The following is a 128,881-nucleotide window of genomic DNA, read 5'->3' on the forward strand; positions in this document are numbered from 1 at the left end:
CCTGAGGTGACATTTAGCAGGGTTTGCCATCAGGCCGGCCTCCTTGAGGGACTATAGCACTGTGGTCACATGTTCTAAATGGTTCTGTCAGTCGTGACTATAAACCACCACGTCCTCTAGGTAGGCAGCTGCATACTGGCTATGCGGGTGGAGAATGTGGTCCATTAGTTGCTGAAATGTGGCAGGGGCCCCATGCAAACTGAAGGGCATGGTCTGGAACTGGAAAAGCCCGAAGGGGGTGGAGAAAGCTGTCTTTTCCCTGGACTCGGGTGTAAGGGGGATCTGCCAATATCCCTTTGTTAAGTCCAGGGTGGTGATGTACTCTGCCTTTCCTAGCTGGTCGAGCAGCTCATCCACACGTGGCATCAGGTATGCATCAAACTTTGATATGGCGTTGACCTTGCAGACGTCAATGCAAAGCAGGTACTTCCATCGGGCTTAGGGACCAGTACCACGGGGCTTTTCCAGTCACTGAAAGACTCCTCAGTCACCCCTAACACTAGCATTGACAGGAGTTCCTGTTTCATGGTCTCTCTTAGTTTCTGGGGAAGGGACCAAGGGTTTTCTCTGACCTTAACTCCTGGTACCATCTGAATATGATGGGTTATCAGGTGAGTCTGCCCTGGTCGGGCCAAAAGAATGGAAGAGAAGGCAGTGATTACTTGCTGCGCCTGACTTCTCTGTTCTGGGGTAAAGTTGTCCCCAACCTTGACCACTCCTGCAGTTGAAGCCTCCCCAAGCAGGCCTAGTTCAGGCTGTGGTAGATAGGGAGCTATTAGTAAGCCTTCCTGGGCTTTCCACTATTTTAAAAGGTTCACATGGTAGATTTGTTGTGCCGTACATTTGTCGGGTTGCTTGATTTCATAGTTCACCTATTCCCACACGTCAGATCACCCCTATCAGCGGGCTAGGAGCTTTGACTCTGAGCTGGGCAGCAACAACAGTATCCTACCACCAAGCTGAAACTCCCAAAAGCAGGTCCGTTTATTGTAGGCAGCTTGTTGGGTTTCTTGGGCATGTAGGAGGTTCTCCCTGGCAAATGAGCCTACAGCCTCAAGTTTCACCTGCAGGCTCAAGACATACTATACCACACTGGTGGTTTGGGATGGTTGCCCCTCCCACATTTCTCAAACGAGGTCCAAAAATCCCTTGGGGATGCCTCCCATATAAAACCTCAAATGGTGAGAAGCCAGTGGAAGACTGGGGAACCTCCCGGACCGCGAACAGGAGAGGAGGGAGAAGCTGGTCCCAATGTCGGACATCCACCAGGACAAATCTTCGGAGCATAGTTTATAGGGTTCTGTTAAAGCGTTCTACCAGGCTGTCTGTTTGGGGGTGGTATACAGCTGTTTGTAGAGTCTTGATTTTTAGTAAACGGCAGAATTGCTTGATCGTCTGGTACATAAAGTTTGTTCCTTGATCTATCAAGATTTCCCAGAGCACCGCGACTTGGGCAAAGGTATTCATAAGTTCCATTGCCACCCTTTTGGCATTCAGAGAACATAAGAGCACGGCTTCAGAATACCGGGTCACATAGTCCACTTTAATGAGAATGAACCAGTATCCGGTAGCACTCCTCTCCAGAGGGCCGACTATGTCAACTCCAATCCGCTCAAAGCAGATAAGCCCATAGGCAGGAGAGGGATCAAAGGGGCTTTCTCAGCTGGCCAAGGTGCAGTGAGCTGGCACTCTGGGCAGGAGGCACAGAAATCCACCACCTCTCTGTAGATCCCCGGCCAAAAGAACCAGGCCAGAATCCGAGCTAATGTCTTTTCCCTCTCAAGGTGCCTAGCGGCGGGTTGCATAAACTCCTTCTGTTAGAGGCTGAGCTCCAAGAGCGGATGTTGAATCTCTTCGGTCTGCAGGTCTTTCTCTAAGTGGTATAGATGGTCACCCTGAATCTCAAAATGTGGGAACCATCCCACTTGATGGGGTTCAACGGTCGCCTCATTTACCACTGCCAGCTGGGCATATGCTCGACTCAGTGTGTCGTCAGCCTGTTGCTCTCCCACAAAGTCCAACAGGAGAGTCAGAATCTCCAATTCGGGTCCGAGGATGGGCTCCCCTTCCAGCTGGGAGGAGGCCTGATCTGGCTGGATTGGAACTGAAGACCAGGATGTCCCTTCACCAGGGTCTGTAACCTCCTGCACACTTGCAAGGCTTGCCACTTCAGGTCGTCCTGTGGCTGGAGGTAGGGCCCCCTGGCCATCGGAAGGGATTCCCACCAGCTTGGTTAACAATTCTCCAAAGTAGCTCCAGTCCCTGCCTAAAATAACGGGGTAGGCAAGCATCAGGGCAAGACCAACCATCAGGGGATCTTCCTATCTCCCCACCTTTAAAGTCACTTCTGTGCGGGGGTAGGCCCTCACGTCTCCATGCACATAGTGTAACATGACGGTGCCCTGAATTGGGCCTGGATTAGGAACAACTGCACTTTGTACAAGGGTCTGGGCACTCCCCAAATCTACCAGCCCCATCACTTCTCTCCCATTTACCTGCAGCAGGATGGTCAGTTTGGCTGGCTCCCCTTGGCATGCTCGTGTCCATGGAGTGCAGATCTTCCAAAAGCTACATTCCATATAAGGACAGTCTCTGGACCAGTGCCCAGAATGGCCACACATGAAACACCGACCCTGATCTTGGGTGATGCGTGGAGTTTCCTGTCTAGGTACTCGGTTGTTCTAGTCCCCACAGGCCTCCCCAAGTTCCGGGCCAGGGAAGGCTCCTTGATGTGCCTCTGGTGGGCCTGTGGTGTCTCGAACTGGAGTACGAGTAAATGGTACTAGGTCTCTGGGGTGGGGGACCCTGGTGCCTCTTTGCCCTCGAGCCCTCTGGGGCTCTGGTACGGGGTGGGGGGGGGCATGTCTATATTCCTTAAGGATCTGGGGTCCACAGGTGGTTCCATCCTTTGACAGCACAGGGCTCTTGGTCCCAGACGATCCCTGGGGGAGGGTGACATCACAGGAGACTTGGCAGTTAGGTAATTCTCAGTGAGCTGGATGGCATCCATCATTGTTTCAGGATGGTGCCGCAACACACATTCTCTTCCCCCAGGGGGCAGGATCTGGACAAACTGCTCCAGCAGGACCACTGCACTCTCATCTTCTCTTCAGGTTTGAGCCATCTCCAGCATGAGTCCTGCATCTTCTGGGCAACCACGTGTGGTCAGGCTCCCGGTGGGCAGTGTTCCCTCTAATTTTTTCCACTCATCTGCAGAATCATCTCCATATTGGTGCACATAACAAAATTCATGTGGTAGGTTGGGGCTGAGGGGTTTGGAGTGCGGGAGGGGACTCTGGGCAGGGGCAGGGTGCGGGGGGTGAGGGCTCCGGCTGGGGGGTGCAGGCTCTGGGGTGGGGTCGGGGATGAGGGGATTGGAGTTAGGGAGGGGGCTCAGGGCTGGAGCAGAGGGTTTGGGTGTGGGGGTGCAGGCTTTGGGGTGGGGCAGGGGTTGTAGGTTCTGGGGTGTGGGAGGGGGCTCAGGGCTGGAGCAGAGGGTTTGGGTGTGGGGGTGCAGGCTTTGGGGTGGGGCAGGGGGTGTAGGTTCTGGGGTGTGGGACGGGGCTCAGGGCTAGGGCAGAGGGTTTGGGTGTGGGGGGGTGAGGGCTCCGGCTAGGGTTGCACACTCTGGGGTGGGGTCAGGGATGAGGGGATTGCGGTGTGGGTGGGGGCTCAGGGCTGGAGCAGAGGGTTGGGGTGTGGGATGCAGGCTTTGGGGTGGGGCAGGGGGTGTGGGTTCTGGGGTGCTGGAGGGGGCTCAGGGCTAGGGCAGAGGGTTTGGGTGTGGGGGGGTGAGGGCTCTGGCTAGGGGTGCATGCTCCGGGGTGGGGCTGGGGATGAGGGGTTTGGGGTGCTGACTGCCCCAGGGCTACAGCAGGGAGAGAGGACTCCCCACAGTTCTCTCTCCCCACAGTAGCACCTGGGCTGGTGTGGAGCGGCACCTCTCGCAGCTCCGGCAGGGCTGGGCCCAACTGGTCCAGAGGAAGGTCTCCCCTCCCCAGCAGCTCCAGAGGGGCCAAGCTGGGGGACCTGTGCAGCCCTAAATAGCCTGCTGCGCAGCTGTGCAGCTTACAGGGAGCCTAGCCGATGGGTACTGCTCCCCCCAGAAGCGTCGATGAAACGTCTCCTCAGAGATCTCTAGGGTGTCAAGGATGACTACCTTAACTCAGGCACATTCCTGGGCGGTGACTGGGTCTAACGCACGATATGTGGCCTGTGGTACCCCGATTAAATACAGGGCCAACACTGCAGCCCACTGGTCTCGGGGCCACTGGGCTACCATGGCCACCTGCTCAAAAGTTTCTAAAAAAGCCTTAGGATCATCATCAGGCCCCATCATGGCAAGTCTGATAGGGGCAGAGTTAGTCAACTCTGCTGGAGCGCTGGGTTGCAAAATGGAGGCCACTTGCTGAACCAGCTGCTGCTGCCGGGCTGCCAATTCGCAAACTAGCTGTTGCTGCTGCGTCACCATCCGCTGCAGAAGCTGCTTCTGTTGCTCTTTATGGTGGGCGTTATGTTTGGTCATCCACTTCAGCAGCTGTTCCATCTCCATTCATGGTTTTTTCCTTTTGTTATTTTGGGCTCTCCCTCTCTTTTTAAAAAAAAATCCCCTTCAGCAGGGACTAGGGCATTGTCCACATTCTCCACCACTTGTGATAGAGCCTTCAATGGGCTCTTTCGCTGGGCTACTTCCTATTAAAATCTCATTAGTTTGGGGCATGGCCCCTCTAGTCTAGTTACCCCACAGTTGAGGCTTATCTGCAGGCTCCCCTGGGCAAGAGGAAGGCTTACTTGTCTCCAGTGGCTGCATTGGCTGGCAGGTTGCTGCTCCATCCCTTCAGGCAGGCAAACTGGGAGCTCCTGCCTCCTCACAAGTCAGTGCCTGACTGAGCCAGGCTCCCTTCTTTTTCCCCCCCTCCAGGCATGGCATTGGCTGCACGGATAGCAGGTAGCAGGGCGGGGCTGGCTGAATCTACAGGTTTTCTTTAACCCCTGCTGTGCAAGGCAGCAGTTTCTCTGCTCCTTCACACGGTGTTAAACCCAGCTTAGTAGGTAAATAGGAAAGAATTTTGGATTGGGGTTTGGCTGCTAAAGCTGAGCACTATTTTAACTCTTGTGTCCACCTTTTTCCACAGATGCCTGCCTGTTGGACAGTCCCATAGCATATGCATCAGAGTTCCTTTTTCTTTGGTACAGGGCCAACAAACATCAGAGGATAAAGGCCTTTTATTTTGTGCAACCTCAGTGGTGTCCAATGCATTTTGAATAAAATCTCTTGCTGTATCAAGCATAACCTCAGATGCACAGAAGCATTGTTAATATTACATAATATGCTCTGCCACTGGGATTCTTTAAAGGGCTTTGATAAATCCCATCCCACGCTTTCACAGAGAACGCCAGACAAATGGAGTTCCTCTTCCTTAACAAAGTAGACATCATGGACTTGGGCCTGAAGAGTTTATGAAGTATTTCTAAGGTCCCAGTAGTTCCGGGGCTTCTAACAGGGAATCTGGGGAATCCAGACCAAATTGCTATATTAGCAAGGGTCTAAGGCAGGGGTCGGCAACCTATGGCACGAGGGCCAAAGACGGCACGCGAGCCAATTTTTAATGGCATGCTGCTGCCTGCCAGGTCCCGGCCGCCGGCTCCACTCAGCCAGCTGACGAACCCAGGCTGGGACCCCAGCAGGCAGTAGCGTGCCATTAAAAATCCTGCCCGCCCCGGCCTGCTCTTCTCCGCCCCCTGGGGGGGGCAGGGTGAAGAAGCTTGGTCCTGCCGGCTGCTGCTGCAGGGCAGGCAAGCTTCCCTCTCCCCCACCTCTTTCCCCAGCATGCTGGGTTCCTGCCCCTCCTCCTCTCCCTCCCTGCCCTGGATCAGCTGATGGCCCTTGCAAGGGAGCACGCTTGCTGCTCCAGGGAGGAGGCGGAGAAGAGGTGGGGACGGGGCCTTGGGGAAGGGGGGTAGAATCAGAACATATCCCCTCCAGCCCCCTGCCGTGAGCCGCTCTGGGCAGGGGGCTGGGAACAACCCCAGGACCCTAGCCCACACCCCCAGCCCTCTGCCCTGACCCCTGCACCCCACTCACACACCCCCAGCCCTCTACCCTGACCCCTGCACCCCCCCACACATACCCCCAGCCCTCTGCCCGGACCCCTGCACCCCCCTCACACGCCCCCAGCCCTCTGCCCGGACCCCTGCACCTTCCACACACCCCAGCCTCCTGCCCTGACCCTTGCACCCCCCACGACCCGAGCCCTGACTCCAGCACCCCCCCCAAACCCCCTGCCCCCCCACACCCCATGCCCTGGCTCTTGCGTCGCCCACATTCCCACCTGCACCCCTCGCACCAAATGGGAGCTTCCCAGATAAGTGCTCCACACCCAAACCTCCTGCCCCAACCCTAAGCCCCCTCCCTCATTCTAGCTCCTGGCCAGACCCTACACCCCAACCCCCAGCCTGCTCCTTCACCCCCAGCCCTGTGCTCAGTGCACTCCCACCCTCAGCTCAGTGCAGAGAGAGAGGAAGAGAATGGCCTAGAACCAGGGAGAAGGTAGGTACCCACTCTATGTGGGCAGGGCCGGGATCCCAGACTGGCAGCGGGCTGGGCAGCCGGGACCCTGGCTGGCAGGAGCCGGTGGACAGAACCCCAGACCGGCAGCGGGCTGAGTGGCAGCGGGCTGAGCCGCTCAGCCCACTGCTGGTCTGGGGTCCCGGCCGCCAGCCCTGCTCAGCCCGCTGCCAGTCTGAGGTTCTGGCTGCTGACCCCTTGCCAGCCAGGGTCCCGGCCGCAGGCCCCGCTCAGCCCACTGCCGACCTAGGTGAACGGAATCCCAGGCCGGCAGCGGGCTGAGCAGGCCGGCGGCGTAAGATCAGCATTTTAATTTAATTTTAAATGAAGCGTCTTAAACATTTTGAAAACCTTGTTTATGATATATAGGACAATAGTTTAGTTATATAAAATATAGACTTATAGAGAGAGACCTTCTAAAATCATTAAAATGTATTACTGGCACGCGAAACCTTAAATTAAAGTGAATAAATGAACACTTGGCATACCACTTCTGAAAGGTTGCCGACCCCTGGTCTAAGGGCATGTCCAGTGCTTAAATTCAGCTGGAGCTGTCTGGAGCAGAACTCTGGTAAATATTTTCAACTGCCCTGCAGTTTTCATGGTGTTGGGAGGGAGGGGGATAATAGAGGGGCTCTGGGAAATACTCTATGAGAATTTAAGCCCTAGGCATGTCTATCTATATTGCCCTGTAGTTCAGACCTTCTGGGTGTGAATAGCAGTGTGCAGCAAAGAGCTGAGCTGTAACTCCCCCATGTGGGCACTGAGGTATGAACATAAAGGTTCTGAGTTCACACTAATGACCTAAACTTCAGGGCTGCATAGACATGCCTTCAGTTTTATGTACTGCCACTTCACTGACAGCTGCAGGTCAGAACATTACTTTAGCATTAGAAAAGGGCCAAAGTGCTCATCACTGACTAATTAAGAAATCCATATGATCCCCCTGCTCAGCCAGTGCTCCAAATTATAGGTTTGTTCTCAATCTGCAAGTCTGGATTGCCCCAAATAGATGCTCTTGCATGATGGCAAGGATGAAATTGATACCTCTTTGCTAGGATAGCCCAGACCCTTCATGCAGCTGACTTGTTTTTCTCCACTGGAGAAAAAGAGAAACTGAGTGGACCCGCAGGGAAAATTGGCTACATTAATACACATTCAATTTCCACCCATGTGTGTATAAAGGTATTAGAATGCTGGAAATGGTTTGATATCTCTGACATGATGAGAACATCATAACAATTTTGTAGGTCTGGGATCCCCTTGGGGATTTGGAGTCTTTTAAATGATATTATTATATTTTCTAAAATGGAGGGATTATACAGCTAGACTGCTTGGAATGTAGAGGAGCCTAGGCAGAATATTGATTTTTATTGAGATAACCCTTCCCCACAGGCTCAGGGAGAGAGGATGCCACACATTGTATTGCTATTTGAGAGAGTACAGCATCTGAGTTTATCTTCAGTCTGCCTATATCCTTAACAGATTAGTTAATAGAACTCATCATAGATGTAGGCTTTTGCGAGTGCTGTGGTGCCTCCTGAATTATAATTGCTTACTTTGGCAAATTCATATGACACCTACAATATTCTATAGAAAGCTTGTCTCCCTAAATCCAACAGTTCTTGCTCCACACTTGTTGAAAGGTATTTACAGGGTTATCTGTTGGAATTAAGTCCTATTTAATTGCTGAAGGAGTGATCCATAAAGTACCAGGTCTCATGTTTTAACAAGTTTTAAGGGGGATAATTAGATTCTTGCTGGAGAAGCGTAACTAGTATAGTGCTTAGAACTATGCCAGAACAGAAACACTGAATTGGCATCTATTCACTGTCTTTTTGGACAGTGCCATGTAACATATATCAACAGATGGAAGAACTGGCAAAACTTATATTAGCACCCCCACCAAATGAATGTACCCACAATTTGTAACACTGGTAAGCAACTTAGTTGTGCTGTTACATCCTGGGCTGCTCTTGGGTGCTGTAGCTAAGGGCACTTTTTTCACCTGCATGTGGTGAGAATTGGGTAGGTTTTTTTGTTTTTTGTTTTGCTTTTTATGTGTACTTTACCACAATTTTCCATGCCTTTGTCATCTCAAGACAGTAGATCAGTGGTTCTCAACCAGGGGTATGCAGAGGTCTTTCAAGGGGTACATCAACTCCTCTAGATATTTGCCTTGTTTTACAACAGGCTACGTAGAAAGCACTAGCGAAGTCAGTACCAACTAAAATTTCATACAGGCAATGACTTGTTTATACTGCTCTATATACTATACACTGAAATGTAAGTACAGTATTTATATTCTAATTGACTGATTTTATAATATATGGTAAAAATGAGAAAGTGAGCAATTTTTCAGTAATAGTGTGCTCTGACACTTGTATTTTTATGTCTGATTTTGTAAGCAAGTAGTTTTTAAGTGATGTAAATCTTGGGGTACGCAAGACAAATCAGCCTCCTGAAAGGGGTACAGTAGTCTGGAAAGGTTGAGAGCCACTGCTGCAGATTACTGTAAGGCACTCAATACCTTGAGACTACTGAGAAACTTAAACTAGTGCAGTATGCAGCTATCTGCTCACTAATCGGACTTTCATATTGGGAGCACATTATACCACTGTTTTAGGATCTGCAGTGGCTTTCAGTAAGTTTCTTGGTGCAATTCATGATGTTGGTGTTAAGCTATAGAAGACTCAAAAGATCTGTGTGACCTGGTTATGTGGGGGATTATGGAGGGGTGCTGCTCTAACTTGTGCCAGCTGGCCCCTCCTTCTGGTCCCCCCAGAAACACTTACTGTCCCCCAATATAGTCAAATAATGGCTGCGTATGTATCACCATGCTGATTGTGGAAAAGATTCCTGAAAAACCACAGCCATGGAAGGGTTATTTCTTTAGCTGTCTGATTTGGCGTTTAAAGAAAAACGAAGGCTGTTTTTTGCATGAACACCTTCTTCAAAGAATGCTATTGGCACTGGGTTCAGGGAAGACAGATTTTCAGCTTTCCAGGCCAAAGGAGTAGGATGGTAACATAGCTGTGTACAAGGCAAATAAACAGAAAAAAATGGAACTTCTGGGGCTGATGTCTAGCTGGGGTCAGACACAAAAAGGAGAAACCATGCTCAGACGCCAGTGGGCTACTGTCACTGTTCTTAAAAAAAAAAACAGTATGAAAAGTTTCTGCTGCTAAAGAGAATATAACCGTCCTCCAGAAACCCCCAATAAAAATGATTTTTGTTTTGTTTTGTCATGATTTGATGTGCTTGTTATCCTTCACTAAACTTTTGGAAGAAGATTCAGTCCTTCAGCAATTTGCTATTGATCAAATCAGCCTGTAGAGGGCCTCCTTGCACTGAGAGCTTTTGTTATTACAAAATCCTGTTAAAATGGTAGGTGCAAAAGAAGGGGAGAGGAATACTATCCATGCTTCGGTTATTTTACAAAATCCTTGGATGTCAATGTTCATAATTTGTGAAAATTAAGATTAAATACTTTAAAAACATATAGAGTAGTTTTAAAGCAGGCCAACATTACAATTATGGTGAACTATAATGCTGCATTTAGTTTATTCACCTTTATTCTGAAAGCATCTTCAAGCAAAAATGTAAAACCATGGAAAATTCAGAGTAAGAGTACATCTATTAGTTTCTGTTTTTAAAAACCAAATATACTTGTATGGGTAATTCTGAGATGTAATAAATAGTATACTGAATATATTCTGACAAATTTAAAAGACATTCAGTCAAAATAACAGAAATAAGGTAGGAAATAAACATTGGAACTACCATACTGGATTAGAGCAGTTGTCTTTCTATTCCAGGATCAAATGTGTCACAAATGATGGAAGAAATACCACAGTAGGCACTTATGGGATAATCTTCCCCCAGAGAAAGTTTCCTCCTAGTCTCCTATAAATTACAGGTTGGTTGCCATTCTAAAGCAAAACTCTTTAAAAAAATTAATATTATTAATCCAGATATCAATATACATATTCCACACATAAAGACAAATGAATACAGTCTTTTTTTTTTGCACAGAGTATTTGCACCAGCTGATACACAATATGCCATTCTTGTAAAGCTCTGTCTTGATGCACATCTGATTTGTCATTGCTTTCCATGATATTAAGAACTGAGTTTTGAAAGTATGTTTAATCATAATTATAAACCTGGCTGGAAAATAGTATTTTCCAATAATATTTTTGATAATATTTTTTAAAAATTATATCTGAAAACCATTTTTTTTTTTTACAACAAACAATCCTTCCCTTTCCCCCAAAGGCCAGTTTCTAGCTCTTGAAAACCAAAATGTTTGGCTTTCAGCTTTTCATTAAAAAACCCACAACAAAACAAAAACATTAGGGAAAAAAGTATTCTGTGAAAAATTGGTTTAAAAAGTCTGTTTTTCATTTAAAAACATTTTAATAGAAATTTTTGACCTGCTGTACTTAGTTTGTCTGTTAGTTAAGCTATGATTTCTATGTAAATTGCAACATTACTTTGATATTTTCAAAAAGCATCCATTACACTATATCATTTGTCCAAGTGCAAGATAGAGCTTGATTGCTCCTTAGTGGTATTTGTCCCAGATTCACCAATGCATCCATATACCAAAACAAGAAAACGCTGTAATGCTTGTACTCACAAGTCACTAGCTTGTGTAGTTGGAAGGCTGCTATAGCAAGCTGGCACTTTGCCTTTGTTGGGTTCAGGGAAAGGTTCACTGGAGCACACGGCTCTGCTGAAGGCCCATGTGCCACTGGCGCTGCCCAATTGCACACACATGTCGTTTGGTTCACATTTCTCCAATACTAAACCTAAATTTAGTGTACTGTCAATGTGCATTTAGAAAATTCCTTATTGCAAGGAGTCATGATTTTGCAGAATTGCCTATTTTAATTATATTTATCTTATTAACAAGGGACTTTTAAGTACTACTGCAATGCAAATTATAATAATTTGATAATATATAGCATCATAAATGCACACTACACTTTCCAGGTGCATGAGACAAAATGCCTGCCCTAAATTCCTTATGACCAAAGGCACTAATAATGGGCATGTGCAGAACCCCACTGACTTTAAAGGGGGTAGGCACTGTAGGAGGTAGCAGTGCAAATCGGCTTGCAGGGTACAGGTTGAGTAAAGCCACAATCAAATGCATGCAGAGTAGGTGTCAGTTGGTAAAGCAAAGGGCTGCTGGTATCAGAGGACTGATTATTTAAAAGATTTGTAAACTGCATCATTCTTTGTCTTTAGCCCGCAGAGCAAAGTCCTCTTGAAGGAAGGGCTAGGTAGGGCACGTGCTACTGTACTTTGCTAAAAAAGGGGTTACGGAAACAAAGTGGTGGGGAAACTTCAACGTCAGATGAAACTACATGATGCACTGTTGGTAAATACGATTTGGGTAAGGCTGAGCCACAAGCCAGGAGGCAGCCTGGGCTGCAGCAGCTTCTGTGTGTACAGGACCTTTCACTAACCCCAGCCACCTCGCCCAGTGTACACTCACTCACTACAAGTCCCGGGAGCCAGAGGGACTGGGAGCCTTGCACAAAGGCACGTGAGAAAGACACAGGGTTAGATGGTGTGTCCTAGAACACACACTGAATGAACACTGGGCAGTGTGTACCTCAACAGTGACCCCAGCAGCGTACCACCATGTGCTAAGAAAGGGCAGCTCCCTCCACCACACACCTCGCTGTACAGAGATCATTAAGCCATGTTTCCAACACACCTGCTCAGGGGTGCTGGAACAATTTGTATAGTGTGGGTGCTGAGAGCCATTCAACCAAACTCTAAACCTTGTACAGGTGTTCCAGCCCCTATGCGCCTGCTCCATTACGCCCTGTACTCATCCCCACCCTGTGTCCCCTCCACACCCCACCCACTCCATTACTCCCTGTACTCACCCCACCATGTCCCCTGCACACTCCACCCTGCTCCATTATTCCCTGTACTCACCCCACCCTGTGTCCACTCACTCTCCACCTGCTCCATTACCCCCCGTACTCACCCTTGCCCTGAGTCTTCAATACACCCCACCCTGTTCCGTTACCCCCTGTGCTCACCCTGCCCTGTGTCTCACACACCCCTCCTGCTCCATTATCCCCCCGGTACTCATCCCCAGCCTGGGTCCTCAATACACACACACCCCACCTGCTCCATCAGCCCCTGTGCTCACCCCCAGCCTGTGTCCTCAGTACACTCCACCTGCTCCATCACCCCCTGTGTTCACCCCCACCCTCCGTCCCCCACACACCCCTCCTGCTCCATCACCCCCTGTGCTCACCCCCAGCCGGTGTCCTCAATACACACACACCCACCTGCTCCATTACCCCCTGTACTCATCCCCAGCCTGTGTCCTCCATACACCCCACCTGCTCCATCACCCCCTGTGCTCACCCCCACCCACTGTCCCCCACACACCCCTCCTGCTCCATTACCTTTATACTCACCCCAAGCCCAGCACTCAATACACCCACCCCTCCATTAGCCCCTCTACTCACCCCACCCAGGTATCTACCTGCCACTGATCCCCCACCTAACGCCTCCCTGGACCCCCCTCCCCAGTTCCTCCCACCCCCACCTGCGCCTCCATCCCCAGATCCTCCCCCACCTGCGCCTCCCACACCCGCTCCACGCCGGCACCCAGCTCCCTCCCCACGTCTCCCCTCGCCTCCCTGCCGAGCACCGGGAAGTGCGGGCGAGCAAGGGAGGGACCCGGCGGGCTCCTCCGGCCCCCTCTGGCGGAGCCGCGCGGCCAGCCCGGCCTCGCTTCCCTGCTCCCGGCGCCTCCTAGTGGGGCTCCGCGGCAGCGCTGGGTGCCGGTGCCTTGCCCCAGGCACGTCCCCCCGCAGCCGCGCTCAGCCCGACTCCCAGCCCCGCTCGCGGCTGCCAGCGGGCGAGCCCACCCCCCGCGGCCAGCCAGGCAGCCCGCCCGGCGCTGCCGGAGCCAGTCGGCGCGGAGACCCGCGGCGTGTGCGCGCGGGCCAGGGCGAGGGCCAGGGCACGGCAGCGCGAGGGAGCGCCCGGCGCCTTTCGGAGCAGCAGCGGCAGCGGCAGCATGGCCGGTCCGAGCGCCCTCTGCTCGGCGCTCGGGCTCTGCAGCATCCTGAGCCTCTGGGCTCTGCCGGCGCGGGCAGCGCAGCGGCAAGAGGACACTCTCTACATGTGGATTGATGCTCATCAAGCCAGAGTCCTGATAGGTAAGTTGGGGCTCTACGCCCCTCGCATGAGCACCGGCTCTTTCTCCCTGGAGGTGCTTCAGCAACGTGTTTTCCAGCCCCGTGAAATCGCCCTGCTTAGAGGCTTCAGTGAGTCACTTCTCCAAGCAGTTTGTTAACCTGCGCTAGTGGGGCTCCTGCTGCAAGGCGTCGCCCTCCAGAAAGACGCACTTGAGCTCTGTGGTTTATCCGTGAACACCAAAGTGCCAGTGGAAACTTTAGGTGGTTCAAACAGTATTGTTGTTTGTCGCATAGGAATGGGAAAGTTTATCCCAGTGGTTAGTCTTCCCAAGAAGTAGGTGATAGCGAGAATAAACATTCCTCTACAGTAAATGTTTTTCATCATACATGAGAATCCTGCTTCATTTCCCTCTCTTTCTAGTCTGTATATTTTTGTTTTACAGGCTTTGAAGAGGATATTCTGATTGTTTCAGAGGGGAAAATGGCCCCATTCACTCATGATTTCAGAAAAGCCCAGCAGAGGATGCCAGCTATTCCAGTCAATATCCACTCTATGAATTTTACCTGGCAAGCAACAGGAAGGGTAGGTACAGACTGAGCTTGGAAGAAGAAAAAAAAACCTCTTGAAATATGTTCAGCAGAGGCAAATATTTAGTTTTTAGAATATTTTAGGAAACTATTTCTGATATGTGCCAAAAAGACAGTAAAGAATGAGCCCTTGATTTAGAATCACCTGTTATAGGAATTATTTATCTAGCATGGAAAATGTATCGTGTTAAAAAAAAAAAAGTCAGAATGAAACACTGTCCTTAACCCAAAGAGTTTATAATTTAATTCAGACAACATAAAACATGGGGTAACATGGAAGGGCTGTGGACACATTATTGATGTGGAAATTATCATAAGGAAAATTCTTGGAAGAAGTAAATTTTAAAATGGGATTTTAAGAAGGAGAGTATGCTTTCTTTGCCGATAAACTAAGGATAAAAGAACCAACAAGATGAGCATGGTTAGACAACACAAGCTCATGAGGAAGACATTAGCTAGCCTTAAATGAAATTTTACAGCCCAACAGTCCATAATGTGGATACAATTTTGTTATTTTATTTTTTTAAAAAGCATAAGGTTTTAGCATATGGAGCTCTACTATGACTCATTTGTTAAACACACACACGCTGTTTCAATATGCATAGTTGTGTTAAAATGGGAGCTGTGTTGCCTAGATCTATTTCTACAAAGTATAATGGCAAAACTATGCAACGTTGCAATCTATTGAGCCCACAATTCTCTATTACATTTTTTTACTGAAAAGATAAGAAAGTATGACATACTTTCATGCACAATTTGAAAGACTGATAAATATGTACAATTTGCATAACACTGCATCATGTTGATCTAAGGTTATCATGGATACGGAAACATATTCAGCTTAACAGAAAAGAATTCTAAATAAAACAACTTTTTTTTAAAAAAAAGCAGTCTATGCATTTTATACAAGAGAATACTCAGTAAAAAATCATGTACTTTTCAAAATATTCAGTGAATATTTTGGTTATAGTTTGGTCAACTTTATAACTATGTGAGTTTTCAATTGGTTAGAAACATTTTTTTGCAAAATGATCATTTATGATTCAGGAAATCTCTTACAGCAGCTGTCATACCCTTCTATCTATGTTAGGTACTTATATTGCCCCATTACCATAGTATCTGAATGCTTTGTGCTCTTTAATATATTCATCGTCACAACACCGCTGTGAGGTAGGGAAGTGCTTTCATCCCCATTTTACAGATGAGGACTGAGGCACAGAGAAGCAAAGTCACTTGTATGGGGACTGAGGTCACAGGAGTTCTGTTTGTATCTATAGTTATATAGAAAACAAAAGTTATACCACAGAGTGCTATTTAAGTAACTAGCTGTAGTTAACATGTCCTAGGACACACATGATTGTACTGCTGTCCATGGGGGAAAAATGTCTTACTGGGTAATGGGACTGAGACATTAGAGAGAACCCAAGTCCTTTTCCCTGTCCTCTTTTTTCTTTTCTGCTCTAAGTCCCCTCTTCTGCAACCCAGTGACCAGTTTGTTGGGAAGCTGTGATTGTAACATTTGAAATGCATGGCACTGCTCACATGCTTAAAGTTAAGCATGTGTTTAACATCTCTACTGGATTGGGGTCAGAGTATTCACCACCTTGCAGGATCAAATCCCATTTGAACTGTGACAAAGCTGCTCAATAAACCATTCCTCTTCATCTTTAATTTATTACTGAAATCATATTAGTTAAAACTGCCTTGACATGCTTAAATATTTTAAAATTAAAAAAATAATTAATCTACACTTTCAATGGCTGTACATCTACACAGAAATGCTATTTGAATATCTCCCATGTCAAAATCAGATCAGAACTATAGAAGGAGTTTAATTTCTACAAAAACCGATTGGCATAATTGATTATTACATACTTCAGGTAAAAAAATTAAGATGAAGGGAAGGATTTAGTTAAGCATAAGACATAGCAATTATTTAAGGAGAAAAATGTTGATGTTTTAAAAACACAAACCTTAATTCTGGAATTTTTAAGGTAAGGTAAAACAAAAATGATTGGAAAAAATAATATATGGAGCTAAAGTACTATAAAAAACCTTAACTCTGCCTCACTCCTCCTGTTTCTAAAGAAGTGTTAGCTTTCATTCATGAGTCAAATAAATGCTAAAAATAACATAGGCTATTCATTTGGTGGAAAACATATAATCCTGTTTAGTAATCACTTACAACTAACTGCCCCTATCCACCTCCGTCCTGTGCATACAGAGTATGTATATCTGAGCTGTTTGTTTCAAGTGCTGTGGATATTTAAACATGATGTATCAGTGCAGATTAGGTGAGGAGTTCTAACTCATAGGCCAGACAGAGGTGACTATGATGACTTTAAGCCAGCTTCATGTCTTCCCAATCCTGGGCTGTTCCAGGGGCTGGCGAGGCCCCTGGTATAACTGCCTGGGGAGCGTGTCTAAGTTCTGGCAGCCTCTCTGGATTGCCCTCTGGTTCTGCAGTGCTCCCTGGAATCTCCACAGTAGTGTGTGCTGTGGCCCATCCCCAATATGCCCTTCCTGTCCCAGTAGGTTCTCGGAGGCCAGCCTTACATCTGTCTTCCACAGTTTCTGTGCTAAGGATATCTTCCCCTGGTGGGAACTTTTTGACAGTCTCTATATACTGTTTTTACCTGGTGTAAAGGGGTTGGAGCCAGAATAAGATTGCCCTAGATCTTGACGGTCCATAGTCAAAGCAACGATATTAATTAGCACTGTACTGCATCTAGCACACTGGGGTCCTGGTCCATGACTAGGGTTCTTAGGCGCTATGGTAAAACAAATAAATAAGAATAATAATTTTGAAATAACATGTACATGCACCTAATTTAACTTAATGGCAATGCTAAAAGGACAAAATTAAAGTTGTTTGTGGTAACAGAACTCCATTTTTCCAACATTTGAAAAAAGTTTTTACTTTAAATTCACATTTTCAAATGTTTTCTTTTTACTTTAAATGTAAGTGCTTTTACAAATGTCCCTTGCACACTCCACATGAGTACTTTGTGTTTGAAACCTTTACTCAGCCTTAGTTTTTGTCTGAGAATTTCCTTAGCTTTTTGATAACACTGACAAGAAAAAAAATACCTGTACTCTTGCTATTCAGAAAAATATATTAACCATAAATAGTAGACTGCCTCTTATCTAATAGCTGTTAATTAGCACATCATGGTCCTCTACTTGCCAGAACTGCAGCTACATGTATTCCATGATGTGTCTTTGGACTTCTCATGGTCCTTATACCCAGATGGTTTTGCCTCAGAGCTATGCAGGAGGTCTTGGGGAGTTCCAGAGTTCCTGGGACATATGAACTACACAGTACCATATGCATGGTTTCTAATATGTGCTAGTCCCCCTGCAGATCTAGCAGATCTTAGAAACCATACATACACTATTGTGCAGCTCCTATGTCCCAGGAGCTTCAACTGTTTGAGCCAATTCTCTGCTACCATGCAGCTTGCATTCCAGTTTACACCTATGCAATGTGGGTGTAAAACACTAACGCATTAGAATGGAAGTGTTTTATGTCTACTTTGCACAGCTGTAATGATGACACAAGGTGCAGGGCAGTGGAGAATCTGCCCTGGAGTCTGGAAACCCCTCATAGTCCTGCATGGCTGGGTAGATCAGCTTCCTGTCAGACCTTAATTGCTTATTGAAATGAACAATTAACATTTTAAGAACTGGATTATTCTTGTATTTTGTGTAAATTGGTTTAGAAGTGATGAACAAAGATACTAAATGTAAATGCCCTAGTTATAATATTGTGATCTTTGCAGTTGGACATTTCTGTTATTTCTATATTGGGAAAAATTATCTCTTTGATGTAGGAACTGTTAAAGCCATTTTCATTAATAAATGAAAAATGTTTGTTTCTTTTAATTCTTGAGCAACTCACTGGAAATAAGGGACTTCAAAAATTATGGCAAATTTTGTGGGAGGGAGAACTAAATTAAGAGTCTGATACTTGAAGGTTGTGAGTACCCTCAATACCCAGTGAGGTCAAGAGGAGCCACAGGTACTAAGCTGCTTAGTCCATCGAAGGATAGGGACCTTATTTATTAAAATTCCACCCAGTATTACCTATGCTGTGTAAACTTCATAACAGCTGTAGTTTTATGTGTAGAAAAATTGTACTTCAGAATGTTGTACAGATGTTCTGTGTTTAAAAAAAAAAAAGTTCCCACTGGATAATATTATACATTGCATACATCTGTGTAACCACTAGAAGTCACTGGTGTTGCTTCATTTTTATATCCTGCAGATTTTTGCAAAACAAGGTATAAGTGACTTGTGGGTCTATTCTCTTCTCGATGTTGGGGGATGTGTGTGCTGAGCCTTCCTAATTTGGAGAAAAATAGTCCCGAGTGTGCTAACTTATGCTGCAACATGTTTTACTTTGCCCACTTGAGGAAAGTCCTAGAGCATGCAGTTGGTAATAGCACTTCAGCAGTATTTAGCAATATATGAGGGGGATATAGGCTCCAAACCTTCAAACACATATGCATATGCTTAACTCTACTAATGGGTGTAGTCCCCCTGATTTCAGTGGGACTGCTTTGGTAGTAAAATTAAGCATAGATGTGAGTGTTTGCAGGATCAGAATCAACATAAAGCAAAGGCTTTGTCAGTGAATGGACGGTAAGTAGTGGATCATAAAAACAAAATAAGTGTCTGATTAATTCAGTGGGCAGAAGAAGAGTCAAGATCAAAAACAAGTTGGGTTTTTTTGCTCCAACAGTTACCAGTAACTGTGAATGTTGCAGCAGCAGTGTCCAGTCTGTATGGCAAGTTGGGGAGCATGTCACTCTATGATGTTTTTCAGCATACCTTCTGTTTTGCAAAAGGAGGGTTAGGAAAGGAGATAAAATTACAACTCAGAGAGGCTGATTCTGATCTCATCGACATGGGGGTAAATCCAAAATAACTCAACCCACTTCATTGGAATTACTTTATATTTATACTTGTGTGACTGAGATCAGAATCTGGCTCAGAATGAAGGAATAAGAAAACATGTGACTATGTTAAAAGATTTAGATGCTTCCTCCCTCAGGAAGGTGAATAGACTCATTTTTATATACTATTATTGGCATAATGGGAGAAACACATTTAAATATTACAAAACCACTGATAAAATAAAGGAAAAACAAAAGATGGTGGATTTCAGTTCAAATAGTATTTCAGAGGAATCACTGAACCTACATAAACACCTCATTTGTACATAGCAATTACAGCAGCAATTTTTATTATTTCTAAAATGACCTAAGGTGTACAGGTCACATTTTTTACTAATGGAATTATGACTGTTTTGGAAGTTATGATAAATGCGGTTGCAAAACTTTGGACTCTTGGGATTTACAGTAGTACCTTCACTGTGGCTTCATGTCAGCAAACAGAGGAAATACCTTGTTTTCTGACCTCTGTACCACAATTTCAATGTGAAATGTGAATATGTTTACATACTGTGGGCATGATTTTTAAAAAGGGGGGTTTTGTATCAAAAGCACAGCTCCAAACCTTTAATATTTAGATTCTATTCTGCTGTGGTATTTTGCATCTTGGTGTTGTAGACATGCCACCAGGGATCAAAGAGTAATACTATAGAGATCCCACTTCATTTAGTAAAGCATGCATGTGCCAGCCATCTGTTCTATCTGCTGATAGAAAACAGCAGTAAGTCTCTCAAAGTTTTGCCAAAAAAAAAAAAAAAGGCTTTATTGCTCAGTAGAAATGACTTACAAGGCACCTTATAAGCTACATCTGGTTTCCATAGTAATTTACATGGCATGTATGTAAACTACACAATTACACTTTTTACACAGCAGTGTAAAGTTGTGGAAAATAAACCCTTCAATGGAATTTTCAGTGCTTATTTTTTTCTTTAAAAATATTTCTAAAAGCAAAAGAGATGTGCTTTGAATAAAAAAGCGGAAGTATAAAACTTTCAATGTTTTTACAGAACTAGCTGTTGACAAATACTGGAATTAAAGGGACACCAAACTTTAAAACGATATACTGGAAAAAACAGATCTCTCCCTAGGTTACTAACTACGCCTTTGAATTTTAGACCGCAATTTACTTTTCACTACTTATTGTGTTTGTTTATTTTTACAGTGCTCTCAACTTGGAAAATGAATTACATCAATTTCACATTGGTTTATAATCAGTTTCCCTTTTAAGTTCCGAATGCTGTAAAGTTAGGGTTGCAAACAGTGCAATGGAATGATTTGTATAATAAGAACTGTTTCCAGTAAAAACAATCAATACATTAAAACATTTGTTTTGGCCCTAGGCATTGCGCAAATCTTATTTTTGTAATATCTAAATTTCAGATCAAATTTGTGTTGACAGTATTCCTATCAAAGCATCTTATGTACATTTAAAACATATACCTGGGGCCCCATTCTCACATAGGCTATGCATAGATCTGTTATTTGACCTACATTTTTTGAAATGATAAAATATTAGGTCATATTAACAATGTTTACATTACATTCGGTCAGTTTTATTTCTAATGTTGTGCCTACCTTAGTCAGGAGTAATGAGTTTTCAAAGCCACCTGAGTTTTCTTTTTACAGTAGTTTGAAAAATGTTTTCACCATTCTACGCAACTATTATCTACCACTTCCATGCTTTAAGTGGATTTGAAAGATCACATAAAGTCTGTTACATTTCCTGCCTATTATACCAATCAGGGTGAGGATACAAATTTCATATAGACATTCTTTTTTGGAGGTAGAAAATCCCATTGGGTTAGTGAAGGACACCTTATTTTATTTCTGTAGTTAGTCTGAGGAAGATCTACTGATGTTAATTTTTGGGGTGATGCTTTTATAGGGCCCAATTCTGCAATGTGCAGAGTGTCTCCTACAAAATGCTGAATAGTCTCCTCCCCCACAGAATGTACACTACTGGCATCAATGGGAGTTAAGGGCACCCAGCTCCTTATAGGATCAAACTCGTATTTCCTGATTCTCTTCAGGGAAACCAAAACCATACTGATGTTCTTTTTTTTAAGTTTATCCTTTTAGATTGACAGCCTGGAGCATTAATCTTGTGTTTAGCCACATAATAGTACAGTACAGTGTACACAATATAATAGTGTGAGGTTCCTCACTTTCCCCTGCTGACCTGGTTCAGCTGTGTTCTAGAGGGAGCACCTCTTGCAATTCATTCTTTATGCCCCTTCAATCCTTGGTTTTCTTTCTAAGACTACCAACAAGGTATGGGGGTGGGGGAATCAATGCCAGTACAATGGTGGGTTTTGTGATGTGCATATGCTAGAGCTGGTCCGTAAACCACTGCGATATTCTGGAGATGACCTCAGGAGTTGCTGGGTACTCCCTGCAGAGCATTCCTGTATAGCTAGACTTTGAGGAGTGGAAGTTCTGGAATGGGTAGCTGGCTGAAGACAGGAAAAATGGTTTGTGGGGCAACTGGAAATGGATCTGAGGCAAAGGAAGTTGGGTTTCAGTTCCAGCTCAGAGGGTGAGCCAAGCTTGAAAGAAGGGCCATACCGAAGTGAGGCCTAACTTTTGTGGGGCCCTACACTGAAGTGAAAAAAAGCTGGAAGACGACCTGGGGCCTGATTCTGATCTTGCCTATGTAACCTGCACACCTCCTGGGTGTGGTGTTCTGTCCCATCTAGTGGCACTGATAAAATGAGAGAGATAAAATGAGTTTGCTCTACAGCTTTAACTAACAGCCAGTTGGCTTTAGCTCATGCAGTAGAGGCTCATGCACTAAGCTCCAGAGGCCCCAGGTTCAATCCCACCCGCTGACGACTGGGGTCTGTCGGTGTTACACCTACACTTGTGACAATCAGGAATAACTCTATGGAAAGAAATGCAGTTATACTGATGTAAAAACAGTGAGGTGAGAGGAGAATCAAGCCCATGGTTTGAAGATCTACCGGCTCTGGAAAGTCTAAGTTACTGAAGACTCCAACATCGGGGGCCTGGATTGTGGCGGTTCAATGATGAGACAGAACACAGGTTTATCCAAGCAAGCAAGCTGGTTAGCTGAAAAGGGCTGCTCCCTGTCAGCTTTCCACCTTCCCTTTTATTATATTTCTCCCCCCTGCGCATTACCTACTTCCACCGCAAAAAGACACAACAAAGGAATACATGACTTTGATTAATATTCTTATTTTCCAGCCTCTATCTACTACAATCCTAATTCTCAGGCCTTGAGGCCAGGCCAAGGAAGCTTCCCACGATTACTGTCCTTTAATTAACTTCCCAGGGTTCATATCTGGTCCTCGTCCTTGGATGGAGCAATGTGTTGCTCCTACACAACGGTCAGGGTGTGCCCTGACTGTTTCCAGGTGGATGGACTAAACATGAACCCTTCACTGGATTCTCCGTTGCGTTATACCACCTTAACAGCAATGTAACTCCACTGGTTTCAAAACATGTATGCCCTCTAACACAATTTGGGCAGATTCTTTGGTCCACCAAGAATGCAGCACAAAATGAACTTAAACCTGGGGAGGAGAGGACACGTTGTGTATGGAGTTGGGGCGTAGTGGAGCCAAGCTTCTCTATGCCTGATCCTCTGCTGGTGTAAGGGCTGCTAGTCACAGAAATCACTGTAGGGCCCTTGCTGCACTAGCTTCTGCTGATACTGGCTCACCAAGGTCCAGGGAACCACAAATGGCTTGCTGCAGCAACCGCTCACCATTACATCTGAGTACAGCCTGGACATAGTAGAGAATTAGAACCCTTAAATTCAACCATACTATCGCCAACAATGCACTCAAAGTACTGAAAAATCACATTGCATTGCCCAAACTTACCTCAGACCTCTAAATGTGTTTTGTTGTATGACATTATAAATAGACATCTGAAACAATGTGTATGTGTACATTTCACCAGTATTAGGGGATGGTTTGGCTTGGTGCTGCATATTACACAGTTGATCGGACTTTTTCAAAAGTCATAGGGTAAATAGAAGTTTATTATGTTTTTGATAAGTTACTCTGCGTATGTGATCGGCAGCTTTGTATTTTTTCTCCATTTGGTTTGTGCAGATGCCAAGTTTGTCATTCTCAGATAATAATTTTGTCCTGGGAACTGGCATGGTGATTACATTACTTAATGATGTAGTACTAAAAAGTGGTGCATTACAATGTGGGTGAAGTTCAGTTCCTTGATGTGTGCACCAAAGTAATAGTACTGTTGTACAGAAAGTGAGTATGTTATAGTGGGTATTACTTTGTTTTATTGCTGGGTACCAGCACCATCATGATAGTGATGGGCTAATAATTGAAGACTGGTTTCAATATTGAATGCAGTTGTTACCTTAACTTACAACTTCCTTCCTTTTAGTGTTTGTGTTTTTGTGGGAAATTGCACTTGAGCCAACTGAGCTAACGGTTTTGTGTGTCTGAATTTCCTTTTTGTAATTTAGTGTACATAAATATGAGGGCTGAGGACCCACGGCTGGTGACTGGATGGGAGTGCTGGAGAGAGGGACTGGCATGGTGAGCCGGGTGCAGCTAGTTTCATAAAGCAGTAGAAGCCTGACTCTATAAATCCCTGTGGTTTGAGATCCTTCTCTCTTCATGCAGTACCTTGCTAGCTGAGGTGCTTGAACTGACAGTCCCCTGGTTTAAAGAGGAAGATGCTACTGGCAGGATGTTCTCTCTGAAGGGCCTCTGACACTCAAACTGTGTCTTGCGATTGATCAGACAGAGCCTGAATCTGTTAGTCTTCAGAGCACATAGCAAGATCAAGTCGGGTCTCCTGCAATAGATCTTCCCACAGTGTTCCACTACTGAGGCTTCTCTGCCTCTGAGTCCTACCACTGTTCAAGGAACCCCTCAGTAGGACTATCCCCTTGTTATGGGCCTCCTCCTCTCAGGTCTTCACCCCACATCTCCCTGCGGTGTTCCACTCCAAAGACCTCCCCACAATCAGGGGTCCCAGCTTTGGTCAGTTCTCACCAGCAGTTCTGTTCCAGCTCTCCTCAGGACTCAGCTCTTTCTGCTAGGTCTCCTGTAGCTCTCTCCCAAGCCACTCTTGCCAGCTCTCACCTGCTGCTTCCTGTCTCTGGCTCCTCTCCGTCTCCTGGTCTCTCTTCTCCCAGTCTCATTCCTATAGGACCCAGATGCCCTCTCATAAATCTGACTGGGGTCAGCTTCTGAAAGGGCTAGTATCACCTTGTGACAAGTACATAATTTATATTTCATTTTGTAAAGTGCTTTTAGATCCTTCAAAATGGAAGTCACACTATTATATATAGATATATAGACAGTGAAAGGAAATGAAAAGAATATAAAAAGAGGAACTGGTAAGGAGGTGGGCTGAAGTGATAAGGAAGTGTTGGGTCTGAGACAGAGAGGACCAGAGGTGTGGACTGAACAACACTGAAGTAGGCCCCTGCGAGCAGCAAAGCCTGAAGAGAAGACTTGGACTGGACTTTTGTTATCTTACAGTTTAGTTTGTTAACAAGTCATACTCCAAGGAAAAAGAGGCATGTGGACCGTGTCTTAAAGCAGGCAGGAAATTTACCTGCCAATCAGTCTGTACATTGAACTGTGATCATAGAATCATAGCAATGTAGGACTGGAAGGAATCTCAATAGATCATTTAGTCTAGCCCCTGGCACTGAGGCAGCTCTAAGTATGAAAGTAGATAACTAGACCATCCCTGACAGGTGTTTGATTCACCTGTCCTTAAAAACCTCCAATGACAGAGATTCTACAATCTCCCTACGTAATTTGTTCTAGTGCTTATCTACCATTACAGTTGGAAGTTTTTCCTAATGTCTAACTTAAATCTCCCTTGCTGCAATTTAAGCTCATTGCTTCTTGTCCTATCTTCAGTAGTTAAGAATAATTTGTCACCCTCCTCTTTATAACAACCTTTTACAAGCTTGAAGACTGTTATCATGTCCCCCCCCAGTCTTCTCTTCTCCAGACTAAACAAACTCAATTTTTTTCAATCTTTCCTCATAGGTCATGTTTTCTAGACCTTTAATCATTTTTGTTGCTCTCCTCTGGACTTTCTCCAATTTGTCCACATCTTTCTGGTGCCCAGAACTCGACACAGTACTCCAGTTGAGGCCTCATAGAATCATAGAATATCAGGGTTGGAAGGGACCTCAGGAGGTCATCTAGTCCAACCCCCTGCTCAAAGCAGGACCAATCCCCAATTAAATCATCCCAGCCAGGGCTTTGTCAAGCCTGACCTTAAAAACTTCTAAGGAAGGAGATTCTACCACCTCCCTAGGTAATGCATTCCAGTGTTTCACCACCCTCCTAGTGAAAAACTTTTTCCTAATATCCAACCTAAACCTCCCCCACTGCAACTTGAGACCATTACTCCTTGTCCTATCACTTATCTCTATCACAGAGAATAGTCTAGAACCATCCTCTCTGGAACCACCTCTCAGGTAGTTGAAAGCAGCTATCAAATCCCCCCTCATTCTTCTCTTCTGCAGACTAAACAATCCCAGTTCCCTCAGCCTCTCCTCATAAGTCATGTGTTCCAGACCCCTAATCATTTTTGTTGCCCTTCGCTGGACTCTCTCCAATTTATCCACATCCTTCTTGTAGTGCGGGGCCCAAAACTGGACACAGTACTCCAGATGAGGCCTCACCAATGTCGAATATAGGGGAACAATCACGTCCCTCGATCTGCTCGCTATGCCCCTACTTATACATCCCAAAATGCCATTGGCCTTCTTGGCAACAAGGGCACATTGCTGACTCATATCCAGCTTCTCGTCCACTGTAACCCCTAGGTCCTTTTCCGCAGAACTGCTGCCTAGCCATTCGGTCCCAAGTCTGTAGCTGTGCATTGGGTTCTTCCGTCCTAAGTGCAGGACCCTGCACTTATCCTTATTGAACCTCATCAGATTTCGTTTGGCCCAATCCTCCAATTTGTCTAGGTCCCTCTGTATCCTATCCCTGCCCTCCAGCGTATCTACCACTCCTCCCAGTTTAGTATCATCCGCAAATTTGCTGAGAGAGCAATCCACACCATCCTCCAGATCATTTATGAAGATATTGAACAAAACCGGCCCCAGGACCGACCCCTGGGGCACTCCACTTGACACCGGCTGCCAACTAGACATGGAGCCATTGATCACTACCCGTTGAGCCCGACAATCTAGCCAACTTTCTACCCACCTTATAGTGCATTCATCCAGCCCATACTTCTTTAACTTGCTGACAAGAATACTGTGGGAGACCGTGTCAAAAGCTTTGCTAAAGTCAAGAAACAATACATCCACTGCTTTCCCTTCATCCACAGAACCAGTAATCTCATCATAGAAGGCGATTAGATTAGTCAGGCATGACCTACCCTTGGTGAATCCATGCTGACTGTTCCTGATCACTTTCCTCTCATGTAAGTGCTTCAGGATTGATTCCTTGAGGACCTGCTCCATGATTTTTCCAGGGACTGAGGTGAGGCTGACTGGCCTGTAGTTCCCAGGATCCTCCTTCTTCCCTTTTTTAAAGATTGGCACTACATTAGCCTTTTTCCAGTCATCCGGGACTTCCCCCGTTCGCCACGAGTTTTCAAAGATAATGGCCAATGGCTCTGCAATCACAGCCGCCAGTTCCTTTAGCACTCTCGGATGCAACTCGTCCGGCCCCATGGACTTGTGCACGTCCAGCTTTTCTAAATAGTCCCTAACCACCTCTTTCTCCACAGAGGGCTGGCCATCTACTCCCCATGTTGCGATGCCCAGCGCAGCAGTCTGGGAGCTGTCCTCGTTAGTGAAGACAGAGGCAAAAAAAGCATTGAGCACATTAGCTTTTTCCACATCCTCTGTCACTAGGTTGCCTCCCTCATTCAGTAAGGGGCCCACACTTTCCTTGGCTTTCTTCTTGTTGCCAACATACCTGAAGAAACCCTTCTTGTTACTCTTGCCATCTCTTGCTAGCTGCAGCTCCAGGTGCGATTTGGCCCTCCTGATTTCATTCCTACACACCCGAGCGATATTTTTATACTCTTCCCTGGTCATATGTCCAACCTTCCACTTCTTGTGAGCTTCTTTTTTATGTTTAAGATTCGCTAGGATTTCACCGTTAAGCCAAGCTGGTCGCCTGCCATATTTACTATTCTTTCGACTCATCGGGATGGTTTGTCCCTGTAACCTCAACAGGGATTCCTGGAAATACAGCCAGTGCTGAGAGGAGTGGAAGAGTTACTTCCCATGTTTTGCTACAACATTCCTGCTAGTACATCCCAGAATGATGTTTGCTTTTTGTTGTTGTTGCAACAGTATTACATTATTGACTCATATTTAGTTTGTGATCCACTATAACCCCCAGATCCTTTTTCTACAGTGCTCCTTTCTAGGCAGTCATTTCCCATTTTGTATTTATGCAGTTGGGTAGTCCTTCCTAAGTGTAGTACTTTGCATTTGTCCTTAGTGAATTTGATCCTGTTTAATTCAGACCATTTCTCCAGCTTGTCAGGATCATTTTGAATTCTAATCCTGTCCTCCAAAGTGCTTGCAACTTCCAGCTTGGTATCATCTACAGACTTTACAAGTGTATTCTCAAGGCCATTATCCAAATCATTGATGAAGATATTGAATAGAACCACTCGATATGCCCTTCCAGTTAGACTGTGAACTGTTGATTACTGCTCTCTGAGTATGGTTTTCAAGCCAGGTTTGCACCCACATTATATCGGTGAAAAACATAAGGATTCAAGTTATCGGTAGTATGAATATGGAAATGCCTCATTCATTTGCAGCAAAGAAGCTAATCGAAGGATGCATCTGAAGGAGTATCATAAACAAAACAAGCAAAGTTATGCCATTGTATAATTCCATGGTGAGGGGATCCCACTAACCTTACAATTAGGAGTTTTTTCCTAATAGCTAACCTAAATCTCCCTTGCTGCAATTTAAGCCTAAGACTGCTGCACCCAATTTTGGGTATATATTTAATTCCATAATATATACTTTCTGGAGATGTTTCAGAGAAGAGCTACTAAGCTCATCAAAAGATCATTGTGGGAGTTAAATTTCCACAGTCTGTTTAGCTTGGAGAAGAGGCTGTTGTAGTGAATCTTATTGAAGTGTTTAAACACGAAAAATGGAATCACAAAGACTTGGGTAAAGACCTGTTTCAACTAAGCAACAAGAAAACATGTGGACACTTCTGATCTCTCCCCTCACCCCATCCCAAGTATAGGTTAAATGTGAAAGTTTACTTTGTTTTATTTGGTCGTTTTTAAACCCATATGATACTCGCCATTTGGACTTTTGTCTCTGGAGGTACTGGTAGAATCCAACTTACTAGGATATGTGGGGGAGAGGGGGAAACGGACAATTATTTATTGATTTCTCTAGCACTTACTGCCATAGCTGCTGAGTACTCTTAATTAGAAAAAACATATTAAAAAAGATAAAATGTATATATGCTACCCATAATAAATTATAACATTAAAACTAAAAATACCACTTTCCTGACTGTTTCTAGCAAACATTCACAGAATAACCATTCGCTGAGATAAACAACTAACTAAAGTTTAAAAAAAAAAACAACCGAATGCTAAAGGAAATAAATAAGCCTGACATCAAGCCTGACAAATTCAAATTCTGGCCAAAGGCAACACATTCCCCAAACGGGGGCTCTCTAATGAGAAGACCTGCTACCAGGCCTGAGAGTTCAACCACAGAAATCATTAGCTAGAAAATTCCAACCACCCTCAAGTACTACCGTTGTCTATGTCTATTAGTTTGGAGACTATTAAGGGCTTTTAAAAAGAACAGGGAGCCAATTCAGAGATTTGAGCGCTGGTATTATGTGCTTATAATGACCCACTCATCTCTGGAAGTGGGCAGGTACATTCTGGACTAGATGACAATTTTGAGTGACCATCAAAAGTAGCTCTAACTAGAGTGCACAACAGTAGTCTGTCTAAAGGTGACAAAGGCATAGAAAACTGGAGAGGTCACACAAACTTTTGGTCAGTTGTAGAGGATGAAATGCACCACAGACTACCATCACTACCTGAAAATCTAGAAGTAGTGACGTATCCAACAGGAATCTTAGATTGCAAACCATTTAGGCAAAATTCAAGCATGCTGGACACTTTCAATAACTGGTACAGACACCACCTGAGCCAATTCCTTTTAAAGGTTCAGTAAATGTTGGTCTGATCTTTTCAAGTTTGATTCTCAGCTAGTTCATATTCATTCAGGTCTCTTGCTGAGCCAGGCTCTGGGAAATAAAATTAAAAATTAAGTTTGGTGAAAAAAGAGATTGGTACGCTGATGTCACTTCCTCCTAAAGTCGGTTTCCCCATATGGTCTGACACTGAATAGACGTGAGTGACAAGATATGCAAGATCCCACATGAGGGCCCTCAAGGAGGATGAACAGTTGCCCAGCATCACACTCTGGGATCTCTCTGAGGATGGAAATAATTCACTTATGCCTGCAAGTTGTTTACCTATGGATGCTCTGTGCTCACAAGCACCAGATAGCCAAATCTGGAATGGGGAAAGAATTTTCCACCCTGGTTTGTGTAGGGCTGTGTTTTGTTTTTTTTGTTTTTTGGGGGGGGGTTGAGTGTTTTTTGGCCTTCTTCTAGATTTGCCTAGAGCACATCTGTTAGGATTAGGTGAGCATGATCAAATTTCTGTGATTGCAGTCTGTGATCCTTCCTTCATGTACCCTTTCATTGCTAGAGTCTTCCCTTTCTGGTCAGGGTTGTGACAGAATGCAGAAGCTTACACTGCACCACCTGTCTTGTGGATATAAATTATAGGACTTCACGACATCACAAACCACTCAAGCTTCACTCGTTGGTTACCATACCTGCAGAACCCCTTTGAGCATTATACTACCCCTTGATGTAACTCACAATTGTGTTGTATCTACATTAATATCTTGTTTAGTTAACTGACCATTTTTACTTGGCCTGCCAATCATTTGCAATCATGTATACCTTATAATTCATAGACCTGATGTCAACTCAGGCACTCATATTATGGTATGCCTACACAGATAAAATTACATTTTTATTCATTTCTAAAACTCCAATTTTTAAAGCATTTAAAGTGTTGAACTTTGAAAAGAGACCTTTGAAAGGAAATGCTGACAGCTCTTTTTCTGGACAGCGAAATAGTTTCTCCGGTAACATGTAACCAAATTCTGTAAATTTATTAAATTAATGAAATTAATTAAATGGCAAATTATGAAAAGGTCATAAATGCACTGTGAGAATCTTCTGACAACATGAGCAGTTATTTAACAGCTTGGTAATAAACTGAAATAATGAAATACTGAGGAGCTATTTTACATGAGTCAAAGAACAGTTTGTTCCCATTCATCTTTCTTTTTGAAGAGAGTGTTCGGGGACCAGATTCAGCCGGTTACAATGGGAGTTGTACCTACTTACCACAGAGCAGAATTTGATCTCTGCATCTGAAAGCCAAATAACAAAATGAAATATAATTATCTCTTCACATCTGCTCTAGAAGTTAGTTTCTTATAATCTTACAAAGTATCTTAAGCTAAAAAGGTCCACATTCCCATAACTACAGTCTGGTGTTATTGTAGATATGCTAGTTATCCATGTTGTGTGTTTAACTCCATATTTTGAAATGTGGGAACTGGTAGTGGCAGGACTATTTTCAACACAAACAATGTGTCCTGTATCAGTAGATGTACCATCCTCTACATCAGCCTTATAAATCTCTGGTTTAGTTTATTAGATTGCAGACTTTCAGTCAAGAAAACACCCTCCAACCTGAAATAGGAGACTGAAACATGCAAAGATGTGTCCCACCTTTCCCCCGGGGGGCGGGGGGGAGGCATTATACTTGAGTAACTGTATTGTTAATGCTGCACTGTGCAACTCCAGGCATGTTTATTAGTTGGGCCTAATGTACATCAATATTGGATGCAACATTTGCTGTCAAACACTGATACGGATACAGATTTTTTTTGCAAATTTCAAAGTACTGATCCCACGTGGTTGAAGGGTTTTCTTTTTTAGCACTATACATGGTATTAAAAGATTTTCTGTCATCCTATTCAGTTAACTTGGATTGTAGGCTTTGTTGGGCAAAGACCATCTTTTCATTATGATGTGTACAGGGCCTAGTACAATGGTGCCCTGCTTCCTGATTGGGGTCTCTGGGCACTACCAGAATAGAGATAATTAACTAATGACTTTTATAGTGTCGAAAGTGTGCTAGACACTTGGCAGAACAAGCAGAAAAGCCAGGCCCCTGGAATGCACAGCTTACAGTCATATTTCAGACTTTCTACATTGAGTGGGAGGAATACACAATAGACAATGCATAGGCTAAGGAGGACAAGGATGTGTGTGTATTTGGGGGTGCAGCGTATGTGTGGATTTTGGCAGCCCCGAAGCAGCAGGAGTGACTGCAAAAAGGCAGCACCACAGATCATCTGTGTACTAGGGTTTGGACTATAGAGTGCTCTTCTCCCACCCACAGTAGGAAGTCCACAGGAAGGAGCCCATTATTTGCACACTTTGGAAGGTCTTCAGGAGAGTCCTGCACAACTTTACAATAAACTCAAATAGAGTAAGGTGTGTAGTACCCTTCTCAACCGTAGAGCTCCTAACATGTACTTGAATGATCCATTCTCTGGTACATTTTATAGAATCCACATGAGGGAGCCACTTTACTGTATGCACCATTTTAAATTACACTTAAGGCACATTGGACTTACTAGTGCACACATTCCTCGGATCAAATGCACAAGAGAGAGATCCTCTCCTATGCACCATAGCAGCTTCACAGCTCAGAAAAGGCATAGCCTGACTGGTGGATTTCCTCACTGCACAGCTCCCGCCATACCTTTTACAGTCTCCAAATGCGTGTAACCCAGTAATATAGTATACCTGTCCAATCTGTACTGCAACACTTTGCAACAAAGGATTGCGCAGCACATGGCATGATTGTCAGCTAGACCACCAACATGCAACACACCTTTCAGTTCAGTGTCATGCACATACAACAGGGAAAGGTTTCTCATTTTTTTGAGAGAGAGATGTCACACTCCTTTAAATGGTGCATTCCCCCCCCACACACACACATTGTGTGTAAGTAATTGGGATCCTTTGATGTTCTGAAGCCCTTTTTGAGGAATAATATTTCTGGGAATTTTAAAAAATGGCATTTATGAATCAGGGTAATCCCTTCAGTCATTTCTGACCACTTAAACGTTCCTTACAGAAGGCCTGGTTCTACTCTCACTTATACCTTCTATGCACAAGTGGAACCCTATTGACTTCATTGAAGTTATTCTCAATCTATAATGCTCTAAACAAGTGAAGAATCAGATCCCATATGTCTGGGTGCGAGATTGTGGATTTGGATTTTTCATTTACCTGAAAAATAAGCCTAATATATGGTAGCCACGTGGCTACATAGCTGGGGACGCTCAAGGGGAGGAGCTGTTCTTATGCTGCCTGGAATATGGAATGTACATTCCCTAAACAGGCACAAGTTCTGCCTGCTTCAGGCAGTGCCATCTGAGGAGCCAGCATCTTGCATACAACTCTGAGTCTGATTCCTCCCTCACACACCAGGGTAAATCAATGGAGTTAGCTAGGTGCAAAAGGCAAAAAAATCAGGTCACTTATTTTTACCTACGCCACAAGACTCTCTTTGGAGATCCTACATCACAAACGGGGATCTAAAAAGCTGTGCTTCATGGAAGATGGATCCTGCACTGTTGACCAATATGCTGCTCGCTCTCTTTAACATGTCGTGAGTGGCAGTGGAGTTATTCCTTAAACGACAAAGGCAAGAGCAGTTCGACATTGATCTCGTCACGTGTAGTAGCTACAACACAAGATTGCTTGTGGCATTCATGGAGGTGCTGACCACAGTGGAACGCTGCTCTTGGGCTCGGGAAACAAGCACTGAGTGGTGGGATCACATCATCATGCACATCTGGGATGACGAGCAGTGGCTGCAGAACTTTCAGATGAGGAAAGCCACGTTCATGGGACTGTGTGAGGAGCTCGCTCCAGCCGCGCGGCACAAGGACACGAGAATGAGAGCTGCCCTGTCACTGGAGAAGTGTGTGGCGACTGCACTGTGGAAGCTGGCTACTCCAGACTGCTACAGATCGGTCGCTAACCAGTTCGGCGTGGGAAAGTTGACCGTTGGATTCACGTTGACGGAAGTGTGCAGGGCCGTTAATCACATCCTGCTCTGAAAGACTGTGACTCTGGGCAATGTGCGTGACATTGTGGATGGCTTTGCACAAATGGGCTCCCCTAACTGCAGAGGGTCAATAGATGGCACACACATTCCAATTCTGGCACCAGACCACCTAGCCACTGAGTACATTAATTGCAAGGGGTATTTCTCAATGGTTCTCCAGGTGCTTGTGGATCATTGTGGGTGTTTCACAGACATAAACACAGGCTGGTCCAGAAAGGTGCATGACGCACACGTCTGTTGGAACACTGGCCTGTGCAGGAAGCTGCAAGCAGGGACTTCCTTCCCGAACCAGAAGATCACCGTAAGGGAAGGCGAAAAGCCCATTTTGATCCTGGGAGATGCTGTCTACCCCTTAATGCCGTGGCTTATGAAGCCATTCACGGGGCACCTTGACAGCAGCAAGGAGCGGTTCAACAACAGGCTGAGCAAGTGCAGAATGACTGTTGAGTGTGCTTTTGGATGTTTAAAGGCCCGCTAGCTCTGCCTATATGGGAGGCTGGACCTGGCTGATGACAATATTCCTATGCTTATAGCCGTGTGCTGTACCCTTCATAACATTTGTGAAGGGAAGCAGGAAAGCTTCACTCAGGGCTGGACCGCTGGGGCTCAGCACTGGGAGGCTGGATTTGAGCAGCCAGAGACCAGGGCTATTAGAGGGGAGCAGCGTGGGGCCATAAGGATCAGGGATGCCTTGAGGCAGCAATCTGAAGCTAAAAGCCGCTAATATCTGTTGCTATGCTCAGGAATGCAGAGCTTGTAATACTAGGAGGGGATTGTGATTGGTACACTATGAAGGTGTAAGAAAATTGCCTGTTGCTTTCCAGGGCTCTGTTTGCTTTCAAGTAATGGAATAAAGATTGTTTTCAAACCAAAACAATTTTATTAAAAAACAACAACCGGAGGAGAGAGACAAACAAAATAACACATCACTACTCAGGGGGATGGGGGAAGGGAGGGTCCCGAGAGGAGGTGGGGTCCCGGGACAGTTAAAGGTTTGTGTATGTCCAGGTATCATATACAACCTTCTCCTGTGGAGTACAGTGCAGGAGGTACCGTACTTCAGCAGGGCTAAACTGCAGAGGGAGGGGCATTGAGTGCAGTGAGTGCTGGGAGTCCGCAGGGCTGGACTGTGACGGGGAAGGAGTGGAATGCAGCGGGTACAGACTGGAGCCAGGAGATTTATAAGAATGTGTTGGCAGTGTGTGTGGGGCGAATGGGAAAGAGTTTTGCAACAGAGGCTGCAGGGAAGGGCGGGCGCGGAGCTGCTCGGTTTGCAGTGCTAGTAGCGCCTACAGTGTGTCCGCTTGGTGCTCCATAACTTTTAAGAACCACTCCGTGGCTTCGTTCTGGCGTGCCGCATTCTCCTTTCGGTTCCTCTTCTCGCTGTCCCGCCACTCCTTCAATTCTTGTTTTTCAGCTACGGAGTGCATCATGACATCACGCAGAAAGTCCTCTTTAGTTCTTCCTGGGCGCTTTCTAATTCTGTGCAGCCGTTCAGTTGGCGATTAACAACGAGGGATGCTGGGTTCCCAAGGTCATATCTGTGAAGCCAAAATGCAACATTTTACAGAAGCAGTATTGTTTGCAACACATAGACTGCTGATTCAGTGATTTAAAACACAGCCACTATTCATATACCTATCACTAATTGGCTGACCCCAGGCAAGCATACATGATCCACAAAACCCCCCAAATGGTGAGTAACTGCAGGGGCAGGGGAAATCAGTGTTCCAGGACTTTTCCATACACTGGGCACGTGACTCTTCTGGAGAGCCAGCACTGTAAGGGGGGCCTTATAATCATTACTGTCCCCACGTTTTCCACAAGCTGTGTTCATTATGGAAGATATCTTTTTGCTGAGGGTGAGCAGGGAATCAAGGGAGGGTCTTCTTCAAGACTGAGGCTTCTGCCCTGGCCCTTATGCGGCTCGCCTGTGTGCAGCAATGGTCTCTCCCCCCATGACGGCAGAGCGGCGTGGGAAAGTTACCCTTAATGGGGCAAGAAACAAAGCAGCTCTGCCAAAGAATCTGCGGCAGCGGATTGCCCAGTATCTCCATGAGAGTTTCGTGGAGATCTCTGAGGCAGATTCCCCTGAAATGAGGGAGTCAATCAACACCGCATTCCGCTGCTCAGACTAGGCATGTGGTGGTACGAACATCATACAGACACAAGCCTGTTTTCTTCAATCCTCCTGCCCCCAACAACTCGCTTCACTGATTCCCAAAATGATTCCCAAAATCAAAGCCACTTACCAGGGGCCTCCTTTCCTGTTTGCACTTCTCCAAGCTCCAACAGCTGTGACTGGCTAGCCTCTTTCAGGGTAGAGAAGAGCTCCTGGCTGCATGCATCTCTGACCTCCAAGTCATCCTTTGCCTCTGGGTCCCCCTCCCCTTCCACATCCTCGTCCAAGATTTCCTCCTCCTGGCTCAGTCCACTCTCAACTGGCACGCAAGCCACCGAAGTATCCACAGTGGCCTTCACAGTGGAGGTGGGTTCACCACCGAGTATCACGTCCAGCTCTTTGTAGAACTGGCAACTCGTGGGCGCAGCACCAGAGCGGCAGTTTGCCTCCCACACCTCATGGTTGGTGTTCCGCAGCTCCTTCATGTTGACCCTGTGCTGCAGTGTGTCCCGGTCATGGCCCCTTTCTGTCATGCAATGTGAAATCTGTCCATAGGTATCATAACTCCTACGGCTGGAGCGCAGCTGGGACTGGACAGCCTCCTCTCCCCAAATGCCGATGAGGTCCAGTAGCTCGGCATTGCTCCAAGCAGGGGATCGCCTGGTGCGTGGAGCAGGCCTGGCCACCTGGAAAGATATGCTGAGACCACTGCATGCATCACCGAGCAAACAGGAAGGGGACTTTGAAAATTCCCAAGGAATTTAAGGGGTGGCGCTCACAGTTGGTCACCCAAGGGCAGGGCAGTAGAGTTCAAACCAATGACCAGAGAGGCGAGAACAGGCATTGTGGGACACCTCCCGGAGGCCAATCGTAGTGCTGTAATCAACCACGGTGTCTACACTGGCACTGTGGTGCTGTAGCCCCGGTGGAGAAAGCTGTATGCCTTTCATTGAGGTGATTTTTTTTTTACAGTGCTGCAGCTGTGCAGTTTCAGCACACTAAGTGGCTTGACAGTGTGTACACCTCAGGAGTTACAATGCAGAAAGCTGCTTTACTGCGCAGAAACTTGCCAGTGTAGACAAGGCCTTAGATATCAACCTCCACAGAAGCCTGTCTCCATCAGAGTACAGGGTTCAGAAGCCTTTGGCCATGAGACACCGTGTCATTCATTTCCCAGTCATATCCATCAGGGCTCTGATGTCTCAGATCAGAACGGTTCTCTTGCACCAGCTCTCTGTTGTGAGTGACATGCTGTCAAGGTTCCTTCCCCACTCCGAACTCTTGGGTACAGAAAGACCCCCTAAGCTTATTCTTACCAGCTCCCCCTTGGGTGCATGAAAGACCCCCTAAGCTTATTCTTACCAGCTTAGGTTAAACGCTGCCACCACCAACGTCTCTAACAATAACAACAGGGGAAGTGCCCACTTGGAAACGTCTCCCCCTCCAAAATCCCCCCAAGCACTACACCCCCTTTCCTGGGGAAGGCTTGATAAAAATCCTCACCAATTTGCATAGGTGAACACAGACCCAAACCCTTGGATCTTAAGAACAATGCAAAGCAATCAGGTTCTTAAAAGAAGAATTTTAATCAAAGAAAAAGTAAAAGAATCACCTCTGTAAAATCAGGATGGTAAGTACTTTACAGGGTAATCAGATTCAAAACACAGAGAATCCCTCTAGGCAAAACCTTAAATTACAAAAAGACACAAAAACAGGAATATACATTCCATTCAGCACAACTTATTTTATCAGCCATTTAAACAAAACAGAATCTAACGCATATCTAACTAGATTGCTTACTAACTCTTTACAGGCGTTCTGATCTGCATTCCTGCTCTGGTCCCAGCAAAAGCATCACACAGACAGAGAGAAGTCTTTGTTTCCCCCCCCAGCTTTGAAAGTATCTTGTCTCCTCATTGGTCATTTTGGTCAGGTGCCAGCGAGGTTACCTTAGCTTCTTAACCCTTTACAGGTGAAAGGGTTTTTCCTCTGGCCAGGAGGGATTTAAAGGTGTTTACCCTTCCCTTTATATTTATGACACGCCCCCCCCAAATCACAGATAGGGTGAAACGCTGGCTGTGATTTCTTCCTGGAGCTCTAGGAAAAAACAGAGTTAATAAGACACATGCACCTCTAAATATACTACCAAGTATATAAAGACTAACAATATTTTTCACATCTCAAGGATGATTTTAACCAGTTGATTCTGGGAAACTTTCACAGGAGAGTACATCAGCCACTTTGTTAGAAGCTCCTGCGATGTGTTGTATGTCAAAATCAAAATCTTGGAGAGCTAAACTCCACTGAATAAGTTTTTTATTTCCCGTGGTGGTATGAAGCCACTGAAGCGCAGCATGGTCGGTTTGCAGGTGGAAACGCCGTCCCCAAACATATGGGCGTAGCTTTTCCAGAGCGTAGACAATGGCGTAACATTCTTTTTCACTGACTGACCAGTTGCTTTCCCTCTCAGACAGCTTCTTGCTGAGAAACACCACAGGGTGGAATTCTTGATCCGGTCCTTCCTGCATTAAAACTGCTCCCACACCACGTTCAGATGCATCTGTGGTTACTAGGAACGGTTTGTCAAAGTCTGGGGCCCTTAGCACAGGGTCAAACATGAGTGTTGCTTTAAGCTGGTTAAAGGCCTTCTGGCACTCTTCGGTCCACTGAACGGCATTTGGGTATTTCTTTTTGGTTAGGTCTGTCAGTGGGGCAGCGATTTGGCTGTATTGCGGTGCAAATCACCTGTAATATCCGGCCAAGCCAAAGAAGGATCGGACCTGTTTCTTTGACTTTGGAACAGGCCACTTTTGGATAGCATTCACTTTGGCCTGTAGGGGTTGATAGTTCCTTGAGCCACCTGGTGTCCAAGGTAAGTCACTCTGTTGAGGCCTATTTGACACTTCTTAGCCTTAAAAGTTAGTCCTGCCTCCCTTATGCGCTCGAAGACTTTTTGTAGATGTTCCAGGTGTTCTGCCCAGGAATCTGAAAATATGGCCACATCATCAAGGTAGGCGACTGCATATTCTCCTAATCCCGCTAGGAGACCATCTACAAGTCTTTGGAAGGTGGCGGGTGCATTCCGCAGCCCGAAAGGGAGCACATTAAATTCATACAGCCCGACATGTGTGGTGAAGGCTGACCTTTCCTTGGCAGATTCATCTAGCGGTACCTGCCAGTACTCCTTGGTTAAATCCAAGGTAGAGATGAACTGGGCCTGTCCCAGTTTCTCCAATAGTTCATCTGTGCATGGCATTGGATAGTTGTCTGGGCGAGTTACAGCATTTAGCTTACTGTAGTCCATGCAAAAACATATCTCCCCATCTGGTTTGGGAACTAGAACCACTGGGGAGGCCCATGCACTGCCATAGAGGTGGATTACACCCATCTGTAGCATACCCTGGATCTCCCATTCTGTAGCAGTTTTAGCTTCAGGAGACACCCGGTAAGGTTGGGCTTTAATTGGGTGAGCATTACCTGTGTCAATGGAGTGGTATGCCCGTTCAGTCAGTCCTGGGGTGGCTGAGAATGTCAGTGTGTAGCTAGTGCACAGCTCCTTGATCTGCTGTCGCTGCATACGCCCAGGGTCATGGAGAGGTACACCTCATCCACGCCACCAGCACTTTTCCCTTCGTAGTAGACACCTTCAGGCCACTCAGCGTCATCTCCTCCCTGGGCTGTAAACTGACAACCCTTTAATTCTCTGGAATAAAAGGGCTTTAGAGAATTAATATGGTACACCTTAGGCTTTTGGTTGGAGGTGGGAAATGCTATGAGATAATTAACAGCTCCCAGGCGCTCTTGGACCGTGAATGGCCCTTCCCACGACGCTTCCTTTTTATGGGCCTGGAGCGCCTTTAAGACCATGACCTGGTCCCCTACTTTGAAGGAATGCTCTCTGGCATGTTTATCATACCAGGCTTCTTGCTCTTTTTGAACATCCTGTAGGTTTTCTTTAGCAAGGGCTAAAGAGGTTCTGTAGGATTCATACGGGGTTCATGCACTTGGCAACATTCAGGGCACACCCGGAGTGTTGTGTAGGAGCAGTGCACACACAGCTCCTCTCAAGGGCATGAACCTTCGAATCTCGCCCAGATGACATGAACCGTGGGAAGCCTCCCAGGACTGGGCTCAAGGCCCGAGAGCAAGGAATGCGGTACATAGAAATTGGTAAATAAGAATGTTAAACAAAGCCAGTGTATTCCTTTTATCTGTTGGAGAATGTAATGCGCGGGGGGAGAGAAAGAATAAAGGAGAGGGTGGAAAGCTGACAGGAGCAGTCCGTTGGCAGACCAGCCTGTTTGCTTGCTTAAAGCTTGTCCTGTCTTGTATTTGAACCGCAACAAGGTTCGGAGGGTGTTTTGTAGGTTGGTTACAAAGTCCAGAATGTTAGTTCCTGGAGAAGGTGTAAACCCCTCCCATTGTTGCTTCACCAACTGTAATGGCCTCTTAACCTTGCGGCCATATACAAGTTCAAATGGTGAAAACCCTAAACAGGGATGTGGTACAGCTCTGTAGGCAAAGAGCAACTGCTGCAGCACTAGGTCCCAATCACTGGAATGCTCATTTACGAATTTACGTATCATGGCCCCCAAAGTTCCATTAAACTTCTCCACCAGCCATTTGTTTGATGGTGGTAAGGAGTGGTAACCAAGTGATTCACCCCATGAGCTTCCATAGTTCCTGCCAGGAAATTAGTTCCTGCATCTGTGAGGATGTCAGAGGGCCAACCTACCCTGGCAAAAATGTCTGCTAGTGCCTGGCACACACTTTTAGCCCTGGTGTTGCTTAGAGCTACTGCTTCCGGCCATCGGGTGGCAAAATTCATGAAAGTCAGTATGTACTGCTTTCCTCTGGGTGTCTTTTTCGGAAAAGGACCCAGAATATCCACAGCTACTTGCTGAAATGGAACTTCAATGATGGGGAGTGGCTGGAGAGGGGCTTTGACCTTGTCTTGCGGTTTTCCCACTCTCTGGCACACCTCACAAGACCGGACATAGGTAGAAACATCTTGCCCATTCCCTCCCACTGGAATGACTTTCCCAAATGGTCTTTGGTTCTGTTCACCCCAGCATGGCCACTAGGATGATCGTGGGCTAAGCTTAATAGCTTTACCCGGTACTTAGTTGGAACAACCAACTGTCTCTGAGGATGCCAGTCTTCCTGGTGTCCACCAGAAAGAGTTTCCTTGTATAAAAGTCCTCTTTATACAACAAACCTGAATCGATTAGAAGAGCTGAGAGGTGGTGGGTTGCTCCATGCCGCCGTCCAAGCTCTCTGGAGGCTTTCATCTGCTTCCTGTTCCATTTGGAACTGTTCCCTTGATGCTGGAGACATCAGTTCCTCATTGGATTGTGGACCTAGGCTTGGTCCCTCTGGAAGTGATGCAGGTGATGGGGCTGGTTCTGTTGACTGTGAACCGCTCTCCGCTGGTACACTATGTTGGGGTTCAGGCTCCGGCTGAGCCTCTTGTGTAGGGTTATCGGCTGCTCCTGGTGCAGGTTCGGTGGGCCCTCTGGTGTTGGGGTTGCAAGCACTGGACTCAGTGCTGGCAATGGTTCTGGTGCTGGTTGCTTCGCCAGTTTCAGTTCGGGAGCTGGCTCTGTCTGGGTCTCTGGGACTGGATCCACTACTGCTGTTGCGGACGTTGGCATGGGGTCTGGTTCCATCACCTCTGACCAGGTCCTGGTAGAAGTTTCCGGAATAGAGCTAGGTGTGACAGCTTGTTTAGCCTGGCTGCGGGTGACCATTCCCACCCTCTTGGCTAGCTTCACATGATTGGCCAAGTCTTTCCCCAACAGCATGGGGATGGGATAACCATCATAGACTGCAAAAGTCCATGTTCCTGACCAGCCCTTGTACTGGACCGGCAACTTGGCTGTAGGCAAGTAAAAATAGTTGGACTTGAAGGGTTGAATCGTCACTTGGACCTCTGGGTCGATTAAATTGGGGTCCACTAAGGAAGCATGGATAGCCGACACTTGTGCTCCTGTGTCCCTCCACGCGGTGACCTTCTTCCCACCCACATTCACAGTTTCCCTCCGCTCTGAGGGTATCTGGGAGGTATCTGGGCCTGAGGACATCTGGTGTGATTCTGGTGCAAGGAACTGTAATCTGTTGGGGTTCTTGGCCTTTACATGTCCCAGCTCGTTACATTTAAAACATCGTCCAGCTGACGGATCACTGGGGCGAGGTGGGTTGGTGGAGAATGGTGTGGCAGGATGATAAGGTGTCTGGAGTGTTCCTTGGGGTATAGCTGCGGCCTTGGGCTGCCCCCGGTAGTAGGGTGTGGTCTGAGGTTGTCCCTTCTGGTATCCGCTCCAACTGCGACCAGGGTTGTTTCTCTCTCCTCCCTCCACCCGTTTTGTTCCGGTTTGCCCTGCCTCTCTGGCGGTCTGGGACTGCTCGTATTGATCAGCATAAGAAGCAAGACTTTCTGCTGAGTCCATTTTCTTATCCCATGAACACTGTTTTATATCCTCCTTGGACATATTCAGGAATTGCTCCTGAGTCATCAAATCACACATTCCTTCAAAACTAGTTACACCCCTTCCTTTGACCCATTTATCTAACAGATCCTTCATCTGGTTTATATAAGCCACATTACTTAGTCCAGGTCCTCTCTTAAGGGCTCTTAATTTTACTCTGTAAGTTTCAGGTGTAACTTGAAATTGCTTTAAAACCAAATCCTTGAATTTATTATAGTTAGAAGCCTCATCAATAGGCATCTTATTGAATACGTCCAGAGCCCTTCCAGGCAATTTTGTGACCAATGTGGTTATCTTTTGAGCTTCAGGAATTTTATGGAGTGTGCACAGTCTCTCAAAGGTGCAAAAATATTCAGCAATATCACTGGATTCATTATACTGTGGACATAGTCGCTCCCATTTGTGGATTGTTAGAGTTATCTTGTATATTCTGCTGAGCCTTTGCCTTCTCCATCTCCCGTGCATGCTTCCTCTCTTTTTCCTTCTCCTCCAGTTCTTTTTCCCTTGCCTCCAGTTCTGTTTCCTTTGCCTCCATAGCTCTCCTGTGGGCAGCCTCTTGGGCTTTTTCTGCCTCTTTCGCTGCCTTCAGTCTAGTTAACTCCAGTTTGTGTTGTGCCTTGGTTTCTGACATCCTAGCCTCTCTGTTTTTAAACTAACTTTACACCCGAGAGTTAGAAAGAAAACCACAAAATAAAACCAAAAAACCTGGCTTGTAAAATTTTGCCTTGCTGTAATGTGATACCTATGTTCTCTGATAGCTATTCTCAGCCTACAGAAAAATCCTTTAAAAAAAAAACAATTAACACCTCTGCCTCCAGGAAGATAGACAGAAAACCCTCTAGCTGCTCTTAGCTTAAAAAAACAACCTCTTCAGGTCTGTGAAAAACTTGTGAATTTCACTGCAGGAGGTTAACTACCCTGCCTTTAGGTAGAGAAAACTCCAGCTCAAAAAAGAAGAATCCCTTTGTTATGCCTGCTGCTCTGTCCCCCATGCAGAGACACAGAATTTACAGCTGCAAGCCTCTTTTACAAAACCTTTTAAAATCCTGCCTTGCTTCTGGTTCAAAATGATCTAAAAAAATCTCAAAATGATCCCCAAAAAAATCTCAGAATGATCCCACTGCTCTGCCACCATGTCAAGGTTCCTTCCCCACTCTGAACTCTAGGGTACAGATGTGGGTACGTGCATGAAAGACCCCCGAAGCTTTTTCTTACCAGCTTAGGTTAAAAACTTCCCCAAGGTACGAACTTTGCCTTGTCCTTGAACCCTATGCTGTCACCACCAAGCGTGTTAAACAAAGAACAGGGAAAGAGCCCACTTGGAGACGTCTTTCCCCAAAATATCCCCCCAAGCCCTACACCCCCTTTCCTGGGGAAGGCTTGATAATAATCCTCACCAATTTGTACAGGTGAACACAGACCCAAACCCTTGGATCTTAAGAACAATGAAAAATCAATCAGGTTCTTAAAAGAAAAATTTTAATTAAAGAAAAGGTAAAAGAATCACCTCTGTAAAATCAGGATGGTAAATACCTTACAAGGTAATCAGATTAAAAACATAGAGAATCCCTCTAGGCAAAACCTTAAGTTACAAAAAGACACAAAAACAGGAATATACATGGTTTCAGAGGAACAGCCGTGTTAGTCTGTATTCGCAAAAAGAAAAGGAGTATTTGTGGCACCTTAGAGACTACAGCTCACTTCATCGGATGCAACCGATGCTCACGAAAGCTCACGCTCAAATAAATTGGTTAGTCTCTAAGGTGCCACAAGTACTCCTTTTCTTTTTAGGAATATACATTCCATTCAGCACAGCGTATTTTACCAGCCATTAAACAAAAGGAAATCTAACGCATTTCTAGCTAGATTACTTACTAACTTTACAGAAGTTCTGAGTCTGCATTCCTGATTTGTTCCCGGCAAAAGCATCACATAGACAGACAGACCCTTTGTTTCTCCCCCTCTCCGGCTTTGAAAGTATCTTGTCTCCTCATTGGTCATTTTGGCCAGGTGCCAGCGAGGTTATCTTAGCTTCTTAACCCTTTACAGGTGAATGGGTTCTGCCTCTGGCCAGGAGGGATTTTATAGCACTGTTTACAGAAAGGTGGTTACCCTTACCTTTATTTTTATGACATCTGTGCATTTGTTGCAGAAGTTGGAGGGATTTAGTGAATGAGGGAGGGGACTCCAGGGAGAGAAAGGACAGTCTCGTGGTTAAGGCAATTGAATGGTGCCCTTAAGAATTGGATTATGTCCCTCCCTCTGCCACAGTGGGACAGATTTTTCTAAGGTATGTAGGACCTGGATCCAAAAAGGGAATAATTACATTGTCACACTCAGCCTGTCAGGTTAGTGCGTTAACCACTGGACTCTGAGATATTCTGATGTGTGTCTCCTTCAATCTCTCCTACTGAAATTTTTCCCTTTTAAGTAATAATTGAATAATTAAATATTAATTGGACCAGAGAAAGAGTGAGTGATTTTATAGCACAGTGGTTAGGAAATTCACTTGAGAGATGGCAGATCCCTACTCAAATCCCTTCTCATCATCAGGGAGAGGGGGGACTTGAAGCGGTGAGCTCCCACATCCCTTGTGAGTAGCCTAACCTTCTGCCCAATGGTTATCAGGGAGTTCTTCCTTTCCCCCCAACTCTCATTTTGTGTAGAGTTAGGTGACCTCTAAGCATGCCTACCCAATTGGGTCCTGCAGGCAAGTTAGGCAGAAGAATGCCTATCTTCCTCCAGTTCATGAATTGAACTGAGGCTTATGTGGGAGACAGGTGTCCAGACACCTGGAGAGAGGCAATAGTGTGTGTGCCCAGAGGCAGATATGTAGGTGCCTAGGGAGCTTTTCCTACAAAACTTGGGTGCCAAGGAAATATAGGCACCTACAGGCTTCATTGGCAGCCAAGCAGAAGTTTTGTGAATCAATGGTGCCTAAAAAGGGGACTTAGGTCCCTAAGTACCTTTGTAGATCCCTGCCTAGGTGCCTAAAGATGCAAATAGGTGGGTAGCTGGATATTCAAAAGCATCTAAACAGGTTAGGCATCTAATTCCCATTAATTGGCCCAGAGTTCTTGTGTGGTGCTGGGATTTTCTGGGTGCCCATTTTCTGGGGCAAGAGTTGCAGAGTGGCTGAGCATTCACAGGTGCCACTGAAGTCAATGGAAGCTGTGTTTTGAACATGTAGAGCACTATATCGTGTTATCTACTTTGAAAAATCAGGTTTTAGGCACCCAATTTAGGCACAAATTAGGCACCCAAAATGAGTGGGCACTTTTAACACCTTTGCTTTAATCGCTCTGTGCCTCAGTTCCCTAGCTGCGAAACAGGGATGGCGTATGAAGATAAATTCATTAATGTTTGACACACTCACATACTGTGGTGAGGGCACCACTGAAACACCCAGGAGGAAATTACTAATTCTGTGTTCAGTGCGGGGCTTGAATGGTGTACGGTAAATAAGGTTGGGGTCACACATTGAATGAGGAGGATATAAATAAATATTGAATGACTGGCCATTCACTGAATGAGGCAGGTGTCCTGTAGAGATAATAGTATGTGATCATATAATTAAAAAACACCATCATAATGCATATGCACAAGGGAGTGAATTAAGGTGGCATGGACAGCAGTGCAGAGCAGTACTCCATCCAGGCCAGCTCCTGCTGGGCACACCCACAACACACCCTCTCTACTGTGGAGGCCAGTAGAATATGGTGTAAATCCAGCTTTGTGGGGGAATCCCCAGCTGTCCAGTTAGGGCAGCTTTATGGCCTCTTTGTGCTGCCGCAGTGGAGCTAAGTGGCTATATCAGGACTTCAGTGAGAGTTTTTCTTGAGAAAGGACTTCAAGAATTAGCCCATCGTTTGTACAGCACTTTGTGATCCCTTGGAATGAAAGGTGCTAGTTATGTAAAATGTGATTACCATGGCCAGGTCTACCCTGTAAAATTTTGTCAGCATAACTATGAAATGTGTGTGAAAAAACCACACCACCTAGCAGACATAGCTATGCCAGGCAAAGCGCCAGTATAGACGCAGTAAGAACTTCTGTCAGCATACGCTGCATCTGAACAAGGGAGCTCTTCCAATATAGATATGCCGCTATAGCTATATCAGCTTTGCCTGCATAACGTAGATTAGCCCCACTAGGATATTTATTCACTTCCTTTCAAAGTGCAGCAAAAGGAAGTATGCAACTTTCCTTGCGATTGGGCTGCCTCAAGCTTAAAGGTTTGTCCTATGCCAATTTTCAGATGAATATTTGTCCTGTTGAATATTATGTTTAAACAAAGACACATTTTTTTAAAAAAAATATATGGTGTGAAAGTTGAAAGTGTACTATTGTTCCACTTTGGACTATATGCTGAATAGTTGCTCCAGTGACTGCAATTAACAAACATTTACTTTCAATGCATTTTGTTGTAGGCTGAGTACTTTTATGAGTTCCTGTCCTTGCGCTCACTGGATAAAGGCATAATGGCTGATCCAACCATAAATATCCCCCTACTTGGAACAGTTCCTCACAAAGCATCAGGTTTGTGTTGTTCATGTTATAAATATAATGTTTCTGGAAAACAATACATTCTAAAGCAAGTAGTTAAAAGGGTAAATACCATATCATAAATTGCACTGTAAATTTTAGCATCAAGGAAATGTTTGTTATAATGCTGAACACTTGTTCCATGTAAATAATATGAAATCACTTTACCTTACTACATTACTAAAAATCTAATGAACAGCCCCTTTTAGTTATTTTTCTTCTTTGAGCCAAATCTTGTTACTCCTATTCATGGAAGTAGGCCAGCAGGAGTTGGTCCAAAGTTTGATACATAAAATTCATTTATATGAAGCATTACTGCAGTTCAAAATTTTTACGAAGGCATTATTATTTTCTCTTAGTTGACAACATCTGGGTAATAGTAGTAGTAGTGAAATAATAGTCAATGCTTAAAGTATGTGGACATTATAAGTGCATATCGGAACTAATTTTACTGCATTTTACTTCATATGGTCATTTAGATCTGTGCAAAGTGAGTGTACAGTAGACAAAAACATTAAAACAGACTGATTTGTTTTTCAAAAATTTTCATGATTATCAAAATTGAGCAGAATTTTTGCTTTTTAATTTTCAAAAATTATTTTTAATTTTGGTTTTGTTTAACTCACTAAAGGACTAAGATGACCAATTAAAAGTTATACAGTAGCAAAAAACAAAAAAAGTCAGGCAAACGGGAAAATGGAGGAGAAAACAGGGATTTCCCCCTTTTTTCAACTTAGTCACATTGTGGAATTTTTGTAAAAAAAAAGTTAAAATTGTAAAAAAAAAAAAAAAAAAGGTTTTAATTTGCCTATTTTGAAAGTGAAAGGCAATAAAGGAAACATTTTGATGGCGTTGTCAATTCAATATTAATAAAAGATAAAAATAAAAAAAAGTCAATTAAATTTTAAGATTGGAAAAGTGCATTCTTTGATCAATTCTTTTAGATTGAAAATAATTACCAGCTCTAGTGGTAAATTAGACTCCTTGTGTCTGTGCTAGGGTGACCAGATGTCCCAATTTTATAGGGACAGGCCTGATTTTTGGGTCCTTTTTTTATATAGGCTCCTATTACCCCCACCCCCCACCCCCATCTCGATTTTTCAAATTTGCTGTCTGGTCAACCTAGTCTGTGCAGAGGTACATGAAACAAACATGATATTCCAAAGTTCTTGTAGGATGAGGTGCATCTTAAAACGCCAGCAAAACTGGAAGAGCCTTCCAGTAAGTGGGCAGCGTTATTGAGATAAGTCAGCCTATCATCCTATGGTTGACTTACTTCACTTGCCTACTGCAGTGCTGTTAAATTGTATGAAGTTAATATTTCTTCAGTAACCCCAATCTAACTTCACCTCTTTTTCTAGTCTGCAGACCAAAGAGATTACACCTCTTTTTCCCTATCCCCAGCAAGTATATGCCAGACTTGACCACCTAGAGTCAGATTCTGATATCCTTACTCATGCTGAGTAGTACCTCACCCAATGATAGTATCGTTGAAATCAATAGGAATACTTTTGGAATAAGGTACTGCTCGCACTATGTCTTCACTGCAAAAAATAATTGTGTTTTTAAATTGAGATTGTTATCTTGAGGTTAGCTATCTCAATGTAAAATCTTAGTGGAGGCTGGCACTGAAAGTTTTTACCTTGATGTAGCAAGTTCCATCCACCCACGGTGGATTGTCTACACAAAAAAGTTGTGCTGTTTAACTATACTGGTATAGTTAAAGCTTTACAGTCCTCTTAGCGTGGACATAGTTTTGCCAGTATAGTAAATTCAGGCTAAACTGATGTAAGCACCTTCATACCGGTATAACTGCATTCACACAGTGGGTTGCACTGGTACAACTATTCAGTTAAAAAAAATCACAACCCTCACCAACATAGCTATAGTAGTACAAAAACTGTAGCTAGACCATGCCACAATCTTGCCCACAATGATCTCCTTTACCGCCCTATTCACTGAAGCTACTATTAGGCAACTAACATAATTGGACCATACATCAGTGATGGTCCAAAAAGTGTTCAAGGACCTCTGAAAGATTAGCCCAAAGTCTATTTTTCGATGCATGGAAAAGGCAGAGCCTGAAGAAACAAATACGGGAAACATATAAAGCAGAGCTTTGGGATAAACCAGTGCCTTTCTGGGGAAAGAAGAAGAGAAACTAAGCAAAATCATTAATGCACATTTAAAAAAATATTTTTAAAACTGATAACACTCATGGGTAATTTAAGATTTTACTTCTGGATAAAACACAGCTTTTTCTTGGTTAAAACAACATTATTATGACTGGAGGTACTTTGATTTCACTGGGAGTTAGGTGCCTAAATACCTTTGAGGATCTGGGACTAAGTAGCTGCCTGTTTAAAGGAGCAGAACTTTGACATCTCCCAACAGCAGAAAGTGCTAAGTGGAGCAGAGAAAGGGAGAAGGGAATGGGTGAGAGGGAGACAGATCTCAGAAAAAGGAGGGAAAGAAATGGGGAGAGGGAGCGCCTCATCATGGCAGGGGCATAGTAAGAAATGAAGCCAAGTGAGAGAGAATGGCCTGAGGGTTTGTGGCAGGACATAAGGCACACACTGAAGTTTACATAGGGCAGCAAAATGCCTTTGACTGGTTCTGGCTATTTTTTGTAGTATACGTTTAGAATATTTGTAGTTAATCTTCAGTTTACAGTATTTTGAAAACGAGAGTGGTGTTGAAGTGATGTCATGTTGACAGCAATATGGCCTTTCCATGGCGTCTGGAATGTAACATAAGTAACTCATATCAGCATGTGCTATGTATTGAGTGAGCTACATTGAAAACTATATTTTGATGAACAGCAGAGTGTTGTAACCTACTGTACCGTAATTACTGCAGTATAATCACTTGTAAAACAAAGAGATTACACCCAAGTTTAACACACACGTAAGTAAAGAAACTGATATAAAAAGCTGCAAAATAAGCATAAGTGCTGCCATGTTCTTATTAAACATGAAGATAATTTTTGATTTGTATGTATCTGTGACATGCATTTTTGTGCTGTCTTATACAGAGCACCTTTTGTATCAGGTTATCAAATTGTCTGATAACACAAAATCTCCTGATCTTTAATGATTATTAAAGTGTTTGCCTTCTGTCATCTCAAAAGTACAAATAAAGTACAAACTGCAGGGCTGTTTCTGTAAAATTACTTTGTGTAATAAACAGTTTTACATTAAAAATGAGGTGAAATATGCAGAAGGCTCTGCCAGTCTGCATCATTGATACATAAACTGGGTTGCCTCACTGATTCTTAAACATTTTGAAAGGCTGAATCAAATGATCAGCTCTGATTATCTTCATGAAGAGCTATGCTGCACTGTTGTAAGGTTACCAGGGATGAGCTTTCATAGTTCAATAAAGAGCACTAGTAACTATCATGATCGGAGGTCTGACTAATATGAACATGGTTTTAACTTATTTGTAGTTCGGATAAGTGAGTTCCAAGACTAATAGGGACCTGTAAACCGTGTTTATATATGGTGAGCATGTGCAGACACATAATTGTACTTAGTATATGCACTGTATAGTAAGCCATAGTTAAGTCATGCTTGGTGTTACAGTGCATGGGATATTTAACAGTGATTAGTAATCAATTTGGCAGCATGTACAATAATTAACAGTGAGCTGCTAGTATGAAGGGTTTTTTAAATGAAGTTTGCAAGCAGATCTAAATTAGCTAAGCCCTGGCTAAATAAATTCATCCTATAAAGTAATGTTCAGTTGTCTGCACTTAATTTGCTAATTTATATGTCTGTTGTGTGTATTGTGAATTACTTCTGCAAATCTGATATAATGTGGGCAAATTAGGTGTCACTGAATCAGTTTTCTGTAGATGTGTGTGTCAACAAACAATGAAATTATTATTAAAAGCCAAATTTTAATAATATTTTTAAAGTAAAATTTTTACAGCAGTTCAGCCCAAAAGGATTGTAGTAGATTACGTTAAGAGGAAGAAGCAGAAAAGGGCACTACAGATAGGCTGACTTCTCTCTGGTGCCTCTCAATCTTAGTAGGCACAAGAGAGGGGGGAAGAGCAGAGAGAAATAGCAGAGCAGAGGGAGGCAGGTGAGAAGGAAGTAGGGTAGGTGAAGATTAGCTGGTACTTCAGCCAAACAGAGTGGGGGTTTAGCAAGATGATTCTTGTTGAAATCAATTGAGGCCAAGATTTCCAAAGGAGTGTAAGGGAATTAGCTGCCCAAATCTCATTGAAATTCAAAGAAGTTGGGGCCTAACTTCCTTAGGCTGTTTTGAAAATCCCAGCCCAAAATCTCATGGCTACTACACATTCAGCTCCTAGGATGTTGGAATCATTACACACAGTCTCACGAAATAAAATGAATCAAGGGTTGGAGAAAATGCCTCACAGTGAGAGACTTAAAGAGCTCCATTTCTTTAGTTTATCAACAAGAAGATTGAGAGGTGACCTGATTACATTGCATAAGTATCGTCACAGAGAGATAATACCGGGTACTAAAGGGCTCTTTAAACTAGCAGAGAAAGTCATAACAAGAACTAATGGCTTCAAGCTGAAGCCAGACACTCATATTAGGAACTAGGGAAACATTTTTTACAGTGAGGGTAGTTAGCTATAGGAACAAACTACCAAGGGAAGAGGTGGATTTTCCATCTCTTGATACCTTCAAGTAAAACTGAAGCCTTTCTGGAAGATATGCTTTAGCCAAACACAAGTTATGCCTTAATCAAACCACTTAACAGGCAGTAACTAGGTGAAATTTAATGTTCTGTGATAAACGGGAGGTCAGGCTAGATAGTCCAATGCTACCTTCTGGCGTTAAACTCTATGAATCTATTTATTTAAATCCACAGGCTGAAGTAATTTAGGATCAAATCTTGATTCCATTAAACTCAACAGGAGATTTGTCATTAATAATGGATCCAAGCTTTGGCCCGTAGTGGCATCACCAAATTTCACCTCTACTTTTCTCTAAGCTATTACTTAAGATAAAACATTAAATGACATTTTTCCTAATACCATTCTCTTGAGCACTGCATTATTTATACTTTGCACTGAGAGAAGCAAATGTTCACTAATATTTAAATTATTCACTGCAGTTAAACTGTTTTTAATCCACAGCATGAGTTTTCCACTTACTGCAGGGCTATCTGTTTTTTTAAATAGTCTTTTAAAGAGGTCAATATAAAAGTAAAAACAGATTTTATAATGAAAATGTTAACAGTCCCTTAGCTATGGTAGATCTGTCAGATGCAGAATAAGTTTTAGTAATAAACTGTGTGTATTTTTATATTATATACACAACTTGCATTTCAGACTCTTTATGGTATATAGAAGTAACACAACAAACAACAAAAATTGCCCACCTATTATTTACAAAAAAATGTTTATGGCAACCAATTTAAAACAAACAAAATACAAAGCTATTAGCTCAATATTTTGCTCTGAAGTCTCAGACCAAATTTAGGGGAAATGAGTGAATAATCACAGATAGCTGTATCCAATTTATAAAGGAGCAAGGAGGAGCCAATCATGAAGAGAGGAGATAATCAGTTCATCTGAAGATTATTTAAGATCAGTTGTGACAATCACATAACTTCATTCCAAGGCTCTGGGATACCAGGCCTTCCTCCTCATTAAAATACTCCAGATTTACTGCCTTTAATTACTTACTTAGACTCTTTGTAGTTCAAAAATGTTGGCTCTCCAAGAAGAGTGTGAAAATCTTCAGCTATCCATCACATTTAGGACACTCAAGGAGTTCTGTCAAAGTGGTGTCTCTCTATTCTTTAAAATATTTTCATCAGTTATCTTATTTACTAAGTGTGCTATCCTTCCATCACTTCACATAACAAGCTTTTATTAAAGACAGTTATTTAAATATTATTTATTTAAATATCAATGGCAGTGTCCATAAGAACAGACTATATCTAGGATAAAATTTTCAAAAGGGAGTAAATCCCATTTTAAAAAGTTACTTAGGAGCCTGAGTCTCAATAGGTCTTAGGGCACATCTACACTGCAGCTGAGAGTGAGTCTCCCAGCTCATGGAGACAGACTCACACCAGTGGGACTAGAGCTAGCCCACTAAAAATAGCACTGTGGAGGTTGCAGCTTGGGCAGCAGTTCGGATTCTCAAACTCCCCTAACCCCCTGGTTCTGAGCTCAGGTGCCAAGAGTTGTAATGTTCACATGGCTATTTTTAGGGCACTATTTCAAGCCCTGCTAGTGCGAGTCTGTCTACCTGGGCTGGGAGACTTGATCCCAGGTTCAGTGTAGACATGGCCCTAGGTATTTAGGCACTTAGCTCCCATTTAAATTAATGGGAATTAGGAACCTAAATACTTCTGAGAATCTGTGCCTACGTCACTTCTGAAAAATGAGAGTAAGTTAGGCACAGAAGTCAGTTAGGTACTGTTGAAAATGTTACCCCTAGTCTGCTTTACAAGACTAACTACTTTGGAGTACAAGTAGAAGTGGTTTTGTCTGAGTGTTAACAACATAGTCTGTACCTGCTAGTTTTCACAAATAACAGATATCAGAGAGATGTAATGTTTTAGACTCATAGACTTTAAGGCCACAGGGGACCATTGGGATCATCTAGTCTGCCTTTCTGCACACTGCGGGCCACAGAATCTCGCCCACCCACTCCTGTAATAAACCCCTAACCTCTGGCTGAGTTACTGGAGTCCTCAAATCATGGTTTGAAGACTATCATGGGGTTACAATATATTAAGGTTTAAATATTTATATATATATTTTCTTTTTAGTCGTTCAGGTTGGATTTCCATGCCTTGGAAAACAAGATGGAGTAGCGGCGTTTGAAGTTACTGTGATCATAATGAATTCAGAAGGCAATGTAATTCTCCAAACACCCCAAAATGCCATCTTCTTTAAAACATGTCAGCAAGGTAAGCCATGGTGATCTGACAGCATTAGTCTGTGTTGGTTAAATTGCTCAAGTCTCATTCCCAATACAGACAGACATAACAGCAATATTGGGGTTACACAGATTGAAGCGAGAGTCACCATTCATAGGTTGTTGTTCTGGCTCTGCCATGGATTTGCTGGCAGTTTAGGCCAAGAGTTCTTAAACTTTTTTCATAGTTTGAACTACATCTCAGAAGAAAGATCGTCTTGATGACACATCTCTTCCCATTCATAATCACACAGCATCTCTGTGTGACTATAGAAATGGCTCCCAGGGGAAACAAATATTAGTAAAGTTTTAAGTTTCTTATTAATGTGATTCACCAGGTGGAAACAAGGAGAATTAGCACCATGTCACCAACCTGCTCTCCACAGACCACTGATATAGATAGGCTAATGTTTTCAAAAGTGGCTGCTAAGTTGGGGTACCCCAATTTTTGGGTCTCCAACTTGGGCCTCATTTTCAGAAGTGCTGAGTACCTTCAACTCCATTTGAAGTCAGTGAGAGCTGCAGTTGCTCAAACCTCTGGAAATCCCAAACTGGGCATTCAAAAGTTGACATAGCCAAAGTCAGTGACAACTTTGGAAAATGTTGTCTGTCACCTCTCTGTTTCTCAGTACAGCTGTCTATAAAATGGATATAACACAACTCACCTACATCACTGCGGTGCCATGGGGCTTAGTTAATATTTGTAAAGTACACAGAGATATTTGAATGGACATCACTGCTGTGCAAATTCTCCCACTCTTACTCATATTGAGTAAGTACCTTACTATGGAGGTCAAACATTTCATTTCAGTAGGGTCATTTGCATATTAAAATACTACTTTGTGACTAAGGGAGGAAGAATTGAGCCCTTTCTGAGTTCAAGGTTTTTGCTTATCAGCCAATATACACATGCCTGGGGTGTACTGACGAAAATGTAATCAAAAGTTATATTGGCTGACAACAGGGCACCCAGGAGTGTATCACCCTTAGAAATCGTTTATTTGGGGGGGAAACAATGTAAATACACTTATGAAACATTAACCCAAAGTTAATAGTTTTTTTGGAGAGTGTTTTTGACACAAATTTTGAGGCTACAGAAAATGTTTAAAAGATTAGCTTCCAAGATTGTGCAGTTATCAGATATTGTCTGAAGTTGTATCAAATTAACACGACACAGTTTGTATACAGCGAGTGAGATTGTTATTAATTCCCTTACGTCTTCTTTCCTTGTCTCCCATTTACTTCCCCACCCCCTTTTCTCCTAACTAATTGGCAATGGCAGGGCTTCAAAGAACAAGCAGCAGGAGCAAAAGCTGTTTATTCTTTGAAACCCCACAATTGCTTAACAGCAGAGAAGAGGTGGCCTTCTCCTTTGAAGCCTCACTTCTGCCAATTAGCTGAGAGAAAATGGGGGTGGGGATGGGCAAGAAATAGGCAGAGAGGAAGATGGGAAGCTTAACGGGATTTAAAATGCAAGTCTTATATACACACACGCACACAGAGCAGTGTCTGTGTTTGATGCAAATACAGCAGTGTTCAAAAGCATTTTAGAACTTTTAATTTTTATTTCTACTTAAAGCTATTAAGTTTTTAATAAAGTTTGGATGAAGTGTATTAGTGACCTGCCTGATAGAGACTGTAAGGCGCCAACCTATATGTATATTGGGGAAATACTTCTTTCTATGAGTTTGGAACTCTCTCTAGCCCATCCAGCTTTCATCCAAGCCATATTTTATGTGCTACCATTTACTATTATCACCATCAATTTGCAGAGATGCAGTTTTAGCTTTAGGTTGGCCCAGTGGACTGAGATTGAATGGTCATTTTGGTCCTTCACTCACTGAGCCTATGGGAGAAGGGCACATTGCAGGGGCAAGTCTCCAAACTCCAGGGGCATGCAAGAGAGGAGTTCTATCATGCCAGTGTCTTTCAGCCCATATGCAGTGATCTGAGGGTGAGCCTCTCATTTTTGTGCTTAATTTAGAGACATAGACATAGCAGCATTTTGTGACGGCTGTAGGGAGAGATGGGGATGTTCTCCCTGGTAGGTTGGTTCAGAAAAGTTTTTTGGTTTGGTTGTGTTTTTAAAGTCCTCCATGGAAAGAAAAGAGGAAACAGTGAAGCTTGTCATACAGCCAGGAGGCTCATATTCCCTGTTGCCTGGCCCTCGATCATGGTTTTCAGCTATTCCTGGCCAGCCAGGAAGGTGCCCGTGCTAGAGGAAGTAGGAAAAGCCAGGGAGCAATTTTGTGGTAAGGGGAGGCTTTGTAGTGGCTAAGAGATGGTCACACACAAAATAATATTTTTCCATTTTTCTATTTGAAATGGCATTTATTTAAGCATGCATTTTCTGTAATGAATAGCAGCTCTGCATTTGGGCACAAAGGGAAGTACATTTCCAGAAAGGATCCTAGAGTACAGCACTGGAACAAACTAAAACAAAATGTCTTTATGTTTATTACTACTGTTTCAGATAGCTTTACGTTTATAGCAATACATTTTGCTTCCTATATTTGCAGCTTATATAAGTGACTCTCAGTCTTTACCTTTTCTTCTTCTCTAGTTCCAGTTCACTTGCTTTTGCCTGGTGGTCCAGAGCTTCACTTCTGCACAACATACAGAGCCTTTCAAAGCAGAATTTGTTTCGTTGTCTCTATTCTCAGGTTTACCCATGGTACCCTATTGACTTCAAAGGGATTGTAGAGATGTAACCCAAGGCAGAAAATGATTAATAATCATGACAGCTTGCCATATTTGCTTGTAGTTCTGTTTAGCCATCTCTTATGATTTCTGTAGAGAAATTTGTTTAAGAGTTAATCTGTATACTTTCAGATGATTACACATACCAACTGACTAAAATTGTGGGTGGGAGAATTAGTGTGAATTACAGTTTGTAATATCTGTGGCCTGCAGAATTGCCCCATGCAAGCTGGCGCATCTAAATTTACAAACGTTCTACAGTTTGCAGCAAAAGAAAAATATTATCTTTAAACACTGCAGATATTTAAACTTTGGACTCAACTTAATTCCATGCAGGAGTTGGATTGCATCAATGGTTGGTGGTACATCTTTCCAGCATCAGCCTGATGCATTGTACCACTTTCTGGTAAAGACAAAAATAGAGAAGAATTGGGGCCATTGTTGACAGACATTGTCAATTAAGGAAGCTGTTTTATGATTATTACACACAAACAATTCACTTGATACAAACAATCTAGCCAATTACTGTCAAGAAGCTCATCTTCTAATCTTGATTTAAAATATTGTGGCGAGGCGATTCTCAGATTATCTGTCTACCTCAGAGCTCTTTGAACTTTGCCATTTTGGTTACAGAACAAGGTTTGGCAAAGAGTTTGGTAGATAATTCCCTCCTGGTGATGGATAAATAGTAGATGACCAGACAGATACTGTTAGAGCTAGATGCTGATTTTGGTACCACTGCTCATGAGGTGCTATTGGCTTGCTCCAGTAGAAGTAGACATGGCTGCCACTCAGTACCTTTGTTTTTGTCTGAGAGATCTCAGCAGGTATTTTGGACCAATTGCTCTTTTGCCCTGAGGGTTCATTTTGGGGGAGGGGTTCCATAGGGTTCCAATTTCTCCCACCTCTTGTTCAATGTGGGATATGGGGCAGTTGATAGTGAAGAGGCATGGGCTGTCATGTTTTTTAGAATGCTGATGATGCCCAGATATGTTTCTCTTCCACTGTTGTCAAATGCCTTAGTCACTGTTGGGTAGAGATTTGGGATGTGACTAATGGTTGAATGATGATATGGGATCAGTGGGCAGGAATGCGTCCTCCCCTTCATCTTCGCCCAGTGTGGAGATTGAGTCTTTCAGTTCGTACACATCCAACAGTAGAGTAATGTAATGCACTCTGCCTCGGGTCACACCTTAAATCAAGCCAAAAAACTGAAGACGAGCCTGCTAGGTAAACAGTATATCTCACTAGGAGCATGACACCAGTGCTCCAGGATCTGTATTGGCTACCTATTCCAGGCAGTTTAAGATGGTGGGTTTTGCAGACAGGCCACATTATTCATTAGTCTATTGACTAGCACAGAGTGGCAAAACACTGTCACAGATACTTTCAAGAGTGCAATCGATCATATGATGCAACCTGTATTTGTAGATTAACAAAGAGAGTGATTTTTAACTGAGCTTCCATCTCAGTCAGCATTTACGGCTCTGGTCGTTAAATCTTGATACTCACCTCAACAAAAGTTGCTATCCAGTTATTTTTGCTCTTCTGTCAATAGACTGTATCGATGCTGTTGAAAGTGGAGTGCTAACTGAAGTATGTAATATCTGATTAACAATGTTCTTGTTTTTCATGAAGCTGAATGTCCAGGCGGGTGCAGAAATGGAGGTTTTTGCAATGAAAGGCATGTCTGTGAATGTCCAGATGGATTTTATGGGCCTCATTGTGAGAAAGGTAACTTTAAAAATACCCTCAGTTGTTTTCTTTACTATAGTCCTTCTGAAAAAGAGCAGTCACCGCACTGAAATCTCTCTCTCTCAATAGTGTAAATGGCCTTTCCTGGAGGCTCTCTCATGTTGCTAGATATCTGTAAATATTAAATCCAAACACAAGAAAATTATCATTTATGACCCGAGAGCTAATGAAAACATGAATTGCTTAATGAAAATGCCAACTTCTAAAGAAAAATATCTGCTCTCTAAAGGATATATTAAACATGAAATTGACCAACAATTAAGAGACTCTTAATCACAAACAATCCATCTGGCAAGAGATTAAATGGAATTCTTCTGCTAATGAAGACGAGCTGGAAAATCAAGAATAGTGTTCTTGTTGTTTTGCATTTGTTATCTGAAGTTAGTATCTAATTAGGATGCCACAGCTGTGTCTCAAGCAGACTGACAATGGAGAGGGAAAATGTTTTGGGTAGATTCTCCCTTCTCTTTCCATAAGTGAAGGGGAGCCAATAATAGCGCATTTGGGCGGTGAGAGGGATGGGACTGTGGATTAGATGATGAGTACACTAGCTCTTGTACATGCTTCCTCCTTCTTCCCAACCCTGGGGAAGGCCCTTGCATGGGTGCTCTGTAGAGTCTCAGTAGAGGGCAGAAGCCAGTCACAAGACATCTCTCACTCAGCCTTGCAGGCATTCCCTGGGTAAGTTAATACTGGCCAACCATGAAGTAAAACTCTGCTCCCTGACATTCCTCCTCAAGGGCTGGGTGGGGTAGCAACAGTAGCTGGGGAGGCTGTACGAGAGCACACCACCTGAAAAAGCCAAGCTGCTGTGGGAGCTTCAAGGCAACGTGGAGGCACAGGACTGCTGTATCGATGGCCCTGGCCTTGACAGATGTTCCAAGATCCATAGGTACAAAGAACTGAACCCCTGACCAATTCCATACCCACACAACTGAAATATTTCAGTGAGTCCAAATTGGCTATTTTCAGTCCTCAGTTTGGGAATAATCGGGATAAGGGGACAATTTTTGCTCTCAGTGTTCAGATTAAGTAAGACGAACACTAAAGTCCATCTTCAATTTCTTATAGTGTTATTTCAACCACTATAATCTATAAGCATAATTATGAAACATCTTTCCGCATTAGCTATTTTATGTTGCAAAGCTGACTTGTTATACTCAGCCGAAGGAGGAAAAGTGTTGTCTGAAAACTACTATTCGTGCTTATTACTGATTTTTTTGAATGTTTGTTATATAAAATCCTGTCGCAAATTTTGGCGTGGTCATCTCTCCCTCATGCCAGCATTTTGTTCTCTTTCACTCTCGTCAAATTAGCTCTGTGTGCATCCCGCTGCATGAATGGTGGTCTCTGTGTCACACCTGATTTGTGCATCTGCCCTCCTGGATTCTATGGCGTCAACTGTGATAAAGGTAACAGTATAGAATAAAAAGCAGTTGAATTGTAATCCACCAGGTGCTGCTACCTTTATGCTCCCTATCCCATGGTCCATTTTGGTCAGTTTCATGGCCATAAGATTTTAAAAATCATAAATGTCAAGATTTCAGCTATTTAAATCTGAAATGTCACGGTGTTGTAATTGTAGGGATCCTGTCCCAAAAAGGAGTTGGGGGCGGTGGTGTCGCAAGGTTATTGTAGCGGGGTTGTGGTATTGCTACCCTTACTTCTGTGCTGCTGCTACAGAGCTGGGCAGCTGGAGGGCGGCGGCTGCTGGCCGGGAGCCCAGCTCAGAAGGCAGAGCCACCTCCAGTAGCAGCACAGAAGTAAGGATGGCCTGGTATGGTATTGTCACCCTTACTGCTGTGCTGCTGCCTGCAGAGCTGGGCCCTCAGTCAGCAGCTGCCACTCTCTGGCCGCCCTGCTCAGAAGGCAGCAGTGCAGAAGTAAGGGTGACATGGTATGGTATTGCTATCTTTACTTCTGCGCTGCTGCTGGCAGGGCGCTGCCTTCAGAGCTGGGTGCCCGGCCATCAGCTGCTGCTCTCCAGCCGCCCAGCTCTGAAGGCAGCGCAGATAAGGGTAGCAATACCGCAACCCCCCTAAAATAACCTTGTGACTGCCCCCTCACAACTCCCTTTTGGGTCAGGACCCCCAATTTGAGAAACAGTGGTCTCCCCCATAAAATCTGTGTAGTATAGGGTAAAAGCATGGGCGGCATGTGGCGGCCTCCTTTGGGGAGCCTAACCCCGGCTCTGCCCCTTCCACCCACAAACGCCCCCCCACGGCTGGAGCCCTGGGCCACCCAAAGCCCCGAGCCCCTCTTCCCGCTGCCCAGAGGAGTCTTGGGCCAGCTGCATCCGTACTGCACCTCCCCTCCCAGGCTCCAAGCCACCCAAGGAAAAGCATCTCTGGTCCAGAAGAAGCTTTTGATTTGCCCCGTGCAGGTTCTGGGGTGGCTGAGGGGGCAGTAGTTGCTACTCAGCTTGCTGGGTTCATCAGTCATCTCTCTGGAGTCCAGGGAGATGACTGATGAAACTGAGACGCTGAATAGCACCTACCACCTCCTCAGCCACCCGGAACTTGCCTGGGGCATAATAAATAAAAAAACTTCCCCCCCAAAACCCTGCAACTAGTGGTCCAGCAGCCACGGCAGTGCCAGGAGAGGCAGAGCCTCCCCTGGCCTATTATACCCGCCCCCATGGGTAAAAGCACACAAAAGACCAATTTCCATGGGGGGAGACCAGATTTCATGGTCTGTGATGCATTTTTCATGGCCGCAAATTTGGTAGGACCCTAGTCATAAGGTATTCTTGGCTGTATGGTACAGTGCTGCAGAGATCCTGACAAGAGAACTATATATGCTAGTGTCCCCTCAGACATTTGTTTATGTTGTCTGACCTTATATGTACACCTATGATACTTTCTGTGTCTATCTACATCCTTCACATCACAATATTAACAGAATTTTATGACTACAGCACTTTATATCCAGCCCAGTACATCTCTGCTACTTCATTCCTGGGCCTCTTCACATGATCGTGCTAATGTTAAGATACGAACAAACATGGCCAAAACTCAGAGGTGACTTTCATTGTAGTGCAAATTACACATGTATAAGCCAGCAGATGGTAGGTGCAACTTACATTCACTTTTGAACACTCATGTACACAAAATGAATAATATATAATGTACACAACCATTACCTCCTTAGTTGGCTCACTGAGGGACCATGGGAGTGGCCAGCAAATTCATTTCCATTTGTGACTTGGGGGAAGGGGAGTGAAGGATTTGGACCTTGGTTTCCTTAGATGAAAGGTTGATGCATTAACTTGTTGCATCCAGACAGATTAAAAAATAAGTAACTTACTCCGTTTAATATTTTTTGTTATAATGACGTTAGTGTATCAATAAAAAACAGTAAAGGAAGTATGACATTCACAGTCCCAGAAATGCTGGATATTTAAAAAATACAAAGTTTCCTACTGAAATATATCTGAATAGTCCATTACACAGAAGGTGTAAGAACACAAAACTATACAAAATGTTCAGTTAGTAAATTCATTAGGTCTTCAGTGAGCTTTGTAACAAAGTCATGTTTTAAAGGAAGCGTTTTAGATCCACATTCTGCAGATAGATATGCCATTATAGTCCCTTGTGCTTACAGAATCCATTTGGCTTGGTATGTATTTAGTCCTTAGTAAAGGAGTTTGGCCCAGATCCCCAAAGGTTCTTAGATGCCTAAACCCTAGATTTAGGTACCACTGTGATCCACAAACTGCTACTCAGCTGCCTCCTAGCCCTGTAGACACCCCGCCTCACCAGATATCTAAACATTTGCTGTAAAAGTTCCCTAGGTGTCTAGGTGTCTGCGACTGAGTGCACGCACTGCTGCCTTGGGCAGGCATCCAAATGCCTCTCTCATGCCAAGCACTACCTAAGCATTCCCCACCTATCTTACCTGCAGGGCCCTGTCAGGCAGGCATGATCTGAGCACATCTACCTCTACACAAAACAGAGATGACCTCAGTTATAATCCTTAGCCTAGTGTTTAGGATACTCACTTCTGATGTGAGACACCCTGGTTCAATTCCCAATCTGCCTGATGATGATAAGGGATTTGAACGGGGGTCTCCAACCTCTCAGGTGAGTGCTTCATCGGTAAAAAGTGGTTAGAGTAGAAATAATTTTACGTTAGACATATAATTTAATTTTTTGTTTTATGTCCTTCAGCTAACTGCACAACAACCTGTTTTAATGGAGGAACCTGCTTCTATCTAGGAAAATGCATTTGTCCTTCAGGACTCGAGGGAAATCATTGTGAAATTAGTGAGTCTCAGCTTTACATTGTTTCACTTAAACCAAGATTATTCCGGTTACAGTAGCTGGAAGATCAAGTGACACATTTCTGTGCTGACTGGCAGCTGGGGTTCTCAAACGGCAGGTTGGGACCCTCTGAGAGTGAGCCAGGCCTGTGTTTGCGATCTTCACAGCTGATGAGTATCAATTCATTGTTTGATCATCTCGTTTTCTGTTTGTTTGTTTTTTTAAACAAATCCATGGATTTAGCAGCAACTCTTGCTACATGAGCGCTCAGTCAACACCATATGCATGTGCCAGGTCTACAGCAATTTACACTCCTGCATGTGAGATTAGAACTGAGCCTCTAGATTCTAAAAGCAGAGTATGGAGCTTGAAATATTAATTGGTATTGGGGGAAAGGGACATAGGACTGTATGGGGTAACAGCTTCAGTTGAAAGTATTAAGTTACATTCACATGGCAGCTTGAAAACTTCTTGTCACAAACATCAATAGACTTGCTGTTTTCAGATGTTTAGCATCAAAGCCGTTCAAAATATTTCAGTCTTTAGTCAATTTAACCATTCTGTGTAAAGGTGCAGGTGGAGAGCAGCTAGCCTGGGACAAAACTGGGACACCAGCTGTCAAACATTAGCTTAGCCTAAGATAAGAGTTTTCTCACAGCTCTGTTAAATTAGATTAATTTAGTAGCGACCCATGCTGGGATGGAGTGCCAGTGTTTTGGTCTTGAAAACATACACACAGCTTATACTTTTTGCATTGTATCCTTCTAACAACATTCAGTGCTGCATCTTTCTTGCCTTACTCATGCAGGTAATCTCAATGACTTCATTGGAACTATGCACATGAGTTAGGCGAACAGAGTTTGGCCTTATATTTGTAAGATTTTTTTTTCTTTGAATGCTTAACATCAGTATAGACAGACAAGCAAATCAGTATAGCTCCCACAGACATGAAACTTAACTCACCATCTCAATATACAGATGGAAATAAGGTCCAGCAAACAGTGCAGTAACAGAAGATGGTAATAAGTCAATTACTATACAATGAAAAAAGAATCAGAATGTGTTAAGACTTAAATTTGGCACAGTATTCGCATGTAGATAGGCCGGGGTAATCTACAAAACATTCTTCTATCTTTATATGCTGTACAGATTGTTTTCTAGCAGCTTTTTATCTCATTAAAATCAAAGTCAGTGGGAAGCATCAAGGTTTTATTATTGTTACCCAAATGAACAAGTGGTCTTTCAACACTGTTATGGTATAAGTGTCTTTCCTCTCATTCTAATTCTATGGGCCAAACTCAGAGCTGTGTAAGCAGGTACAACTCCATTGATTGCCACTGTATTTGCATCTGCTTACATCAAGTCTGAATGTGACACCTTGGCACTCTCTCCTTCCTTCCCTCATTTGAGAAAAGATTGACCTTGATGGAATTTATCACATGAATATGATCCAAGCTTGACCCAAGGTGTGAGCAGTTCATACTTTTTGTCAGTGGCTTATGTTTTATTTTGTAATTCATATACTGAGCCGTAGTATAGAACGTGTAAATAAGGCTATTCCATTTAAACCGACACTAACATGGGTATAAGAAACTAAATTCCTCTGTATTCTAAAACCTCCCACTTGTAGGCTGGAAATCAGATCTCATGTAATCTGTCATTGCTGTGGCAACATCTTAAAAAAAAATAGGTCTTTCTAAAAGCACAATATTCAAGTTATATAGCAAGGCACCTGCCAAATCCGGATTACCTGAAAGACGAATCACAAGTAGGACACTCCTCAGTCTTCATTCCTTTTTTTGTTTTAAAAGTGTATCTTGCTTGCTCCTTTAAGGTTGTGACAAAACTAGCCCTTCTCTTAATCTCCTTCTGGTGCACTATCACTAGTGCATCTGGACCACTGGTAGCAGCAAGAGCAACTCTAGTGTAGACCAGCCTCTGGAATTTTTAACCATAGTGTCATTTAACCTTACCCAGGGCAGGTGTAGGTGAGATGGGCCCTACTCCTGCAGAGACTTAGGTACACATGCAGGTTTACTCACATGAGTAGTCCCATTGACTTAGATGGAAATCCAGGTAGTAAATCAATTCCTATATAAAGAAAAAAGGATCAAAACATGTTAAGAACTCACTTGAAAATTCATTGACTTCAGTTAGGAGCAAGTAGAGTTATGCACATGCCTAGGTCTTTCTGGGACCAGGGCCATGGCCGTTGAAATGCCGATGGCTGCTGCCAGGCTGGCTGCACTGCACCAGTACTAGCGCAACAGTGGGAGACTAAAAAAAATGCTAGACCAGGCTTCTAACATCAGAGGAGAAACAAATCTCATTCCATTTCCTTAGATCCAGAGCCAGCTACATTCAGTCATGGAGGTTTCAGAATAAACAGGGGAAGAAAACCTTTGCATTAGGCAGAAAGCCATCTTCAGAGGATTGCAGAGAGGGTTCCCCCCCCTTTATATTGTTTAAACATTTTGAGAGATCCTTTAATAGCTGAGTCCCTCTCTAAAACTCGTGGGAAATGTACTAACCGTAATTTGCAATACTAACAAGCATTCTCCAAGTCCTTCGGGTTTCTTCTTACTGTAGTTATACATTGTCTCTAATTACTGTTTCAGTTTGAGACGGGCGAGTAGTAATTTTCTTTTTTATTTCTTCTCCTCCTTGCACCAGCTGAGCTGTTCTTTTTCCATTTCCCAATCTTACTTTCTCTTCCACTAACAGATCTGTGCATAGCACAGCACATAGCATTTAGCTTTTGTTCCATTCCAAGAAGACATTTTAGCCCACAGTTAATCTGCGGGTATGTCTACACTGCAAAAAAGGGTGTGTTCTTCACTTGGATTAGCTAACCCGTGCTGGCTAATTTAGGTTAAAATAGCAATGAAAACATGGCAACTCAGCTTTTAACTTAGGTTAACAACTCAAGTGCAACCCAGGCTGCCCGATGGGTTAGCAGCTTGTGTTAAAGCCTAAGTTAAAAGTCAGGGTGCCATGTCTTCACGGCTATTTCAACTCAAGTTTCAGGCTGTCTGCAGACTCAGGTAGATGTCACTGCCTTGGTTACATTCAGTTCACATTTTCAAGCTTTTCTTCACAACCATGAAAGCTAGAACCATTTTTTAAACGAAAGCTTGGTTTCTGGAGCAGTAAATTGCAGCATGGAATGGATCCTGCAGCCAAATTCTACAGCATCTACAGAGCACACGGGGTTCTGACTGTAAGGTGACAGGCCCAGCCAACCTATTTATTTCCTGCAAATACTTGCAACATTTGTTCAGTTTTGGAGCATCCTGTTGTTAAGGAAAGCCCTAACATCCCTCCCCTCTTTCTTCCATTTGTGCTCAGCCGCCTGGACCCTGAGCTCATATTCCTTGCAGCTAGCTGAAAAATGATGACAGTGACACTGTGCTGAAGCTGCCCTAGGATGGTACAGAGAAGTGGGCAGTACTCATAGAGGGCACACTGAATTCCCTCTTCAAAATCCCAGTGCTATGAGTGTAGCCAAAGTCTGTGTAGACACTCAGAGGCCATGCCCAGTTCTAGCCCAATTTTCAAGCTGCTTAAGCATGCATATAAATCTTTGGAAAACTAGACTTCCCATGCCTATAAGAGAGTGCCCCCCTACAGGATCTACTGCATACACACAAGACTTTTTAACAATATGAGCCAATGAATATTTCAAACACAAAGTGTGTTTTTAAAACAGTTATCTTCCTCCCTCTCCCTGTAATTATTTTTGTATAAGTGGAGTACTAAGGCCATTGTTTTCATGTTTCCTATTTCTAGGCAAATGCCAACAGCCGTGTAGAAATGGAGGTAAATGTACTGGTAAAAATAAATGTAAGTGCTCCAAAGGTTACCAAGGAGATCTGTGTTCAAAGCGTAAGTACTAACTCTACTCAATCAATCCTTGTTATAAGATCATTGTGATAGCAATACAGTATCTTATTACTCAACATCAGCACTAACTATGTGTTGCCAGGGTAGCTCAGGTTAATTTACTTTGTGGACATGCTTCATTTATTGAAGTTATGGGGGTGGTTGTAAAACAAAACTTCTAAAAAACCACCACCAAACCTTTCAATAGTATGAGTTTCTTTAAAGCAGTAACACAGCAGTATAATAAGCAAGTGTTTCTGGATAATAACATTTCAATTCTATGGTATTTCAAAATACCACTGGAAATCTATCTTTTCATGAATGTAAATATTATGGGCCTGATTCTTCTCTCCCTTACTGTCTTCATTGACTTCAATAGAGTTACTCCTGATTTGCATCAACATAAGAGAGTTAAATAAGGCCTTATTTCAGTAGTGGGGCAAGTTATTTTCAGAATTCTGCACAGTCAATTTAAAATTATAGATTTACTGCTAGCGCCCTTGGCCATGCCAAAACTAACATTCTAAAGAATAGCAGGGAAAGCAACTATGTAACTTTATCTCAGAGTGAAATGTAAGGACGTTGAATTCATGTTCTCACTTGATTACAGCTGTCTGTGAACCTGGTTGTGGATCATATGGAACCTGTGTGGAACCTAACAAATGTCAATGCAAAGAAGGCTGGCATGGAAGACATTGCAACAAAAGTAAGTGAGAACAAGGCTCTGAGAATCCATACCGGAGCTTTTCACAGATCATCTTCCATCTATAAATGGCTGGCTCAAAGCTACTACACAATCACTAGAAACAAAACACTGTCCTTAGTTAATAATCCTTTAATTTTTTTTAAATGTATGCATAAAAATAATTATCCCAAACATTTTCAATACTTACTTTTTGTTGAACTGTATATTAATTACAATTTAAAAAAAAGGAATAAAACAATTCAAAACTACTCTACAGTGATTAACCTCACTTTTTTTGCCTATTGGGAATTCTAAAATTTGGAACAGAGAAAATTTCTAGGTGACCTAATTTATGTTCTGCCCATGCAGTGAGACTGATTCAAACCCCACTGAAGTCAATGAGAATCTTGGAAAGTGCGCCCTGCTGTATCTGCTGTGCACACACTATACTCTAACAACATGATTCCCATTGACATCAGTGGGGCTTTGGATCAGGCTTTCAGAACATTGGATAGACATGTCTATAAATAAAAATATATTACATAGGGGTTTAGAGCTGATTGGATTTTTTCAAAATTTCAGAGAAATAGACAAAGTTTTGGCAAAATCTTCCCTCCAATTTTCAGCCAACTTTAAAGCAGGTTAAAATGTAGGTGTGTGTAGGGGTGTTAATTGACTTTTTTTTTTTTTTTACACCAGACTTAACGGTTCCAAAATGTGTTGATCTCAGTGTTACATTTGTTGAAAATGATAATTTAATTGTTTTCCGCTTGCTGATCCATTTGACACCTAGTGCAACGTGTAGGCAACTGATGACTTCAGTGGAGTTAAACCAGGAATGAATTTATCCTCAAGATCTCCATATTTAATATACACTCTATTCCCAATAACAAGAAGTTATAAAATGACTTGAAATAGCAATTTAGATCCAGACAAATTCCAATTCAGCCTTACATGTCATAAAACACAGTACTATAACAGTAACAAATTGAAGTATTGCAAGCGTTTTGATACAACCATTCATAAGATATATGTTTGCTCTAAACATTATTAGTTTGCTATCAGTAGTTAATTTGAAAAGTGGCAGTGAAAAAATTAGCATATTTGTTACGGGTATAAGCTGCTCCTTATTATTATATAGTAAAAATGAAAATTTCAGAACAATTTATTTTTAATGCCATATGCTTAATAAATCCATCAGACATTGTACATTATAGTACAAATTGAACTAAAATAATTGTAAATGATGTTGACTAGATGATCATAATGGTCCCTTCTGACCTAAATATCTATGAATCTATGTCTGTGATCCATTGGGTAGAGAAAGGTGTGCATGTTAAAATGTATCCAAGAATAACTATGAGTGTTTTTATAAAGCAAAAACATACTCTGACAGGAATGAGTTATGGTTTAAAATTAAGGCTTTGGGAATCAGTTTAGAAGATGTTGGATTGTATATTTGTTTGCCTAACTATGCCATTCACCGACAAAAGAATAAATTCTTTAACACATACAACAGACACAGTATAGCTAAAAATCAAGTATCTGGAAATCAATATCCATTTTAATGCCATCTTTTTGTAACACATCTGTAAAGTTAACCTACCAGCTAGCAAGGGAGCATTTTTGCATTGTCAATACACGTACATTTTACTGCTCCCAGAGAAGCACAAAATGTGTACCATGCCTGCATGGTACAAGGATTCTGTATTCGCACATTAGTGTCTGCTCCAAGGGCTGTGAAGCCCTCGTTAATAAATACGTTGGTTTAAAGACTGGCTGTAGTCCTGCAGTTCTTAGTTAGGCAAAACACCTTTTGCAGTCATCAGGGTGGGGCCACCTGGGTAGAATTCACCTCTGTATTAAGAGCCTAAGTAGAACTTACTGAAGCTATGCATAAGCAGGGTCGCCTGGGGGGGGTGGGGGTGGTAAGTGGGGCAATTTGCCCCAGGCCCCACAGGGGCCCCCACGAGAGTTTTCGGTGGCAGGTCCTTCAGTGCCGCCGAACACACCCGGAGTGAAGGACCTGCCGCCACGTCTTCTGCTCCTGGTCTTCGGCGGCAATTCGGTGGCGGGGGGGTGCCAAATTGCCCCGAAGACCTGGAGCAGAAGGACCCCCGCCACCAAAGACGCCAGGCCCCCTGAATCCTCTGGGCGGCCCTGTGTATAGGGCCCTTTGTGCTTGAGTTCATTTTACTCTGCAAATAAAACCAAGTATCTCTCAGTCAGACTCACGTTTAATTTCAAAGAAAGAAAAAATGTAGCTACTTCTGGGTGACTTCATTGGCTATGAAAGTCAATGGCTATAAAACAAAGATTAAAATAATCCCCACAATTTAAACCTGTGGTCCCCAAACTGTGGGGCACACCCTCTAGGGAGTGCTGAGGAACGTTCAGAGGGGTGCACAGCAAGGCCCAGGCCAGCCCCCACAGAGGGCGGGGAGGGAGCACCACCCAGCCCTGCTCTACCCCCAGGCCAGCTCCGCCTGTAGTTTCACATCGTCCTTCATCTCCAGTTCAGCCCCAAGCTATGCCTTCAGCCCAAGCTCCTCTGCTGAGCCAGCTGTGCTGTAATGGAGGAGGGGGCATGGACGGATTCCATTACTGGTAAGGGGGGGCGGGTCACAACAGGAAAAGTTTTCGCACCACTGATTTAAAAGTTACATGCACAGTTGGAACAAATGACTTCTCAGTACAACAGTATTCTTAAAAAGAAGTGGTAAAAAAATAAAGCAAACCTGAAATTCAGTTTTTAAGTCATGTTTCTCCTGAGGTTTTGTAATTAGATTTGTAAATGAAACTGTAAACAAACAGTTACAACTCTAATCAATCTGTTAGTCTTTAAGGTGCCACAAGTACTACTTTTCTTTTTGCAGTTACAGCACTGATACTGAAACTGAAAATGGGATAAAAAGTAACAAAGAATCTCAAATCCTTAATTTATTTTTCTGGGTGTTTGTTGCTGCCATTCTCGTTTTCTTTGTATTTGGCTTTAAAACGAAGTAAAGTGCACATAATTAACACACGTTCTCCACCGAGATTTTTATGCCCAGCAAATCAATAATACCATTTTAAAGCTCACCTCTAATGGCAGCCTTTGACTCTCTGTCCATCAAACATGAGTTTTTCATGTGTGACTCCAGCGCAGTATCATAGCCCTAAGTATACTTGTAGTGCAGTGATTCTGTGATAAGGGAGCCTTACGGTAAAAGCCAGAGAGCTGGCATCCTGTCGTGATTAACTTTTTGTCTTATGGCACCCATTTTTTCCTATGGGGGACCTATGTGATGTGTATTAAAATTCCCTACATTCCCATGGGAAAAACTTTTTTAGTTTGAAATGTTAACAATGAACCAGGAGTCTGCTTTTGTAGTTTCTTTCTCAATTTTTCAGGGTATGGAGCCAGCATTATGAGTGCCCTGAGGCCAACAGACCCCAAGCACAGACAGCACACGCCTTCACCTAAAAAGGCTGAAGAGAGGCATGTTCCACCCGAATCCAATTATATCTGGTGAACTCAAACATCTGAAACGTTTTATGTTACACAAAGTTCATAGCCTTCATTAACCTTTCATGTGTTGAATGTTAAAATGCTGTTCATTACAGTTAAGATTACTGGCCTGAATTTTATTAGCTTCATTATAAACCACTGAGCTGATATTTACTATTCCTTTTAAGTTTTATAAATCCTTCTTTAGCACGATTATATAGGCTTCTTGTTTCAGTGCTTTGGACAGTGTTTTGTACTATATTTCAGTAATGTTTAAACTTTCCTTTTTGATTATGTAGCTGCAAATATTTTCCAAAAATGAAACAATATCCAAGTGAAGCATTTTTGTAGAAGCTGCCCTGGGTTGGTCTGATGATTAGAGAGTTTGCCTAAGCAACAGTCAGGGTTGTTTTTGCATTGTTACTATCATGTACTTAGAACAATTACAAAAAAGTTTCCTAATTTAAAAAAAACCTCAATACAACAATATCGTAGGTCATAACAATTTTGCAGTGCTCTGTATTAAATATACACTATGGCATTTGAACAATATAATATATTGTAAACAAAGTAGAACTATAATGTATGAACTTTTTGCATTGGCTTGAAGCAATATAATATATTGTAAACAAAACAGCTCTTATGTAATAAACTTTTTATACTGATTGTTATGTACAAAATAAAGATGCTGCTTTAGTTTTTTGAGGGCGTGGTCTGTTATAATTTCACTAGTGACATGTTGAAGGGATGTGAGCTCTAGGGCAGTTGGATGCTACTTCTAAAAAATAGGGAAATCACCCCAACTCTTCTTTTTTCTCTGATTTCCCCCTCCCCAGATATTGGTACATCATCCCTGATAGATAGTATTTTACCCTGGGGCTTATAAAAATACTTCAAAAGAGCACATTTTTGCATTTGGAAAGGAGGAGATGGCAACAAATGGCAGATTCCACAATAATTTCACAGGATCGCTCAAGAGAATGTTCATGTTATCTCCCTGCACTGCAAACTATGCATGCTGAACACTGGTCCGTGCTATTACTACACGCCATGGATTTTCAGGAACTAAGTATAAAAACTGCTCAGGGAAGTGGGTTTAAGATCACTATGTTTGCCATGTGCTTCTCTCCTTGTTTATGGTTACAGGATAGTGTTTTTGTTTTAAATTGGAAACAAATGAACAGATACCTAGTCTCTCCCTTCCTCTCTACATCACACACATGCGTGGTATACAGAGCTTAACCGCATAGGCCGTGATCATGTCCCAAAGATCCATGCATTAATAAAAGCAATAGGGCCTGAATCTCATTAACATTAAGGTCCCTTTGCATCACGCTGGCAGTGTAAAGGGGCCTTAGTGTAAATGGGGATCTGGCCCAGTAGAATAGAAATACCAATACAGATTTAGCTTGTTGGGATCATAATTAGTGCTCTACCTTGCAAGCACAGGGTCTGGATATAAACACCTGGGCAGCTTTAATTTGCACTTCAGTTTCCTTTAGGATGGGCGACTATGAGTAAATGGTTCGTCCCTGATGACACCTCTTTGTTAAGAGACTAGGCCCACGTATTCTGTTGTGCTCAAAAAGTGAGCAAGACATGGGTGCCTCGTTATATGCCCCTGGCTCATCAGAGAGCTTGCAATGTGAGATAGTTACAAAACAATGCCATTTGGGGCTGTATACGTACAGAATCATATGAAACATAGGCACAGTACCTCTCTGTACTGCCTTTGTTCTGCGCACCTGAACATCTGAAAAAGATGTCGGTACATTAGAGGCTAAGATGAACGGACAGGAGGGATTGATTCATGATGGAAGAACTATAGCAGCTCTTACTTAGGCAACACTCCTGTACACGGATGAGTAAGGACTGTAGGATCAGGCCCATTTATTGTCCGTCTTCATGAGTTAACTCCTCCTGCCTAGTAATATATAGGGTGTCAAAAATCAGTTTCACGCTTCTTGACACAGAGTGTAGCCTGCTGGAGATGGAGAACAGAAAAAACGTGTACAACAGTAGCAGTGCAGAAAGGGCAACAAAAATAATTAGGGGTATAAAACAGCTTCCCTATGAACCGAGATTAAAAAGACTGGGACTGTTCACATTAGAAAAGAGACAACTAAGGGGGGGCTATGACAGCGGTGTATAAAATCATGAACAGTGTGGAGAAAGTGAATAAGGAAGTGTGATTTACTCTTCACATAACACAAGAACCAGGGGTCACCCTAAGAAATAACCAGGCAGCAGGTTTCACACAAACATAAGGAAGTACTGCTTCACACAGTCAACCTGTGGAACTCATTGCCAGGGGATGTTGTGAAGGCCAAAAGTATAATTGTGTCAAAAAAAGAATTAGATAAGTTCATGGAGAACAGATCCATCAATGGCTATTAGCCACCATGGTCAACGAAGCAACCCCATGCTCTAGGTGTCCCTAAACCTCTGATTAGTAGAAGCTGGGACTGGACAACAGGGGATGGATGACTCACTAATTGCCCTGTTCTGTTCATTCCCTCTGAAGCCTCTGGCACTGGCCACTGTTGGAAGACAGGATACTGGGCTAGATGGACCTTTGGTCTGACCCAGTATGGCCGTCCTCATGTGCTTAAAGGTAAAGAGCAGAGCAGCTGGGCATAGGAAAAGATGCAGTACTCCAGTTCCCACTGCAGAAGAACTTCCCCACCATGCTGATGTGATGCCAGAGCTCTCAACAGCAACAGAGAGCCTCTAAAGGCCCATGGCCATGTGTGCACACCTCAACCCACCCTCTAGCTGCAGCAACACAGACGGAACCCCTTGCTGGCTAGTCCCTTAGACTGTAATCCTGCTATGAACAGGGATGAATCTGTAAACTCCTCTGCAAGGCAAACTCTCTCCATGGCATACAGCCTTGGCTCCGGAGCAGCTGGAAGACCTCCTCACTTCCTGGAGGCTACTGACTGTGGTGACATAAATGTTCCTTTTAAAAAGCTGGCCACTGTACGAAAGAGGTACAGACAGTACAAAGTTCCCCTAGTGCCCTGCCAGTCTGTGTTAGCCTCAGCCAGAGCTAGAGCACCCAGCTGTGGGGGGTGAGAGGAGAGTGCAGGCTCTGCTGCCATTCAGTCCTGGGCTTTTTATAAGCCATCCTCTTAAAATTCAAAACAGACCAAAAGATGGGAAGTAGAATGGGAGAGGAAAGTGATAATGTCGGGCACAACAGTGGTCATTGCCCCGGGGGAGGGAATGTTTTGGGGAAATGATCTGAGGCTTTTTTTAACGAAGTGAAGAAAGACTGAGCGGCAAGTGGTGTCCAAACACAAATTCCTACCAGATCAAAGCTCTAGGAGGAGGTCCTATAGCTGGACTTACAAGCAGCGCTTTAACAGTCAGCACTACCAGTTTAAAGCCAGTCCCTCACATCTTAGATAACTTGTGTGAAGGCAGAGGGAGAGGACACCATGATTGGTTAAACCCTGCTGCTGTATTCTGACAAGCTGCAACAGATGGCTAACAGCCTCGTGACCCAAGGGCATATGTTGCTGCTGCAAGGTCATCAGGGCCTAAAAATAAGGTTTTAGAGGAGAGAGTTTAGTATCACACCTGACTCATGAACTTGCCATGGAAATTGTAAAAGTACAGATTAAAGGAACATGAAAAGTACCTGGACAATTAAAATGTTTTTTCCTCTTCATTTAAGTAGTCTATAGTGAAAAAATTATTCTGTGCAAGTTTAATTAAAGAATTTAAGTCCAGATTTAAGGTTTTATTAGGTTTTGCACTTGTCTACACAACGTCTAAGGTACGTAGACTGTGTTAGGGTATAACAGGGTAAAAAGCTATTGATGGAACGAGTTCCAACTCCTACATTTCACCAGGTCGTCCCCAGCAATTACAGATAAGACCCTTCATTCCACATCACGCCATTGTGCATGTGGTATATGCCACACAGTTGACAGAAAACCTGTTTTAGAAATAGTTGAGAGAGCTTTAATAAAAAACAAACCAGTGATCCTATCTGTCATAGCCTGCTACCTATACATTCAGATTTCACTGCACCACAGGTCCAGCTGCACAGCCCTGAGAGGAAGAGAAACTACTAAATAAAAGAAACAGCTATAGAGTATGTAAAATAGCTTTCTATAGATAATGCTAATGCAGTTTCAAAGTCCAGTATCTGCCAAATAAGCACCACAGCATTAGAAATGAGTGGTAGCAAACACACTACTCCCGCTCCTCAGCCCCCTCCCCAGCTCCCCCCTTGCCTACCAAATCACAGCTGAGTATGTCATCCATGTCTTGAAGGCTCAGCCCAATCAAACCCCCACCTACGTCTCTGCTTCTCTCATCACATCCTAACTTCTGTGATGCCAGTCTCCCACTCATGTCCTAGTACTTCAGTCCATGCCTCCTTTCTTGCATGGAATGACCTGTCACCCAGTGTGTCTAGCTGCCTCCAAAGCTTGACTCAGATCCCTGCGGAAATCCATTTGTCCTGTGGGGATCACAACTGTAACCTCACGTCAACATCACCCCATCACCTCCTCATACAGACATGCATGCTAAGCCAGCTGAGTCTCCCAGGGTATTTTTCTCTGTTTTAGGTTGTAGTCTCATCGGGGCAAGGCTTATGGGCCAGATTTGCAAAGGTATTTAGCTGCCTAAAGATGCAGATTGGTGCTTGGTAGGCATTTAAAAAGAGGCCAGGGCAAACTCCTATTGATTCCAACTGGGCGCTTTTGGAAAAAATCGACTAGGCAGCTACTGCATCTTTAGGTACCTGAAACACCTTTACAAATCTGGCCCCATGTCTTTACCTGCATCTTGCACAGTACAAAGCACGGGTGCCACTTAAGTAAGAACCCTAAAAATAAAGTTAAAAGATTGATACTAATGCAACCAGTTCCAGCCCAGCTGGTTTGTAAGACACTGGCTCCTAAAACGTTCAGTGGTCTAAAACTGAATTTTGACTGTCCTGCTCTTTAGCTGGGGGTGGGTGGCAGATGCTAGAGGTATTATGTATCTATGGGCAAGAGGGTGGTAGGAATGTGACGTTTGTGAGAATGAAGGGAACATTTTAGTGACAGGCCCATTTTTCATATAGAAGTGGTGATCTGAAAACTGCCCAGAGGGTTGGAATGATAGATGCATTCCCAGGTGAAACGGGCAAGGAACTGTAAATGCAATGAACACGTGAGTCTGCTGTTTATTACGTGGCCATGGCCATGGCCAGGCCCCCCCAGATGTGCAGCTTTTGAAAAGGAGAATTTTAAAAGTGTTGAATTACTACTAACCAAAAGAACCCTCCTGGCATTTCAGCCATGGGCATTTTCAGTGCAGTTGCTTAAGAGCTCCTATAAATTATGTTCATAAAAATGATGAACACTTATTATTTCAGACTGAAACACTTTTGCTGTTGCTCCCAAAGCATTAAGTGCTCCTTTTTTGAATTTCACCAGTGCCTTGTGCTAGTGGAAAAGTCATTCACCATAAATGGAGCATGATTGTTACCCAAGAAAAGTTCTCAACGTCGTCCAGTGTGTGTACAGTACCACAAAACAGTTCCTAACTAAAAGAAATCACCCACATGCAAATATGTAAGCATAACCTTTGACAACAACATTAACACAAAGCCAGCCTCTGACATATTCTATTTCATACAGCCCATAACACACTTCCTCTTAAAGTTAAGACCTGAGGCTGCAATGTTTTTTTAGAAGGATTTCTATGGTGCATATCCAAAAACATTTCCGTGTATCAAATTATGAGATTTTGGGAACCCAAAGGAAAATTAAAGCTATCTTTCAGAGTAGCAGCCGTGTTAGTCTGTGTCCACAAAAAGAACAGGAGTATTTGTGGCACCTTAGAGACTAACAAATTTATTAGAGCATAAGCTTTCATGGGCTACAGCCCATTTCATTGGATGCATAGAATGGAACATATACTAAGAAGATATATATACATACAGAGAACATGAAAAGGTGGAAGTTGCCATACCAACTCTAAGAGGCTAATTAATTAAGATGAGCTATTATCAGCAGGAGGAAAAAAATTTTTGAAGTGATAATCAAGATGGCCCATTTCAGACAGTTGACAAGAAAGTGTGAGGATACTTAACATGGGGAAATAGATTCAATTTGTGCAATGACCCAGTGTTAGCCGATGGCCAGGGATGTTTGGTGAGGTGCCAGCTATGCCCGTTTATACCATCCGTGACTTTAACCGCTAGGACGCACTGTCCCTTCGCGGCGGGCAGCCCGGGCTAGGCTGACGGATGCCCCAAGGTCCTAACCACCCGTGACTTTAACTGCTAGAGCTCAGAGCTCCTTCGCAGCGGGCAGTCAACACTGACTGACAGGTGCCCCAATGGCAGCACTAAGAGCCTCTCCAAACCCGTGACTTTAACTGCTAGAGCTCAGAGCTCCTTCGCAGCGGGCAGTCAGGATTGACTGACAGGTGCCCCAAGAGTTTGCCCCGTGGAGGCGGCACAACTCAACGCTAGGCTCTTAGTACTCTCACCTAATGGCCAGGCTTTATAGCCAAAACGGCTGAGGTTCTTTAATTGTGTTGGCTGCTTTACAGTAAACCAGAGAAACAAGTCAGGCTTATGCATAAATGGTTACCAAAATTTATTAAACTAGATTCTAATCATGTGGTTACAAAATTGCTAGTGCCTACTTATTTAAGTGTAGAGATGTTACACACACAAACAAGTTACAAAACTGAAGCTACAATCCCAAAGAAAGAAAACAAAGTATAGAGCTCTATTTCAAAATATGTGTACACTACAGATAGGAGATCAGGTGTGGGTGCTTCTTACCCTCCTTGCATCTCTCGATTCCAGCGGTGCCAAGCCAGGATCGGTCACTCAATTCCGCGGAAAGACGAATAAGGGACAAGGCTTAGGGACCCTCTTAGCTGCAGAAGCCTTGGGAGGCTGTCACTTATCTGACCAGCAGATAGATAGTGAAAAGCACTCAAAAATCATGGTGCTGTAGGTCCCCTACTTATACCTCTGTACTCCTTTATTCTCTTTCTCCTTTCTATGCTAAATTGGGGCTGGTCTGTCGGGGTGACGCCAGCTCTCGCAAGAGTAGTTCACACTTGCAAGGGAGAAACAATAAGTTTCGACTACTGGACACTTCTTTTATCAGGGTAAATATTTTCCCACCTAGGATGTTGGTGTGTGTGCATCATGCTGTTTTAGTAGGGGCTAAGAGCCATGTCTGTCACAGCGCCTCTGCCTGCTGTGAGCCCAATTGTTGTATACGTTCCCAGAGGCACATTGTCGCAGCACACCTGTGCTTCTCTCAGCTTCAAAGGCTGTGCTGGAGTGCCCTGGTGTTTTGGCTCCCGTGTGTTTCCAGCAATGCTGGTCTGAGGGGGGGGGGCTGGCTGTCTGGCTACACCCAGCCAGTCCCAGTCTCTATTCAAGCCCAAGTTAATGGTATCTAGTTTGCAAATTAATTCTAGTTCAGCAGTTTTTGTTGGAGTCTGTTCTTGAAGCTTTTCTGTTGCAAAATTGCCACCTTTAAGTCTGTTACTGAGTGACCAGAGAGGTTGAAGTGTTCTCCTACTGGTTTTTGAATGTTATGATTCCTGATGTCAGATTTGTGTCCATTTATTCTTTTGCGTAGAGACTGTCCGGTTTATCTCCTGCTGATAATAGCTCATCTTAATTAATTAGCCTCTTAGAGTTGATATGGCAACTTCCACCTTTTCATGTTCTCTGTATGTATATATATCTTCTTACTGTATGTTCCATTCTATGCATCTGATGAAGTGGGCTATAGCCCACGAAAGCTTATGCTCAAATAAAGTTGTTAGTCTCTAAGGTGCCACAAGTACTCCTGTTTTTTTTAAAGATATCTGACATTTGTTGGCTGAATTTAGCAGCAGCAGTCTGCAGCTTATCAGCTTGTCTGTCACCAGTAGTTCCACTAAATTACCTGGAATCCCTATAGAAGAATTCTATTGGGGCGATGGAAACAATTTTGTCAGTAGACAAGAAATTATTAAAAATCTCTTTTATTATCTTTGGGGGGTAGAAAGTGCATGTATGAGAAAATCAATTAAAAAACGCCAAAGAACTGAATTAATTAAGACATAAATTCAGAAAAAGGGACCGATGTTTTAATAACATTTGGGAAAGATTTGTAGTTGGGTAGCATTGCCAAAAAATGTAAGCTAGTGCATTTACAACAGCAATGTGGGATTCAAGCTACTACTTCCTTGGAACTTTACACCTTTATGTCTCCACTCCAAAATCTCGGCCTGCAATACAGTCTTGGAAATTGAAAAATGGGAGATATTCACTAAAAGGTGTCTCCAGTAAATTGCTTCATATTTAAGACATCTGCATTATCATCCCGTTATGCCCTGCTGTTCATCAAGAGTCTGATCTTCTCTATCCAAGAATATACTGAGCTAAGAGACAGATGTGTCCATTTGGCCAGAGATGGCCACTGGGCTGTAAAAACACTTTCATCCTTATGAGTACAGTGCCTTTTTGCACTGTTGCCTTCAAGGAAACCCTACACAAACTGATTGTAAATTAACTGCAAAGCAGCAGATGAGGCTCACTCCTGTACAATTATTTCCATTTTTAACCAGACTGGTGCATGTCTGACCATGAATAATTATTTTCCTCTGTCAGAGACAAAGCTAGTTAACCCAGGTGTTTGTGTTCTAGCTGCCATAGCCCCCATCTTTAAAGTGTGGAAGAGAAATGATCCAAGTTCTATAGATACCTAATCTGGATTGATTTAGCATTCAAAAAAATTACAAGAGATGGTTGCGTTTCCCTAAGATATTCGGACACAACTGCCATTAAAATGAATAACAATGAGGTGTCCAAAAGGCACAGGTAGCTTTACAAATCTTAGCCAGCCTCCTGGGGCAGACCAAAAAATCTTATTTCTTGAGGAACAGGCAAAGTTTGGGAGAGGGCTGAGCTACTGCAGAGAACTGAACACTTTCAACCATTTCATTTTCAAATCAACAGCTCCACACTAGGAAGCTTTAAGCAGCAAAGCACATTTATCTAAGGGACTAATAGGTCCCCAGTACTGTCATATATATCTTTAATATATCTTTGATATATTCACCTTCACAACACCCGTATGAGCAGGGAGGTGTGATGGACTTCCCCGGGGTGCAACCTGGAACTGGGGTACCGCTGAGCCCTCTGGCATACCAGTCTGGGTCCCCCTCACACTGTGAGACTGTGACAAGCTGCAGACCTCTCCAGGACTTGCACTTACACAGCCATACACTAACAGGGACACACCCAGCTGCAGGTACATGAATGCTTTCACTAGCTATTCATGAGCCAACAATAGAGAGGCTCCAGCCAGTCCCACACAGCTCCCCAGCCTAGGACCTCAGAACTATACCATTTTGTCCTGGTCAAAAGCCTGACAAGTATACATTTATTACCCAGTCCATCCCTTCCCCGATGTGGAGAGGACAATGCACCAGCCCCTGTTCCTGAGCAGATTTCCCTTTTGTACTTCAAACAATACACTGTTTTAGGTAAAAAATATAAAACAGATGTATTAACTACAGAAAGATAGATTTTAAGAGATTATAAGTAATAAATGTACAGCTGAAAGTAGATTACCTAAGAAACAAAACAAAACTGCAATGTAAGTTCTATAAACTAGACAGGATTTGAATCAAGTAGTGTCTCACCCTGATGGTAGAAACAGTCCACTACTCTTCCATACACAGGCTGGAATTCTTTCTTTCCCGCCTCAGACCCCCTTCTCCAGTTCAGTCTTTGTTCCTAAGGTGTTTCCAGGTGTTGTGTTGTAGGGGGAGTGAAGCCCTGTGATGATGTCCCTTTTATAGCTTCTTCCATGTGAAGGAAACTTCATTGTTCCAAGCAAAGTCCCCAGCAGAGTTTGTGGAAAAATACAGGCACAAGATAGTGTCCAATATCACATGATCTAGTCACATACCCTTGCATGCTTCAAGAAGTCTTAGCAGCCATTATTCATAGACTGGCTGAACTGTCCACAGGAAAGCCCATCCGGCGAGGATAAGCTTCTTCTATGGCCTATTGTGTTTCTTAATGGGCCATTACTTTGAATGGTTCATCCACAATGTGCTGGCTAGACTGGATGCAAACTGCCTTGTGGGTGTCACTCCAGGAGCAAACACATTTATATCATGGTACATAGTCAATATTCAATATTCATAACTTCAGATACAATGACAGAACATAGAATCCAACAGGATATTAATGTTTAACAGATGAAGACTTTTAGAATGATACCTTACAAGGCATACTGTGCACAAAACATATCATAATCATATCACCATGGTAAATATGGGGGTGCTAGGATATGTCACAGAAGGAAGTACTTCTATCCCTATTTTAGAGATGGGGAATTAAGGCCCAGACAAACTAAGGTAACACAAAGTCTGTGGCAAAGTAGAGACTCAAACCCAAGTCTCCAGTCAACACCCTACCCACAGGCAGGGGTGGCAGGTTTGTAGAAATTTTGGTGGTGGCCAGAACACGCCCCCCCCCACAAACTCCGCCCCCCACCCCCACCTGCCTAAGGCTCTGGGAGGGAGTTTGGGTTGGGGGTAGAGGTCTGGGCTGCAGGCTCTGGGCTGGGGCAGGGGATTGGGGTGCAGGAGGGGTGCAGGCTCTGGGAGGGAGTTTGGGTGGGGGAGGGGGTCTGGGGTGCAGGTTCTGGGATGGAGTTTGGTTGCTGGGTGCAGGCTCCGGGCTGGGGCAGCGGGTGGGAGTGAGAGCTCTGGGATGGAGTTTGGGTATGGGAGGGGGTGCGGAGGGAGGGGGTTCAGGGGTGAGGGTTGTGGTGTAGGGCTGGGGATGAGGGGTTCATGATGCAGGAGGGGGCTCAGGGCTGGGGTAGAGGGTAGGGGTGCGGGGGGGGTGAGGGTTCTGTCTGCAGCTGGGGATGAGGGGTTTGGGGTGTTTGAGAGGCTCAGGGCTGGAGCAGAGGGTTGGGGTGCAGGGGAAAGAGGGCTCTGGCTGGGGGTGCAGGCTCTGGGGTGGGGCAGGGCTGGGGATGAGTTTGGGGTGGAGGCAGGCTGCCCCGGGGCTGGGGCCAGAGTGGAGGACTCCCCTCAGACCTCTCCCCGCCAGCAGCAGTGAGCTCTGGGGGAGGGGCCCCCCATCCCCAGCAGCACACTCACCCCACACCATTGTCACTGCACATGCTCCTAGGGCCCCTCTCAGGTCCAGGAAGCCCCCTTGCCTCCCCTGTGGTGGGTGCTGGGGGGGGGGGGGAGGCTGCCACCAAATGTGCGCCTCCTCCCCTGCTGCTGCCCTTCACTGTAGCCTCACTGGTGGTTGGAGATGGGGCTGCCCCTTGCCCAGTGTGGGGCAGGAGGAGTGACTGTGGGGGGGGGGGGCTGTGCTGGTGAAGGATCCCGCCGTCAAAAGGAAGCGTCTGAGGCAGAAGGGCAGGGGCAGGGGCAGGGGCAGGTAAGGGCGGGCACTAGGACCCTGCGGCGGCAGTTCATGCCGGGAGCCGGCAGAGCAGAGCCAGCGTGGAGCTGCAGGGGAGAGGCAGGGACGCCCCAGGACCTGGGGGAGGCGCGCGGGGACAGCAAGTGGGGCTGGGGGACACTCCGGGGAGGTGTGGGAGGGGGCGGCAGGCAGGGCCAGGGGAGAGACCTGGCCCCAAACATTGGTGGAGCCGGGCCCTGAATATTGCTGGAGCCCGGGAACCATGGGCCCATACAACTCGCCGCCCCTGCCCACAGGGCCACCCTTCCTCTCATTACAGTCATACTGGCTGCTCAGAGTTTGAAACAAAATAGAAACAAGATATTTGGGAGGAGTTTGAATGGCTCCCAGACACCCACAGCTCTCTGTCTTTGTGCTATGACTTCCATGAATGATTATTTGACACTCTCTCCAGTACTGTGTAGTTTATAACTCGGGAATGGTGGTTGGGTCACCCACTTTTGAACAAGACTATCCTAGTCACAGTGGGCAACCTAGTATCTCCTTGGTAGCGTCAGGGAAGATAAAATCAGAGCAGTGAAGACATTCAACTCCTATAGTAGGAGACAAAGCAGAAAAATAGATCATTGGCATTAGCATTCTGTGGAGTCCCAAAGCAAAGATCAGATAACAGGCTAGCATCACCGTCCCTGGGGAACCAAAATACTGATGCTTTAGTCTGGGATGAACTAATATTGTAACTTTTGTTTTAGTACCTTTTAAAAAAAATATTCTCACTTGCCTGTTTCTATGGTATGGTGATGGCTAAGTGACAAATTTTATACTGTTGCCCTAACATGGTCTACGTTCTGTACAAAGTGATCTCAACAAAACTTGTGAGTTTTGATTGACTGTCTTTTTCAATATGATACAGAATCCCCCACTGTCCGAAAATTGCTTTTCCTGTCCTAACTCAATTGTGGGTAGATAGCACCTCTTAAGATTCACTTAAAATAGGGCTTAAGAGATGCACAGGGCATGTGCTGGCCCTCTGCACAAGGTGAATTCCACTCACAACAAAGACTATGTGCTTATTTGTACTTTAAATAAAGTTTGTGATTACAGTAGAACCTCAGAGTTACAAACACCAGAGTTATGAACTGACCAGTCAATCACACCCCTCATTTGTAACTAGAAGTACCAATCAGGCATCAGCAGAGACAAAACAGCAAGCAGATACAGTGCAGTACTGTGTTAAACATAAACAATTAAAAAAATAAAGGAAAAGATTTGACAAGGTAAGGAAACAGTTTCTGTGCTCATTTCATTTAAATTAAGGTGGTTAAAAGTAGCATTTTTCTTCTGCACAGTAAAGTTTCACAGCTGCATTAAGTCAATGTTTAGTTGTAAACTTTTGAAAGAACAACCATAACGTATTCAGAGTTACAAACATTTCAGAGTTATGCCCAACCTCCAATCCCAAAGTGTTCGTAACTCTGAGGCTCTACTGTAGTTATTTTGTTTTGCAATTTTAAACCTCTATTAATAGTCTCATCTTTTTCTGGTCCCTCTGGTCTATTTTAAATTTATTGGGCTGAATTAATCCGGGTGTGACTGCTTTGAAGCCAATGGAGTTAAACCAAGGATAAACTGGGCCTTCTCTCACTCTCAGAGCAGAATGTTTATGTCAGAAAAGTGAATTATCACCATAATTTGATTGCCTCTCACAAAGCAACCTTCTTAAGCTTTCAATCATAGCAAAGAATGAGACTGCACTTCAATCTACAACAGGTGTTGCTCAGGCTGTTTCTGGTATTAGGAGACAGTCTGCCAGAACCTGGTATATTTTGTTCATATTGTGTGTGTGTCTTCCCATTGTTTTCTTTCCAGCTTTGGCTGCATTTCAAGAAATAAAGGATTCTGAGCTACGAAGAAGGTAATAAAACCTCCAAAACTGTTCCAGCTGATCCTGTGCCTGTAGGATTCAAGCTGAAATGTAACTCCGGCTATTCCTATTTAGTCATTTGCTGCTGCTTTGTCTCTCCTGCATAGATTTGTTTTCTCCCATCCCTTTCACCTCTCAAGCTACCCTAGTCTGTAGTGTTTGTCCAGTACTGAAGAAATTCTTACCTACAGGCTCTATTTATAAAGCTAGGATCACATCCATTCCCAGTGTAACTCCTTTAACTTTAATGGAGCTCTAGCAGAGAGAAATTTCACCCCCTGGGTCAATGTGTCATTTATTTCCAAGGCTCTGCTTGGATTGACTGTGTTGTCCCAGATTTTACTCTTCCTAACTCTTGCAAAAATTTCAACCCAGCTCCATCAGCTAGAAGAGCTTTGATCTGCGCTGTGAGTTAAACCCCCAAGGTGTTATGCTGCTAGTATAATTTCATATTTGGCTAGGCAAAGAGACACCAAAGGGTATGTGCCATGCTGTGCTGGGCTGATGCCAAACCTCAAGAACCTTGTTAGAACATCAACAACCTCTTAAGCAATGGAATTGTCCCCGCAAGATATTTTTTTAAAAAAGTTCTATTGCCATTATGAAAAGGCAACGAGTTAAAAGAACAAGTTTTAAAATGAAATGAGTCACAGCTTTTTTTTTTTTTATTGCAGCCTTTGCTGTCAGAGTGGCTGCTAATCTATCGGCCCAGAGATTTGCGTGTGGCTTTCAGCAGTAAGATTTTGTTCAAATCGCACACTCCTTATTCTCTGGGGGGCAGGCATCAGTGCCAGACACCTTTATGCAAACTTTAGAACACAGCCAAAATATTCAGACAGAAACGAAAATGGAATGCTAATTGAAAATGTGCGCAGTGCTATGCCCATCCCAATTAACTGTATCATCGGATACCGGAAGGCTTTTAACAAGCCACAGGCTGCTGAATTTGTGCGCAGACTTTAAAAGTGTGCAGTCAGCAGTGAAATGCCTGCAGTGCCTTAGAACTAATTTCTTATGCAAAGCTAAATTATGCATAGAACAAATGGGTTGTTTAAGAGTACTGCGTGTTTTCCAAAGGGCACTTTGAGTGCAGTTTGGAGCAGATTTATTACTTACCTCTGTGACTTTCCAAAGTTCAGAAAACCCAGGCTTTATTTTTTTAAAATAAAACATCACAATCTTCAGTTTAAAAAGAGTACTGTACATTTTTGGCTGGGATCAACCTCTACTGTGTGTATAAATAATCGATATAAAAGAGTGTGCTTTAATCCTTCGCCAGATATGTCTTCAGAGGCCAGGATCTTGGTGGAGTCACACAAATCCATCTCTTGGGATTTGATTTTTCAGTGATTTCTAGCATACCTACCAAGGTACGCACATTCCTATGCAGTGCCTTAGATGCTGTGTTTATGTCTGCACTGGATTGTTAGTTCCATGAGGCAGACACTGTGTCTTGTGTGTCTGGGCAGCAATGAACACAAACCAGCACTTGAATTGTAATAAGACACCCATATGTACAGCCTAGAGTCATGAAATTTGGAGCTGGAATCGGATTTGACTCTGTATTTCACAGTGAGGCATTTGGATTCAGTTCAGCCCATGAGCACCAGAGAGAGCGCACACAAGAGAGCATAGTACCACAGGAAAGTGAGGTACAAACTGCCATATCACGGGCTCAACAATGCTGATTGAGTTCACATCAGCTTACAGCGACTCAGCAATGAAACAGATCTTTAGCTAGCTGTAATTGTTCTTTCAGCTCTAAAAGCCTCACCGTCTCTGCTGCCCTAAATCCCACAGCTCATGGAGACAGAAAAGGACTGCAGCATAAAGTTTACTTGCACTAGAGCAGTGGTTCTCAACCTTTTCCCCACTACTGTACCTTTCAAGGGTCTGAAGCCCGAACCCTGCTGCCTGGGGCTGAAGCATTTAACTTAGCTTCAAGGGACCCCTGTGGAGTGGGCATAGGCACCGATTCCATGGGTGCTCTGGGGCTGAAGCACCCACAGAAATTCAACAACCACGAGACACAGCTGATCTGCAGCAGTACCAATCAGCTGTTCAGAGGCTGGGGGAGATGCTTGGGGGAGGGTAGAGAGCAGCGAGCGGTGGGAACCTCAGGGGAGGGGGCAGCGTGGGTGTGGGAAGAGGTTGAGAAAGAGAGGGACCTCAGGGGAAGGGGCAGAGTGGGGTCAGGACCTCAGGTGGAGTCGGGGTCGAGTACCCTTGATGAAAAATAAAAGTCAGTGCTTATGGGGGTGTGCTTCAGAGAGTTGCCCTGCTTGCCACCCCCTAATGCCAGCCCTGCACTTGTGACCCCCCAAAACCCATCGTGTGACCTCCTGTTGTGACCCCCTCTTGAGAAACACTGAAGCAGCGCTGGCAGGGCTGCATTTGCAGTGAGGAAGGTGATCAGATCCCCCGCTACAAAGCACAGCCCCTGTCGGCGTTACTCCATTCCTGCCTGAGGCTTGCAGTTTGCGGGGGGAGGGGAGGGAACAACACCGCCTCTGCTCCCCAGACTATGTTCATGTTAAAAAGTTGGGGACGTGGCCCCGTCTCCCACCAGATACGGTGCTGTTGACTCTGCCTGTGTGCGCAGCATCATGGGACTGTTTTGCCCAAAAGCGCACTTTTGGCTGGTGTTGGATCACAGATCACTTAGTTATTGGGGCAGGAGGAATAAAGCGTTGTTATCCTTGTTGTGTGACTCAAGGGCAGCAGAACTGTGCTTGGCATGACCTGATTGAGAACTCACTCTCAACTGAACTGCAGTTGCTAGGGAGGGGATAGGTAGCCAAGGCTCAGTGGAGTTGAGGATGGGTCCTGCCTAAGGGCTCCAGACACCATTTGACTGCTCCACTGTGTAATTACAGAGCTAATTAAGGCTCAACTGAGAATCATTTGTTTCACACCGATCAAGCTGCAACTCACTCATAACCAGGTGTAAGCATTAGACTTGCTGTGTGACAGTATTTCTGATTAAAGAGACGGTCCAGTCTGCATTAGCCGTGAGGCTTCCCCACCAACAAAATCACTGAGAGCTGTGTTAAATGGTGGGACCTCAAGATATCCCAGAGGGTGTGGAGCGCTCGGCAGAGCAGCCGATGCCAGAGCAAGCAAGGAGCTTTTCCCCTAGCCCAGGGTGGCAGGTGAATTCACGCAGATGCACCTCTGAACTCTGGGTCTTCACTGAGCAAGGACAATCACTGTGAGTAAGGTGTAGTGATGGGAGGGGCACGCTGGAGGAACTTTTGGTTGCTGGACTTAAGAACCTGGTGCAAAAGACACTGTCCAATGTATTTTGGGGTGTGGGTTTTGCTCATGGTTTTATGCTCATGAATCCTGCTTGTGGTGCTTTCCCAAGTTAATGCCGCATTACTTTCCACCTTTTTATTAAAAGTTTCTTTTCTACACTCAGAAAAGGGAAGTATTGCTTCTTACAGGCACCCAGGGGGTGGTGTGCAGTTATCCCAGGTTACTGGGTGGGGGCTCAAGCTGTTTCTGTGTTGTATTGTTGAAAGGGAACCCCTAGTTTTGAACCCGGCCCTTGTCGCTGCTGACTCCACCTGGCAGAAGGATTACATACACACTAAAAAGCTACATTTAAAAGATTATTAATGTTACAAAGTCAAGTACTTACAAGTTAGGAAATAATAGAATTGCAGACCAAAGTGCAATCTTAATTCGCTCCCCTTGTTCATATTCATTATGATACAGTATTACATGATCACATACTACTTTTTCCACATGACCCCTCCCGCACTCAATAAAGAGTCTGCGCTCCAGCTCCTCATCAGATCTGTCTCCTCCTACAGCCTCTCCCGCTCCCACTAGTTTGTCAGTCCCTTCCCCTTCCATTGCCCTCGAGTTCCCTCTGTATTATAATCTGGCAGCTTTCTCCTCCATGGTGCCTGCATCCAGCAGGTGATCAGTGAGAGGACAGGAGGCACAGACTCCCTGCCCTCAGTTTAGGTGCCCAGATCCAGACCTGGGACAGCCCACAGCAGCCCAGAGATACAATTGCAGGGAAAGTCCTGCTCAGTGCAGACCAAATCTTTGGGGAATTTAGCTGTTAAAATCTCAGTCTCTACTGAATATGTACAAACTGCAATTTTTTCAAAGGCTTAGACGTTGGCCAAATTTGGGCAGATCTTCATGGGGCCAGCAAAAGGCACATCACTGACACAAAGGCCGTTCCCTGCCAAATTTCATGTCCCTGCTCCAAGGGGATGCTAGAACTTCTCAAAGAAAAGGTCACCAGAATTTTTTAACTTGAACAAAACAACATTTTTTTCCTTGCCTTATTCTTAGAAATGGCTGAATCATTTTGACTGAAATTTTCAGCCTGAGGTACGCATCCAGCATGGAGAATTTCAGCCCAAATGGTTAAAGTTTGACAAAGTTGTAAGCAAATGAAAAGAGGAACTTATAGCAAGAAGCCTTAAAATAATATGTGAATAGAATCGCACAGCTTCTGCTTCCCTAACTTCTCAGGATATGTGACTGGCAGGAGTCGGCAAAAATACATGGCTGTCGTTTCTTATGCTTTTTTTTAAAAAATAGTAGTCATAGAATGGTACAATATGGTCCGTAGGTCAGCAATATTTGGCAGCTACAACTTCATCAATGTACTTTACTTGTTCTTATGACAATATATATAACTCAGTAATAACACAACCAGATTGCACATGAAAGCACGATGTAAAGCTGCCTCACCATAGCCAAGTGACCTATACGAGTGCACAACAAACCAACCTCTACAGAGCTCAAGTCCATTGAAGGGTGAAATCTCAAAAGTTCAGAATGTGGATGCTTCATTTGCATTTCAAAATTTGAACATTATTTAACTAGCTCTAAAATGAAACTATGCAGGAGCCTACCAGGCCATGTGCCCTCTTTCCCAAAACAACCTTCCTTCAGTCCTCCCACAGATCACCCTCCTAAATGGTGTCTTCAGGATGACTCAAAAGTAGGGCTGATGTTGAAAGGTCTTCTAAGGGACTAAAAACAGCTCTCCACATCTTCCACTGCTGCCCCTTCCTCCAGTTAATGGAATAAAAAAGGGCTCCCACTATCTCACCTGGCCACATGGGGCTGACTAAAACAACCTGGAAACCACACTCCATACCATGTGACCAATCTCAACCAATCAACCTGGTTCAAAATACTAAGAAAAGTGCAAGAATTTTTTCACACAATTATTTTGGAATGAAATTTCTAACTTTTAAACAATTTGTGTCCAATCACTAAAAGATGACGTTTTGGTTAAAAGTGACTTGTTATGAATATATTACTCCGCTCCATTTATAGTATGCACCTATCCTACTCCTCTGGGTGGAGTCATTTACATCATTTAAAAATACACATAGAAAAGTTCATTGTGACCGAATGTCAACTTTTAAAACACTCTAAAACTAGTTCTCCCTTCCCCCTCAAAGAAGCCTGAAAAAAAAACAGGCTCTTCAGCGTGTCTTGAAGATCAACAGACTCCAGTTCTGTCAAAGCCACTGGCCTGTTGAGTGATTTTGGCCAAGTAACTGCCCCACTCCGTGCCTCAGTTTCCCAATTAGTGCTGCCCTCCTTGGTAAAGTGCTTTGAGATCTACTGATGAAAAAGGCTATGGAAGAGCTAGATGTTGTTATTAAAGCAAGAGTGGAGGAACAAATTGCAGAATCAAAAATTCTCCACTGAAAATGCCTTTTCCCAACTCCCAGAAGGAAACACTGAGGTATGGTAACCATAAGCCTCCCAGCTGATCTCAACTACATAGGTAAAACACAAGAAGAAACAGTTTCTAGATTCATGAGAGCCAAACCATGAAGGGCTTTATTGATTAACTGAACTCAAACTGAAAGCCAGTGAAGCTTCTGGAGCACAGGGTTCAATGTATTGTCTGCAGAAAGCACCCTAAGGTAAGTGGTGGCAAAGATTGTCCACCAGTTGAATTTTCCAGGTAGTCTTCAAGGACAGCCTCAAGCAGTGCAAAAAACAGTAGACCAACCTGGAGGTGAAAGAGGCATAAATAACCATGGCAAAATGGTTTCTAAAATTTCTAAAACCAATTTCTAAAAAGTCCTTCCAAGGGTTCTACTGTTTATTTACTTGTTTGTCATGGAATAAAGAACACCTGAGCTTTCAGGAAAATTTCATATTGGAGGGACTCACACAGTTCAATAAGTAGTTGGTCAAATTGCCATGCTTGGTGCCAAAGACCGCAGGTAGAGCCCCACCAGTAAAAAGATCCCCAGATGAGATCTAGACTTCATCTCAAGCTCCTAAAAAGTGTTAAACTTCAACCTCATCTTGGATGGTGTTTATTGGGGACTGAACAAATGGTTAAAAAAAGTCCTTGAACTAGCCTAATTGTGGGTATGACCAATCAATTGCACATGTACAAAAATGGGAAATGACTGCCTAGGAAGGAGTACTGAGGAAAGGGATCTGCGGATTATAATGGATCACAAGCTAAATATGAATCAAAAGTGTAACACTTGCAAAAAAAGCAAACATCATTCCAGGATATATCAGCAGGAGTGTTGTAAGCAAGACAGAAGTAATTCTTCCACTCTATTCCACGCTGATAAGGCCTCAACTGGAATACTCTGTCCAGTTCTGGGTACTACATTTCAGGAAAGATGGGGACAAATTGGAGAAAGTCCAGAAAGGAACAAGAGAAATGATTAAAGGTCCAGAAAACATGGCCTAAGAGGAAAGATTGAAAAAATTGGGTTTGTTTAGTCTGGAGAAGAGAAGAGTCGGGGGGGGGGGGACCATTATAACATTTTTCAAGTACAGAAAAGGTTGTTACAAGGAAGGGGGCGGGAATTGTTCTCCTTAACCTCTGAGGATAGGACAAGAAGCAATGGGCTTAAATTGCAGCAAGGGCAGTTTAGGTTGGACACTGGAAAAAACTTCCTGTCAGGGTAATTAAGCACTGGAACAAATTACCTAGAGAGGTTGTGGAATCTCTGTCATCAGAAATTTATAAGAACAGATTAGACAAACACCTGTCAGGAATGGTCTAGTTATTACTTAGTCCTGCCTTGAGTGTGGCGGACTGGACTAGGTGACCTATTGAGGTCCCTTCTGGTCCTACACTTCTATGGTTCTATAAGTTTACCAAATGTAAGCATCATGGTGTGCTGAGGTTTGCTTTATTGCATCACCCTAGAGCCCTGAAATTTATCTCTGGAATATGGACAGGAGAAAACTGGCCCTTCCATCATGACACTGGACTCTCTCTCACCACCTACGCTCTGGTGGTAGAACTCCTTCTCCAGACCCAAGGCACTACTGGGCTAGCATCACAACGCAGGGATGTTTACACGATGAAGTAAACATTATTAGATCAAATTCACCAAAAGTTGAAGTTAAACCCCAAAGCTTTTTCAATGGGACGTGAAAGGTGTCAAGGGGCCTCATTAAGATAACAAATCAGGTCTAACAAAGAAGTTGATGGTTTCATTACACTTTTTGTTCCTGTCCACAATACACCATTGAATGTATTTCTGTCATTCTAAACTCTGCAGTTTCCATTTCATTTAAATTCTTGCCAACTCTTCCCACCAGCAATTGCAATAAGTCCAAAAAGTGTTCATCACACATTAAATATTTTGTCCATTATTACTAGGCCCATCATGTGTTGATGTACTCTATTTAGCTTTCACATTCCATTTGTATTACTGAATGCCTGTCCAGTGAACCAAACAATCACCACACATAGCCGTTGCCACTGTGGTTCCATTAATCCACCAGCAAGGGGCATTCTGAGAGGCAGCCCCATGCTGCTTACACTTAGTGCACCATCACATCCAGTGAGCTCAGTGTTTTTCATCATCCACAGAAGTCAGGAAATTTGCCCAAATCTTGTTTCCAAAATGAACTCTCCCACATGGCAACTTAACACATGGCATTGACAAAGCACTGGACTGGCATTTCCTACAGTTCTCATACAACTGATTACCAGATATTACAGGACGAACTTGGCTACTGCATGAACACCTTGTATCCTATGCTCTGGATTGTTCTCTGCCAGGCTTCTCCAGCTGCTCCTTTTCTGTTTATCTTAATGTCTTATTCCCTTTTGTAACTGATGATCTGCCAAGTTTAGTCTTCAGCCCTGGGAATTAACAGATAACAAAAGGCAAATATTTCATTGCTATGGCTTCAAACATTAAAGTTATAAAATATATTTATGGCTATGGATGTACTGATCCTCCGTTTCTCAATTCCATTTCAAGACTGCAAAATCCAGCAGCTGTTGTATTGCAAGGAGTTAGTCTCCACCATTACTTCAGAGAGAGTTATTCCTTTCTGGTACTCCTAGACCACCTTGAGAATGGGGCCCCAACCATTTCCTCCCCCCAAAGATGCCAATTTTAAGACAGGTTATATTAAAGCTCCTCATGATTCAGCCTGATTGTGAATTACCTTTGCACCAGCCTATGATGCAAAGGAGAAACGTTCTCTCTCTCTTTATATTTACATATTTAAGATGAGAATTTTCAGGACCAGGATTTTGCTACCAGGTCAGTCTATTGCTTTGGTTTTTATTTGACATGCTTGCTAAGGTGCCCCACGGCTGATCAAGCCCCACCTCCTAAGATTATTCTTCAAAAGGAATTAATTGGGTTTGAAATGCCGCTGAAATGTTGACCTAGTTAGACCTACAAATTATCAGACCTCTGCTATGTTTCAACGTTCACAGGCTGCTACTTCAGTACTAATCACTTTGGGCTGATTCTCCTTTCAGTTTGGTCTTTTTTGCCTCTGCCATCAGGAGGAGCAGGATCAAGCTCACTAACCCAGCCACAAAAATACATAGGCCATCCCCATGGACAGTGGTATGATAATGATGGATTCTGGGAAGGGATGGTGTGATGACTCTTCAGAGTATCCACCAAACTTAACTGACTAACTTACTTTCAATTTTAGTTGTGCATATAAAGAAACTGTTTGATCTGACAGGTTTCAGAGTTGCAGCCATGCTTAGTCTGTATCCGCAAAAAGAAAAGGAGTACTTGTGGCACCTTAGAGACTAGAGCCTGTGGGTGGGCCTAAGATAGATGCAGGGTCAAAGTAATGCTTCTGACTAAATTTCCAATGGACCTGATAACTATGGAGTCACTATTGATCCTCCAAAATCAAGACTTACAGGTCACACTTTATAAACCATTTAGCGATGATTGCTATAAGGGTTAATAAATGATTAATAGATGTTGTAAAGAGATTGCAGTAGTGTGTGCTATAGATGGTTATAAACAGGGCCACATGTATTCTGCAACTGTGAAATTTCCCACAAAATTCACCCCAGCTGCAGAACTGTGCTCCAGAATCTAAGATTTTCTTTAAAAAAAAATTAGCATTTATGGTTGCAAAAACTATCTTGAAGATATATACTGAGTGAGTGATGCCCATCTGCATCTGCACAGAGTCTAAAGCAATGGCCGGAGAGGTGTGACCTGCCCAGTTCAACTCATTCGGCCCCATGGATTCAGTGATGCTGTGGCAGAATTCAGCTTTTTTGCTGCAGAATGTATTATTTTGCTGCAGGCTGTTGCTGACTCTTGCTCTGCACCTTTCCCCACAGGAGTGAGTGAATTAGAGTACAAGTCCATGCTCCCTCTATTTTCTATAGAACTGAGCAAGCAGGGGGAAAGGGATGGTGATAAAGCTGGAGTCAGGGAGTGAGGCTTGGCACACAGGCTGGCTAGAGAATAGAGTAGCAGCCAAAGCCTGCTGAGTTGAGAAAATGAACCCCTGAAGCTGACTACATGCGTTGTTCTTCCCTGGCACACATGACAAGGCAAGGGAAAGAGATTTTGAGCTGGACACCCACACATTGTCATAACTGCTGAAGCCCATATTGCTGGGCTGTTTGGTGAACACAGCAAAAGCATCCGCCATCGAAAATAATCACCACTGATAATAATCATGGACAAATCGTACATCAGCGAGTATTTGCAGCTAGGAGCCATAGCCCTGTTTGTGTACTTAGGGGTGGGAATGAAGGGTATACCATGGAGATACAATAAGTTAACATTGCCCTGGAATTTAGCAATGTTTGTGGCAGAATTTAGTCCTTGTACCTCAGAGTATGCACAGTCCTGATTACAAGGCAATCTATTGACCTGTTGGATTTTTTAAACAATTGATTAAACATTTATTATAAATATATAATAAATTTATGTATCCTTTATCAATGGAATCTTATATAAAGTGTGATTGATTTAAATCCCCGATAGAGAATGGTTTAAGAAAATAAAACCATTATAGAAAGAATATCACCTATTAAATTCTATGGTCTTTATGAGTAATTTCTATAGAAAAACAATTAAATTTATAGAGACGCCTCTTGGTTTTATCCTTATTAAAATTCTATGCGATTTTCCTGTAAGCACCCTCTTTCCCCCAGTCATTGCCACTAAGGCCCTGGTCCTGCAAACACTTTTGCATGGAACAGTCCCATTGAGTTCAATCATGTGAATAAGTGCTGCAGAATCAGGGCTTAATGTATCAAGGACATAGGGTTCAAACTGCATTTCAACCTTAATCCTGAATTCTCTTGCTTTGAGATTAAAATGATACCTTTAAGGTAAATGGTAAAGAGCCCATTTGCGCCTTTTCTGTAATTCATTTAAAAAACAAAACACATGAAAAAATCTCTTATGTGCATGAATGAAAACTACTTCAATCCAAGTTCCCCGTTGATAGTGTATTATGGGAAACCTTTGCAGACTGGAGTAACAGTGTACACAGCTCTATGTTTCCCTCTGCTGGTGCACTGCACCACAACTGGTTTGAATACCTTGAGACCACACACAGGCAACAGGAACAGCAACCGTGGCCTGAAGAATGTCTTGAATGTGATGTTTCCTTAGGGATTTTAGGAACAATACGAAAACAATTTGTTGGTTTGTATTTTGACTGAAATAGCTTTTGATCACTCAGATGGGTCTGTTCTGCTTGAGAGGGAGCAATCTCCTTTGTAGCAAATGAACAAGGCAAACAGCTAATTCAAAGGCAGCTCTCTATTAAGCGTAGAAAATACCTGAAAAGAGCATATGGTTAATTAAATGTTTAGACACGTATTCACTTTGTAAGTGGATTTACAACAGCTGAATTTAACATTATGTGGAGGCTTAAGTGTATAATAAATAGTAGTGGCATATTCATTGCCAATGTTTCATGGAAGAGTTTAAAAATAGGGGCAAAAAGATAATGCTAGACACACTGGCTTCACTGAACCTTTAACCATAACCTTTCATCACAACATTTGTTTTTAAATGTGCTTGCTTTCATAATGAATGTTATTTCTTCCTCATGTGGCCTCTCGGGTTCTTTAATTAGAGCAGGCAGAAGTAAATAATTAAAAGCTGAGAGGCTGGTTGTAATCAGAAAATATGTTTACTCTGCCTCACACACTAAATGCATGGTTCTGGGCAAGTCAGGTAGCTTGGAATAGGTTCTGAAACTAAAGCCAGCAAATATCCCATTGAAATGAAGGGCGGTAGCAGGTGAAGAGGGATCCACTAACTACTAAAAGCCTTGCAAGCTATCTACAATATGTATTGCCTCAATCACCCTAGTTATGCCACCTCCTAATCCTTTATTAAATTTTCCCTTCAGGCTTCTTCTCCCTATGCAGGATAATAATAGGTAAATGCTATTTCATTTCTATAAAGTTATTACTAAACAAATATTTAAGTGCACAGTATTGAAAAATGCTGAGGAGCATTGCAGGTGGAATTAATTGCAGCTATAGTGCTAGCGTACTATTGCTCCACACACTTCTGTTTTCGGGTCCCAAACGCTCTCCTTTACAAGACCTTTTTTGCAGACTGGGAGGGATCTTTGCTGAGCCCCTGCATCTTCAGTCAAACTTCATGCTACTTTTCAACTTCTGTTAGTCACGCCCTAGAATTGAGCTGTGATCCTGCCACATCTCACCAGGTTAACGGAGTCGTGCTGGTACACTTGGGGTATGTCGATACTTTGAGGATTCCCAGCTTGAGGAGACATACCTGTGCTAGCTTGTCATTGAACTAGTGTGCTAAAAATAGAGTGTAGCTGTGGAAGTGCAAGCAACAGGAGAGGCTAGTCACCCTGCGTATGCATGTAGTGACTCTGATGGGCATGTACTCAGGGCAGCTAATACATCCGGGCCTGATGCTGCCGTTGATCCATTCTATTTCCAGTATGTAGCTCGATGAGAGTTAGCATGGGTATGTCTCCTCAAGCTGGGACTCACATCCCCAGCTCTGAGTGTAGACATACCCGTAGCGGCTGCAAGAAGAAGTGGTGGTGATGATGATTCAACAGGTGGCACTCTTCCTTTTCAGTTAGCACTGACCCCCCAAGTTTCCCCCAAGTACGGTGCTGAAGATGATATTGTGATGATGTAGATAGTTTTTTGATGGCTTACAGAATAAAGATCCCAAACACAAGTAGTTAAAGATGTGTAGCATTATTTCCAGGAAGAGGTCCAGTTCTGGCCTCCAATGTTGGAGGTCAAAAAAAATTAATCAGAAAGGGTTCAGAGAAGAGAAGCAAGAACAAAGTGAGGTGTGGAAAACCTGAACAACAGTGAGAAACTATCTCACTCTATTTACTTTGTTCAAGAGAAGTTTAAGAGGTGACTTGATCATGGTTTTCCAGTACCTAGAGAAAGAGATTTCTGGAAGTAGATGGCTCATTAGAAAAAGGCATAATGAGATCCAATGGGTGGAAACTGAATCTAGACAAATTCAGACTAGAATTAAGGCACATGTTGAGGGTAATTAACCGTTAGAACAACATACCCAGGGATGTGATGGATCCTCTGTCACTTATGTCTTTATATCAAGACTGGATATCTTTCTAGAAGATATGTTATAGCTCAAACAAAAGTTGTGTGTGATGCAGAAGTTACTGGGGAGGTTCTATGGCCTGTGTACAAAGGAGGTCAGACTAGATGATCAGAATGGTGCCTCCTGGCCTTTAAAAACAAAAAACAAAAAACCAGAACCCTATGAATAACTCCAGTACCTTTGTCCAAATTCCAACCAAGGTAATTATATTCAAATTACCTAAATTCCCTGTATGGTTTCAGTATTGTTCCTCTTCTATCCTTTCATTTAGCATTGGGTAGTAGCGCTGTGCACTGTTAAACCACCGTCATAGTTCACTGCAGAGGTGGATGCAATTCCTTAGTGGCTGACGTTAGCCTAGTGTGTTTTTTGTATACCGGTCCATTTGTTAACCAGTCTGCTGTGGGATAAAAGGCAAACGATACCGACAGTGCCCATGTAATGCTTGGTGGCCAAGGTGGGCTAGTGGGCAGTCCAGAGCAGTAGTCAAGTGTATGCAGCTGATCGAGTAGCTGGGAGGTAAATCAGTGTCAGAGGCAGTGTTGGGCAATGGTCAGAGTTCTCAGAGGGGTCCGTAGCTGAAAGATCCAGTCCAAGGGGCTGGCTCAGCGAGGTGAGGTCGGGCAAGGCAACAAAGCAGGGCAGTCTGGAGGCAGCAATCAGCAGGCACTGGTGTGTTGCTCAGACAGCTTCCTCTCCCTGGTGGGGGTTTTATATAGTCCCGGTACCCAATGAGCGTGCTGTATGTCCCTCCAGTTAGGGGCCTTGGATGTGGTAGCTATGAGTCTGTAGTCTTTTAACAGTAAGGCTGTTGGTCAGGGACAACAGTTCAATGCAGCAGCAAAGGATGTCACCTAGAGAGCCGGTGGGCCTGGGATCAAACACCCAGTGTCACGACACTCAAAAAAACATAAGATTTTTAAATTAACTTTGGTTTCCTTTCTCCCCCCCCACCTTCTTTGAGCCCTTAAGTTTTCAAGCATTTCTCTGCAACAATAAGTGCTAGAAAGGTACTTTTTAGCTGAGATTCTCACATAATCTGACTTTAGGAATTGGAGGTTTAAGAGAAATGTCAGCTACTGAGAGAGTCACAATAAAATCACAAGGGTTTGCAACATTTGTAACATCAGCATCTGTTTCAGTTTAAAGACCAGCATAGGAGAAAAATATTAAAAAGGGTTAAGAAGAGGAGGTGTGAACTGAGAGCCATTTAGAAGCCAATAACTCACTTTCACTCAAATTCTTCCCAGCTGAAATGCCCCACCTGTATTGGAGGCTGTTGGGTCTGAGAAGCAATGGAACCAGCACAAGTTGCTGCTTAGAAGCAGCCTCATGATGTCGAGAATATTTATTTTTAATTTTAAAAGGGGAGCCCACAAAAGCTGCTCTGGGGGATGAGTCTGGAGAACTCGAAGGGCTCCGGGGTATTTGAAGTGGGGTGAGTTTGAGCCCAGGCTGTTTTTTGGGGGAAAACAAACCAGCAGGCAGGGAGAGCTGATGGCAACTTTCCCCCCAAAAGCACAGCTGCGAGCAGGCCAAACAGGCAGCTGCAGAAACGGCTGGTGGAGTCTGGAGGGAGGCTGCTCAGCGCTGGAGGAGAGATGGAGAGGCCAATAACAAGCAGAGCAGCAATCAGCACCAGAAAAGAAGAGACGCAGTAAGTGGGAAGCCAGTGGATAGGGACCTTGGTGGCTGACCTGCATCATGAGAGAGACACGCTTTCAGCTCTGTTCCTGGTAACAGTCGAGTTCAAGGAGGATGGGAAAGACAGGAGGTATGAACAGTAGGGATGGCCACAAAAGGGACAGTGCCGAGAAAGAAGAAAGACAGTGTATAAGGTAAAGAGAGGAGACGTTAAAGGAAGAACAGTACAGTTAAACAAGAGTTTAAATAACTAAAGAGTCTCTAAGTAGTCTAAGAAATTGGTAGAAAAACATTGTTAGAAAACTGTGAGAAAAGTAAAGCAAGAATGAAAAGTGAAGGAAATAAAAAGAGAAACCGTACAAAGGAACAGACTTAAGAAATGAGGAAGTGAGCTGTAGCAAAAGTGAGACAGCATCTTCGAGTATCTGAAGGGAAGCGACAGCAATCAAGAAACAGTCAGAGAGCAAAGGGACTGGAAGCCAGAAAGGAGCACAGGGATAACTGTTCAGTCAGGAAACCAACACATCAAGGAATACATGTCTTTATTTAATCTGGAACTCAAAACAGTAAACAAAGATTGCACAAGAGGATTGCTCAAGATATAACTAAACATCCCAAGAACTTTTCCTTCAAACTTTGGGCTTACAGATGTTGAAAACTGAGAAACTGAAAAGGGAACATGTAACGGTGGGGTTTATGTTCTACTGCACTGTATTATCTAATTCCAAATTCTGTTATTTCATAAATCTAAATTGTTACCTCCAGAGTGAGTTTAAGATAATAGTAGTAAATATACAGTCAATAACAGTAGCAATCTACAGTAGTTTACAGTGTATGTCTAAGCAGTGGTTCCTGCTAAAACTACTAATTCTGATTTGTGTGTGAATATGCCCCTCGTAATTGATTTCTACTCAACCCCAACTGATTGAGATAAAACATCATTTGGCCTCTAGATTGCCTCTGCCTCTCCTTATTGCTCTGATTCAGAGCACCCTTTCAGGGGCTTATTTCAGAATAAATGGCTGAATTTGTGCTAAGTGAAATGTTTGCGAGTATGAAGATCACAAACATGTAACCATTCTTCTGGGTACCAAGACTGGGTCAGAGTGGGCTACATAATTGTGTCTGTGTAGTTTGGCAAATTGGGTTTCCCATTCCTAGCTCAGTTCTACTCTAAACAAGCACTGCCTTTATTTTTTGGCAGATTGTTCAAGGGGTCTCTCATCCACGTGGCAGTGGAAAGGCATTAAATTATACATAAATCATTTCACTGGAGCCTGGAAAGTGAGAGTATTGAACCACAAACTATGACAGAAGAGCAGCAAAATTAATGCACTGTTTTGAACAATTTTAACATTAATGAGTCCAGTTTAACCACATGCAATGTACAAGATCTTAAACTGGATATTGTGTAACTCACTGGTGGTTTTGTGTAATTCGCATTTGGGCTTTTTCTTTTAAAAGGGAATTGTTTTCTCTTGCAAGGTGCCAAATGCTAGCTCCAGAGACTGAAGTCCTCTCTCCACACAGCAGCGTTCGTAGCAATGCACGCTGCCTCATCTTCTCCTACACTCAACCGTAGTCCTGCTCTAGAGGCACTAAGGATGAAGGGGGTAGTTCTGTTTGTGTCCGTGAAGTTTTGGATTCTCTTGTGATTGCAAACTCTGGTGCCAGCTATGGTGGTTGTTTCTGTCCACCAAGAAATTGGATTAGTCCTGAATGTAATTAACAACCAAGAGCTCATTAAAAGGCTTGATGTTCTATTACCATTCCCATGAGCTAAATTTTCCATGATTATTGGATGTGTGTCTCACGGTAGTGAAGCCTGCTTGTGGTGACCACCTAGGGGTCCAGGAAAAATTGGCCACCTAGTAAAGGGGATCTTTACCTAAAGGTCAATTACAATTGTAATGGAAAGCACAAGGGAATACTTTAAATTAGCTGCTCAAAACAAGAAACTGCCTATTAACAGTAGTCCTTAGTGCAGATGTCACATAAAGAAGCAAAGAACACAATTTTATTATAATTTATTAACTCAAGTCATAACACTGAAAATATTGCTAGACTATTGTGAGCCTGGAAGCAATGCACTCAAGGTTTATGATGAATGTGTCTAGCCCTAAGATACTGAATGATGATGCAAGGAGAAAGAGTGCAGAAAGCATCCCCCCCCCCAACCCCCGGACACCTGATGCAACCCTGGGGAGTGGGGCAGGGGAAGGTACAATGACACTCCCTCAAGCTCCAGGGCTGTTCCATGATAGCTGTCCCAACCAAAGGGCTGAGAGGTGGAGGGGGTGAGAGGCGAGCAGCAAACAAGCAAACACAATGACTTCACACCCCTTCCTCTCCTGGAAGTAGCATGCATGCGGCACAAAATGGCTCCAGCAGCTCTAGCTTAGGCAGCACCCCACTGACATTGCTTTAAGCCACAACTGAGCCCTAAGGCTTTGTATCAGTGTAAAGAGCCAGCAATCTTACTGAACAGATCTTGTACTGCTAGACATCTACGTAGCATTAACTAAATCTTCGAGAGAGTCATGCCAGGGTATTAGAGTAGTATGTATGGTACTAAAAAGCAACAAGCCCCAGATGGAGACATGGAGTATGCGCACACCACAAAACAGATCAGTGGTAAATGCATTAAATGAGGATAAAATGAAACTATTCAGAAAAAAAATACAGAACAGATCAACACAGTATGAAGTGTTCCTGAAAGACCATCATTCTTCGTTCTTGGGCTGTATGAACTGAAATGAGTTGTAGTGTCCTAAAATCATATGTAAACTGGTCCAAAGCTACCTCAAACACTAATCCCATTGAAAAGACTGCCAACTCCAACAGCAGCTGAGCACTACATCTCCAAGAAAAGGCAGGGGATTTTGGAAGGCAGTGGGAAAGTATTGACAAAGATACTGTCATGCCATAAATGCAAATGGAATAAGAATTGGCAGAAAATAATATTACAAATGATAGGGAAACGTTAGTGGCTAAACAGATTTGTGAAAGTGTATTGTAAGGAGACTACTGGTTTATTATTGGGTGCTTTCCCTCCACACCAGCTGAGCTGGATATTAACAAACAATCTAGCCAGTGGAGGGCAGTTACCTAGTTCAACAGCCAGCCACTAAAGGACAATTAAGGAATCACTAACATACGGGAGAAGGAAAGGATATCCTGAGGTCAGAGAAGACCAGCCACAGCCTCTGGAAAGGGCCAGAGGCTGCAGGAAAGCAAGCATAGCAGGCTGGAGGCAGTCGCCTGGTAGCTGGCTAGGACAGGAAGGTTGGGCAGGAGGCATCCAAGGAGCTGGAGTTGGAAGGCTGAGAACACATGGCATTGCTGGCAGGGGCCAGCTGTAGTTGTAGCTTGAATCAGGAGAGCTGTGGGGAGAGACCCAATGAAGAGCCTTGCACTGGACTGCACATGGGGGCTAAGTGAGGAACTCCTGGGTTAATCTTTTGTTGTCACCATGAAAAGCACCGTGCGAGGGTAATCACACCTCTGAACTTCTGGAAGCCCTAGTAAAGGGATCCTCCATTCCTCATAACGGGCAAGTGCTCATGGGAATACACTATGCATTAGATACCATAGGATAACGCTCAGTGCTTTGGGTGCCTAAGGGCTTGCTCCTGAGGCTGTGGGCATCGGCGCTGGAACAATTTGTATATAAGGGTGCTGAGAGTCATTGAACCAAACTGTAAAACCTGTATATGATGGAAACCACTTCAACCCAGGGGGTGCTGCAGCGCCCCCAGCACCCCTAGTTCCAGCACCGATAGCTGTGGGTCACAGAGCACATGGCCAGCTATCTACAGGAGACTCACAAAGATACCCTGCAGCCGGGCCCATGACAGTGTTCGTGCCACACCTAGAACTGCTTGGGTATTGAAAAAGTTACAGAATGTCTCCCCTCCTCAGGCAGACAACATAAGGTGAACAGCACCATCTTTCAGCTTTCTCAATGCCTGGCTGCAATCAGCACCTGGATGAAACTGAACCCAGGAAGAATGGAGGCAATGCAGATGGGTAGAGGAGAGTGCTTTGAAGAGCTCACCTTCTCCATAACATCCCCCTCTTTTGAGGGCATCTGCTTTCAGATCATTTAGTCAGACCCCAGCCTTTTGGCCTCCTCGCTGTCACTGGATACTCAGAGCCACAGCTGCGCACGCACCCACACACACACACAAAGCCTACTTTTATCTATGATTGGCCTGGAGGCCGTGCTCCATCTGTTGTGCTCAGACCTGGCTGTGGTGAAAGAAGCCACGCACCCTGTAAAAGCTCCAGCTGGTATGAAACAGAAAAGCCTGTCTCCTTAGCAACCCCCGTGGCCATGCACACGCTACCTCTTTGTTCAGTTCTCAGCACTGGCTCCCAACTGAATACAGAGTGCAATTCAAGGCCTCTGTTCTGATATTCAAAGCCTTCCATAGGCTGGACCACTACCTGAGAAACTAACAGTCTCGCTGAAACCATAACCTCCCCACAATAGCTGCATTCCATGGAGACACTGTTGACCCACAGACAGAACCTAGACTCTGGAAGTTTCTGCCATGCAGCCATTACTGATCCTGCTCATCCGGCTGAGTTAATTAATATGGAAGGATCGGCAGAGGGCCTGATTCTATTGGTCCTGCTAGTACTGTAGTCATATGTGCACAGTCAGGGGACCATAGTACACGACCCCTGTTATACTAGTGCTCAGCTATCCTCGCTGGCTTATGAACAGTCACATAGTCCAGCAAGCGTTAAGACTGCTATGAAAATAAATATTGCCTTAGCAAAATCTTGAGTATTCTGACATAACTATGCTGATTCTTTACAAGGAGGTCTGAATTGTGGAGTTTTACATAAGAATGGCCATACTGGGTCAGACCAAAGGTCCATCAAGCCCAGTATCCTGGCTAATAGCCATTGATGGACCTATCTTACATGAATCTATCTAGCTCCCTTTTGAACTCTGTTATAGTATTGGCCTTCACAACACCCTCTGGTAAGGAGTTCCAGAGGTTGACGGTGTGTTGTGTGAAAAAATACTTCCTTTTATTTGTTTTAAACCTACTACCTATTAATTTCATTTGGTGGCCCCTTGATCTTGTATTATGAGAAGGAGTAGATAACACTTCCTTATTTACTTTCTCTATACTACTCATGATTTTATAGACCTCTATCATATCCCCCCTTAGTCACCTCTTTTCCAAGCTGAAAAGTCCCAGTCTTATTAATCTCTCCTCATACAGAAGCTGTTCTATACCCCTAATAATTTTTGTTGCCCTTTTCTGAACCTTTTCCAATTCCAATATATCTTTTTTGAGTTGGGGTGACCACATCTGCACGCAGTATTCAAGATGTGGGCATACCATGGATTTATATAGAGGCAATATGATATTTTCTGTCTTATTATCTATCCCTTTCTTGATGATTCCCAACATTCTGTTCGCTTTTTTGACTGCTGCTGCACATTGAGGGGATGCTTTCAGAGAACTATTCACAATGACTCCAAGATCTCATTCTTGAGTGGTAACAGCTAATTTATACCCCATCATTGTATATGTATAGTTAGGATTATATTTTCTAATGTGCATTACTTCGCATTTATCAACATTAAATTTCATCTGCCATTTTGTTGCCCAGTCACCCAGTTTTGTGAGATCCTTTTGTAGCTCTTCGCAGTCTGCCTGGAACTTAACTATCTTGAGTAGTTTTGTATCATCTGCAAATTTTCCTGGGCATATTTTCCACCGTGCTCCTGTTTTCATTATTTTCCTTTTGGCACAGCAGTGGCATACATTGGTCAGGAGTTCTCTTGTTTGTTTGAAGCAGATTTACTAAAGATCTATGAAGGTGCTTCAAGTACTGTTGCCTGAGAGGGGGCTTGTGAAGGAGGTCCTTGTCTAGCTCGTTAGCCAGCAGTTCCTTCCCAGTTCTACAAAATGATCGTCAGGCTGCACTGTTGCTATTCTGGGTTCCCGTGAAAGTGGAATCTCAGCCATTTTGACTTTAAGCAGTTTGGATGGCTCCTGTGTTTGAAGTTGCTGGAACTACATCAAAACAGCTGAGTAAAGAATGCTGTGAAAGGATTTAGTCTGCCTGCATATGAGTGTTACTGAGGGGAGAAAAAGCTTTTTCCAGCACCAATTGTGATCCACCCTTTAGAAAGTTTCATTTTACTATCAAAACTATTAGGCTGAGTGTTTTACTTCAGACCAAATTCAGTTCTGTATTGCCCGAGTTACACAAATATCTCTAGCCCACAAAATAAACCATTTGCAAAAAGAAAACACTTTTAATTGAACAGTAAAACCCACTAAGAGACACTATGTGATATGATACTGAAAAAACTCCTTGGATTGGAAATTTAAATTTGAAAATTTATGTTCCAAAATATAAGCAAATCACACCATGTTTTAATTTGGTCAAATTAGACACACATTGGTGCAGTAAATTATCCATCAATGTGTATAAAAAGATTAATGAACGAGGATTTATGCTTAGAGAAAAAAATCAATTTAATCAAACAGTATTTTACAACTGAAAACTGTTGACAAATTTTCTGATTGGCACTTGTCAATTTAAACTTGATATATATCCCTTCAGCTTGTTTTGATAAATTTACCAATCAGTTTATCTCCCAATGTAAGCTAAAGTGATATATATCAAGTTTAAACCAAATATTTGTGTCCACACAACTTTTTACACTGGTTCAACTAAATCAGTTTAAAAATACAACCTTAATGAAACCAGTATATGTTTATGTGTACACCAGGCCTGCGACTGGACATTTTTCTTCCTCCAAATGAAAATGACTAATGTGGATCCTTTATAACCACAGTAGAGAAGGTCTAGAATTTCCTTGACCCTTATCCAGCACACAGCTTTCCTTCAAGGTTACTGTTGCCAAATGATTTAGTGTGCTAGTTGCCATTGTGCAAGGTTGTTCCTCTTTTTCTCTCTGTATTTGTCTCTCATTCCTCGGTCCCTTTGAAATAACTTGTGGAGAACCTGTATCTTTAAGATGACGAAAAGGAGTAAAATGTAAAAGCTGCAGTACACCACACTGTTATATGCAAAATGTCAACATGTGGTTTGTGGTGACTGCTATTTTAGTCTAGAATATATGTATCTATACTGTAAAAATTTGACTTGTGGTCTCATTACTGTGAAGTACAGTTTTTTTTTTAAATGACAACATGCGTTGATACAGACTTTGGGATACATAATTACTATCTCTACCACCCAAATCATCCAACCTTTCTCAGTACATGCACCTTAAAAAATGTCTGGAATTTAAGAGGACTCACTCTTTTTTGTAGACTTGAGCTAAAGTTATGCTCTTGGACTGTATTGGTTCATTTCTCATGGAAGAGAATAGCCTCTAGTTCTGGGTACCTCCCTTTTTGGTGCTCAACTTTAGCATTAACACACAACCAGCTGCCACAATGCTGAACACGATCCATCAAGTTTTACAGTGTTCATTGTCAGAATCATGTCATCTAATTCCATGGTTCACAGATGCATCCAAACACAGTAACATTGTGCGATGTAGGCAAGCCAGTGGAGACCTAGGGCCTGATTTTCAGAGGTTCTGAGCAGCCACGGCTCTCACTGACTTCAGCTGGATGCCCAGGAACAGGTTCCTGGAAACCTTAATGAGAACAGTTGCAGCCAAGTGGAGAGGGAGGAAGCCAGATGGGAGGGGATCCAGCCAGGCTGGAATGGTAGAACAGGAACTCGAGACAACTGTTGTAGATGGCACATTCACTTTGTTTGGAGATGAAGGTGTCAAGGTTCCTTCCCCACTCTGAACTCTAGGGTACAGATGTTGGGACCTGCATGAAAGACCCCCGAAGCTTATTCTTACCAGCTTAGGTTAAAAACTTCCCAAAGGTACAAACTTTGCCTTGTCCTTGAACAGTATGCTGCCACCACCAAGCATTTTAAACAAAGAACAGGGAAAGGGACCACTTGGAGACGTCTTCCCCCAAAATATCCCCCCAAACCCTACACCCCCTTTCCTGGTGAAGGCTTGATAATAATCCTCACCAATTGGTGCAGGTGAACACAGACCCAAACCCTTGGATCTTAAGAACAATGAAAAATCTATCAGGTTCTTAAAAGAAGAATTTTAATTAAAGAAAAGGTAAAAGAATCACCTCTGTAAAATCAGGATGGTAAATACCTTACAGGGTAATCAGATTCAAAACATAGAGAATCCCTCTACACAAAACCTTAAGTTACAAAAAGACACAAAAACAGGAATATACATTCCCTCAAGCACAGCTTATTGTACCAGCCATTAAACAAAAGAAAAGCTAATGCATTTTCTAGCTAGATTACTTACTAACCTAACAGGGGTTGGAAGGCTTGCATTTCTGATCTGTTCCCAGCAAAAGCATCACACAGACGGACAGAACCCTTTGTCTCCCCCCTCCTGCTCCAGATTTGAAAGTATCTTGTCTCCTCATTGGTCATTTTGGGCCAGGTGCCAGCGAGGTTATCTTAGCTTCTTAACCCTTTACAGGTGAAAGGGTTTTGCCTCTGGCCAGGAGGGATTTTATAGCACTGTATACAGAAAGGTGGTTACCCTTCCCTTTATATTTATGACAAAAGGCTAGAGTGAGATGAGGTAGGCAGGTTGGGTCAAGGTACATTTTTTGAGTGGGGACCCAAGCTTGATTGTATTTGGAAGCAAAGGAGCCAGAGGACAGCCAGGAAATTCAAAATACAAGTGAATATTCCATCTTTCACTGAGACTACTGGCCATTGTTGCCTTGTGTCTCCCCCAGAGCACACAAAAACAGAGAGTAACAGCCTTGAGTGGTCTCTCTTTGTCTTTACCTTCACCTAAATAACTTAGTATGTTGTGCTAACTTTGAATTACATTCTTCTTCTTTTGTAAAAAGTGTGGTTAGTTACTGCTACTAAGGGAGGAAATATACTGCAGCTACGTTGCTTTTGGCTGTGGTGCTGCTCTAGCTTCACTCCATTTTACAAATGAGGAATTGTCTTCTAAAATTACATTTCTAATTAAAGCTAATACAGCCAAGCACTAATGAATGCAACTTTGATCTATGTAGCACCTCTATGCACTCCCTCTGGCATGGAAACTGCAGTTATACAACAAGGCTCAACTGCTGCTTGAAAGCAAAGGATGTTGGGCCCAGTTTGCTTAGTGCTCTAGACTAAACAAAGTGCTTATTTCAGTGCCAGATTATGAGTTACTGAGATTTACTCACAAATGATTCCAGCTAAGAATGTGTGGCCCACTGCAATGATTAGTCCAGCCGTTTTAAAACAAGCCTCATCTTTAACTGATGTTACCGCCCCTACTGGGATGCCTGGCAATTGGGGATTTGCTGCTGGGTTCATTACCCAGGAAAAAGGGAACAGAGGTGGCAGAAGAGAAAAAGAAAGTTTTAGGGTAGATGAGTAATAAGAAAGAAGGGAGAGAGTGCTGATTAGGTTACAAGAGAGAAGAATAAGATGGTGGGAAGAGATGAGTGATCTGGGAAGACAAGGAAGGAAAGATAGAGATTGGAACAGCACAAATCAGGGAAAGAAAGATTCAGGGAAATGGACAAAGAAAATGAAGAAAAAGAAGAATCAAGATATGCATTAGAAGGAAACAGCCTGTATTTCCATATATGCTTAGAATTGACTCATTAGCCTTGGGAAGACAGGGTCACCTGCTTTCACCACGGACTATTTAACCAGTTTTCAGGAAGCTTTCAACTATCATAGCTTCAACTGATCAGGCACATGAAATCCATGTTAGCGAGTTGTGAAATACACAGGACAGCAACAGATCAAAAAAGGCAGACAGTTTTTTAAAGAAATCACAAATACTTGCTCAAGAGACCCAAGAGCACAGAGGAGACAGGAGTGTCAGCAGTTAATAATGAAGTAAAAGAAAATACTGACAAAGTTTATGGGCTGATCCCTTTACTCACTCGGAGAGAGAGCAAACGGTCTACTAAAAGACATGAATAGATCTAACAACATTTTTCTTGACAGTATATGAGGAGGACAAGTGTCCTAAGAGACAGCTATATTTATTCTATAATGACATGGAAGGTGTTGCCAAGCAGCCCTTATTTGTTAGATTAATTTGTTAACTTTTTTATTCTGGTTTTCCATAATTTTACATCAATAATGAAACATACTGACACAAAATACAGTCCACAAATCACTATAGATGGGGACTAAAAATTCAATTTTAAGAAAAATCATTCAAACATTTACATGCCTAAAAACAAAGTTGCACTTTACAATAAAGGGTAATAATACAGATATAAAAGAACCAGTGAATTACAGGAAGAATAGAATTTAAAAGCAAGTCTTCAGTGGTATCCAAGTGATCCCTTTAACAGGAGTATCCAATTCAGGCCTGATCTCCACTTAAAAATTAGATCGACCTAGCTATACCACTCAGGGCTATGAAAAATATCATGCCCCAAGAGCTGTAGTTAGGTTGCCCTAACCCCTGGCGTAGACATGGCTAGGTTGATGGAAGAATTCTTCCATCAAACTAGCTACTGCCTCTGAGAGGTGGATTAACTCCATCAATAGAAAAACCCCTTCCATCAAAGTAAGAAGCATCTACACTATGACGCTACAGCAGCGCACCAGCAACGCCATCACTGTGTGGCTGTAGCATAGACATGCCTAAAATTGTGCCTGAATGTCTGCGGAGTCACCCTCAGCTCATCTACTAGAATTCTGCATAAAAAAAATTGAAGACAATTACTTATGGCGGAGCCATGTTGGATGTGGGCCTAATTTGTTCTTACACATTTGAAAAGTAAGTGGTGGCTTTCTGAGCCAGAGGTCTTTGAAAGAAACCCTAGGGGAAGCTTCTCAGGCTGACATCGATGTTGTGTTATTTTGAGATGTATCAATAAATCCAAACCCCAGGAAGGGACCCTGTCTACACAATAACTTAGAGTCTGTGTGTAGCATGAAACACAGCTGCCTTAATGCTGAAACACATGAATTTGTGTTTGTAAAGTCAAGGTTTCCTTTTATGGTTTTGTGCAGATTTTGCAAGAGCAGAAAAGTTGTATATTTTTTAAAATCATACTATTTAAGGCCTCCTTTATAGCTTCAGGCCCCAATCTAGCAAAGGCTTATGTATATGCCTAAATTTACATACTGCAAGTAGTCTGATTGGCTTCAGTGAGACTACTTACAGATCACGAAATTAAGCTTGCAGAATTTGAATATTAGGTTGTAACCTTGTGACTCTTTCCTTATCAATGACAAGTCCCAAATCCCAAACACGTTAGTATTCTAAAATCCTTGATAACAAAGTGGTACAAACTTCTGATTTGCCGTTTCCCCAAAACTAAAGAAAAATCATCATATGAGCTAAGAGGTTAAAATGAGCGAGTTTCCTTGCAGCACAACAAGAAAATATCCAAGATGACTTTGCTACGCAACATAAATTTTACATTAACATGAAAAGAAGGAACCACAAAAATCTTGCCAGAGGTTGGCCGAACAGCACATTTAATCTGCTCAGAGAATGGAGAAGAAGCTATAAAAGAGAAAGTGTGCTAAAAAGAACTAAGTTCTTCAGGAAATTAAATGCTGCCACAATTCCTGCTGGAGACGGAGACCGGACTTTGTGGTTAAGGCACTGGACTCAGAAACGCCCAGTGCGATTCCTGGCTCTGTCACAGCCTTCTCGTGTGACTTTGGACAAGGAACTTAATCTGTAGTTCTCCAGGCATAAGGAGGTAATATTACTTCTTTTCTCACATTCTCTGACTTACCTATTAGGCTCTGTTTCAGAGTAGCAGCCATGTTAGTCTGTATTCGCAAAAAGAAAAGGAGTACTTGTTAGTCTCTAAGGTGCCACAAGTACTCCTTTTCTATTAGGCTCTGACACTGCAAAAAGTGACAGACATGTAATTTTACACATGCGAGTAGTTCCTTTGTGACCAAATGGTTGCATGGTCAGGGCTAGGGTTGCCAGGCATCTTGTTTTCGACCAGAATGCCTGGTCAAAAAGAGACCCTGGCGGTTCCAGTCAGCACCACTTACCGGGCCACTAAAAGTCCAGTTGGCGACACAGCGGGGCTAAGGCAGGCTCCCTGTGGCTCCCAGAGGTGGTCAGCATGGCTGGCTCTTAAGGGCAGGGGTGGCCACAGGGGCTCTGGACGCTGTCCCTACCCTGAGTGCTGAGAACAGTGGCCAATGAGAGCTGCGGAGATGGCGCCTGTGGGTGCCAGCAGCACGCAGAGCCCCCTTCGCCTAGGAGCCAGACATGCCGGCCACTTCCGGGAGCCATGTGGAGCCAGGGCAGGCAGGGAGCCTGCCTTAGCCCTGCCGTGCCACCGACTGGGAGCTGCTTGAGTTAAATGCTGCCTGGCTGGAACCCACACCCCAACCCCCTGTCCCAGGTCAGAACTCCCTCCCAGAGCCCACACTCCTCACCCCTCCCTTACCTCAAACCCCCCAGCCTTGAGCTCCCTCCTGGAGCCTGCACTCCACATGCCCTCCCACATCCCATTGCCCTGCCCCAGCCCCAAGCCCCCTCTCGCACTCAAACTCCTTCCCAGAGCCCACACCCCCTCCTGCACACCAAACCCCTCATCCCCAGCTCCACCGCAGAGCCCAAACCTCCAGCCAGAGTCCCCCCCATACCCCAACCACGTGACCCAGCCCCACTCATTTCTGGCCCACCCTGGAGCCCATACCCCTAGCTGGAGTTCTGACACCCTCTCGCACCCCAGCTCCTTGCCCCAGCCAGGTGAAAGTGAGTGAGGGTGGGAGAGAGCAAGCAACTGAGGGAGGGAGGGGGATAGAGTGAGTGGGGGGCGAGGCAAAGGTGTTTGGTTTTGTGCGATTAGAAAGTTGGCAACCCTAGTCAGGACTTTAGATTGTAAGTTACTTGGGGGCAGTACACGTACAGTGCTTAGGACAATGATAAACATAGGTTGTCACAGTCTATGGACCAGGACTGAATGTTCCTGAGGTTATAATGCAGTTAGGTTAGATGCTAAAGTCAATCTGTGACCAGGAGATATCCAGAAACTGTAATTTTTTTTTGCTTTCTTTGAAGTGATTTGGGACCTGTGGAGAATTAATAGCAGAGAATGGGGTTTCTTGCCATCCTTTGCTTGGATGTTTAGAAATCCTGAGGATACAGAGAAAAGTTAGGACTCTGAGTTCCAGTTCTTCCCCTCTACAAGTAAGAAGTCCATGGTGATTTCTAATTAACTTCAGCTCCTTCACTGGAGTGGGAAGTGTTTCTTTCATGGTGCACATGTGCATGTGAGCAACATATGGATGGGGAAGGAAAGTATGAAAGGAAGAAAGAAAAGGAGTACTTGTGGCACCTTAGAGACTAACCAGTTTCACGAAAGCTCATGCTCAAATAAACTGGTTAATCTCTAAGGTGCCACAAGTACTCCTTTTCTTTTTTCTTTTTACGAATACAGACTAACACGGCTGTTACTCTGAAACCTATGAAAGGAAGGAAAGCTCTCCTTTTTCCCAAATCCCTGTCTTGCCAACTTTTCCCTAAACAGAGAGGAGGTTATTTTTATTTCCTATTTACAACAGCAAGCAGACTAGTTAGATGGCATATGGCTACAGCATAGCTGAAGTTTAGGAAAACAGACTTTAGTGTTTCCCATTAGAAGGAGAAAGTCCAGAGTGTAGCAGGCTTTTTCCTTTCTTTCTCTCACTACAGGACAATGATCAGCACTTGGAATGAGTGAAAGCCAGCTCTTACTTAATAGTAAATACCAGTTGTTTCCTTTTCCCAGCCTGACACAGGCACTGTCAGCTACTTCCTAACAACTGATCTTCCATAAGGTCCAACGTGGCTGATCTAAGGACTAATAATCAATCAGCAGAAATAAGACAGAGGTGTCAGGACTTCGTTCATCGTATTTTGTTGAACAGCAGACCCAGCATGACCCTATTCCAATAAGGCAGGCAGTTTTGGCATAATGCAACAGTAAAAATCCCAGGAGCTAAAGTGGGTCAAATTCTGCCCTCGGGTGATTGCACAGGTATAAGCAAGGAGAAAAATTGTTCTCCTGAATCTGGAAGCACTTGACATGTTGGTACTTACACATTGTTGTTTCTCTGTTTTGTACCTTTTTCCTTTGCTCTCACTTTGAGTCATCGCTTTACAACGTCTGGCAGCCAGCAAAAGGTGCTCTTCAGCATCAAAACATTAAGTTTAGTGGGAAGTTAAAGTATTGCTCAAGTGGCCTCATCCTGAAAATGAGACAACAGGAGCCACAGAGTGTTCCTCAAACCATTGTGCAGTTAGCCAAATGCTGGCGCCGTAGGCGGTGATTTGTGGACCGGGTTTCTGTCCTGCTTAGTTAAAATGAGTTATCCTGAAACCAACCTCATTCTTCAGTGAAAAGAGTAGAGTAATAAACCTCAACCTTTGCTTGAATTTTTGGCTTGGGAGAGTGTGTACTTGTTTGGATGGGAGGAAATACGTGGGTCCCAATCCTACAGAGATCCTGCAGACTTTTTCACTTTGAAGCTAATAAACACGTGTCCCAGTTTAGTCTCATGCTTAAGTCTTTGCAGAATCAGGGGTAGGGAATAGGGGTGTATAAGAGCAACAGAGACATCAGGAGGATTCAGAATATGAGAGAATTATGAGCTAACTAGAGATTATTCAAACTTTAATAGGCTCAATTCTATTTCAAACTAGGCAAATGCACATCCCACATTTTGACACTTGCACAGCTGTGTCAAAATCAAATCAGTCCCTGTACCATAAAAATCTTTTTTGGTGATCAGATTTTTTTTATTGTGATCAGATTCTGTGTGATCAGGACATTCTTATTGCTGAAGGGCAGAGGAAGGTCTTTCTCTGTTGCTGTTAGTCTGTCATAGATCCAGAAGCTGTTTTCCTTGTGTAGAGTAATGCTGAACAATGATGTAAAAACAAATGCTGTTAATGCCAGTGACTACTTTCTACCAAAAATAATTCTCCTTTTTTGGAAGGGTGGGAGCGCTACTTCTTTTTGTCAGTTAGCATTGTTTCTTTCCACCTTCTACCTTTTTGGGGAGTGGGGGAGGAGGGGGGGGAGAAGGGGTTTATAGCCACTGTTGCTGGCTCCACATAGTAAGCAAGCATATTAGGCACAGTGGCACTGAAAATGACATGCACCCACTTGGTTGGCTTTATTTGTAAAGATTGCTCATTACAAGTTGTTTTTGTGGGTTTTTGTACTGTAGGAATTTCAGGAGATAGAGGGGGCTTTTCTGGCTGCTGAAGCCAATCTGCTCAGTCCAGAGGGGAAAAACTATAGTTAAAATAATAAAATTATTTATCTCACAATTGTTAGCTATTCCTGAGTGTATTTAGTGTAATGAGATCAGAGCAGTCAAGCTGATGAAAGGTTTCTCAGTTGTGAATGAGGGCAGCAAAAACCTATGTGCATATTGATTTACTGTAAAATGAAAATCAAAGTAGCCTCTGATGAATGAGACCATTTTTTATGCTTTAAAACTGTAAAATACTCCATATGGGTGTTCACGTGTAAAAAACAAGAAGATGAAGACTTCATGGTACCTTGGAAACCATTGGTCACAACTTAGTTTATACCTAAAAGAAGTTAACGTAAACTTGATTGCACAACATCCTAAAGTTTAACAGCAAGTATCTGTTTATTCTTAAGTTGGCTAATGAAAGAACCCCTATTCCATGTGGAACTTCCATGCATGTAAAACTGAAAGCCAAGGTCTAGATGAGCTCTCCCCTGCCATCTTTTGATGAACTGGGGAAAGACCTCAAGAGCAGACCACCTGCACAAAGTATGTGTGTCTCTGCAAATATGATCAGCAGACAAACCTGCTTTGCCAACCTGCTTTGGCTGTTTTGAGTTAAAATTCACTTTATTCTTGAATTCAGGGGCAAGGAAATGTTATTTTGGGGGCAAAAGAACTGTACTTAGCAGGCCCTAATTAAGGGAGGTCACCCTAACTTGCACCTCACTTGCTAAGCAGGGGGTAGTGATGCCAACTTCAACTGAACTCAGAGGTAAAGATCTAGACTTTGGTTTAGAGGCTGTTTAAAGAGTTCTAGATACTATTTAATACTTCTATTTCAGTGTTTAAAGCTACAGCTAACCAGATTCAAGTTAGTGTCCTTGTTTCTGCTAATCAGCGATTATAAGAGCTGAAATCACTGATGAGTATGTCTAGAGGGCTGGCCCTTACCTGCAGTGTGGGGATAGCAGTGCAGTAAAAAGCAGTGCAGAGGATGTAGCAATGAGGTTACCTGCTTTCTGGTGAAATCACTAAGAATGGGGATAGGGGTGGAATCTCACAATACATAATCACAGCTAGAAGCAGAAGTGGTAGCAAAGGGGTTAGCAGCATTCTTCAGTGCCCCTCCTTCCCTTCAGGAGTGGGAGCTGAACTCATGTGAATGCACCCCTGAATTCTGGGACTTTGCTGAATTTAGACAACCTGGGGTGCAGCAGAGGGAAAGGGGAGTGGTGTGTTCAAGGGATATTCATCCACTGGACTTTCACTCTGCAAAGTGTGAAACTGAGTCACAGGTCACTGCCAAAGATACTGCGGGGCAGGAATTTACTTATGGTTTGCATAGTTTTGAATTGCTGTTGCAGCGTTTTCCCAAATTAATACTGAGTTCCCCTCTCCCTTTTAATAAAATGTTTTTTGTTATACACAGTCTCAGTGTTTGCCAGTGGGGAATCATTGCCTCTGAGAGGTGCTTGGGTGGTGTTTCGTTTTCATGGACTTCTGGGTGGGGTCTCAATCTGGTTCCCTTTTGTAATATTAAGAGGATCCCAGATATTGAACCTAGCTCTTGTTGCTGCTGACACCACCTGGCAGAAGGGTTACATAAATTCCATGTGTATATATTTTATGGGGGCTGCACAGCAACCTTCAGATTGTTTTACTACTAATAATGTACCCCAGAACACAGAGGCCACCCACAGCAAAGATAAATAAAACTTCATTTCCGCATTCACATTTCAAAAGCCTATTTAAACCATACCAAATTCCATGTAACTTTTGGACTACCATCTACTGTGGAAAAATGACATTCAGCATACATTCACTTTTTCCAAACCCACGCCTGGCAAGTTGAAAATTCACTTTCAAACCTGATGAACCACTTTGGATTGAACAAGGATTTTTAAAAATTGGTTGCAGCCAATACAACCCCCCCTCCCTTTTTTCCCCTCCCTCCCCCTCTCCCTAAAAATTGCCAGAAGAGGTTGTGGCAGGAGATTTGTAATGGGTGAAAGGCATTTATAATTGGAAGAATAAATGTCCATATTTCCTAATGTACTTTGTCTCCCCCCTAAGGGACATGAGCCCAACATGCAGCTCGTAGTCCTGTAATTAGTCCCACTGAATCTTGGTAGATTAATCAAAAGCCAAATAAAAGGGCTTTACTTTGGGTGCAAGTGTTATTCGGCTGAGGGACTCCTAAGTTCTTTGGTTTGGGGCAAGTTGTGTAATTGTGGTATAAGCACAGCTTTAAAACAAACCAGAATTTTTGGCAAATCAGTCATCGGAAATATTTCCTAACCACATTCAGTCTGTTGGTGGAGTAGCGCTAACACTCTGTGCTGTCAGGGAGGAAACCTGCACTCAATTCCCAACACCAGTCTGTCAATTCTCTGAATCAGCAAGAGCTGGGACCATTTCAAAAGCAACATGTTCAGTCCTCATGGGAGGAGGAAGTGCCTCGCATTACTTACCAGTGATTCCAGTGGCTGATTAAAGAGCTGCTGAAGAGAGAGACCTTTCTAGTCCTTAGCCACAGGGATGGTTGCGGGCAGATCCCTTAGAATCTGAACGCTGTGAGTCAGAAGGAGCTTGACCTCAGCTCTGAATCAGAATAAGGAGGAAGTGAGGCCCGCTCTGGCTTGTTCCCACAGAGAGAGCACAGGGCATGTGCCAGTTTGTCAAGGAGGAGGAATGCACTGGGAGAAGAGATATGGGAATGTGCTATGATGAACCTGCTAAGCAGAAGACTACGAGTGTCAAACCCCTCCCCACTGCACATCCACTTCTTCCCGGTCAGGAGGGAGAAAGGACCTGATGCAGGAAATAACCAAGCCCTCGTTTCCCATCAGCCCTCCTTTCCACTGCACTTCCCTTTCCCTTGACTAGTTAGGAGGAAGGACCCTGACTCAGGACGAGATGAGTCACTTTTGGTAAGCAACCACAGCAGGGCTAACACTGAGCCCCCAAGAAGCCAGATGCAGAGAGCAGAGCCACACGTGGAACAAGCTGCAGCTGCCAGACGTCACAGCCAGGCAGGGTTACCAACTTTGGTTGGATGTATTCCTGGAGGTTCCATCACATGACATAAACTTTAATTAAAGATTAATCTTATTCCTGGAGACTCCACGACAATCCTGGAGAGTTGGCAACCCTGCAGCCAGGTGCAGGCCTGTGTGGGACATATGGGGGAGCAGCAGTAATGGGGCAAGGTGCCCGTGCAGCAGGGCCTCAAGGAGACACCCCACTAAGTGTCCCTGGCCTGGAAACCTGCACGCTCTTGCTTGCATAAAGACTGGAGTGGGCACCCCGAGCACTGGGCCTCAACAGCCCTGACTCTTGATTGCACTGCCCTGAGAAGCCCAGCCAGGAACCACTATGGCTCACTTCAAACTGTAGCTGTTTAAAGGTATTTAAGGGACCACGGGTATTTGCAGCCTTCCTCTTTCGTGCCAGCAGTAGTAAAATCCCTTTTCACTCAGCCCTGTGTCCAGGTGGTTATTGGGACTGCCAGGGGCAGCTCCTATAAGGCTTATCTGCTGAAGCACCTACAGTACTTGTCTGAGTCATGTTAGGGTTGCTAATCCTCCAGGATTGGTCTAGAGTCTCCGGGAATTAAAGATTATGTCATGTGATTAAATCTTCAGGAATACATCCAACCAAAATTGGCAACCCTTGTCATGGTACACCTGGCACATTACTGGCACCTCAAGGGTTTGGTGAACACCAGCACTGAGCAGTCTTCATAATTACAGTGTCAAGGGAGAGGGGAGTGAGTGAAAACTCAGAGTTCAGATAACTAAATGGGGAGTGTTTTCCCAGAAGGTAGGGGCCCAAAGATTTCTGGCAGAGAGCCTGTGGGTTCTGTTCCCCAGCCCCACCCCTAAAAGACATTATTCAACAGCAGAGGCTCTCAAACTCTGTGGCATTTGTGGCAGGGCAAGCTAAGGGATGACTGGGGTGGGGGCCTAATTGAGGACATAGGGTGCAGCTGGGAAAGGGCTCAGAATGGAGGGGCTGCTGCTTCTTGCCTACACCACGTTCTGCTGCAGTAAAGCTCTGCTTTCACACAGCAGGGAGAGAGGGCCATGCAGTCAAGGCAGCTGGCTCCTCCTTGCCTTCCCTGAAGCAGAGCAGTCTGGGCACAGCAAGGTGGGTCTGGGCCAGGTGGGTAGAGGAGAGGAGAGAGAAGCTTCAGCAGAGCAGAGACAGGGCACCATGAGGGGGGCAATAGAACTTCTGCTTCCCTCCACATAGGGGGTGCTAGCGCCCAGGGGTGTGCTGAGTGCATAAGTGCTCTGGGGCTGGAGCACCCATGGGGAAAAATTGGTGGGTGCCAAGCTCCCCCCCGCCCCACCTCACCCCTGCCTTCTCCCCTGAGCGCACCGCGTCCCCACTTCTCCTCCTACCTCCCAGCGCCTGCCGCCACAAAACAGCTATTTTGTGGCATAACAAGCTGGGAGGGACGGGGGGGTGGGGAGGAGGCAGGGAAGAGGTGGGGACTTGGGGAAGAGGTTGGAATAGGGGCAGGGCAGAGACGGAATGAGGGCGGGGCCAGGGGCAGATGGGGGTTGAGCACCCACCAATGCCAGCAGAAGTGGGTGCCTATGCCTGAGTGTCAATGAGTTTTCCTCAGTTTCCCTGACACTCAGAGGGATCCCAAGGCCCAGTTTTCACAAGTTGCTCAAAACAATCTGCCACCCTAGGCAGAAAGCAGTATGCCACCCCCTTCTACAACACTGCACCCTGCATTAATTAACTATTCCTTAACATAGGCACCAGGAGTCAGGGGGTGAAAGTCCCAGCAAGGTGGAGAGCCCCTATACTTTGAGGCCTGGGGGTCTGTGTGTGAAGCCCTCCACATAGGAGAAAAATTTGAAAATAAGAGCACCAGGGAAAGTCTGGACCACACAGACTGGAACAAACTATGTTGCCAAACCTGGCTACAACCCTGGCTGCACCAGGTTGTGTGTGTAGTGTCCCTGACATGAGGCTGGGGGGAGGGGGCTCCATGCAATATATGGGTGGAACAATGAGGACGACAATACTGGAGACTGGACATGGGGTGATGAGGGGGGCCAGGATCTGGGAGGAGACCGGAACACAGGAGATAAGTGGGGTGGAGTTCAGGATGTGGTGAGGGAATGAGGATATGGGGGAAAGAGGAGGGGCTAGGAAAACAGGGAGCAAATCCTGGGACTGATTGGATGAGGAGCTAGGACATTGAGGCAGATGGGGTATGATGCTAGAGAGGGAGGTGTTATAATATCTAGGACTACAAATTTACCCTAATTGTAAACTCAATTGTAAAAATATATATATATATATTGAAGTTCAGATGTTATAATAATCTATCGTAACAAATGTTGCTGGAAAGTAGGTCAAGTTGTTTTCGGTAATGAATGTAAAAACAGGTGCAAGAGAACTAGGCAGACCAACTAAATTAGTTCAAACAAAAAAGGCCACACAGATATAATTCAAGGACTATGTTAAAATCGTGCTTGGTAAAAAACAGAACACGTGGAACCTGAAATGAATGAACCAAAATTGGTGTCAGATTTTAGGCCTAATCGGTGGACAAAATAAATGAGGGGGACGTGCTATTCCATCCGCCACTCCCTTAAAGAAAGAAACTATACAAGAGTAATTGAATAGTATTACTGCCACCAACACATCCTTCTGGAAAAAGGAGGATATACCAGTTTCCCTGTGTTAAATAAATAAACCCCTTGGTTCCTCAAGTGGCATTTAGTCCATACAAAGGCAGATTTGTTTTGCGTTTGTTCCCAAACAAAAATCTGAATTTGTTTTCAGAACATTCCCCCTCCCTCTCATAAAACGGTTTTGCATGTATTAATAACTTCCATTTTAGCTTCTCACCATATCAGAAGAGTATCCCATTCAGAGTAACAAGAGGAAAACACAGGCAGCTCTGAAAACATTGGTCTTATCCCCTGGATATTCCTGATCATTTCTCCTCCCTAGCAGATATTCAGTGCCAGTTCAGATAGATTTTTCAGGCCGTGCTCTTCTCAAAGGTAAAATGTGACTGATCCAGCAAAACAAATGTGCTTGATACTTATCATTGTTTATAAACATCTAGACAATACCAGTCTGATTTTCTGAGGGGCTGAGTACCTGCAATTCCCACTAAAGTCAATAGCAGCTGTGGGTGCCCAGCACTTCTGAAAACATAGCCACAGGTTTCACTGACATATGTGGGAAACAATGGAATACAGTAGAGAAATACGTCTTAAATTTTATCAGATAGACTTCAGGGACAGTCTAAGGCAAATTTTTACAGTATGCCTTCTGGGGCAGCTTGTCCCCCTTTTTTCTTTATAGCTATGTTAACAGTTTCCAGATGTGGCTAACATACCTTCTAAAAATGCCTTCCCAGCCATACACCCATACTAACTCAGCAAAAATAAATTGGAAAAACCATTATGAAACTAAAACAAAAATATGCAGATTAAATGGAATCAGTATCAATATTGTATTAGTACCATAGATTTAAGCAAAGGACATTCCTGGGGAACAGAGTATGGTTACAGCATCCTTAGCCACTGGAATGGCCTGAGGGCCATTGGCAGTTGGGTGTGTAACCCTTCTGCCAGGTGGAGTTGGCAGCAACCAGAGCTGGGTTCAATACAAACACAGAACCGGCTTGAGACCCCCACCCAGTAACCTGGGAAAATTACACACAACTCCCTGGGTGCCTCTAAGCCCTGGTCTACACCACAAGTTTAGGTCGAATTTAGCAGCGTTAGATCGATTTAACCCTGCACCTGTCCACACGACGAAGCCATTTACTTCGACTTAAAGGGCTCTTAAAATCGATTTCTGTACTTCTCCCCCGACAAGGGAATTAGTGCTGAAATCAACCTTGCTGGGTCGAATTTGGGGTAGTGTGGTTGCAGTTTGACCGTATTGGCCTCTGGGAGCTATCCCAGAGTGCTCCATTGTGACTGCTCTGGACAGTGCTCTCAACTCAGATGCACTGGCCAGGTAGACAGGAAAAGGCCCGCAAACTTTTGAATCTCATTTCCTGTTTGGCCAGCGTGGAAAGCTGCAGGTGAGTGCAGATCTCATCAACAGAGGTGACCATGATGGAGTCCTAGAATTGCAAAAGAGCTCCAGCATGGACCGAACGGGAGGTATGGGAGCTGATCACTGTATGGGGAGACGAATCCGTGCTATCAGAACTCCGTTCCAAAAGTCTAAATACCCAAACATTTGAAAAAATCTCCAAGGGCATGAAGGACAGAGGCTATAACAGGGCCCGCAGCAGTGCCACATGAAACTTAAGGAGCTCAGGCAAGCCTACCAAAAAACCAGAGAGGCAAACAGCCGCTCAGGGTCAGAGCTCCAGACATGCCGCTTCTATGATGAGCTGCATGCCATTCTAGGGGGTGCAGCCACCACTACCCCACCCCTGTGCTTTGACTCCGTCAATGGATAATCACGCAACAGGGATGCGCATTTTGGGGATGAGGAAGGTGAGGAGGAGGAGGAGGTTGAAGATAGCGCACAGCAAGCAAGCAGAGAAACCATTTTCCCCGAGAGCCAGGAACTGTTTCTCACCCTGGACCTGGAGCCAGTACCCCCCGAACCCACCCAAGGCAGGCTTCCGAACCCACCAGGAAGAGAAGGGACCTCTGGTGAGTGTACCTTTGTAAATATAATACATGGTTTAAAAGCAAGCGTGTTCAATGATTAATTTGTGGCCAGTACAGCTACTGGAAAACTCTGTTAACATGTCTGGGGATGGAACGGAAATCCTCCAGGGACATCTCCATGAAGCTCTCCTGGATGTACTCCCAAAGCCTTTGCAAAAGGTTTCTGGGGAGGGCAGCCTTATTCCGTCCTCCATGGTAGGACACTTTATCATGTCAGGCCAGTAGCACTTAGTCTGGAGTCATTGCATAACAAAGCATGGCAGCGTATGGTCCCGGTGTTTGCTGACATTCAAGCAACATCCGTTCTTTATCTGTTATCCTCAGGAGAGTGATATCATTCATGGTCACCTGGTTGAAACAGGGTAATTTTATTAAGGGGACATTCAGAGGTGGCCCTTCCTGCTCTGCTGTTTGCCTGTGGCTGAACAGAAATCATCCCTGCTGTTAGCCACACGGTGGGGGGAGGGGTGAAGCGATCATCCCAGAGAATTGGGTGTGGGCGGGGGGGTTTAGTTGGGTTTGTGCTGCACATTAACCCAAAAACCGCAGCCCCTCCTTTGAAATGGCCAACCCATTTGAAATGGCCAACCCAACGGCTGTTTGGTATGGGAAATGAGGGTGCTAGTGTTTGAAACCATTCCCACATGTTATGAAGGTTAAAGAAGCCAAAAGACTGAGGCTTACCATGGCTGCCTGCAAGCCGAATTCTGTTGCCCGCTGGCCCTGCGTGTGTGATCTCTCACACCAAACCAGGAGACCCTCAATATAAGAGGCAAAATGAGACCTTGTACCAAATGCACATGTGCTATGTAATGTTAACAGCAAGGTTCACCTTGAAAGAGTCTACCCATTGTTCTCTAAAATGTGTCTTTTTAAAATTACTACTCTACCTTTTTTTTCCTCCCTCAGCTGCAAATGTTTCAACGCTCCCCCTATCATCTCCGTCCCAGAGGCTAGTGAAGATTAGAAGGCGAAAAAAAAATGCACTCGCAATGAAATGTTCTGAGCTCATGCTGTCCTCCCGCACCGAAAGAGCCCAGCAGAATGCATGGAGGAAGACAATGTTAGAGTCCAGGAAAGCACAATATGACCGTGAGGACAGGTGGCGGGTTGAAGATAATAAGTGGTGGGTTGAAGATGATAGGTGGTGTCAGCTTGCTGACAGAAGGCGGGCGTCAATGCTGAGGCTACTGGAGGATGAAACTGATATGCTCCGGCATATGGTTGAGATGCAGGAAAGGCAGCATGAGCACAGCCCCCCGCTACAGCCCCCGTGTAACCAACCGCCCTCCTCCCCAAGTTCCATAGCCTCCTCACCCAGACGCCCAAGAATGAGGTGGGGGGGGCCTCCGGGCACCCAACCACTCCACCCCAGAGGACTGCCCAAGGAACAGAAAGCTAGCATTCAATAAGTTTTAAAGTGCAGTGTGGCCTTGTCCTTCCCTCCTCCCTCACCCCTCCCTGGCAACCTTGGCAGTTATCCCCCTAGTTGTGTGATGAATTAATAAAGAATGCATGAATTTGAAGCAACAATGACTTTATTGCCTCTGCAAGCGGTGATCAAAGGGGGAGAGGAGGGCAGTTAGCTTACAGGGAAGTAGAGTGAACCAAGGGGTGGGGGTTTTCATCAAGGAGAAACAAACAGAACGTTCACACCGTAGCCTGGCCAGTCATGAAACTGGTTTTCAAGGCTTCTCTGATGCACACCGCGCCCTCCTGTGCTCTTCTAACTGCCCTGGTGGTCTGGCTGCACATAACCAGCAGCCAGGTGATTTGCCTCAACCTCCCACCCCACCATAAACGTCTCCCCCTTACTCTCACAGATATTGTGGAGCACACAGCAAGCAGTAATAACAGTGGGAATATTGGTTTCGCTGAGACCAGCCCACTTTTAAACGTCCAAATGCACATTCTACCACCATTCTGCACTTGCTCAGCCTGTAGTTGAACAGCTCCTGACTACTGTCCAGGCTGCCTGTGTACGGCTTCATGAGCCATGGCATTAAGGGGTAGGCTCGGTCCCCAAGGATACATATAGGCATTTCAACATCCCCAATGGTTATTTTCTGGTCTGGGAAGAAAGCCCCTTGCTGCAGCTTTTGAAACAGACCAGAGTTCCTGAAGATGCGAGCGTCATGTACCTTTCCCGGCCATCCCACGCTGATGTTGGTGAAACGTCCCTTGTGATCCACCAGGGCTTGCAGCACCATTGAAAAGTACCCCTTGCGGTTTATGTACTCACTGCCTTGGTGCTCCGGTGCCAAGATAGGGATATGGGTTCCGTCTATGGCCCCACCACAGTTAGGGAATCCCATTGCAGCAAAGCCATCCACTATCACCTGCAGATTTCCCAGAGTCACGACCCTTGGTAGCAGCAGTTCAGTGATTGCATTGGCTACTTGGATCACAGCAGCCCCCACAGTAGATTTGCACACTCCAAATTGATTCCCGACTGACTGGTAGCTGTCTGGCGTTGCAAGCTTCCACAGGGCTATCGCCACTCACTTGTGAACTGTGAGGGCTGCTCTCTTCTTGGTATTCTGGTGCTTCAGGGCAGGGGAAAGCAAGTCAAAGTTCCATGAAAGTGCCCTTACGCATACAAAAGTTTTGCAGCCATTGGGAATCATCCCAGACCTGCAACACTATGTGGTCCCACCAGTCTGTGCTTGTTTCCCGAGCCCAGAATCAGCGTTCCACGGCATGAACCTGCCCCATTACCACCATGATGTCCATATTGACGGGGCCCGTACTTTGAGAGAAGTCTGTGTCCATGTCCTCACTCTTCTCACCACGCTGCTGTCGCTTACTTGCCTGCCTTTGCAGGTTCTGGTCCTGCATATACTGCTGGATAATGCGCATGGTGTTTAGAACAGTCATAACTGCCGCAGTGATCTGAGCACGCTCCATGCTTGCCATGGTATGGCGTCTGCATGGGTAACCCAGGAAAAAAGGCGCGAAACGATTGTCTGCCGTTGCTTTCACGGAGGGAGGGGGGCCTGACAACATGTACCCAGAACCACCCGCGACAATGTTTTTGCCCCATCAGGCATTGGATCTCAACCCAAATTTCAATGGGCAGCAGAGACTGCGGGAACTGTGGAATAGCTACTCATAGTGGCAACGCTCCGGAAGTCAACGCTAGCCTCAGTACTGTGGACGCACTCCACTGACTTAATGGTCTTAAGTGGGGAGACACACAATCCACTGTATAAAATAGATTTCTAAAAAATCAACTTCTATAAATTCAACCTAATTTTGTAGTGTAGACATAGCCTAAGAGATAACACTTCCCCTCACAAACACAGAGTCTGAGTGTAGAAAAGAATTTTTTTTAATAAAAAGGAGGAAAGTAACCCAGCATTAACTTGGGAAACCACCACAAGCAGGATTCATGAGCATAAAACCATGAGCAAAACCTGCACCCCAGAGTCCATTGTGCAGTGTCTTTTTTTGCCTCAGGTTCTTATGTCCAGTAATCAGGAGTTCTTTTAACATGCCCCTTCCTTCTCCCCGCACTGCACCCCACTCAGCTGGGTCTTCACTGACCAAGAACAACAGAGTTCAGAGGTACATCTGCATAAGTTCACCTCCCACCCTGGAGCAGGCACCTTGCTCTCTCCACTGTCTGGGCGTTTGCTCTGGTGTCAGTTTCTTTGCTGGCCACATGCCACTCTGCCGACCACTTGCTACTCTGCACTTGAAGATGTCTTGAGGTCCCACCACTTAACACAGCTCTCAGTGATTTCAGCTGTTAGTAGGGGAGCCTCACTGCTAGTGCAGGCTGGGCAGTCTTTCATCAGGGACACTGTCCCAAAGCAGGTCTAATGCTTAGACCTGATTATTGGTGATTTCAGTGCTATTGGTCTGCAACAAAAGACTCAGTTGAGTCTTAATCACGCCCACTCGGCCTAGATGGGCAGCTGTCTATGCAAACAAGGTCAGTTCATGAAGTCTTCTTCCCCATCTTATCATGAGACGTCAGGGGAGAGCTCATGCAGACCCTGCTTAAAAGTGTAAGTTAGAGCAGCCTTCAGGCTTCTCAGAGTCATGCGGTGGACTAAATTGGCCCCTGGCTTGGCTCAAGATCAGGGGAATTAAGGACTTCTGAAAAATCATTATCAAGCTAGGCACAAAGAATTTGGGGAGCACATAATTAGTAGCTATTTCTGAAAATCTTGGTCTAAATATGAGGCACAGCCAGGATTTAATTCAATTTTCCTGGCTGTCATTCCTTTAACCACATGCCCATTTTTTTCTACTTGTATTCCCCTCACTACACATCTTCCAACTTCGACAGTGAATGAGGCATAGGCTCTATGGATATCAGTCTCATTCACTGCAGCCTGTGGAAAAAAAGCAGTACGTGATTGTGAAATTACAACTATTGACATACATGGTTAGTCAATCCCTGTTGCCAAGAAACAGTTTTCGCTCTCATCTTTGGTTTCTGTCCCTTTGCTTTCAGCAAACTGTCTGTGCCTCTCTGCTTGTGCGAGGGAAATCCCTAACCCAAGGTCACTAGCTCTTCACCACATGGCCCTTGTGTTCCCATTCCCACTGCTAAGTACGTACTGTGCAGGCTCACCTGAATTAGTCACCATCTTTTCTGCAGTTGCTCTGCAACACAAGGAAGTTTGACTATACCCAGTGTCAACCACAGCTGGCTCCTCTGCTAGTCCTCATTCAGTCCTCGCCCTTGGGACTGGTGAGACTTGGGTTCAATTCTACCACAGACTTCCTCTGTGAGCAAGTCATTTAGACTCTGTGGGCACATCTTCACAGGAATAAAAAACCCATGGCACTGAGCCTCAGAGCCTGTTTGTTTGGTTTGTCTGTTGCTAAGTATACTGAGGTTTTTGCATAATAAATCATAGAATAAAATCCCACTTTGCTTCCCTTGTACATAAATCTTAACTATTCTAGTTTGTCATATGACTTTCCGTCAACATAAATTTCCTGTAGCCGAGTTGTGCACCATGGCAGGGTTAGTATGTCCACCTACTTATTCTGCAGACAAACATACAACAGGTGAAACAAGAAGGAAATGTAAATGAGAGCAAAAGATAGGTTCAAAAGGATGCATTAAACCATCTGGAATTCCTCAGAGCTGTCAATCACAAATACAAGATACACTCGAATTTTAAGTGGAATTTCTTGTTTCCCTCTCTGTTCAAGTTGGAAGAAGTTCAGATGGACACTGAGAGAAGGTTCATTGTTCTGAGGGGCTAGGTCAGCCACAGATTTCAAGGAAGCCCAGATACAAACACTAAAGGTTGCAGCTTTTGTTTAAGGAGCTCTTGAGTAGATGACTCCCTATTTTCCCCTTGTTTCTTAACATACTTTAACTTGTGCTACATCTTGCTTTAAGTGAAGCAGAACAAATGTAGGAGAATCTGAAATTGGTGATTTGTTTGGCTTTTTCTTAGTTTTTTTTAAAAAAGAGACTTTCTTTGACAATAAGTAAAGGAGTTGTTGACTTGTTTGCTATTTGAGCCCTTGGCATCATGTTTGCAGCTCCAATACAATGAACAGGACTGGAAATGTAAAGAAAATATACACACATCTTTGGCAGTCAAAGTCAAAACTGCAAGTAGAGGATCTGAGGAGTTCAATAAACTCATGGCAACATTTGCATACTGACAAGGAATGCTGAACTCCAATACCATTGCTTTTTCTCGCTGGTCAATAATATTAAAACAAGACTGACAAGAAAACCACAGGACCTTCTGGGTAGGAAACATACTGAACAAGTTCAGACAATTGTTTTTGTTCTAGCCTTACGTTCAATTGATGTTCACCAACATTCATTTCTGAGATGTATTTGTTTCCAGAGGACTATATTTATGAAAGCAGCTAGTACTCTGTACTTGGAATATCCTATGCAACAAGGGTGAGGTTTTTATAAGGGGGAAAAGAATTGCAGACTTTCGGGATAGGTAGGGGAGTTTAAATAGTTTTTGAAGATTAGCTAAGAAAGGCAACTGTTTCATCACTGTCTACCTTTGATAGCATTTTTAGATATCTGGTGAGGTGCCCAGAGCCTGGGATAGGAGTTCTCTTTATGTCAACATGCTGAAATCAAAAAATAAATAAAATTAAGGACTGGTGTTTGCACATGACATTAGGAAATATTTCCCTGTGGTGGTGTGTCTTGAATGGCAATCAAACTTTGGAACTGGTGGAAAAAATCCCTTCATTTTATTAGCTCTGCAAATGTTCATTTCTCTAAAACAGACTTCAACACACACTTCTATCATAATAAAAACCATCATAGCCTACATTCTTGGCAATCTCTCTCAGCATAGGAAGTAACAGTCTCAGGTATGCAAACCCTGAAAGTCTGTACTGGCCACACAAGTCCCTAAAACGCTTTTAAAGTACACACTGTAAATCTAGATGGACTTTTCACTAGAAGACACACATATGCTTACTTCCTTTAAAGTAAGACGCGCACTCATGCAAGACTTGTAGCCTTAAAATCCCATCTGCCCTACAACATTATTATTTTCAAATTTTAACAGAAATGTTGTTAACCAATGGAATTCACCCAGCAGATTAGAAATTAGCCCTGCATGATACAAGGCATTTCTTTTTAATTAACTGATAAACTAATTAGAAACAAAGGTCTACCCTGAATAGGTTCTTTAGCAGATTCTCCATTCCCTACTACCAGAAATTGTGATACAAAAACACTACTATAAAAATAAGTAAAAAACTACAGTTAAAGTGAAACTGGAGAATGTTTGGGGCTAGCAGAGAATAAATTGATGTGGAAAAAGCCCCTGATCCTTCAATAAGGTGAGTGCAGACAGAGCCTCGAGTCCACAAAGCCTACTGAGGTCAACGGAGCTCTGTGCAGTAGTTTCACTCAGATCCTAAGCCCTTAACTATAGAAGCAATAAACTGACGAGTTACTACAGAATGTACTATATTTGTGACAGAAAATGTGAAGCTAGGAAAAATACAAGATCCACTCCCCCTCCCTCCCAACACACACATTGCATATAACTATTACACAATTTAAATACAATTAATTTGTTGCCTGCTCTTTCATGTACAGTAGAGGTTCTCAAACTGTGGTCTGTGAGCTCCATTCAGGTGGTCTGCAGATAGTTCCCTCTAAGGTGCGCGCCTGGGTGGCCACATACAAGAGAATGGAGGGCCACCCAGCTAATTTGTGGAGCCACGCAGGCCTGGCTCCCCTAATTAGGTGCCTGGACCCTGGAGAAGATGCACATGTAAGGCGAGGTGGTGGCTTTGGGCGGAATAGGGGGTAGGTTGGAAGGAGCAGTGAGGAGAGAAGAGGGGGTGGGGGGAATTTAGGATGTGCAGGGCTGCGGCGGCCAGAGAAAGAGGTGACTTTCCCCAGCTTGGGGACTGCTGCAGTGGGGGGAGAGACCCCCCTCCTTCCCAGCCCCAGCTTGGGGGCTGCCATGACAGGGGAGAGAGGGCACATTAGAAAGGTGAGACTACTGATATTAAAATATGAGTTGTGTGCTTTTATTTGTAGAACAAAAAGCTTTTATTAAGGTTTTTTTTACACAGCGCTTTTATGCGAAGCGCCTTACAATAGTTAGCTAACAGTCAAACAACATTTGGAAAGATCATTAAGTGGTTCACCGAGACCCTCAGCAATTTTCAAGTGGTCTGCAAAAAACAAAACAAAACAAGGTTGAGAACCACTGATATACAACAACGAGAGCATGAGAGCTAGTTTTGTATGGTATGTT

The 128,881-nt window shown here is 43.9% G+C and overlaps 1 protein-coding gene across 2 annotated transcripts; it reads left to right on the top strand.

Moving 5' to 3' along the window:
• Nucleotides 1-13,542: 13,542 nt before the first annotated feature.
• On the top strand, nt 13,543-71,014 carry WIF1 (Wnt inhibitory factor 1). Of its 2 annotated transcripts, XM_074951728.1 has the most exons (10): nt 13,543-13,770; nt 14,193-14,332; nt 46,565-46,673; nt 53,448-53,588; nt 57,935-58,030; nt 59,368-59,463; nt 62,221-62,316; nt 66,103-66,198; nt 66,806-66,901; nt 70,274-71,008. In XM_074951728.1, the coding sequence occupies exons 1-10, from the start codon at nt 13,629-13,631 to the stop codon at nt 70,393-70,395; spliced, it is 1,134 nt and encodes a 377-aa protein (XP_074807829.1). In that variant the 5' UTR covers nt 13,543-13,628; the 3' UTR covers nt 70,396-71,008. The 2 variants fall into 2 exon arrangements, with proteins under 2 accessions (XP_074807829.1, XP_074807838.1); XM_074951737.1 differs by lacking the exon at nt 62,221-62,316 and having other exon boundaries at nt 70,274-71,014.
• The last annotated feature ends 57,867 nt before the right edge of the window (nt 71,015-128,881 follow it).

Source organism: Natator depressus, chromosome 1 (genome assembly GCF_965152275.1).
Source record: "Natator depressus isolate rNatDep1 chromosome 1, rNatDep2.hap1, whole genome shotgun sequence".
Lineage (NCBI taxonomy): Eukaryota > Metazoa > Chordata > Testudines > Cheloniidae > Natator > Natator depressus.

Bases quoted from the DNA above. Each gene is read 5' to 3' on its own strand.
- WIF1 (XM_074951728.1), top strand. From the start codon at position 13,629: ATGGCCGGTCCGAGCGCCCTCTGCTCGGCGCTCGGGCTCTGCAGCATC. The intron at 58,031-59,367 runs GTAACTTTAAAA...TCGTCAAATTAG, and splicing joins TGGGCCTCATTGTGAGAAAG to CTCTGTGTGCATCCCGCTGC. The intron at 66,199-66,805 runs GTAAGTACTAAC...ACTTGATTACAG, and splicing joins AGGAGATCTGTGTTCAAAGC to CTGTCTGTGAACCTGGTTGT.